The sequence below is a fragment of the Onthophagus taurus genome, chromosome 11 (assembly GCF_036711975.1).
Source record: "Onthophagus taurus isolate NC chromosome 11, IU_Otau_3.0, whole genome shotgun sequence".
NCBI classification, from domain to species: Eukaryota; Metazoa; Arthropoda; class Insecta; order Coleoptera; family Scarabaeidae; genus Onthophagus; species Onthophagus taurus.
Genome location: NC_091976.1, coordinates 12,847,382 through 12,965,391, shown reverse-complemented (window position 1 = coordinate 12,965,391; position 118,010 = coordinate 12,847,382). Strand labels below are relative to the sequence as shown.

Below are 118,010 nucleotides of genomic sequence, written 5' to 3'. Positions count from 1 at the left end.
AACCATTTTGATAAAGTTTATTTGCACATAAATCAAGTAATTTGGTATTTTTGGCGGAATTTAGATTTTTCCAGCATTAGACAGGTTAATTAGAATAAAACGGAACTGTCATGGCACACTTAAATGGAAAATTAATAAAATTAAATTCTAAAAAATATTGACGTTTGAAATGTCACTTATGTGGTACCATTGGATTCAGATTTAAAAAATGTAATAATATACAGAGTGTTCCATTTGAAAATCTAAAGTTAGTGTCACTTCCGGCGAAACCGGAATTGAAAAAAAAATTACTTGTATGTCAAAAAGTGTCTCTATCACATGTATAGGTGTCCCAAATTTGAATCAATTATCTTCAAAACTAAAGGACATACCATGATTCTGTTACATCCGGTATAAATAAATTTATTGTGACATTCTACAACCGGCCCTAAGTAATAAAATTTTTAGGATGAGAAGGAAATATTAGTTAATATTCCAGGTGTAGTGAAACACCTGGTATTTAGAATTGATTTATTTTTTTATGTGTATTATGATAACATTGTATATCTTAACATCAAATACATACAGATATATAATTTTTCTACAATATATTAGTTTGCAAAGCAAAGAGGGAAAAAGAGACATTAAGACTAAACCATAAATACCCATGTGCACTAATTATATTCACTCTACATTGCAAATGATCACATAACAATCACGTAAATATAGAAAATAAAACATAATAAAAATGAAAAGTAGATTTGGTGAGAATTAATTATATTCTAAAATTATCACTAAATTTTACTAATAACGGTGTGATCGTTTGATATCTCCATCCTCCATTCGCTTCACAAATCATTTTAATTTTAAACTCTCACCCCGAGTGAAATTAATTTTTCTAGAAAAATTTAATTTTTTTTACACTTCTCCATTTTTAGAAAAATTACAACACAATCCATAAAAAAAAAACAATATTATATCAAAATCAATATGAGGAATTAGAAACGAAAGTTTCGATTCGGTTTCCTTTACTCTCCTTGCAACGCGCACATTTTTTTTAATTCAAATGGAATCCCTTCTCCTTGGTCGCCGCTAGCAACCTCTGTCGCAAAATTTCCTCCGTTGGATAATCCGGCAATTTTAAATAATGAACGCATGTGTTTACTGAAGGATAGGAACCTTCTCCGGCATCCACTTTTCTCACCACCGTCAATCGCGGATACAAATTAGCTAAACCACCCGGTGGTAATGAACTACAACCGGTTGTAAATTGTAGAAATGCTTTTCGTTCTTCGGGTGACATTTCCAAGAGTACATTTACAAATCTTAAGAAGCCAGGACTAAAAAAAAAATAAATTATTAATATATTCAATCATTAAAAATACTAAATTTAGGGTGTTTCGGGATTACTACTAAATTACTAATAATTTTGAATCATAATTAGTTTAAGTTCAAGAAAGAAATAGATTTTTACAAAACATACATTACATCTTATTTTATGATCAATTAAAATGTTGACAGTATTGCTGAACTAAAACGAGAACAACACTAGCCCTATCAAACACCTGCATTCTACCACAAAAATGGTTGAAATAGCAACTTTTCTTGACATGATTATCTTTAATGTAATCCGGTTCAATGTCATTTTGTATCTTTAAATATTACGTAACTCAAGCTTACGACCACCGCCCACAGGAAAAAATTATTATCTGTTGTACATGGAGATTGGTTCAAATGTTTGGTTGATAATACCTTTACCGACTTTTGCCTCTAAAATGGGGAATCCGTCAAGCCAGAGCATCCCTGTGGAAGACAGCGGTAACCAATCCTAGTGAGACAAAGGCAGGAACGATAAGAAAAAGAAATGACCCTTCCAAAAAGGATTCAGCAATGGACCAACAATCAACCAACAATTTGGTAAAAAAGGGGTGGTTAGAAAACCTGAAATGAAGCCTCAGAGACGACGGAACCATTGGCAACGGAAACGGCAAATGAAAGAGGATTAGATTATGAGATTTAATATAAGAACACCGAATAGCGGCAATACAGGAAACCAGAGTGATGGAAACAGTGATGTTAACGCTTGCACTGGGCTGTATAAGGACAAATAGAAAGGCCCGAAGGAGTTGAGAGTGGTGTTCACAGTGAACAACAGATTAAAATCGATAATATAATAACTGACTTTCATGCCATAAGTCAAGAACGTGTCTGCTCGACGAACGAAATAAAACAGACCTATCAACAACTAACCTAGAATATACGACTCATTCCAAAAAAATAACATCAAGATAATAATCGGGGATATGAACGCGAACATCAGATGAACACATTTCTGATTAATTTTGTAGCGGGTAATAATATGATAATAAGCTCAACATGTTTTGTCCATTATATACAAGGTCAACAGATGGGAATGCAATAGATAATAGGACAGCAACCAATATACTAGTAGATAAGAGGACAAGAAGCGGACCTGCCGCTCTGATCAGTATCTAATTCAGGTAAAATTTAGGTACTAGAATTAACATCAAAATACAGCAAAAGACCTACAAGCAGGAGAATCTTAATCTAGATAGCACGAAGAAATTAACTGTACTGGAGAAGCTGAGGGAGAACTTATTTAAATAGAAATCGATTTTAACGGTAACAACACAAGACATGGGTATAGATTTATAAAGCAATTAATACAAGGATATAAACCCCATATGAAAGTCTATATCGAGGAAATAAAGAGTATTTAGTGAAATAAGGAATGTCATTAAGGCACTAAAGCTCAAAAAGATGTCGCAGACTAATAACGTCCTCTTGGTAGTTATAAAAAACGGAAGGATTCTTTATATCAATATGAAACTGGGGAAGGGATGTCATGGACAAAGAGGCATGGACAAAGGGATGGTATTTTAAGTAAATTTACTATGTACTATTTTTTATTTTTTAGTGTCTCAATTTACACATATGAAGTGTAATTTCACATATTTAACGATTTACTAATGTTACCCCATTTTTTGGGTAAATTGAGACACCTATAAAAAAATTAATAATATTAAAAATATCGACTGTTTCAAAATGATGAATCGTACCTTACAACATACGAAACCCTTTTGAATACATTTCATATGTTTACTTATTTTTCTTTCTAAGTTATCCACAAAGTTGTCCCAAGTAACCCCCTACGACGGTATCTAGTGATGAAAGTATCAAGCGATCATGCCAGTTAAGAAGAAAAGATTTAAAGTCTACGAAGGTGATAATAGTTGAAATAAATTCAAGCATGGACATTTCACTAAAACTGGACATATGACGCACTTTTTTACCGGCTATATAATACATTAGACTGCTGTAACATAACCAAGTCTTTATCATTGGAGAATAACATTTGTAACTAAAAAATATTAAATAAGTTAAGAAAATCAAAAGTAGATTTAATTCAAGAGGAGACAGAAGAATTAGTGTCAACAAGTTCCCTTATGAGCCGCATCAAAAGCAGATAAATATCTTAACAATAAAAATATAACAACAACAATATTATAACATATTGTAACAAGTTTTTAGCGAACATAGATTGAAGATAGAGAAAAAAAAAAGTTTTGTTTCTGTAATATTTTAAGTTCAGTTCAAGAAAAAAAAGTGTGGTGTTAACGCATGATTTAATGGTGCTCTTTGTAGTTAGGTAGGTTTTAGTGGGAAAATCACTTCTTGTAGAAGATTGAAACGAGAACCAAGGGTGCATACAGAATGTCCCGTATCTTCCGCACCAGAGCATTATACTGTTGTAGGATACATTATGCTGAAGCGATCTTTCTAATACATTTTTTTCGAAATGTTTATAATAACCGCACGGGAACTGTTTAAAGTTGTCCAATAGCAATTTTCCGTGAATCACGGAAAAAGTTTATTTCTCTTTCCGTGTCGAATCTATTGCTGAATACATGTGCCGTCTGGGGGTGAGACCGATTGCCTGAATGTGATTTACGATCACATTCATGTGATTAGAAACATTGCTTCAGAATAATGTATCCTACAACCGTATAATGCTCTGATGCGGAAGATACGGGACACCTGTATAGCGAGAGATATACAGGTGATTCAAAAAATCGCAGACAGACTTCTAGAGCAGGTAATATATGAAAAATTAAGATGAATAGTCTTAATATACATAGGCCTGGAAATGCCTCCTTAACGAGATATAGGGCATCAAAGTTTCTTTAAAATTAAACATTACCTGCAATAGAAAACTGTTTTTTAAACATGTTTTCTACGCCACTGCTAATTTTGTCAAACGGGCAGTATTTTTGTGTAAAGTGTTCAATTATCTACCAAATTGGTCTCTTACATACAATGATTTGATTAACTTTGATTAAAACAACAGTTTTTAAGAAAAACAGGTTTGTAGAAAATTTGTTAATCCAATTCGTTATAGGTTCTCATCGTAGGCTTGTGCTATTCAAAATAAAATTATACTTAGGGTGTTAATAATAAGTGCGCAAGTGAGTTAAGTAAACTAGCTTATAAACTTCTTTTTGTCATTTTCACGGTTATTTTGCAATTACATGTTCGCTATTTTCGATAACAGTAAGAATTACGAATATTCATTTCAAGAGATGACAGATATGCATCTATGTTATGGGCTTGCGAATTTCTTTTCATGTGATGCAAAAGAACACCAAATCGGCAAATGTTTGATAATATCGATAGAAGATTAAGAGAAACAGGAAAATCAACCAAAATTAATTCTGGACGACGGCGTTATGCTAGAACTCCGGAATCTCAGCAAACGGTTCTGAGAGCAATAAAAAATAAGAATATGTTAAGTACCCGACACATTTCTGAAAATTTAAACATATCACAGTAATTTCAATGGAGCTTCACGAGCAACAATTGTATTCTTATCACTTTGAACGTGTTCAACATTTACTACCGCAAGATTACCCACCAAGACTAGAGTGGTCACGATGGCTGCTTGGAAAACTTGGAAAGAATCCCAATTTCTGAATGAATATCTTATTCACAGATTACGAGACGAACGTTAAGTTCTAGTTAATTTCCACATAGCGAACATGTAATTGCAAAATAACCGTGAAAATGACAAAAAGAAGTTTATAAGCTAGTTTACTTAACTCACTTGCGCACTTATTATTAACACCCTAAGTATAATTTTATTTTGAATAGCACAAGCCTACGATGAGAACCTATAACGAATTGGATTAACAAATTTTCTACAAACCTGTTTTTCTTAAAAACTGTTGTTTTAATCAAAGTTAATCAAATCATTGTATGTAAGAGACCAATTTGGTAGATAATTGAACACTTTACACAAAAATACTGCCCGTTTGACAAAATTAGCAGTGGCATAAAAAATATTTTTAACAAAGGGTTTTTTATTGCAGATAATGTTTAATTTTAAAGAAACATTGACGCCCTTAATTAAGACTATACATCTTAATTTTTCATGTATTATCTACTCTAGAAATGTGTAATAGTGGATAATTTGTAATAACAGGCGGGTCAGACGGACGAGGGAGAATAATACAAGGGAAAGATAGAGAAAAAGGATGTGGAAAAAAGAGGAATGGGAAATGGCGATTACTGAGAGGCTGGCAAATAGCGAAGGAGAACTGGTAAAGGATTGTAAGGAAGACAAAAGATCTAAAATAGCTACAGGCAATGTGATTATTGTTGGAGTATCGCGAGACTTGAAGAAATGAGAGTTCACAAAATAGATATGGGAGAATAATTTGACGGACAGATTCATACTTAAACTATAAACAGTTCCTAAAAGATATTAACTATGTGATGAGGGTGATAGGGAAAGTTCGAAATGGAATATTAAAATGAGTAGGAAGCGTTTTCAGATTTCACTACGTAGAATAAACACTCTAACAATTAAGATTTTACACAGCAAGACACCATCCAGAATTCTAAGGAAAATAGTAATAAGCGTAATTCCAAAATGTATAATATTTTGGAAATTTTGGATAGTAACTTAGAAGTAACCCTGAGTCACTCAATATTTTACTTTAATTTGAAATTTCTTAAATATATTAATTTTTAACTTACCTATCTTTAGTATAACCTAATTTAGGTTCCGTATAATTTAACAAATCCTCCCGTGTCCATTGAGGATTTTGATCACCACACAACATAACCCTCATTTCATCCGGACTAAAAGCGGCCAATTTTTCCATCGGAAACACCATTGAAAATCCCTTATAAAATGCTTCTAATTGTCTCGCAATTCCTTTATCCAAAGTAAAATCGCTCGTCAATTCCGCGTACTCCTCGACATTCTCAATATTAACTTCAATATCAGCCCCGTTCGGAACAAGTTCGACCGCCGAAAATCCAAATACATTCGAACTTGGAGAATAACTAAACGTTAAAGCCAAATCTTCCAATAAAACTGCCCCCGAAGAATGATGATTAAGACACAAATTTTGTATTTGGTGTTGTTTCGCTTCACCAGTTAAGTTATGGTCTTGCATTATTCTTTGCTTTTGTTTAACTAATTCTTGTATTTGTTTATAAAAAGTTGCCCGAATTGGATCGATGTCGTGCAAATCATCTTGATTTAAAATTCCTGAATACCAAGGTCGTTTTTCATCGGAATAAATCATTTTTGGTGGATCAAATTCTAATTCTTTTTCACTTTCTTCAGAAATTAAACTTGAAGTCATTATATCTTCATCATTTGACTTTTTTAATCCAGCAAATCCTATCCTTTCATGTACGGTGTTTTGTATTTCGCCGTGACACATTAATTTAAGAAAACTTTTTGATAATGGTAAATCAACCAATCTACTATCTTGTAATACTTTAGCGAGGAATACACCCAAAAACCAAAAATAATTAACCGCTTTATCACATACTTCGGAATTTTGTGGTAATGGAGCCGGAAACAATCCTGTATTTCTCCTCACATAATACCCTGGTGGTTTTAAACCTTCGCCCAAATCAAAACCGTCATCATCTAATGATTCTTCTTCTGACGATTCCTCATCATCATCATCGCAAATCCACATACATAAATCACGTCTTTGTAATTCAGCAGCAACGAGTGCATAAAATTCAAGAGTTGGACCAAGCCCTGTACCTTCTTCTCCTTGAAATTCAACTTCTAATATCGACTTTCGGTCACAATGAAGTCTCATCACTTGCATTGCCCAATCTAATAGTTGTTCACCTCTTGGAACTTTAACTCTTTCATGTTTTAATCTACCAACCCGAAATTCGTGTGGATCATCACGACGTGGTGATAACCCAGGAGTCCTTTGGCGTTCAATTGTAACATCACGTTGCGTTTGTAACCAAACTATACTTCTAGAGGCTCCAAAAGCGGTACAATTAAAATATAATTGTCTTGTTTCGAATGGGAATAAAAATGGACATGAATGATTTAATTCTTCGCACCATGTCGGTAAACTAGAACTTGATAAAACAAGGGGATCTTGAATTTGTTGTAATAATTTGTTGGTAATTTTTTTGCTGGTGAATTCTTCGGGAGAAACGGTAACGTTTTCTTCGCCTAGAATTTGATTGAAATCGGGGTAAGGAACGTTTTCTTTTGTTGTTGTAATAACGAATAAATGTCTTAAAAGTTGAAGGACGTCTTCGACTGTACAAGTTGAAACTGATGGTGTTCCTGGGACGGGTGTACTTGGTGATAGCGTTGTTCCTGCTACCGAACTACTTCCACTACGCGAAAATAAGGTTACTACTGGCGTTGAACGACCTTCGTCTTCCGTTGTTCCATCGTCTTTTACTTCTCTATATACAATTCTGAAACAGATCAAAATTAATTTAATAAAAATAAAAGAAATTTAAAGATTTTATTTACATATAAGTTGGCTCCCAAATTCTTCTTAATTTCTCCTGTCGACTACCAAGTTCTGTTAACTGCACCAATTCTTGCACAGCCCTAAATATAGTCCAAGTAGGCTCGTTTAATTCAATTTCAACATCAGGAATTCCGGGTAAATTCGGGCCGCGCAAGACCAATTGTAATCTGGGTTGCGGTAACAATTCGTGGTCAGACGAAGAACCACCCTCTTCTTGTCCCGGAGGTGGAATCTCCAAATCAGTCGTTTGATTTACGTTAGTTCGACCCGGTCTCGGATCAAACGCTGGGATGAGAGCCGAAAATTGTCTTTTAAGAACGTACTCGTCGTCCCAAGAACGTCTTTTACTAGGACGCGGCTCGTAGACTTCTTCGTCCATGAATGAGAGCAAATTCCTCGAGACCATCACCTCTTCGTATTCGACATCGTCCTCATTTTCTTCGTCGTCGTTCTCGTCATCTTCACCCATATCTTCGTCATCGTCAAGTTCGGCTAGAAGAGTTGGAGCTCGGCATGATTCTAAAAAGTCTTCTAAGGAAACCTAAAAAAAAAAAAATTGAGATAAAAATGCAATGTGTTGAGAAGAAAAGATGAAGATGGAAAATAAGAGGGATTATAAAAAATTAAAAGATTTAAATTATTTTCAAATGACTATTTTAAAATTCGATTTTACCAGCACACCCGAATCATACCGATGGTAGAAACCGGAAAGAATATTGTTGTAGGCGGAAACGTGATCTACGAAGGGGGAATTACCAGAGGGGGAAACTGTTATCGGCAAAAAACGAACAGTATAATTCGAGAATCGGGCGCGTAAACAATTATTTCTTTTATAGTTAATTCGAAGTAGTGTTCATTTTGTGCAGTTTTGTTATCGCGATAACACTTTACCTCCTAAGAATGATTCCGAAACCCAATACTATCGAGACGTTATCGAATGTTAGTGAGACTAGCCTCTTGATTACCGCAAAAATTGGTAATAAAACCCGATTATTTCGTTGCATTAGAAACAGTAATCCTAAGCACAGTTTAATTAAAAATTTAGCAGAAGTTGAAGTTTTCATCAACCGTTTGTATCTAATCTCGTTCCAGGTAGTTTCGCGAAGTGTACCGCGAAGTTTGATGGATTGAATTCAGACAATCTAATTGATTATTGCCAAGTGTTCAATAAGTGTAGAGATGTATATGGCGTATATGCGTTATGTGGTTTACTAAGGATGGAATGGAAGGCAAGAATTAAAAAGAACTGTAAGTATAGAATTTTCTTGTTCTAGGTGTAATACCAGGAAACGAGAGATAAACCTTTTCGGAAACATTATCGCGTGAATAAAACAATACCAGCGTCGAAGTTCTCAAAAAACGGACTTCGAAATTGTTGTACATTATTGTTCGTTATCAAGACATGATTTATTTGAAAGTCAAAATTGTCGACGAACTTATCGAAAAATCGTGAGAAAATTTTACATGAGACAGACTTTATAGGTGTGTCCAGACATTGCGCGGCAGCAACGCGCGAATGCCGCGCAATGTCTGGACACACCTTAAAGCTAACACCAGGAATGTGTATATATTTGTTAGATAGTTGAGACAAGGGTATAAACCATACACAGCTCTATGCAGAGATGAAACACGAAAAATAGTAGGTGATACTAGTGAAATAAATAACATTTGGAAATATTATTTCCAAAAGCTATTAAGCATAGAAACTGATTTAGTAATGGATTGATACATCGGTCAAGTAGTCAACCTGGGTGTTGAAGATCTATAAATTTTTCTTGGCGAATGAAAAAAAGCCTAATATGCCTCATATAAAAAAGGAGGCGAATTTTCAAGTCGAAATTACCACAACTTTTCGCTCTGTGTACGGGGTGGTTCCAAGACTTCCTTTGCTGCGAATATCATAGATGAATATTTACCATCAAACGAATATTATTTTTAGATTTCAGACAGGTATATGATTCTATCAATAGACAACAACTCTACAAAATCCTGAAATACTTTAATATCACAGCAAAACTGATATGGCTTACACAGATCACTCTGACAAGTACTGAAGCATGGGCATGTATACAAGGCCAACTAACAGATCCTTTTTAACCCTGAAATACATGGCCTGAAACATGGAGATGGGCTGGCACAAACCCTGTTTAACTTTGCCTGTACTGAAAAATAATGCTAAAAGCATTAATGCATAGAAGGGGATCCACTTTTTGCATACCTTGGGGTGCAATTATCAAGACTGGGTGCAGATTAAGGAGATGTCAGAAGGACATCCATTCTGACGAATAGAGCATATTTCGCATTGACCACTATATTTAGATCTAAAAATGTACGCTGAGTGTAACTTACGGTAGTGCATCAAGAACGTTGACTCAGAAGGTGGCAGAAATTGTAAATATTTTTGAAAGAAAGATATTAACACGTTCGCTGCCACGTCCACCCATATGGGTGGACACCGCGTTATTGGCAAGACTATTAAATGCACTTTGGCAGCTAACGTGTTAAGAAGAATAGTAGGGCCAGTACAAGAAAATAATATATGGAGATAAAGATACAAACATGAATTGTACCGTATTTAGAAGGACCCGGCATTATCGGAATTTATCAGAATCCAACGTTTAAGATGGGCTGGTCATGTGATTAGAATGGGAGAAGAGAGAATGCCAGCCGTCTAATCGGATGATGCAGTCGACCGACACGCTAAGGAGACAATCCGGGGCAGAAACTGGAAGGGAGAAGCCAATGTAGGGAAAATTAGAGGCAAAGGTTGAGGGAGGTCAAGGTTCGGTTCGGTATATAGAGCCATAGAGAGATACCTCTAAGTACAAGTTGAAATCGTAGGAAAAAATTACGGGTTTCAGCAGAAGAAACTTGTTCTATAGAACAACCAGAAGAAATTCTAGACTTACCCGTTGATATATCAATAAACCTGTTTGTATGTCACATGCCTGAAGGAGCAGCTCATAATGCCATATGCAATTATAGAGATAACGTTTGCACACTCAACTTGTTTAGTATTGTCTTACAGCCATCAACAGGGTTCACGGCTGCGTAAAAATTTAGTAATGAAATCAAAAAATGTATTATTTTTAAATAAACGATGTAGATTGGCCAGATACCGAATAGTTTCCGGATATCCCTTCCACCACTATTCTAAACTAACTAAGGCCCACTTTTACCACCTCTTGATAAATTTAACCGATAGATAATTACCATGGTTACAGCTGTTTTAAACGCTCTTATTGGCTAAGGCTCATTACTACCATCTTCTGGTTATGCTATCTAAGGGATTATTACCACATTTACGGCTATTTTACGCTTTCTGATTGGCTAGTAGATGGGTTTATCTATAAGATAAATTTAACTAAAAGATGGTAGTAATGGAGCTAAGGTCCATTGGCTAGTAGATGGGTTTATCTATAAGATAAATTTTTACCTTAGCTCCATTACTACCATCTTTTAGTTAAATTTATCTTATAGATAAACCCATCTACTAGCCAATCAGAACGCGCAAAATAGCCGTAACTGTGGTAATAATCCCTTAGATAGCATAACCAGAAGATGGTAGTAATGAGCCTAAGGTCCATTACTACCATCTTTTAGTTAAATTTATCTTATAGATAAACCCATCTACTAGCCAATCAGAGCGCTTAAAATAGCCGTAACCGTGGTAATAATCCCTTAGATAGCCTTAGGCTCGTTACTACCATCTTCTGGTTAAGCTATCTAAGGGATTATTACCACGGTTACGGCTATTTTACGTGCTATGATTGGCTAGTAGATGGGTTTATCTATAAGATAAATTTATCTAAAAGATGGTAGTAATGGACCTAAGAGCGCCAATTTATCTATCGGATAAATTTATCAAGAGGTAATGAGTATATTTGTTGCTCTACCCTCCTTAATAATTTGTAAATTACAACGATTCAAACTAGACCTTATCTATCAAATCACTCAAATTAAGTAACTTATAAAAGTATGAAGAAAATGCTTTCTTCATGGATGTATCACATAAAGAAGGATTTGTAGTAGAATACACAATTAATACACTAACCATCCGAGCTTAAATTATTATAAGAACTGAGCTCTCAATACAAGAATAACTGTTTTCATCATTCAAGTTTACCATTGAATAAGGTAATGAAGAGAAGAGAACTATTGAACACAGGATTTATACAAGATTTGATTTTGCAACATCAAAGAAGGTCATAACTGGAACAGTACACAGTGATTAATAACATAACGAATTTATGAACAACCACTTTGCATTAAGCATGACGTATCAGTTATCAGATTGCGAGATGGTCGCATAGGCTCTCCTACTCAGGAGAGAGAAAAGGAGAAGAAGGAACGTAGAGTAATTTTTATACTGTCATTCATGTTGTGAAATATTTCGAACAATGGGTAAAATAGAAACCTCATGTAAGGTAGACGATGTTTAGCAAAGAATATTGATGAAAGTTATAAAAATTGTGGCATGTCTAGAATGTTAATTATAGATATTTATTGTCAAATAAGATAGAATTGACACAATATAATAAGACAATGTAAATGAGACCGGTGTGAAAACAGCACGCCCAACATAGCAACCCGTTTTACCGAAGACATCCGAATATACGCTAAAGTCGGTTTTACACGATCATTTTTAGGTAAAATAAAAAGTATAACCCCACATAAACGAGAATGTGCTCCACGAATCTGACTACTGTAAAGTGTATCTAAAACTACCCCTTATGAAATAGAGTGATCAGATTTTGTTGCGGTCATTTCCTAAAGACGCTTTTAGCCACCCCCAAGAAAAAAAAGCCTCACGTGTAAACGAGATTGCACTTCGCGGATCTGATGACTGTAAAATATACCTATAATTACTCCCTATGAGATAGCGTGAGATAGCGAAAAAGTTGGCCACAAGTAAACGCAAATGTGCTCCGCGTATCTGACTACTGCTAATTGTACATAAAATTACCCTCTACAAGATAGCGAGGCCAGATTTTGTTGCACTCATTTCCTAAAGACGGTTTTCCCACCCCCAAACGAAAAAACTCCGCCACAAGTAAACGCAAATGTGCTCCGCTGATTTGACTACTTAAAATTGTATCTGAAATTATTTTAATTTTGATTGAAATTACCGCAACAAAATCTGACCACTCTATTTCATAAGGGGTAGTTTTATATACACTTTACAGTAGTCAGATTCGCGGAGCACATTCTGGTTTATGTGGGGTTATACTTTTTATTTTACCTAAAAATGATCGTGTAAAACCGACATTAGCCTATACTCGGATGTCTTCGGTAAAACGGGTTGCTATGTTTGGCGTGCTGTTTTCACACCGGTATAAATGAGAAAGATCAAGTATTCAAAGTATGCTTAACTCTTCCATGCGGAGTGCCATACACGTGTAACTCGCATAGTAATTGAAATTTTTAACTTCCACGCGGAAGGGCCTTTGATTTATTTGAGCAAAATCATAGTAACGTTTTAAATGTTGATTACCTTCAAGGTTATTGATATAAGATCAAAAATATTAGATATATTCGAAAATAAAGGAAACATTACTTACATAAAAATGGATTAGGAATATGGAGCCGGATTTAATGTTTGTTTTTATAAATTTATTTTTATCTTACCTGTTCACTATCACTACTAGTTGAAGTTAAACTCATAGTTAACGCTTGACTCAATCCTTGAGCAGCTCCGGCAGTTGTAGGAATACCACAAGATTGATTAGTAGCATTATTACTAGATGATAAACTAGGATAACTTTGAGCAGTACTCAATAAACCACCCGGAAAATTACTACTCAAAGCTAAACGAACCAAACTAGAAACAGAATTAGGCCCTCTCGGATAAATACTAGAATTCGTATTATTTTGAATCGTCGAAGTAGTAATTCCGCCCGTCGAAGTATTATTTCCGGTTGTATTCGATGGATTTGCTGTTGTTGAAACGCTACCCAAGGTGCGTCTTCGAGCGAGAGCGGCAAACGTTTCAAGAAGGCCGGCGGCCGATGAAGGTTCGATTTGATTTCCGGCTTCGGACGATGTAAGGTTAGGTACACTTACGCTCATCGGATTCGTGACGACGATCGGACAATTGTTGCTGCTGTTGTTGCGAGCATTATTCGTTACAGTGTCGTCTTTGTCGACGCTTTGAGCTCGAGCTGTAGTCGTTGTGGGGGCGGCGGTCGTGTCGTTTTTCAATTTCTTTGAACCGTCTTCGTCGGTCGGCTCCTGGTTACCTGTCACGGAAATCCGGACTCCTAGAAGGTCAACAGGTCGAAAAATGAACGTTAAACTTTTTCTGCTTAAAATATAAGTGTGTACATTTTGTTTTGTGATAATTGGCTTAAATGTTAAAAGATAAGAAATCTTACCTGATAATAAACTGTTGGCATTATTCCTAAAAATATCCGATCCTTCTCGGATTTTATCCAAAGCCTCTACAAAAGATTGAGCCGCAGCGGCGGCAACTTGACTTGTTTTACTTCTACTTGCATGAATTGGTTTATTCAAGTTCGAAGAAGAATTACTGCTAACTAAATTAGCTTTGTGTTGATCTGAAGTATTCGGTGTGTCTTCAGTACAACTTTGTTGCCTCCTCGCATATGTAAAGTTAGCAGGTTTCGTTTCTGATAGAGTTAATGTTTCAACAATCGTTGCTAAATCGCTTGAAATTGAATTATTTATCGCCGATAAATCATGATGAGGATCTCTTAATGGATGCACAACAACTGATAATTCAGAATCATTATTCGCCGCTTGAGATTCAGATGTAACAGCAACGATCGCTTCTGCACGAGCTACGCTGAGGACAGATTCTGCGATGGTTTCAGCTGCTTGTTTCGCTGCTAAATTATCAGCGGAGGCTGCTTGTTCTGTTGAAGCAACGGAAGCTTTCGTGTCTGTTGCTTCCGGTAAACTAGGCGTTGACGAACTTTTTCGACTCGTTAGAACAGACTGTTTATCAGCTTTATCTTTGAATTTAAATTTTTGGCAATGATCTGTATCGAATCCCGGAGCTAACTTTAAATCGTATTTTCCTTCAGCTCCCATTCGATACGAATTTGAACCTCCATGATCCCAAGTTACATCGATCCAACCGCTATGAAGTTCTCCCGTGACTGTACCTTCTCCTGGTGGGTTCCCATCTTGATCTCGCCATTTCCAATCCATTCCACGAACAACTCTCGCTCCAACGGTGATGTGTTTTAACATTTGAGCTTTTAAAAGTTTTCTTTGTTTCTTTAAAATCGCGTCAGCTTCTTTTGCGGCTTTACCCAAATCATCACAAACACTCGTAACTTGCCCATAAATTTCAAAACCAGATAAACTAAGATAATGTGTTTGTCCAGAGGCGTTCTTTCCACATTGTTGAATGCGAATATGTCTCCAACCTTGATATTCATCGGCTGTTGTTTCAATAGGCCAAGTACTCGTAGAACCAGGTTCGTTTAAGCTTGTATCATCCGTATGTGTGTATAAAGTAGTCCATGTAACGCCATCTCGTGACATTTGAAATAACCAATTTCTAAGCGCCGATCTCCCATATCCTCGAGCGTGGCGTAAAGTGTAAGCGCTAGGGATAATGAATAATCCTAAATCGATGCTAAACCAAGACCGTTTATCATCGTTTGTGTGACAGTTTAAAGCGGAGGTATCTCGGGATAAGATATCTTCAACTCTTCCATATGGTAAATTTCTTCCATCGGAACTTGTAACGACAACTAAACCATATTGAGCGGGATTGACCCATTCGGAACAAGTTTTTCCATTCGTTCCAATGAAATACATCAATCCATTCTCATCAAAATCATGATTGTGTTTGAAATTTTGATATTTTGACTCTCGAAGTTTTTTCAAAAATTGAAAAGTTCCCCGGTCGTAATCGTACCATTGTTTTGCAACCATTTTTAATAAATAACGTTCTAATTGGGCTACCGTTGAAAGCGGTTCCATTTTTAAACCTCGTCCCGTTCGATCGATTAACGAACTTTCTCCAGGTGCTTTTTCCAACCGAAATCGTAACCGCCTCGTAAGAATTTGTAAACTATAACCCGTTCCTGGAGTATCATAAAGAAAAACTGGTAATTTTTCGATACTTTCTAAAACAGATATCAATTTATGTACTAAAATTGATGTTGGGCTATGTTCGGGTTCATTTTGATCTTCAAAACATTTTTTAAATACTTGTACTCTTTGTTTTTGGTGTTTATTAGTTTTCGTCGATTTCAAACCTTGATCCCAATAACTCGTGGATAACATCGATAATAAAGCTTGTACTAAACCGGATGAATGCAATTCATAAGCACTAACAACACCGTCTTCTTGAAGGATTTGAGTCAACTCATCCAAAGCGTTCCGTAAAATTTCTTTCCATGAATTTCCGCCTTCTCGATTGTTTCCGTAAGACGATTGTTTTTGGCAAGCTCTTTCAATTTGGGCTACAATGTTTCCTAATTTTGCAACAACACCACGAGGTTGTGCTTGAGCAGCTTTAAAATATTGATCATAAATAGCTTGGGCTTGATATTTAACTTTTTGTTTCGTAGCTTCCATTTTAGAACGTAAACGTTTTCCACGTTTATTTGACCAACCGGTAGAAAATTCGGGACCTAAACTTGTTTCGGCCGTAAATGAATGTTTTGTCCCTCTGTTTGATTCAAAAATAAATCCCGGTAGATCTTCTCGTAAGATTGTCGCTTGTTGTTGACCGTCTGAATTGTGAATATGCAATTCTGCATCACGGCGAGACGTCAAAGACCAATTTCCAACGACCAATCTTGTTTGACCGGGTTTTGACAAAATCGGTTGAGAATTTGTGGTGTTTCTAACGGCAGCTCTCGCTTTTTGAAGCTTTTCAAGGAATTCCCCACGGTTTTCTGAAATAATAATGAAACCAAACTCAATTAATTTTTATTAATAAGTTTTATATATTATTTTTGAACACATTTATGCGAAAAGAAAAATGAAAAGTATTTAAAAAAAATTATAATTATTATAAAATTAACTGATGAAAATAAAAATATTTAAATGAAGAGCACAAGCGTGTGGGAAGCATCTAAATGATAACTACATACAGAAAAAAAAACTCAAGCACTTACCGTCTGTTGTATGTGTATCAGTGGACCGACCCTTGCCTATCAAAAGAAACAAAAACAACAATCACTTGTGTTACAACACGTTGGGATAAAAAATGGAAAAAGGTCAGAACAAAACGACTTTATCTACAAATAACAAAATATTTCATTCACAAAACAAAGAAAAAAACTTATATTTATTTCGACAGTTCTATTCGTACTGAGACATCCGGATTAATTAACTTAACGAAAATCAACGAAATAAAATTAAAAAATGATAAATTGCCGAATAAACCGGATGTATCTTATTCGGATGGAATCGTCAGTATAAACACCATAAAATAAATACATGGTGATTTTTAAGAGCTGAAAGTGATTTTACCTTAATATAAACAACTTCTGGATCTCTAATTTTACATTACCCTTTCATAACAAAACTAAAAGCATATCTAAAGAATTACTTTACCACATTTATTACGAAAGTTCTATCGGGATAAACACTTTTAGGAACGCATAAATCTCACATAAATTATGAGTATTTTGTTTGGATGTTTTATGTGGGATTTACCAATCCTGATAGGTCCGTATCCGAATAGAACTCTCTGAAATAAACACAGTAACTTAGATACTTATCTGTTTTATTTAATTTAACATTTCTTGAATACGAGTGTCTACTTACGGGAAGCTTTAATATCAAAATAATTGACTATTCAAGGCCCATAATGCAAAAATGTTCTATACAATTGCATGCTAAAAGTTTTAATTTAAAACCAAAATAAAAATTATACAGGGAAACTCAACGTCAAGAAGGTACCGGGTGAGAGGCCAACCCATACGTGTTCTGGTAAAAATAATAAAAAAATTCCATGTCTCTTAGTTAAGTGGTAATAGACATATTTTTGAAAATGTTAAAAATCGTTTCCGTAGATTATATCTTTAGGTACCACGGTTAGAAATTTTCGCAATTTAATAATGATTTTTTTTTAATAATGTAATCCTTATTAACCATACTACTACAGAAGTAACAAATCAAAAAATATGTCTATTATCACTTAACTAAGAGACATGGATTTTTTTTCTTATTTTTACCAGAACAGGTATGGGTTGGCCTCTCACCCTGTACCCGCTTGACGTTGAGTTTCGGGACACTGTATATATGTGAGATCGAGAAATGGTTGTATGAAACTAAACCTAGTTAAAAAGAACCAAACAATTTCTCAATCACTTTTCGCTTTAACCCTTTAACGCATAAAATGATTATAATCGCTTTTAGTTATTAATTTATACATACACAGGAGGATGTTTCTAAATTGATGCTAAAGATTTCAAGGAGTGATTTTTCAGCAAAAATTAAGGAGAGTCTTTCATATAACTTTTTATTCAAAACCCCTTCCCCACTCAGTTACAGCACTCTACAGTTAGGAGAAAAAATGGTTTTTATTTCATAAATCCACTATACAGGTATTTAGAAGAATGAAATTTGGCAGATAACTGTTGCTAATAAATGACACTTTTTGACGATTTTTCTAACCCGAAAATGTTATTAGAAGGGGCTGAAAAAAATCCATATAATGCTTTGCATCAGAACTAGTTAATGCATCTACATTTTTCTATTTAGAAACTTGATTTAAATAGACATTTTCTTCTAATATTGTTAGTTTGCTCACAAAAAAATAAAATAATACACAGGCTCAAGTGAATTAATTCAGAGATTGGGTCTTAACACTATTTTATTTTTTGTGATCAAACTAACAATTTGTTAGTTGTAAAATGTCAAGAGATAAAAAAGTTGCAGATTTTTACCCTTAACTTTAGAGGGCTATAACTTGGAGGAGAAAGGGTTATGAACAAAAAGTTATATGAGAGACACCCCTTAATTTTTGCTGTAAAATCACCGCTTGAAATCTTTCGCATCAATTTAGAAACACCTGTATATATATATATATATATATATATATATATATTGCATAAAAGTTGAATACAAAAGTTTTATAGGTATTTAACTAAATCATCTAAAAATCGTCTAACATATTTTCATTGAAAAATCTAATGATCTGTAAGGTATTGGAATTAAGTCATGGAAAATTGTTCAAAAACAAACCAATTGTAGAACTATAAAGAAATATCTTTAAGATTTATATTATCTGGAGTACAAGATATTACCAAACAATATTTCCACTATTATAACTATTTTAGAAAAACTATAAAGAAATCTACACAATTCATGATGAAACTAGTTTTGATGAAATACTTATTAGATTTCGTGTTCCTCCGTTTCTATTCTCAATCAGTCCTTCAATTCTTTTGTACGGTCTCTGAGAATGATAAGGAGGAAGAATAATGGTACAGTCTAGACAAACCGGCTGCAAAAGCCAGTAGCGACCCTTAAGGCTATAAGGACACGTTTCTGGCGCACCAAATAGTTGTCAAACATCAAAGGCCTAATCTCGCTGCAAGGACAGTGCGAATAATGCGACTGCAACGACTATAGCCATGCAACTACACACACGCGACTGTGGTGATTTTTGCGCGTGTTACTGATTTCTACAGAATTACATCGACGAATTGTCAATAACGTGACTGTGGCGAGGCGACAGAGACATTTACAGCGAAGCGGCTGCAAAACGTTCTCAAATTGACAGCTTGTAAATAATTAAGGACAGCTCGTAGGACGCCACCCTTGCGTATATAACCCCAAGAATAAGGATTATAAAGATCAAAATAAGAAAACAATGCGTGGAAAGAAACAGCAAATACGAATGTAGGTCAAATATGCTGGACATTAATTCTGACGAAGATAATGAGTAATAACTATGCTCTACGATGTTTGAGGTGATAATTAAATATGAAGGACGGCACTCACGAATGAGAGAGAAGATGCTGAGGGAAGGCATGTTAGTGTTAAGAGATCATGAACTTAAGGTTCATAAAATGATATTAGGGACGATGTACTTGTCGATGTATGATTGATGAGCATTATCTTTGAAAATAGCTATGGCAGTGTAATAGTGCGGGGACGGAAGATAGTGGCTTTACTGATGAAAATAAAAAAAATGTTTTTATGCCATCGAAGCTGCATCAAAGCTGCATCGATTAAAATTATTTTCAGCTATACTGGGTGTTTCACTATTCCAGGACCGTAGTCACATTATTTTTTTTTAAATGGAACTCTAGTATTTTTTTATATATGCTGATTAGCTGCCTTTAATGCAAATTTTGAACACAAGGTTGCCAAGTTAATAATTATTTGGTGAAAATTTTTGAAAATTTATGGGGTCACTTAAAATTCGTTATCAACATTATTATTAAATATTGAAGAGTGCAATTTGGCATGTCGATAAACAAAGCTTGCGTCTTTCGAACACCGCTAATAACTATTTGATGTTATATACAGAAGCGATTACTTTATGCAATGTATGGAGAACCATAACTTTGCTATTTTAAATTGAACACCCTGTATTTTTCTAAGGTTTCGGAAGGCCTTATTAATCACCTTTCATTTTTGTTATGTATATAGTATATCTAATACGTGTACTTTTCGACATAATAAGATTGTTTTAAAAATGACGGCATAAACGTGATTTATTCACAAGAAGCTATGAAAAAATTTTTGTAGGAATTTGAAATGTTAAACAATTAAGTTTTATTTTTCTAACGTTTGTTCGTAACGTGTTTCTAAAATCTATTGTTTGATTAAAATAAATTTTAATAACTAAAAAGTAATAAGGTAATAATCAATAAAGAACTTATTGATATGGTATATTCCTTGGGTGCGAGAGAACAAAATCCTTTTCTTGCTTGATGAATTTACGCGCAACAATTGCCAGAGCGTAGGAATCCTTGAGGTTGAAGCATTTGAAAAACTTCAAGAAAGATATATAAAGAGCTTGGTATTTGGAGAACCATCAACAACAAAAGAAAATATGAGGAATCAATTAAAATTTGTGTTCAACAATAAGGAAGCTATATCGAACATTTACTATAATTTTGTTTTGTTGCTAATTGTTACTTAATACTTCATTTATTTTTTAATGCTATTGTCGTGTACCTATGTACATTTTTTTCTCTTTTACGAAATAAACTTACTTACATTTGTTGAAAATTGTCGTTTGTGAAATTCACAGCCTACTTCTTGTAAATAAATCACCATTATGCCGACATTTTTAAAATAGTCTAATTATCTTAGAAAGTACACGTATTAGACATATATACTTAACAAAAATGAATGGTTTTTAATAAGGCCTTATTAATATAGGATTAAAAAATATAGGATGTTTCATTTAAAATAACAAAGTTATGATTCTCCAATCTTTGCATAAATTAATCGCTTCTGATGAACACCTATATAGTAACATCCAATAGTATTAGCGGGCTTCGAAAGACCCAAGCATTGTTTATCGACATGTCAAATTACAATCTTCAATATTTAATAATAATAGTAAGGAATTATTGGGTTTACAACCAACAGGGAGGTTCAATTAAAAGACCTCCTTTTTCTGAGCCAAGCTTTCGATTTAATTTCTAAATCTTCTTCAGGGCACGGTATAGAGGTTAATTATGTTTTAAAAACATAATGTTGACTTTAGATCCCTCGAAATGACAATCTTCACCACGATCTTTGGTGAAAGGGGTAGCGAAACAACCACGCGTTACAAATGAACTCCAAACTCAGAAAAAGGAGGTCTTTTAATTGAACCCCCCTGTTGGTTGTAAACCCAATAATTCCTTACTCTTAACAAGTGCAACCAGTACTTCCTCCCAACTTTAATAATAATGCTGATAACGAATTTTAAGTAACATTGCATTCAAAATTTAAAAACAAGATATGCAGTTGTAGCATTTAGGACAGCTAATCAGTGTCTCATATTATTTACCATTAACTTATAAATTGGAAATGAAAGGAAGTTTCAAAGTTAATTCTCATATGATTTTTTTGAACACATGCTTTTATTAAAAAATCACAATTGTATTTATTTTAAAGAATTTTAATCATAGTATTTTTTTAATTCGATGAATTTAAAAATAAATAGTATTTATTAAAGGAATAATTTGAGTTAAAATCCTCGGTATACGTTAAAGGGCTAAATTAAGGAATAACTTCGCCAATATGAACAAGAAAATGAAATATGATCAAAAAAAGATGTGATATCAAACCATTGCTGTAACTATTTTTTTAATAAAAAAAACAATTAGTGTAAACCTACCAGAAGTGTCGGCGCCACCCTCTGGCGAACCGCTGCTGTACATAGTGGCCAGTTTGCCGTCGAGTATGAAGCGAAACCAACCGTTCGAGCCGTTAGATAGTTCGAGCGCGGCCGCGTCCGACCAAATATAAAGACAATCGCGACCCCTACACACGCACCAATCCTTCCAGTGGTACGCTTTGCCCGCCAGCACTTCCTTCGCGTCTTCCGCCTGAGACTGTTCCGTCACATCTGGAACAACACGCAGGAGGGATGAGTGTTAAGTCGAGGGCATAAATTTCAATTTTTTTGGAATTTTAACTGGTTTTTGATTTGTTTTTCGGAAGGATTGGCGGCGGCTTAGGATGACGGGATTGCCATGATACTAAAGGAACAGAGAGAGAGAAAGAAAGAAAAATGATTTTATTCTAACCTTGTTCCGATGCTTGTTCAGTTTCTTCGTTGCTTTCCAACACATCAGCGGGACCAGTCAGACTTAAAACTTTCGAGAATATACCCAAACGGGCGAAATGATCCAAAAAGATGTCTTGAGCTTTTAACATCAAATCTTGGATAATCGCTAATACTACTAAATGGCCGTCTTCGTCTTCCTGTTAAGAACAAAAAAATATTACAAATAAAGACTTTATAATTAATTTTTTTTGGGCAATCAGTTTTGCAGTGATTATAGATTTTACTAATACAATGTTAAACAACGCAACCAGTTGCCCAAAAAAATCAAATATCTACCAAATTAAAAAAAAACAAAAATATACAATACAACAAAAAAGATTTACATTGTGGCACATTAATTTAGATTGTGGTTAACAAAAAAAATGCACACTCGTGGGTGGTTTAAAGATGAGAGTATTAATTTTATTAAAAAATATATAAATCAAAATGCGTGGTAGATAATAATAAATAGGCGGTAGGTAATTAAAAAACGGGAAGAGAACTAACCGTCACGGGCTGAGACGAGTGTACTATGTGCCTGTCATGCGAAAAAGTAGCCCTAACAGTGCGTACAAACACGCTCAGTGTCACTCCGCGTGTGGCAGCAGGAGTTGGCCAACTATAAGTAATCTGCAAAACGCAGCAGGGTCAATAATAAATACAAGGTCTCTACAAGGCTACGCAAGTGCGGCAGGAATGAAAAAATAAAAAAAAACAAGCTCAATTAAGGAACATTGGAAAAGGACAATTAAAAATTATTAAACACTACTTATGAGAATACTACTTTTTTATCCAATTTTTAATACAAAAATCATGCATATAATTATTCTAACAATTTTTCTCCAAATGTTTTTTTCTTTAATTAGTAATATAACGTTTGAAGAAAAAATTATGTTATAATACACCATTATCAAACACCATTCTAAACCGAGTTTTTTTTTTTTTTTAATTGTAACACATCATTTTAATTTATTTATTCATTGTACAACTACCAACACTTGTAAACAACAATTAATCTTATTATGACCTCTCTTTAATATTTAGATGTATCTTACCTCATTATCCAATACTGTAGCGATCACTTCGACGAGTTGCGTACCAAAATTTGGAGCACTGGACTCGGGCGAGCATAATTCCTCAAGTAAACTGGGTTGAATGCAGTGGATCATCTTCTTTATAAGTCCCAGACTGGCTTTCCTCACTGACGGCAGCATGGTCGCTTGAAAAGTTGCACAGAACACCGGCAAAAGCCTCCTTAAATAAATCGGTGCCATCTCCGGATCACCTTTCGGTTCTAAACAATCTTCCGGTTCAATATCAGATTTTCTCAAAATATCTTTATCAATTGGTATCATCCACTCCCCGGGTGATTGTAAAATAGCAGCTACCTCGCGATGACCTTCATCAACTCTTTCCCTTGCTTTATCCAGTGGGGTTTTTCCATCTTCATCCCGAAGATCTGGATTAGCCCCATATCGAAGTAAAACTTTGGCAATCGCCGGTCGACCAAAACACGCAGCGTAATGAAGCGAAGAACTTCTTTGACCTTTATTAACGTCAGCTCCTCGATCGCAAAGATACTCAACCATTTCAACTGTTCCAAAAGCCGACGCCCAATTTAATAACGTTTGCCCTACATCGTCCATAAAATTAACCTCAACTCCTCCATCTTCAATAGCCTGGATTAAAGCGTCTGTATCTTTTGATCGAATACAATCGATGAGTTGCCTGTGTGATTTTTCGGCCACCGAATCCATTCGCCGTATTCTAGGCATTAATTGTCCGGAGCTGGATGACGATCCGGATTTGCCTAAAGCTCGTCTTCCTTCGAAGAGTAATACTAAAAGAAGGTCGACCAATCTCATTGAATCTAAAGCACACCGTTCGTCTCCTTTTAAAGATTTTTCTATTGAATCTGGTAATTCAGATCTTAATAAATCGTGTGTAACGGAGGGAGATCCTCGACATAGAGTCGATAACAAGCTGATTATTGTTGAAACGCTTGAGGCGGTTGCTTTTGGATCGCTTGGAAGGTTCGCTGCGGTACTCGTTGTTGACGTTGCCTTTCCCGGTGTCCCTTGTGTTCCTGTTGCTACAGCTGGGCCGGCGGCATTTGATAGGCGAGTTAATAATTCAGTAACTAAACCTATTTCAATAAGAAAAATATGTTTAATGTTAATATTAATAAGATAATAGCCTGTAATACTATACTAACCATGTTGGGCAAGTGGAGCTGGATCAACACCTCTTCTAGTAAATCTATCGGCAACTGAAGCAAAACAACGCAAAGCTCCATCCGCGACATGTTGATCTTCGTGTCTTAAAAGCGTGCTCAAAGCTTGAACGCACGTCGGTAAATTAACGTCGCCGGGTTCCATTTTCGTGCAAAGCCTCGATACGACAGCCATAGCAGAATGTAAGGTATCCTTGTGTACACGATTACCTATTAATGAAAAAAAAAAAGTAAAAAAATATTAATTTTTATCTTCTTGAACAAACCGTTATCTCGAATGAATGGCAAAACACAGCTAAGTCCGCCAGCTTCAAATACAGCCCCCGCTTCTCGTGTACATATTAATTCGAGCACTTTAACGCATTGTTCAGCGAGATCTTTACTGGTACGGGAAGCTAATTCTGCAACGACCAAACGGTTGCAAATTGCTCTCACCGCGCCATCCATTGCGACAATTCTTCGGGTGCATTCTGCTGAAACATCTAAGTAGTATGTGATGGCGCGAGCTGTGACTTCCAATACGTTTTCGGGGGCTTGTTCATCTAGGAAAATGCGGCAAAGAGCAGGCAAGAAGGTACGCGGTGGACAACTGTAAAAGAAAATGGAAAAATTATTTTCAATTTATACATAAATTAATAAAAAATGTTTTTGCATACATATTTGGAACACCGATATAAAGAAAAAAAAAACATTTTTTTAAAAAGTATCACATAGCCTTTGTTCAAAAGAGAATGAATACAACTCGATTATGTTTTGGGGAATACTTAAAATTTTATTTCACAGTTAAAGAAACATGATAACTCTGAAACACTTTTACATGAACGCCGAGTTGCACCCTTGATTTAAGAGTGAAGAGTTCAATGTAGATATGTCGATGATCTGATGATCTGATGTCTGATGTAACACCAATGTGTGCAGTACACAACTGACAGGATTGGCGACTATTTATTGATATACCAATGAAACCAATTTGAAAAAAATATTAGGGCATAAAACCAATCAAAATATACCCTTCGGTATTTTTGACTTATACGTTAATCATCAAGAAAACTAGGGAAGTTATGCTTTTTATGGCAAACTATAATACTCTTCCAAAGCCTATTGTTCACCTATTGCCGATAACATTTCTAAGACTACTTCTGGATCATTAGAAATTTTTTTTTAGAAATCACTAGATTTCTAGATGGTGATGGTATTAAAACTGGTATGGTTTTGTCATTAAAATCATTGAACAAAATAATATTCTTTTTTTTCTTTTAGTTGATGAGGAATACTTGTTCAAATCATAAACATGGCTGAGTTAAATTTATGTATTTCAAATGACAACATTTTTAGTTTATTGATACAAAAGCAATCCCAAACGTATGGGTTATACCTAAAGTTATTTAAGAATAATCTCAGATTATTAGCATATTATTTGATAGTACTTATCTAAGTTTATTCCTTTTGTCCAATTTCTATTTTTTAGATGATTGTCTTGTTTATGTTATTAATAAAAAACTATTCACCTTATTTATTATTTCAATTCTAAAAAAATAATTAGGATTTTTAAGTAAAATCAAATTTTTGCGTTTTTCGAAAATAAGTTGGTGTTTCGAACGAAAATTTAGGTTTTTAACAGTCTATACTGTGCAAGGAGGGTTGAACATTGCACATAAGAGCAGCGCACTGTTTAAACACGACAGAAACTTATTTTCCTTATGAAACTTAACAATTAAACTAATTCCATATTAATTAAATTGAAATTAAAATTGCTGAGGAGGATTCAAATATACTATATCCATCTAAGCTATTTTTATGACAAGATTTCTGATGATGGTGATATATGCACCTAAAGTAGTTATTATTACCGAAATTTATTATTAATAACAATACTTTTATTTGTCTACATAAATATTTAATACAAAAAATATTGACTTCTTTATAATCAGTTGTATTCACTAAGCAATATGTTCAATACATTTAGAGGCTTAATTTAATACCAATCAAGCGTACTTCCATTGAACTTGTGAGGAACTCCTGTACAAAGTAAAAGGCGCAAGAAACACTTGACCTGTTCCTTAAAATTTATTACATATAGAGTTTTTATGTGTTCCATATCAAGTAAAAGTATGCAAAAAAGGTAATATAAGGTCAAAGACTTAAATAGGAAAGGGAAAGGACAAGGATCATTTCTATAAAAGGAATGTTTAGTACACTTACACTCAGGCGAAAATGTTAGAAGTAAATTTCAGAGATTCGTAAATAATCAGCATGGGATTTTATCGACAAAAAATATTTATTTATGACACTTAAGTTTTGAATGATTCTTGGTGAATAAAGAACATTTCTACTACGTTTTCTACACCTAGGCCCATGAAATAAAATAAAGGGCGTTTTAAAATTAATTTTCTGATCTATATTATGATATCAACAATCAACCTTATGTTGGTTGAGTTTTTGCATAACAGCCTGTACAAATTTTGTACAAGAACGACATTTAATCTCTTTGATGAAGGGTAAACCACACCTTAAATGTTGAGAAACGATATTTTAAGAACTTATAATTGAACTTATCGATGAAAACAATAAAAACTTAAGATCATTACGAGCCTCAAAAGATCTTGCAAAGAAGACGTGATGTACAATCGAAGAGCATAGATTAGCTTGTACTTCAATAGTAAATTTGAAGGTGGTGAAGATGAAGTGCATTTCAAAAGTCAATCTATGCAAACCCTTTGAATATAACCATGTTGATAATAGTGGTCGTTATAAGCAAAAGAAATGGAAGAAATAGGATTAAAATGAATTTCAAGGATAAAAGATACTCTATGAAAGGTAAGGAGATACACGTTCCACCTTGATTAGCTTGTTATAGGAAAAGCGTGTTTATGCTTGCCCTAACAATCTTTACCTTGAGATCACTACCTAAACACTGCAGGTACTCAATTGGTTTTGAATTATATTAACAAAATCCGTTCTGGCTAAAGCAATTGTTTTGATTACCTTGGTACAAACTATTTAGTATTTCTCTAAAAAAAATCAACCGTTATTCGTTGCTAATTTGTTTTCTGAAATAAAAACAATTGAATGCTGTCTTATTATGGCAAATAAAATATTAAACAACCTTTCTATAAAAAGTTTTTTTAGAAAGTCAACATTGCACCGAGATATACAGGTGTACCGAAACTCAACGTCAAGAGGGCACCAGGTGAGAGGCCAACCCATACCTGTTCTGGTAAAAATAAGAAAAAAATTCTATGTCTTTTAGTTAAGTGGTAATAGACACATTTTTGAAAATGTTAAAAATCGTTCCTGTACATCATATCTTTAGGTACTATGGTCAGAAATTTAATAGTGATTTTTTTAATAATGTATTCCTAATGATGCTACTATATCAGTCACAAATCGAACAACAAAAGTCGTTAGTTTTGCAAAAAAAAGTATTAGTTTGATTGAGTTAAGGTTGAAAGAATTTATGTCTATTAAGTTTGACACACGATTTCTAAACAAAGGAGTAGTACAACACCTCGGCAAGTTATTTTAAAAGTTTGTTTAGTCAAGATTTCAAAATGGTATAACACTTGCCATTTTTCTTTTACTAAAATATATGATTGCCTGTTTTTCTGCAAAAAACGCGTTATTTAAAAAATTTATACTTTCGTGTGTTATTTGTATTTCCTCCAAAATGATTTAACAACTTTGTTAGAAAATGTGCCACTCTATATCTACAGAGAAATGTGGTTTCAACAAGATGGTTGCCCAGCTCACTATGCTTGTCTTGTATGGGATTGCATACAGAATACCCAGAAAGATGGATTGGGCGTCGTGGTTCGATTACGTGGCCTCCTCATTCTCTGGGTCTAAATCCCTTTGATTTTCTTATTAGAATTGCATAAAAGAAACAGTGTATTAAAAACCGATTGAGCCACAATATTTATACAGCAGCAGAAGAAATAAATGCAAAGAGATTTGCACAATTAGTAAAAAGATCTTTTCTGTGACGACGCAGAACTTGTATTAGTGCCGACGGCAAATAATTTAAGCATTTGCCTTAGTTTTAAGAAAATAATGCTATAAAATTAATAATAAATAAATTTGTTTGTTTAATTTTGTCTTTAGATTAACCTTATTTAAAAGTCTTTTTGCAAGACATAAGGGCAACCATCTTGTTGAAACCACATTTTGTAGTTCGTAGATATTGACTGGCACATCTTCTAACAAAGTTAAGAGGGAGTAAAAAGTAAATACAAATAACATACAACAGTATGTATTTTTTAAATAACGTGTTTTTTGAAGAAAAACAGGCAACAATATTTTTTATGACAGGAAAAATGGTAAGTGATGTACCATTTTGGAAACTTGACTAAACAGGCCATCTTTTAAAATTACTTGCCAAGGGTGTTGTACTACTCCTTTTTTTAGAAATCGTGTGTTAAACTTGATAGACATTAATTCTTTCAACCTTAACTCAATTAAATTAATATATTTTTTTGCAAAACTAACGACTTTTGTTAGTTTTGCTTCTACAGTAGCATGGTTCACAAGAAATAGATTACTCTCACCTGGTGCCCGCTTGACGTTGAGTTTCGGGACAGCCTGTATGTATACTATATTCCATACATAATGGGCACCTGTATACTTCAGACAGATATTATTCTCTGACAATTCGACCTGAAGCTGCTTGATCGAAAAACTGTCATATCACTCTGTAATGTATTATTGGAAAGTTGGCTTTGTTAATATATTTGTACAATAATTAAATGATATGCAATTATTGAAAACAATTACTAGTAATTGGAATTTAAGGTGAACATTTTGAAATTAGCAAATTTATAAAACAAAATTTTTCAATATATGGAAAATATATTTTAATAACCAAACTTTCTCCAATCTAGAAGTTCTGGACATCGTGAGAAATTCTGTGCAACAATTAGATTGGTTGTTTTAACAATTGTTGGCGGTATTTGAAAGGAACTGTGCAAAAAGCGACCAAGATTCCAGCAAATAAGACGTCCATTTAGATACACACTGGGTAATTAATTAATAAAAATCCCCGATAATTTCGTGGACAACGAAAATTTTAAATCTACATTAGTATAAGATGCTTATTTACCTTTCAAAACAGCGATCAACATTATCGGACATCAAAAGCAACATGCAAAGCTGTTCGAGGGCGATCAGTTGCATATCCCGTTCATCGCCGAGGCCGCTACTAAGCCATTCCAGAAGGGTTTCAGGATCTGGATCCGCCATCTAAAAAAAAATAACAATATAATGATTTTATTAAAGAAGTTATAATTATTAAAAAATTACTTAATTTAATTGAATCAAATTCGTTCAAATAATTCACGAAAATTAATAATAACTTAAATTCAAATAAATATTCAACGATTTTTGAGTTAAAAATGGTTCATAAACTACACAAGAAATTCAACAAAATTAATCTAAATTTTGACAACATAATCATTCAATAGATCCCCAATTTCTATTATTAGAATTTAATAATTTTTTAAATTAGCATTTAATTTAATAGAATTTGCAAATATTGAAGTTTGAAATTAAAAATTCATTGAAAAGTAAATTGTAAATAAATTGGACACCTAGCTGCCTAATAATTTACGTTCAACCTCTGGCACCTCTAGGAGAACTTGGCTTCTACCCAAAAGGCAAACCCATCGTTTTACCACAGGCTTCACCGTTTATCTGCCCGAATATTGCATAATATCATTCGCGATATTTCCGTTTGAGTTCGCACGATGAGTTCCTAACGGTATATGCCTTTACCTCGTCCAAGTTCGCAACGAAACATAACGAAACGAAAACACGACATCTATCGATATAACTATTGTGGAGGGACACGAATTTATTTTTATTCATTTTTAACTTTTTTTAGTTTGTTGTCGTTTATTTATAGTTATTGACTACTTACGGGGACCTTCCCGCAATTTATGAAGGTCAATTTCTAAAAAGCTTAATCAATTTTTTTTTATATTTATCAACAATATCTAAGAAAAAAATCAATAATAAATACCTAATAAAACTGACGATGTATCTTTATTACAAATCAATTAAAATAATGTAAAATACTAAATAAGATCTTTCTATCTTCTTATAGATGTAGAAAACCGTTAATTCATTGTATAGAATGGTTGTAATGTACCGTAACATCGTAACTAACACTTTAACCTGGTTTACTTCGATTATGACAAAGAAATAATTACGATTTTAAACGAAACACAAATCGAATGAATTAATAAACATCGCGGTGTTGATAAACAACATGTAAATTTACTAAATACACGAAAACACGTGCGTGGTTTTAGATAAATTTTTTTTTGGTTAACCAAAAATATGTGGGCTGAGCAATCTAAAAACAATACATAATAAATAACTGGTTATTGTGGATTTGATAAAATTCAAAATCAAATTATCTAGTAAGAATATTCTGGAAATTTAAATGTTTCAAAAAACTAGTTCAATCACAATGACGTCAACCAATGAATCAGAGTTTGGAGTATTTTCGTAACAGTTATTTGGAATTAAATAGATAAAATGTTTTGATTTTTAATTGTGAATATTTTAAAACTTAAATATGCAACAATATTTTCATAGTTTTTATTATAATACTATTGTATTTTTATATAAAAAAAGGTAACTAAAAAATGTTCAAATTGCTAGCTTTCCATTTTACAATAAGATGTTTTAATATTTGGCGCAATTAAACCACTTTGAAATCCGATTTCATCACTTTCTCATCATATTAAATCATTTCAGTTAATCTTGTTCAAACAAAAATCTATAAAAATGTTGATACTTTTCTGTCATAATCTATTTTTGTAATCATTAGATTACAAAGAATCAATTTAAAACACAGATTAATGATAGACTATCGTTCATTAATTAATGTGCTTACACAGATTTTGACTGTTTATGTTAATCTAATATACCGGAAGGCGTCGATTTCAGGAATGATATTGATATTAACACTGTATTAGAGCTAATCTTTATTACTATTCATGACTGAACCTATAAGAAATATGTAGAAAGTATAGCTTTTTGTAAAATAGAGTATAAGGTAATGATGCTATAAGTCCACCAAGCTCATTTGAGGCGGTGTTACCCAATAAAAAACGAAAGATAATTCAAAATCTTCAAAAGAGAACCAAGGAAACATTGGCATCACTAGCTAGCCCAACCTCATATCAACAAGAAACAGTTAATTCTGCCAACGGCATACAAAAAATTTCCCTATTCAACTAAGTAAAGTTTTTTTTTAATTTTATGCGTTTGTTTCGATAACAAGAACAAAAGTTGTTGTTTTTTGTATTTTACTTTGTAGGGTCTACCGAAGACGGGCATGGTCCCGAAACCAGGTTAGACAATAAAATAATAAATCGATCACCTTAGTATGAATTGTTTTTTAATAACACATAATTTGATTATTGCTTGGTGAATATGGATACAAACAATTTTAATATTTTGTATTTTAGACTAATGAATTCACTAAAAAAGAGATAGTTTTATCATTCATAATTTCAGCAGCAGCAGATGGAGTTTGTAATACATTGGGCACTTATAGCTCCTTCATACAGACCTTAAAAACAGATTATATAAGATATATTGAGTAAGGAAATAACAATGGATATAATGGATTATGAATCTACGCGCTCCAGACGGTGAGATCGATGAATCAGATGTCACATTACAACAAAATACTACCTAATAAAATTAGCACAAACGAAGAACTAAAGGTAGCAAAATAATTTAGGTGCCATTGCTTTATGGAATAGATTATTATTCTAACAATGTCTATCCACATTGTTACAATTTAAATTACTACTACAGGTTAAGCAAAAAGTAAGTGAACAATAATTTTATACAAAAATTCGCTAAACGAATTACGAAATGTAGTGGAGTAACTTCATAAATTTTCACATGTCGAAAGTAGAACAATATAATCCATGATCCACGTAAGATTGTTTAGATTCCAAGTTCATGTTCATTCAAAAATTTGATTATTTGCAAACGTGTAGGATTTTTTTAAAGATTTTAAGGTAACCTTAAAAGCTTGTGAAAAGTCATAAATCGTTTAATATCAACAAATACAGTAATAATATTAATAGGACTCAGTTTCTCACTTACTGTTTAGGTCTTAGTTTAAGTAAAAAGCAATTTTACATTTAATGGAAAATGTAAAAGATTGATTCGTATACGATTAAAAACTAGTAAAGATAAGGAATTCAATTTAATAAACTATGTGTCATTTACTGTGTCATCGATATGTTGTTGTTAATTGTTGTAGACTCGGTTTTTCAATAACAAAATAAATTTATAAACTTGATTGGAAATTGAAAATTTGTTTAATATAATATTTTCCTCAAAGAAAAGTCTTCTTCTTACTGTAGATCGTTTGATCTGCTGTTCCTGGTAAGGTCTGCCTCTGAAATATATTGTGAGAAGTTGACTGCTAGCTCTTTCCATTTCTTTGGTGGTCTGATTCCGGCAGATTATTTGTAATCATAATTTTCTGCAGTCTGTTACCTGGCATTCTATGAACGTGATTGGTCTTTGATGTCCGAGTTCTGACCCATCTGATCTTTTCTGAGATTGTCCTCAGGGTCTACATTTCTGCTACTCATAACATGCTATTAGTTTTTCGTTATATCAGTAGACTCAGTGGATCTAGTGTTTTGCGCAAAACACCATTTTATACAAATTATGACGCATTTGTCCAGAAAATAGGACACAACAAATCCCTACAGATTATTTTACGCCAATTATAAAAATACAAATAAAACCATAGTTAAGCCAAACTGGGCTTTTATTGCTTAACGCCTACCTTTACAACAGATTCCGTTCAAAGAACCTCAAAACTTCTATTTGCCATATCAAAACCAATCTCATTTCTATGGCCAAGATTACATTACAAGATGAGACAAATTAAACTATACAATTTAGTATTAAATCAAATTAAATCAAGAAATTCAAATCAAAAACTTAGCAATAGAAGATATGAATGGAAAGGTATTATGTATAGACGAGATGGTGCTTCACCGATACTACTGCACGACAGCAGTAGTACTGTGAAGTGCTGTATTCTGATGATGTATATAATTGAGTGAATAACTGAATAACAATTGGGAAGAGATAGATTGTGAGCCAGATATCTTGAAGGAAGAAGTGATAGAAGCTATACGTCACCTAAAGATAAATACGGCCTCTAGAGCAGATCAAATCCAGGCAGAAATTTTCAACGCACCAGACGATGCGACTGTAAATATATTTTTAGATCTATGCAACAAAGAAACTGGCCCAACCTTTTGGGCATCAATTTTCATCCCCATACATAAGAAACGCCGCACAATGAAATGTGAAAATTACAGAACTATCTCCTTAATATCACATGCTAATAAAATAATCAGACGAACATTGGAGGGTTTGTAGGGTGGGTTTCAATTGGTGGAAAGAAACTCACTAACATCCAATATGCCGACGATACGACAGCTGACGAAAGACAGAGAGGAAGTCAGAGAATCAGAAAAGCTGGAAATAACCTGAAATTATAACCTGGAAAATTAATAGTTCAAGGAAAAGTAGAACCAAGAGGAAGATCGTTAAGTAGGTGCCTGGACCAGGGAAAAGAAATAACACACCCCGTTTCAAGAGGCACAAAATTGCCAATTATGGAGGAATAAAATCACGACTACTCACGTATCAGAACACGACGCAAAAGAAGAAGAAAGGGTATACAACCCAACGATATGCTTGACGCTTTACATAAAATAAAGTTTCCGGTAAGTTGGCATATATGATGAATACAGTCCACATATGAACTCCTTATCCCATCTTCTATTCTCCTATCTCATTTCATTAAACCTCCTTATCATATCTTAAACTCCTTAACACTACTATTCGCCATAACTATAGCCTTATCAAGCAACATACTACCTATTTCCATCTTTCTCAAAAATACAAAAATTTCACAGTATTTCCCGATGCTTATAGGAATATTTTTTCTGGAATGACGAGTTAGACGACGTTTATTCTGAAATATGAGGGATTATGATAGAAGATAATACATACTCCTTCAAAAGGTAATGTATATTACGTGCTTGACATATTGTCGTGACTTCTAGTTTAATGATAAGGTTAAATTAAGAAAAAAATAAGTTAAAATCCATTAAATTCAATGAAAAATAACAAATTGATTACATTAGTTTTAAATCAAAATAAACTGAAAATTAAAAAAATATTCAATAGATTCACGTTTTTGATTGTGAATGTATGAGAATGTAAATATATTCTTTATAAAAATTAAATCCAAGCCTTGAATACTTCCTGAGTTTCTCTTATACACGCAAGAAATGCCATTTAAAATGAATCCCAATTAAAAATTAAAATGCAACTCGGACGCGGTTGGATTTTTGCAAGACTTTTATAAGAGCCCGCCGTAAATGAATGAATGTAATGATTACGGAGCAGAATTAAATTAAACTTTCTACTTTTAATTTTTTTACAACATTTTAAACCATTTAAAAAGATTTTCATTTTTTACAACTTAAAGATAAATCCTTAAAAGGTCAAACAACACCGGAAGGAAACTAATTAGAAAATTTAATTTTTAAACTAACAGCCATGTGATTATTATTTATTAACGATTCGAAATGAATAATTATAGTAGTTAACAAAAAATCATCATTGACCTTGTTATTTACAGTTTTTTTCTTATTTAAATCACGTTTATCTAGTTGGTTGAGTGTAAACAGTGAAAGTGTAGGGTAATTTGATGCTATTGCGCTAGAAAGCGATTTTATTATCTTTCAAGGAAAGTTCTCTTTTAATACAAGAGGGGAGAAAACTCAATTAGTCTTGAGATACATTTTCTAAATTTTCAACAAAATTAGAATTTAGTAATAAAGTCTGTAAATTAATTGAATTTAACTATAAAAAAATACTTAGTAGTATTAATAAACATAAAACTTAAAATAACAGCAAGAATATTTTCTAGCCAAGTAATTATGTGCCTTACATAGGTCCGATCATGATTTTTCATACCAGCCTTCTTTTTAAATCTAACTGTTTGAATTACATGAAACAAGGTCAGCTTCAACATGATTAACCTCAAATTTAAGCAATTTATTTGTAATTCAATTCAATCTTTTACAATTTCGAAAATTATGTTTTCGTTGATTAAAATCTCACAATTATGTGTTATGTTCACTCAAAATAACCATAAGTCAGTCATAAAATGATATTGATTTTAAAAATTTTTCTTTGTGAAAATTAAATGAATTCAACCAATAATTTTATAATAATTAGAACTAATAAACTCACGTCAGAGCAGTAGGAAACGGAGGTATTTCAAAAAACTATTTAAGGAAAAGGAAGACATGAAAGAAATACTATATCAGGGTGAATATTGAAGAGGACAACGACATAGAACTGACAAATAACACGATAGAAAACACCTTAAAGTATCGTTAAAAAATTCCTGGAGTAGATGAAATCAGCAATGAAATAATTACATACGGAATGAAAAAAATACAGAATGAGATATTAACCCTATTTAAAAATATCATAAAATAACAAAAAATACCGAATGAGTAACACAACGATACTCATTTTTAAAAAGGACAAAAGACGCACCCAGGAAAGTATTGAGGAATAGCACTGCTTTTTTCAAGCATTTTCAAAGCTTTCACAAAAATTATACTCTGAGAAATATCCAAAACCATAAGTATACGAGAAGAACAACAAACTTTTCGAAAGAATAGATCCACTATTGACGCAAAATTTGTTGTCAAACAAATGTCCAAAAAATCCCTAGAGTTTAATAAACCTGCGTACATGTGCTTATCGATTTACCAAAAGGTCGAAATGATAGAAGCTAAATAAGTTTCTCGACTCTCTTTGGTTCTAGTTAGCCCATCAAATTGAATCATGAGCATATCAGTTTCTTCTTCTTAATTTAACTTTGTCCTATTACAGTGTGCGGCAAAATTATGGAATAAGTTTAATAAACGCTTATAAACATTATTTTGCAAAAATGGCAAAACAAGTCTGTCGCAAAGTGAATATGGACTCAAAATGTGTGTTTTAAAAAACCAAAATTATGACTTGTTTCGCTGTATTTGTAAAATAGTGTTTTATAAGCGTTTTATTGGATTTATTACATACTTTTGCCGCACACTGTATACTAATATGTACCTATGCATTGCGAGTGGTCTAATAGAGATATGTTTTTACATTATTGTAAAGTCCAGAAATAATAAAACTAATTTTTTATATATTTTTACCAACCAACCAGCAATTATTGTTTTACTAAACACACTGAGCATTTGCAGACGTTAACATAGACTTATTTTATGTAAAACTTATATCCCAATGTCATAAAACAAAAACCATTTTATTCAACAAAAAGCAGTTTAAATATTATGTTTATTAGATGTTTACTGAAGTTTGTATGCAAAATAGCTTTAATCCATCTACACACATCTTCAACTTTTGAAGAGATGTTGCTTCAAAAAGAAATGTAAGTTCAAGCTTAAATTTCTGGGAGTGAGTAATACCTGTGGTAGTGAGTAGTTAGTAATAAATATTCTTGATTTAACTAAAAGTTTTAAATGAATAAAGATGTTTAAAAAATAAATTAACTACTTCCTTCAGTTCCACAGATTTAAAAGGGAGCCAAATGAACTTCAAGTTCTTTTATAGTGATGAAGTTGATAGCAACAACTTACGTAAATTGCAGTAATGATAAATCTTAAGAGGATATTCAAGGGCTTTTCAATTATTTTGAATATGTTGAATCTATAATAATAAATACTCTGTACGGACATTTAACTGAGAAACCATAAAGAACATAAACCACCATACAGAAAAACATAAATGAAAAGTCGTAAAATCTATGTTAACGATGCAGAATGGCAACGCTGATCAATTTTCCGATATTATTTGAAAAGATTATTGGTGAGATTTTCTTTAGGAACCGGTTGCAGGAGACAGATCATCTGAATCCAGCATGTGGTTGCGTGAACTCTATGTCCATCAAGAAACAAAGACTATTTCCATCTAAGCTTACTATGCCTTCGTGGTGTCCCCTTTGTTCTCTCCTACTTTAAGGAACATCAGCAAACTTCTCGCGCGGTTATAATAGTTCCTAACCACAAAACCTTTCGTGATTTTATATGATAATATCTATATAATGATTAAACAATTACCAATTATGAACATTATATAATAATAACCCTAAAGTTATTATGTGTTAATAACCCTAAGGGTTATACTTAGCATCTCATGATAACGACTGATAATGCACCACATGGAATGTAGGTCCGCAGGGATATACCTCTCTTTAGCACTATATAGAAGCAAGTACGTCGACGATGCGTGCGACATTCGGGAGGATTTTTGAATGGAAAAATTTTTGAATGACAACCAAAGTATAATTAACAAGATTGGCTTTATTAGCAAGCAAGATGCCACACAGAGCAAACTTAACTGATTTGAAGAGAAGTAATTCACCCAACCAAGGGACCACATACGTCAGGAAATTAAACTGACATCTGGGAGTGTTGTTTCAATGAATACTATCCATTAGGAAGCAAATCTACGTGGATTTAATGGTAGTGCTGCCGCCCATAATCCTTTGACCGCTAAATCTAATCGAGTTGTTGTTGATCGGATGGCAAGGTCTGGGTATGGCGTTAGTCTCCAGTCCGAATGCATTGTACCAACAGTAAAGTTCGACAAAAGTGAAATTATGGTCTGGGGGTGTTTCTTCTGATATGGATTGGAACCCTCACCTTCTCCACGATTTGGATAACAATGTACTTCCTACGTTATGGCAGTTTTATGAAGGGAACTCATGTTACTTTCAGTACAACAACGTTAGCTGTTGTGTTGCGAAGTACAACCATTAATTGGTAAGGTGACAATGAGGTTACCCGAATATACTGGCCTGTCTTGAGCTAAATCCCATCGACAAGCTCTGGGACGAATTGGGTAGCCGAGTTAAGGAGTGCAACAACCGTTTAAATTCGCTGAAAGAACTTACGTGTCTCTCCAAGCCGAATGGAACAAAATACCAGCAAGATTCACCTTAGGTACCTCATTTCTGCAGCTGTTACTTTGCTTTTATTCTGCATTGGCCAGGTTTCCCTTCCATATATCAATATTTACCAATATACTGTTTTGTATAGGTGTATCTTTAACCAGTCCTTTTTTATTTATCAATGTTGTGTTAATCTGGTAATACACTTTTGTTGCTTTAGCCGTTCTCTTTCTTATTTCCTGATCTATTTTCCCGTCATTGCTCATCATTACCCCCAGGTATTCGTAGCGATTTATTACCTCTAATGTATTCTGTCCGCATCTGATGTTTATGTCTTCTTCCTTCTTGCCGATTTATTTGCTAATCTTCATTATTTTTCTTTTCTTTGCATTTATTTCCATTCCTGCAATTTATACATTGATATTCCATTTGTTGACTGAGGCTTGCAAGTTTCTGACCGTGTCCGCCAGAAATATTAGTGTCATCAACATACTCAAAACTTTGGAGGCTTACTTCATCCATTTTCCAGCGTCAGAGTGTTAGGTTCGGTGCCCTCTTTTCCTTTTCTTTAAAATTTGGTCTATAACCCCAATAAATAGGAGGGGGGAAAGGAGTCTGGCTCTTTGATTCCTTTTTCCATATTGAAACTTTTAGCCTCCATCCCTCTTATTCTGACTATTCCCATTGTTCTTTTGTACAACACTCTTGTGACTGTACTCCCTCTACTTGTACAACACTCTTGTGACTCTCCTGTGATCAATACTATCGAACGCTGCATTCAAGTCTAAGAACGCCAAATGTTTAGGTTTTCCTTCTTCTAATCTCTTCTCTTGCTGCTACTCTAATTGCATATATGTGATCTACTTGTTTCTACTTTTGTTCCTCCTGCAGTCTGATTCTTGTCTTGATTATCCTTAACTATATTTTCTGTATGCATGATGACAGGCAGTATAGTTATCACAATCATGTGCGCATCTCTTCTTATAGAGTGGTATTATGATATTTTCCTCCCAATCTCTAGGTATTTCTTCTCCATCCCATGCCTGCTAGTAACAAATCATGTTACATGAAATGAAAGGGTTCGTCAACCTTGCAAAAATGGCAGTGATACACTCACTATCTTCAAAACAGGACAGTACAAATTCCAAATAATAAAACTTTATATAAAATTGAGCCTGAAATCATATTCCATCTAGATGTGAAAATAAAAATGTTATCAATTTAATTATCAAACTTTTAGGTGAATTTAAGCTATAAATTTCATGAAATTGGGTTTATTATTTAGTATATTTTTTCTGGAATAAAATGGTTTTTGCTTCATACACATGAGGGTCATTCGTTCTGAAATAATCAAAATAAGTAGTTTATGCATACCACAAATAAATAGTACATTTAGTAAAACAAAAAATTTTTCATTGAGGTTAATAAGAAGATAAAAAATCTAAAATGATTATTTTAGAACATTGTAATCATGTAGAAATCTACAATAAAAACATTATTTTATTACAAATTGATTAAGTAAGAAATTACTTATGATTTTGTTTGATCATTTCATGTGGGTGGATTCTGCGATATGTATATGGTGCTTAAAAAAAATTGAGATATATAAAAGAAACTAGAGAGAAAGCTAAAGATAATTTGAAATCTTAAATGAAGGAATGATTGGATACTATTCCTGAAGTTGGCTAATAAAGATGCTTTCAAGTATAAGATGGACCTCTTCTATGACTTCTTATTATCATCAACCAATGTTATATTTTCATTTCATTTTTTCCACTCCTTCAAATATTAACCTCAATTTTGAAATGCTCAAAACTGCATAAATTAGAATCAACAAATTAAATACAAATATTTTAATTAATTTTAATTCATAAAATGGATTGTTGATTTTGTTCAAAACGTCTTTGATAAGCTAGAATCAATTAAAGGATATGATGTAGCAAATATATTATATGAAATAAAGTAAATCTTCGTCCATTTTATAAATTTTCATTCAAACAAAAGATCCAATTTTAGAACGCCATAATTTGCTAAAACCGTAACAAACATATTAAATATAATAGGAAATACAGACGACATTGTGCCCTATTTTTTTTTTGTAAAATAATAGGCGTGTTGTGACTTGTGTGTGAAAAAAGATTCTTGCACAATGTGTGTCAACACTATAAGACAACGAGTTAATAAGAAATTGTGTTGTGTGAATGCAATTTTCTAGGTTTAACAGTTATAGGTTAAACGTGGCTCACCTTTGCGTGTATGACCTTAAGGCCACGGCGGTTGGCTAGACGCACAGACACAAACACACACGAATCGTGGGGCCCCACCGAGAACACAATAAATGGAGCTCGGGGGCAGTCTCAAAATGCACGAGAAACGCGCGACGTCCGCGTTCCTAACCTTATTTCGTTGACATTTTTAACAAATCGAATTGACAATCGATCTTCACCGTTCAACAACAGCGCGAATGTCATTCGAACACAAAAAGAATACCTTAATCGTAATACGATGACCGATTTCTTTTATTTTTCTTCCTTTATAAAAACCAATACGGAAATGACCCCGCGCGACGAGGGCGCGGAAACTCGCCCGTGTATTAAAAAAAAACTGGTTCGCAACAAAGAATTTTCTTTCAACAGAGCGAGATTGAAAAACGGAACAACGACGACTATGAAAAACTACTATTAAAATACTTCGCGACTGAATCGCGATCCTAAATTTTCTTATACGATTACATTTACGGTTTTGAGTTCACTGCTTATTCCATTTCGAAGTTGGTACATTAATGGGCACTCTGACTACGATTTTTTTTGGTGATTATTGACGAACGGTCACGCGAAATAAAACACGTAAATAAAAATGGTTTACATTCACCTGAGGTCCGTCTGATACTTTACATGCGCACTGAACGAATACGACCAACCGATCGTAGCGCCATCGAGAATGTTGTAACCGCAATCATCACTTTTGACGTTTTAATGAAGATGTCAAATAATATTTCGAATTTAGTTAATAGATGGCAGTATTAAAATTGGATTTATACAATTTAGCTTTGATTTCGTACAATTTATCGATTATTATTCTATATTATTATTTTTATAATTTAATATTGATATCAAAATAAAATTTATGAAATTCTTTTTATAATAATATTTTATAAATCAAGTTAAATATTTGACAATAGATGGCAGCGCTAAATTCAAATTTACAAATTTCGTCCTAAATTTATTTTAAAATATTACAAAGTAATGTATACAGGTGTTTCAGGTTTTTGTAGCAGGACTTTAACAGTCGATAGATCTTTTAAAATTAACACAAAAATTTCATATAAACATAGGTCGACAAACGCTTTGTTTTGGAGATACAGGATGTTCAAATTAAATTTTTAAATTGATTTTTATTTAATATTAGACGTGTATTTCAACCGAATCTTTTCAAATTTGGTATACGGAGGTTTTTTGGCATTAGAAGGACGATTATGGAGTCCGTGTTACTATAGCCGCTCTGTAACGTATTCTTTACGGATTAAAATAGCAATAACGTTTCTGACAGTATACTTTTTGGTTATTTGAATAAAAATTCTTATTCTCTGTACTTTTTAAGCAAAAAGGGTACTCTTATCAAAATACGCTAAAGTTTATCGTTTTCAAGATAAACAAAAAAAATCCGCTTTTTATTATTCGATACAGACCAATGTTTTTAGAGGTTAGTTAAAGATAGTTCAAATAATGTGTGCCATGGAAACAAAGTAGGTAAATTAACTAATGTTTTAGTTTATTAATGTTTTTTTCCGTCGACTGTGTATTTATATGATTTATAAATGTATACAAAATCATTCATTAATGACACCTATTAATAAATGATTTTCAATTAATAAACGATTTTAAGAAAGTCCGACCGAACTAATATAGTAGTCAATTTTTCTCCAATCAAATCGGTAATACCGACCCAATCGACCACTATATCTATTCGGTAAGACTACAATATTAAGTTTTGACTTTTGACACATTAAGAGTGAGGTTTTTATTTTGCCAGTGATAGAATTGGGAGATTTTTCAACGATGGATGTTCTCTATTTTGTTGAAAGGACAGTCAACGGAAAAATATTGTAACTAACTCGTATATTAAAATGCCATTAATAGACTTGTTGGTTAAATAACTATTAATCTAAATAATAACAGAAAGAAATTAAAGAAACTGTTGAAAAAATAAACATTTTGCTTGCATAATTCTGACAGACGAATTACTGATCGAGTAATGATATTTAAGAACAGCCTTATATCATTACAAGCATTCCTAATCCTATAAGTACGAAGGCTTTCACGGCCGGAGTTAATTGAACTAAAACTAGAACTAACACTAGAAACTTTCGGGTTTTGACGAACCTCTTTTAAGAAAAGGTTTGACGTTTCGGATGCCATGTTGCAACCTTCTTCAGAAACTGGTTCGAAGTGACTTTTTTAGTTCTAATTTTAGTTCAATTCCTAATTCTATTAAAAGTTCATCCCTTGTGGGAACAGGTGTCTCATACTATTTTCCTTTCAAATATCTCCACACAAAAAATTCTAAAGCATTAAGGTCTGCAGATCGTGGGGCCATGCGACTGGTCCACCTCGACCAATCCATCTTGCAGGAATAGTTGTCTAGCCAATTTCTTACCACCCTACCATGATAAGCTGCACAATCATCAAGTTGAAACCACTATGTTCAGCTATCAAAAATTACAAGAACGCCGCAGTGGTTAGTTGTGGTGGCAAAAAGTATGGCCCGAAAAGATGATTATTATAAACACCCAGACCCAACCCAGACGTTGACATTAAATACGTAGGGGTACCAAAACATGTAAATTGTGAAAGTTTACAATCCCACGTCTTGACGTCTGTGAAGTTAGCACCTCATTTTTTTAAAACTTCAAATTTCTCTTGAGTTCCCATTGCACCCCATTGAGTTCTATAGTTCTCTACCATTTTTATTAAAAGTTCCGCAAAAATAGGCAAAAACATCGATATCGACTTTTTGGGGTGCTAAGTTCACAAAACGAGATCACAAAATTTGCAATAACTATTAAACGAATGCACGTATCTAAAAACTTTATTAAAATATCTTTTAGAACTCGTGAGGTACTATTCAGAACTCCTGCCAGAACTTTTCAAAATTTTCACCCCTCCGGGACATTTACGAAATCTCAATGTGAACACTTAAAATCGCGCACAGTTTCTTAAATATTAGTTTTACGGCTTCGGGCCTTAATTTTCGTTAGAACTCGTGGTGTCCATAACGTCGCTCGCGAACAAAAGTCCAGATCTTGATCAAAAATTAGTGGAAACCACTGATCTAAATAATTATCGCTGAAAAAATCTTTAGTGAGAATTTACGTGAGCATAATATTTCTTTTAGAATTAGAATTTATTTAATACATTTTTGGATTAATATTAATATCCCTGTAAAAGTCATTGAATTTGACCATTCTTGACCAATTATTGATTATATTTATGCCTCTAGCCTTATTATACGAAAAAACTTCTTTCCGCAATTTCAACGCTTAATAACACACAAATTAATTTAAGTGCTAGTTAAAGTTCATAAACTGCCAAAGCTTCGATGGATGGTATTCCAGTAGTTTTTCCAAGGCTCTAATTCGGCATCAAGTGTAGCTGATATGAATCCTTTACTTTCATTATTGAACTTTATCAGATTAGTATTCTTAGTAATAACTCAGTATAGATCACTATTATTTTGTATGCTATTACAGTCAATTGTACCTTCTTTAAACAGTTATATTGGGTACGCCTAGTTTCTTGGCTTGGAATTCTGATGTTCTTGCTGCATTAAAATGTGATCGAATTTTTTACCGAAGAAACGGATCAGAAGATCACATTATGAGAGGCAGTGCACACCAGAATTACTGGGTAAATCTAGAATTGGATGTTCCCGTCAGGTTTATTCAGGTATATGCGCCAACTGAAGATTCAGACATGACAGAGAATGAAGTTTTCTTTGAGGAGCTGCAGAGGAAAGTGGATATAATAAAAGGTTCCTGGAGAAGAGTAGTCGTAATGGGTTTTAAAAGTGGAGGCGTGCTGAATCAATATGTAGGAGAAGAAATCGTCTGAAAACACTCGCTACACTAGTATCATTGACTACTTCATAATTCTAAAAGATCTGAAGAATTCTTTCAAAGATATCAAGATTATAAGAGGGGCGAAGCTTTCTTCAGACCATCAAGAGAATAAGATGGGAGAGATTACAGTAAGCAAAAAAGAAGGTATCAAGAAAAACTACAAGAAATGCTGAGGACACCGGCAACTGGAATAGATGTGGTGGAAGAGAAATGGAACATTCTTAGGAGAGCCATTCTAGAAGCATATGGAGGGAAGATAATGAGGAAAAGTGTGAAAAACACCGACGAATGATGAGGTTAAGGCAGCAGTGGCAGAGAAGAAGGCGGCATTGAGATGGAAGAGGTCCAGACAGCAACCAGACTATGAAGAAGTACGTAAATTGGCCAAAACAAACTCTGGGGAAGGTTTAGAAGAAACCTGGAAAGAAACTTCTCTCAAGACAATTCTGGAAGGTGCCGAGCAACATACGTGGAAAAAACTGGAAGAAAAGTAAGGAACATAAAAGACAATAACAACAGCTTGAAAGAAGAAATGGAAGAAATTTATAGATGACGGACAAGGGGAAACGGAATGGCGGGAGGAAGAACAAGACCGACAAAAAAGAGACAGATGCAGGGAAGGAGAAGAATCAGAGTTCGCGATGAAGAAGGTGAAAAACGGTATCAAGAAAATGAAGTATAGAAGAGAAATGCCGACCAGAGCAGATACCAGCAGATTAGCAAAAAAACATAATCATCCCTATACAGGTATCTTACGTAATTGGTTCGTTAGAACTTTTTTAGGTTCCATTATTCGTATAAGTAGCTTTGAAATTTTGGTAGCATGGGTATCTGCAGGGAAATCTGCATACCTAGCTTTCATGGATATGCACTCTGCATTTGATGAGGTGTCAAGGCAAGAAAATTCATTATGTAAAAAGGAGTTAGACAGGGGAACAGTTCATACCCATTTGTATGTTTTATGGATGAAGTGGTGAAGACATGCAAGAGAAGAACAGAAACTTCGGTGGTCGCCATTCTCAACCTCAGAATCGTGTGCCAGGAAATTGCAACAGACTGTACTCAAGTGATCAGAAACTCTAAAGGACTATAAAGTTAAGGTGGTTACGATAAATGAGGAACATGTGGATAACATCCACATCGAATGTGATGCTCAACTTTTTCTCCAGATCAGCAGCTATTAATATCTGGGCACGACAGATAGTTATTGAAAAGTATAATTATTGGTAAACATATATTATTGAATTTTTCAAATGGGTTAATTTAATACTTAAGAGTGTCAGCGTTCTATTTAAGTTTTCTTTTCTATATGAATGATGACACTATTCAACTAAAAATAAAGTTTTTGATATCTTAGTCAATAGAAGCAGGATAAATGAGGAAATGTTTATTTCTTTGTATGGGTTCTTTCATGGGTAGCGAATGTGTCGAACAAGTGACTTCCAGGCTGACAATCAACGAACATCCCGTGATGGTTTAACATATTCATCAGGTAAAGAAATTTTATTCGTCTTTATGGTAGTAATGTGAGTTATGACTTCTTAAAAACTTGATAAAATTATTAGTTGTTATATATTTTGAATATTTTGAACCCTCGATCTGTTATGCAAAATGGGATTGTAACATGTCTTCGTAGATCCTGTACGAGTAAGATTCCGTGGTAGGCATGCCATTATTTGTACAAGGACCATGACTGGAAGGACATTGTTGGGAGAATAGTAATGAGACCCCTCAAGGAACTATTTTGTTTGCCAAAAATTCGTATGTTGTTGAATTCTTATAGTTTATTTCTCTTTCTACACACAACAAAATTTGTCAAACCATAATTAGTCTCGAACAACGAATTTCTTCAATACATCTTTCATTCGGTCATACATATCCCTTGTCTTTTTTGACTGCCAATAAACACAGTTATCGTTGTTTCCGTCAATTGAAACTCACTGAAATCGCTGTCTATTATTATCTACAATTCTGTCAGCCAAACACTGCAACAACTACTCTACGGCGCATGGAATTATTATCGTTCTTGATTCTTATTTTACAGTGCATTTTAGGAGGACTCAGTTTGTTATTCCCCCTTACTCTTTCTTAATTTCGATAGTATATTTTAGGTATTAACAAATGACACTAGTAGGCGACTTTAATATGTTGTCCCTTAATATGTTATCTCGAAATCATATGCGAGTTTTAAAGAATATTTCATAAGAGGTCAATCGGTTCTTTTAATCCATTTGCATCATTCAGAAAATAACAAAGTAAATAACATCCATATCACCAACCTTTTTTTATTATTTAGTGAATAAATTATAATTATAATACATTCACGATTGCCACAAATTCTCCGACGTACCAGTTGGCGAAACTCCTTGCCAAGATTCTATCTCTTTTTACAAGTAAAACAAAATCATATGTCAGAGATTCTACGCAGTTTGTGGAATCAATCAAAACTATGAAGTTAGATGCCCAGAATATCCTAATAAGTTTATAAAATAATATAAAATTCAAGAAAGGTAAAAATGGTTTTATGGAAAATTTAGTATGAGATATTATTGTAATTGATTAAACGCTTAAATTAAAAATCGTTGTTGGTTTTGGAATGATGCGAAAATGCTCTAGAAAATCTGGATTTGTACAAACCAATCTACAAATCGTGCAAATCAAATATATAAGATCCTATTGCTGTTTTTTCTCTAATAAAGATTAAATTAAAATTTTCAAATTTAGTTTTAAATTTATTTCCTTCAACACTTTTATTTTAAATAATAAATAAACGATTAAATAGGTGGAATCATAAAAGGTACATCTATAACTTTTTTTCCATGTCCAAAATAAGCGTATCCATATTTAGTGGTTCCGATTTTATGGAAAAAAACAAATCCAGGCCAATACATCGATTGTAAAACTTGCATTATTCCACCCGCAGTGACCTGAATCATCCAACAACCACCCGGAATATCCATATCGATGGGATCTAAAAAATCCATCGCGTAATTATAATCGCTCCTAGTCAATAAATTTGTATTCCATTTTTCACGCGGAATTCTATAATGTAAAAACGATGCGATTTCTTGAGCTTCCAATCTTTCGAGTCCTTCGAAGCTCAGATTTTCAACGTTTACACCATCGGGCCGTTTAAATAAAGCACCTCTTGGTACGATTATGGCTTCTTCGTTTATATAATAAACAGTACATGATAGTCTATCTTCTTCTTTTAACTTCCGTATTTGTGGTGCATGGAAAACATGTCCCAAAGACGTTTCATCTTTTTCGATAAGAATATCAACTACTAGAGCTGGATCTCCGTGAAATTTCGTTACACAAAGTGGTGTTAAAAGTTTTCCTTGTTCTGTTGGATGAGGCAATAGTCCCCAATCAATACAATTCGTGCTATAATAAAATATTTTACCCAGTAACGCATCTTTTACATAACCGAAAGCCAAGAAATAATCTTTTTCCACACCAAAAATTCGACCCCAAAAGTAAATTTTCCGAAAATGATTTTCATTTTGAAGTAGTAACAAGGAATTGTAGAGTATTATTCCTTCTTCGGTGCTCAAAACTTGCCCGCTATGTCCGGTTGTTTCTAATGTATCTAAAAGGGAATCTAAATCCATGTACTCCTTTTCTTTTGCAGTCTTTTTGAACTTCTTTGGAAAAGAAGGATAAGATTTTTTTGAGTGACAAGTTTATGATAAATAAAAGAGTTTTGACAATAATCTTTTTTTGAGTTGTCATGTTTATTTTTTTTAATTATTTACATTTAAAAAATGTACACGAGATTTTATGTAGTTACAATTAGATTACATTTTAAAAAGGAAAACGAGATTCTCAACTGACTAGTTATCTAAAATACTAATTAAAAAAAAAAAAATAGGCGATACATACGGTTTCTCTACGACCTTTTTCTACGTCTATAAATTGTTCCGCAATTATTGCTTTTAATGTTTACAATTTTATTTAATTTACATTTAAAAATTTAATTATTAATTAATATAACCTTAATTATCTATGATTATCAATTAATTAATTGTTAGCAAATTAATTACAATTTTCAGAAAATTCAGTAATATATTTTTTCAAACATTAAGAAACGATAACAATTAACCACTACTGTAAGGAGACGATATTTTATATTTTGATTAACATTATCGGCTCCAAAAATTGTTTAATTCTATAAATTGTAACGTTTTATCAAAAAAAAATGTAATGTTGTTAATGAAGTAAAAGAAATATTAAGTGATGGTTTTATTAACAAGAAGGAGTGAGTCTTAACTACTCGGAATGTCTAAATTTACAACATAAATGTGTTTAAAGTTTTCTTTAGGTTTTAATAAAAAAAAATAAGTTGGGCGATATGATTTTAAGGGTGAGCCTTGGATTGGATGAACAACGGCAACGACCTAACCAAAATATGACAAGGAAACATGATTTAAGTATCTGCTCATGGGTCACTGTATAGAAGAGGCGTCACAAGAATACTTTTGGATATACTAAAATAATGCAAGGTGGATATCGATACAGGAGTGAAATGGATAAATAATGAAAAAATGCTTTTGCGCAATTGTGATAGATACTACAGCTGCCACAAAAGAGAAACAGCTCGTCATAGGATTCCAAGAGATGAACCCAAGACTATAAATGAAATTAAGAGGGAAATTCTTTAACATCAACATACCCCAGATGAAAACGCGGAGGAGAAGCAGAATACTATGAACGTGCACCGGTCCTCAGCAAACGGCATAAAAACCGTATGGTGGACAAGAAGAATCTCATTTGATTAAACACAAGCAAATACACAAAATGACGTTGGAAACATTAAGTTAAGAGCAGGGATGAAGAATGAAGTGTACCGACAATTCCAATAGAGAAGAACAAGAATATAGGAAACAATCTATAAGGAGTAGAGATAACAAGAAAAGAAAATATATAAAAAGAGAAAGAAGGAGTATGAAAAAAAGGATCTAAGAAATGGAGACCGTAAGAAACAATGGTAAGGTCAGAAAATTTTACCAAAAATTGTAGGAGGAAAGTATCTAAGGCAGATAAGCAGGATGTGCAAAGGTAGATATTACACGACCCACGTAAAATTATAGAGAGATGGATTAAATACTTCGAACAGTTACTATACAGGTGTCTCACGTAACAGGTTCGTGAGAACTTTTTTTAGGTTCCACTATTCGTATAGTTTTGAAATTTTGGTAGTAGGGGTCAATCATCCGTGACTTTTGATGTAACATACTTTCAAGATGGCCACCACTTCCGAAAGTAGACCACAACTTCGTTATTTTAAATGGAATGTTATAATGTTTATTACGCCTTCTAGTTATATGCGAAAAATATGGAGACTTTGATAAAAGTTATTGGTACCCAGCGTTTTTCGTTTTCGAGTTATTTTGATTTTAAGTTTCTTTTGACAAACTTCACCAGGCTCTTTAAAATCCTATTTCTCAACCAACGTTCATTCAAAAAATTTTAGATTGGCACGATTACTCTTCAGATGGTATCAAATAGATTATGATTTGTTTTTTCAGAATATCTTATAAGTTGATCAAAAATTGGATTACCATTTTCGTACATTGAATAGCAAATTGAAAATGTTAACTGGAACGTCCCATGTTTTATTAGCCTACCAGCAAGAGAATTTAGTTCTCTACAATTCATTTATAAACATAATTATGCAAATTATTCAAACGCTGATATTTTAAATTGAAAAAGACTTTCTTAGTTGTAGACACATCAAGACCAAAAGAAACCATAAAATGTGATAACATAAACAGTGATGAAGACAACGAAATAAATATGTTATCGTATTTTATTTCGAAATTTTCATAAATTTAATAAAAAATTTATATTTTAAATTTTTTATCCAAATCTAATTTTTGTCATTAAATTTTTATTTGCATTGTTTCATTTATTTTTTCTATTTATTATTTTTGATAAATAAGAGCTAGTAAACTAAAGGATTATCAAAAATATGGCCTTCTAATAAAAATACAAACGGCTTTCGACATTTCGTACATATGATTTCCCAATATGAGAGAACAACTTTTTTTAAATATATAATATAATAGCTTTCATTTCTCTGTATAGTTTTTGGCTGAAGATGAAGTTATAAACTTCAAAACCGGTACCGATTTACATTAAATAATCTCTGCAAGTGCGAAGTTCATATTTTGTGTTTTATTTTCATATTCAAATTTCATTTTTACTTGCAACATGGATAATTCTCATAACTTCAATATATTTTTATTGTTTACTAATATTTAGTTCGTTTTCGAATAAAACTTTGAACATGAAAATTTTTGAACACCAATTTATTCATGTGGTTAACCATTTTAAAATGATATTTTATTATAACGTACCCCCTGATATAACGTACGCACTTTTTGATCCTGTAAGGACACGTAATAACCGGAGTCTACTGTAACTCGAAAACGAAAAACGCTAGGTAGATTAAATGTACCTAGCGTTTAAATTACTTTTATTAAAGTAACCATATTTGTTTGCATGTAAAAGGTGTAATAAAAACTATAGTATTCCAAAAAATAACGAAGTTGTGGTACACTTCCGGTAGACCTTGATAGTATTTTAGATGGAAAGTTACGGATGATTATTAATTTTTGTTGACCTTTAGTACCAAAATTTCAAAACTCGAAATACGAATAGTAGACCCTAAGAAAGTTCTAACAAACCAGTTACGAGGTAGAAGGAGGGACACTATACCGGGTGTCCCTCAAAAGTGGCTCACCCCCATATTTTTTTTTATTATTAGTGATATAAGAAAACCATTTGGAATGCATAGTTAGGTCGCTAAAACGGATTATTACGACATGAAATCATTCTTTTTGTACTTCCGGTTATACCGGATGTGAGTACTAATTTCGCTATTATTTTTAAATCTATAATTTTTTTTTCTTCAGTTGGATAGACAGTATAATTTCACATAACTTTTACTTGAAAAAATTTTCACGGTCGCTTATAATTTTTGAAAAAAAAAAATTATTTTCGTTATTTTTTAACGTTTTAGTACCTTCGGAAAATGTATTACAACTTTTGACACATAGTAGCTAGGTTAATAGTACAAATTACGTTATGTCCCTCTTGATTTGCTATTCCTCGAGCAGTGATCACTGCTATGCTTTAGTTAGTGGTTCTTTTTTAATATTGGTGTAAACAGTTGTATTAAATTAGTTTTAAAAGAAGAACGCTATCCAACAATTAAATTTAATTCAATTGTAAGTTCAAAAAAACTAATTTTCTAAATTTTCAAAATGCTCCCGCCTCGATTTTGACATAATTGTATCTTGCGTATTGTCGATCTAACGACTCGACGTTATTCCTGAGGAGATTTTTAGGTAATACAATTTCTAACTCGATTTATTTTCTAATACCTCACGAGACCTTACTGGTGTATTATACAGCTCATTTTTGATTTTGCCCCATAAAAAGAATCTAAAGGTGTGAGGTCAGGTGATCTGAGAGGTTTTAACCAAAATAAAGTAAACAATCCAAATTATAATGTACAATGGACATTGTAAGTAACTATCAGCTACAGAACATTTAGTGTAAAAGAATAAAAAATCAAAAATAATTGAATTAAACTTAATTGTTTGATCGCGTTTTTCTTTTAAAACTAATTTAATACAACTGTTAATTTACACCATTATTAAAAAAGAACCACTGACTAAAGCACAGCTGTGATCACTGCTCGAGAAATAGCAAATCAAGAGGGACATAACGTAGTTTATACTATTAACCTAGCTACTATGCGTCAAAAGTTGTAATACATTTTCCGAAGGTATTAAAACGTTATAAAATAACGAAAATAATATTTTTTTCAAAAATTATAAGCGATCGTGAAAATTTTTTCAAGTAAAAGTTATTTGAAATTATGCAATCTACCCAACTGAAGAAAAAAAAATTATAGATTTAAAAAAATAGCGAAATTAGTACTCACATCCGGTATAACCGGAAGTACAAAAAGAATGATTTTATGTCGTAATAATCCGTTTTAGCGACCTAACTATGCATTCCAAATGGTTTTCTTATATCACCAATAATAAAGAAAAATATGGGGGTGAGCCACTTTTGAGGGACACCCGGTATAAAGGTACAACAACAAGAAAAATCAACATTCAAGAAAATCAAGGCGGCAATAAAGAAATAACGAGTCCAGGTTCAGACAAATTTTAAATTTTGCCTTGAGAGCCATCTGATGTAAGTTCGTCAAGATCAGATAAAACTGCGAGATTTTTTATATGGACTGATGTGGTCAATTCAGCAACCTCTGTTAGGTGGCTCCAGATACAAGTTTTTGGCAAAAGATGACGGTTCATATATAAAACAGTATACGTGTGTCCCGTATCTTCCGCATCAGAGCATTATACAGTTGTAGGATACATTATTCTGAAGCGACCTTTCTAATAAAATTTTTTCGAAATGTTTATAATAACCGCACGGGATCTGTTTAAACGAACTGTTTTTCGTCCAATCAGCAGATCGCAAATCAGACTCAGGTAATCAGCGCCACCCTCGGCCGCTCCGGTACGCCGATGATAACTTGTTTCCCACGTGTACTCACCAATAGATTCGTCACGGAAAAAGAAATAAACTTTTTCGGTGAATCAAAGTCGTCCGTTATTGGTCGTCGTTAAACAGTTCCCGTGCGGTTATTATAAACATTTCGAAAAAAATTTATTAGAAAGATCGCTTCAGAATAATGTATTCCACAACCGAAAATCTGATGCGGAAGATACGGGATACGCTGTATTGTATAAAGAATAAAACCGAAAATGTATAAATAATTAAAGGTTTTCATAATTAAGGTAAAAACACAAATGGGAAAGGTCGTTAAGATAGTTAGAAGTGGTAACGGTACATAGTTTGTAAATGAATTGGTTACAAATTTGTTGAAAGGTGATGGAATTGCACATCAGCTGACAGTGCCGTACACTCCAAAACAAAATTGGGAAGCAAAAAGGGAGGTCTGCACAATCAGGAAGGTAGCCTTCCTCAGCACAATGTTAGCTGAAAAGAAAATGGAAAAGAAGATTTTTGTGAAAGCGGCAAATATGGATATAGAGTCTATTTTTCTGATAGAACTTTGGTGATAATAGAAAAAGAGATCACGTTTGTACCAGAAAATGAAAATCAACCAGAAAATGACCAAGTTATAAAGTTAGATGTCGAAGAAAATTACAAGGAAAAAGAAGACGAGGTCAAAAAAAAAGAAGAACGAAGAGAACTATTATAGCGTTAATTTGGATGAACCCTTAACATATGAAGATGCAATGAGAATTAACAATGTTAATGAGTGCAACACAATGTGCGGTAAAAGCATTATATCAAAACAAAATAACACTGGGACATAGTGGAGAAAACGTGATGAGAACCGCAATGTTACAGAATTTAAATGCACACTTGTTGCAAGAGGATTTCAACAGTAAGGGGTACCTGAAAAGATTTATGCACCTGTTGTAAAATTAAATACAATTAGAGTCTTATTAGCAATTAGTGTGTTAAATAATTGGTTAGTATAAGATACCATTGATGAATTGTTCGAAGATCTATAGAAAAAGATATATCTGCCAAAAAATTATGAAGTCAAACACAAAGTGTGTAAATTAAAGAAAGCTGTATATGGCCATAACGGTGCTTCGTTATGGCAACAAAATATATGAATCACACAAGACGTAAATAAAGGCAGTGGGCGCGTTCACCAGAGAATTCCGTTTACGTTATCAAACGCAAACGGGTTACGATTGCGTTGGTGATTTGGTGAACGGCCAATTTTTCTATAGACATATGGTTTGATAACAACAGATGGCGCTTTAATGACAATTATTTACAATTTTAATTAATTTATAGATCATACCGCTCAATTTATCATGAATTTCTTCATTTTCAAAGATAGTATACACTAACCCATTAAATAAATAATTTTGGGCTTCTGCCATTCTTTTTTGTTGATTTTAAATTTAAGATGACACAAACACCAAACACCGTTTGCATCTGCTAACGGAAAAATCATACGATTGATAAAATGGTGGCCGTTTACCAAACACGTTTGAAGTTAGCGTTGCGTTCACCAGAAATGTTGATAACTGATAACAGTTTGGTCTCCGTTTGAAAACGTTGACAGTTGGTGAACGCGCCCATTATCACTTTGTGTCAACGAAGTTATCTAGAAAATGTACTCAAAAGATTCAATATGCATGACTATAAACCCGTAGGTACTCCTATAGGGAACAATTTTAATTATAGTTGTTTAAAAGAGATAAAATCTGAAAGTGCCGAACTTGACCATAAAAGTAGACAAATCATAAGTTGTATAATGTACAATATGTTAGGTATAAGACATGTTCAAGTAATATCAAGGTGGGGAGAGAGAGAGAGAGACCTGTGGTCATTGTCTTCTTATTTATGGTATCCAAAATACCATTGCTAGGTTCACCACTGAAGCGGGATTCGTTTCAAAAACAAGCAATCAACGATTCATTCAATAAATTTTTTAATGAACAAATGAAGCGAATTTAGATATAATGTTTAATTTCATTAATGCAGATTAACTCAAAGATAATATGGAAATTATTAAATGATAGTTTCAATTTTTTTAAAAGAAGTTTATATTGAGGCAACGGAGATCTCACGCAATTTGCTAGAATATTGAATATTACAGAAATTTAAAAAATCGTATCTCAAAAACCAATTGAGCTATCAAGATGAAATAACGAGCAGTTTAAAGGAAATTTAATCTGGTTTTAATGTACCGTAAATAATTTCTTAGTTCCCATAAACCTAGTGCTAATGATTTTTTCTCAAATAATACCAAATTTTTACATGTTCAGTACATAATAATTAAAAATTTGATGTAGTTTTGTAATCATATTGAATATTGATCGTTGATAATAAGAAAAAATGTTGTAAATAAAATTTGTTTAATTTTTTTTTAATAATTAATTTGCTGATTTAAAAAATGGGCGAGTCCAGCGTTATTCAATTCTCATTGTATTGGATTGAAAGAAAATTAGACATAAATAAAAATTGATTAATTTTCAAAACGTGTTTAAATAAACACGAAATAGCCACACTGGCTTATTTTTCATTAATTTCTTCATAAATATAGCTCTACATAATATTTTTACACAAATATTTATGACTCACCTCCCACATTATTACGATTCATCGTAATATTTCTTTTACTTATTACTTTGTTCAATAATCAATTTATTTTTCTGTCTAGTAACTTTAGTTTGCGGTGTAGCTTGCGCCGCAGCTTGAGATTGTCTTGGTAAAGTTTCTCGACGAGCGAAGCTTGTATATTTAGTAATCAAACTTCTCCGATCGACATGTTGTTTACCACCACGAGCGACTTGCATCGCAATTGCAGCGTGATTTGAACGATCCAAAATCTTAGAAACAACCCGTCCGTTTTCGCCTTCATTAGCTAAATGTCGCATAACAATATGTAAATTATCTTCATGTTGTTGTTGAAGTGAAACAATTCTTCGTTCGGATTCTAATCGAACCTGCCTTAAATTATCACTTAAACTTTGAACGCGGCTCATTAAATTTTCAATTTGCGTATCCATATAAATTACTTGAAGTTCAAGTTTTTTACTGCTACTTCGTAAATCAACGACTTTATCGAAATATTTGTGTAATAAAGCGCGCATTTCGTGTTCGTTTAATTTTGTTAGACGTTCCATTAACATTTTATCCACTTCTTCTTTTGAGTTTGTTATGAATTTTTTTAATGATCTTCCGCACATTAATTCATTTTTGTACTCTATGGCTAAATCAATAGCCTCGATTGCTTCTTCGTATTGAAACATTTTTCTTTCTTGTATTGTATCAACAATTTTCGTGTCGATTTTACAGCGCTGTTCTAATAAAAGATCACGAGTTTTTCTTAAATTTCTTATTTCATGTCGGAGTAATTCTAATTTTTCTTCTGGAAGTTTTTGAGTTTCTTCTTCTTCAGATGAAGAACTTTTTTCTTGTTCACTTATTTCAGATAACATATTTATTTTGTTTTCAATTGATTGTAATTCAACTGATTCGCGTTTTTGTTCATGTTCTTTTCTACATTTTCGAAGTTTATCTAATTGTTTTCTTGATGTATGCAAACTATTTTCTAATTCCATCACTTTTCGATTACCATCTTCAGCAATAGTTTTAACTGATTTTGCATCTTTAATTTTTTTTTCTAATTCGGAAACTTCTAAACGATATTTGGCTTCTAAGTAATGATCATTTTTTACATTTGCTTCTGACAATTTAACTTGGGCGCTTTGAAGCATTTCTTTTAAATCTTCACATTTCTGTTCGATTCTTTCTCGAGCATTCGATTTGGTATCTTTATGTTTTTGTAATTGTTGTAATAATTTCTCTTTAACACGAATTGTGTGCTCTAATTCTCCAATTTGTTTTTCACAAGCTTCTAAATTCATTGAAATTTGTTTTAAAATTTTTTGTTTCATTTCTTGGGTTATAATTTTATCATCATCAAAATCAATTTGGATTTTGGGTGTATTTGTTAAAGATGGTGACAATTCCTCAACAGAATGTATTGAATTTCTTCTCCCTCGGGCCCCTTTCGAATGATACTCACTGTTTGTTGAGCTATTAATGGATTTAATATTTGATTTTTTTAAAGAATCAGATAAATTAGAATTTTTAGCAACTAAATTATCAGTTTTAAATTTAAAATTTTCCATTAAAACTTGCAATTTCTCTGTGATTTCCTCGATTTCTAAATTTTCACTCTCTGAACTAGTATCATAACTATCCTCAATTTCTTCTTCAATACGTTCTAAAGAACGATGAGGTTCTGATGTTTCACTTAAACACTCTTCACATTCTTGTTTTAATGTTAACCAATGTGAAATTTGTTCCACATCATTTCTCGGTAAAGATCCATTTGTAACTAACTTTTGAAATAATTCTTCAGCATTTGAAACTAATTTAAAAAGTTGATTTGCCGCAAATTGTAAACCAAAAACGTCCAAATTTTCAGCTGGGAGTTCTTGAGTTGTATACGAATTAACTGTTACTATATTTTTAACCATTTGGGCTCTCATTGCAAATTGCATTGTATAATAAGTTTCTGATATATCACGCATCAATGGTGAAATACAACAAATTAATAAAGTTTTAGCTCTTCCTCCAAATGAATCCTTTAATAACATTGAAAGAACTGACTGACTGTAAGGTACATTATGAATGGAATTATACGTTTCTGTTAATGATATAATACATTGTTGAAGTGCTAACAATCCAGAATCCGTTGGAATGCTTTGAGTCATCCCATTGTTATCTAAAACTAATATTTTATCACTTCCTGCTAAATCAACAAAACTAGCTGTTGAAACGCGATGTTGAACAGTTGTATCAACAACCCATTGTTGTTCTAATGTAATTGTAAGTAAAGAGTGAGCACACCTTGGTGCTAAATTACTCATACCCAGCTGTATCAATTGAAAAGCTTCACTTACGCTACTACATTCAACACTTCCACCAACCAATAAATCCTGGACGTTTTCACCACAAATTTGCGACCATGTTATATGCACCGAGCAACTTCTTTCTCGATATAAGGATATTTTTGAGAATACTCCTCGTAGAAAACGAGGGATGATTCCATATTCACTTTCGCTTGATGCAAAGTTTAATCCTGGCCCAAGGAGAGTGTAGGATTTTCCCGTTCCGCTTTGTCCAACTGTAACGATTGATACATCGCATCCTTCAAAAAGATAATTGAGATGTGGTGAAACCAACGATGTAAAAATGAAATTTTGGCTACAGTCTATAGGCAATGCGTAATTTACGGGATAATTTTGTGAGTTTCCCAACTGCACGGTGTTATTGTAAACGTTTGGTTGTACACAAATTATATCTCCATTATTACACTGTATGGGACACACACGAACTGCCGTTTCCACGTTCATTTCCATCGTGGAAAGCGTTTTGTTGTTGTTGATGTTTGACGAGTTGTAAACATAACCTTCAAGTTTGGTTTGACAGTTGATGTCAAATATTTAATAAAAGATAATTTATTTTATTTCAATTAATTTATTGCTTATTCAAAAATATAATACAAATTCTGATGTATTATGATCGCTTCAAAGATTTTATTATATTAAACACTCAAATGATTATTTTGATAATAGAATTGATTTATGGCATTGAAATATAATTTGATATTTTCTTAATAGATGGCGTGGTTACTATTGACAGTATTGTTACTTGTTACCAAAAGAAAACTACACATTTCAAAAACGTATAAACCTAATAATAATTAAAATTTTAATAACTATATTATTATTTACCGGATGAGTCGGGAGGAACGGACCAAAGTTTTGGAGTATATTGTACACTAAAATATAATGTAAGAAAACTGATGTCCTTATCCGATTTACTTTTATTTTCTTCTTTTTTATTGCATAACTCTTACTGCATAACTACAATTAAACAAAATCTTATACATTACCATTAAATATTGATCGTCAACGTTATTTTAATAATTCTAAACATTTCCGGCTTCGTTTACTAAGAGCTCTTGTCGAAAATGAAAAAAAAATGAAAATCAGATAACAACATATGAGTTTTTTTACATTATTTTGAAGCCTGCTACATAATACATGGTACACCTGCTATATTACCTGCTATTATACTAATGAGGAAGTCAGATGCTGCATAATAGTATATTAAAAAACAAGTTTCGTAAGACACGTTGGAAATGCACGAATTCAATTTTTAATGAATGAGTGCTTTAAGTCTTATGAAACGTGTTTTTTATGCTATTTTTTGTAATTCGCGTTTTTATCCATTTTTTTTCTCAAAAATAATATAAATTGTGACAATGCCAATGTAGGGAAATACAAGGTCTATAGAACATGTTCCATAGACCTTGAGGGAAATAGATATGTAGCAGCTGGTAACACCGTAACATTTGAAAATATAAATTTGAATTGACAATTATAAACTGTCAAAACACAAAATGTATTCACCTGACAAAAATGTTTCAAGTACACCTCTCAAAATAAAAGAAATTCGGAAAGAAATTCCGAATTTAGAAGGAAATTAGAAAGATTCGGGTTTAGCCGCACGTCTCAAAAGACGGCTAAACCCGAATGATTCTAGTTCTACGTCTTGACACTACAAACATTTTGCCGTGCGTCTGAAGACGCACGGCTAAACCCGAAACTTTCTGGTTCTAGGTCTAGTGTTAGTTCTAGTTTTAATTGTTGTGTAGCGCTAGACCAAGAACTAGAATCATTCGGGTTTAGTCGTCTTAATGAAGCGCCCGGGTGCGGGAACCGGAGTGGCGCCTCACAGTGGTCAATTTCATGAATTTAGGCGGACAAAATTCATACCTCAAAAACCCAGCAAGCTACGGCAATGAAATTTCGTATGTAGCTGTTAGTAACAAAATCTAAGATTTGTATCAAGTTTGGATCATATTCGTCAACCGAAAGTGGTACTTTATTTGAAACCATATTGAACTTGTTCTATATAAACTTGTGGTGTAAAGAGAGTTAAACAAATGCAATATTGCATAAACGATTAAAATTATGAGAAACATTCATATCGTAAATTTCACGCGAACCGCGTAACCGGAAGTTGTCCTTTATCTGAGCACCATCCAACCTTTTTATAAAAAATGATAAACAGTGTGTCCGTAAAGTAGCGGATATAGGCGGTAAAATCATTATTAACGGTTTATTCAAAAATCCCTGAAACGGGTCTAAAGATTTACATTTTTTGCAATTTTTTAGTGTAGATTTCAAATTTTTTCCGCCATTTTTAAACGAGTTATGACGTCATCGATGTTTTTTCAAATGGCAATCCCCCATTTTTATTACGGAATATGAAAGAAGATTTTTTTCTGAATCTAGTACAGTCAATATTAATATTGCTTACATAAGAAAATTTTCGAGAAAAATTACTTTAAAGTTCTCGTACGTCAAATTTGTATAAATGATAAAAATAGCAGTAGCCATGGTAATCACTTATTTTAAACAATTGCCTGAGTCTCAAAACCTGATTTAGTAAAGCTTCTTGAAGTGTGGTGACGCGCCATCTTGTTGGAATAACTGCTATTGGAATTGAGTTGGGTCAACATTATCGGAATGGATGGATTGACAACGTTTTGAAAAAATTTAAATATCTCTTTCCAGTTAAGGTGTCCTCAAATCTTTTGCGGATATTGGGTGTGCGACTTTCTTTGCGAATTTGGATTTTGGCTAACCCAATACCAACAATTTTGTCTATTTTACTTGTACAGTCAGTGTAAATGTTCCTTCGTCGGAAAAAATTATGTTTTTGACAGTCTTGGTCATCGTTGCAAAAACTACGATTCATTGCTCATGAATGATATTTACTTTATGGGAATGATATTTTGCAGGTTTTAAAATTTTGTGAACCGTTGATTTACTAATGTCCAAATTAGACTCAATACTCCTTACAGTAACATGAGGGTTTTCTTGCCCAGCAAATCCACGTTTTGTTGAACCTCCCCTGAAACATTTGGTAGGCCAGACTTCAAGAAATGCCCATGCTTTTTAAATTTAGTCACAGCTAGGCTCACCATACATTGGCTAATGAGTTGGCGATCAGGATATGTTGTATTAAAGAGGTCAACTACTTACTAAATCAGTTTTTGACACTTAGGAAAATGTTTGATATAATTGGTTAGCATAGTTACTCATGCTTACTGCTATTTTTATCATGTCATCAAATTTGAAGTAGTTAAACTTTAAAGTAATTTTTCTCGAAAATTTTCTTAAGTAACCAACGTTAATATTGACTCTATTAGATTCAGAAAAAAATTCATATTCCGTAGTAAGAATGGTGGACTGTCATTTGAAAAAAATATCAATGACGTCATAACTCGTTTAAAAATGGCGGAGAAAATTTAAAATCTACACCAAAAAAATTAAATCTTTAGATCCGTTTCAGAGATTTTTCCATAAACTATTTATAATGATTTTATCGCCTATATCCGTTACTTTACGGACAAACTGTATAAGGTGTTGAGACTGGGCTCAAAATAAGCCAAGGTATTTCAGGTCACCTCTTCCGTTGCATTATCTACTACATTTTTTGGTCAGTTTAACACGTGATTAATTCGTCCAAAATGCAAAAAATTTGCTTTTATTCTTCTAAATTTACCTTTTGTCATCGGAGGTAAATGTGGATAACTTTCATTAAACATTCTGCAAGTTCTACTAAGAACTTTGTCGCAGTTTTCGTGCACAAAAAATAAATGATGGATTTCTTCATTTGTATAAACATTATTTACGTTATTAATATCCATTTTAACTGGTTTTAGACTCACAAGCATCAAACAACGTAAATCAGACTTTGACGTTTGTCAATAAGTCATTAAACATTTGTTTTCCATGGCACACTAGGTTAATAATATCGATATGATATGTGAGCATTTTTCAAAAAACCCTAATTATTTCTCAAACTATTAATTTTAGGCATAGGACATTTGAAATATAAAAGATGTAAAATGAGACGCCGAAGACGACTAATTGTAAGTAATAAAATATGGGGGGTGCCATTTAAAAAAATGAAGTTATGGTACTTCCAAATTTTGAAAAGTTAACGTGCCATAGTAAAGTGACCAAACGTTCTCGGTACTAAAATATACTCCATCATGTTATTTAAGCATGTTCTGAATCCTAAATTGATATCTGAAAAATCGAGTGTTCTATGATTTTTTGAACAAATGTCCGCTGGAGCAGATTTTTCTAGAAAAGTTGGAATAACTCGAGAACGGCCGAATCAAATTGCAAAAAGTAAAGTTATTTATAAACCTTCAAAACAGACAAATCCATATATGTAAAAATATACCAACCCAACGTAAGAACAAAAATGATTTTTAGCTTTCTAGTTAAATATTTCGGTATAGCTTCTCAACGATGGACAACTTATTAAAAAGGCGCCGGCGCCCCCTTTTAGGCGGCGACCGGGTGCAGTGCACCCCTTGCACCCCTCGGTAGCGTCGCCCCTGGTTTCTAGGTTTAATGTTAGTTTTAGTGACAGTGCAAGTGTAAAACTAACACTGTACCTAACACTAGAATCATTTGGATTTAGCCGCATGTTTCTAAAGACGGCTTAATCCGAATGATTCTAGTTCTAGATATATTGTTAGTTCTAGTTCTATATTTGTACTGTCATTAGAACTAACATTAGACTTAGAACTAGAATTATTCGGGTTTAGCAGTACGTCTCTTAAGACGGCTAAACCCGAATGATTCTAGTTCTTGGATTTGTGTTAGTTCTACTGATAGTGCTAGTGTAAAACAGGGTTTAGCCGTACTAGTTTTAATTGTTATTAAGCGCAAAATTGTTGTCTATTTTTACTGAAATAAAAGTAGAACTAACACTAGACCTAGAACTACAATCATTCAGGTTTAGACGTATTGAGAGACGTGGGCTAAACTCGAAAGTTTCTAATTCTATATCTAGTGTTAGTTATAGTTTTAAATTTGAGTTTAATAACACTTGTTTAGTGTTTAAATAATTATTAATACAAATATTATTATGCATCATATTAATATTACATGCATATTATAATATTAGGCCTTGGTCCTGTATATTCTGTGCCATGTGTCATGTTATTCTGGTAACGTAAGAACTGTAGATGCTTAAAGTCCCTAAATTACCATTAATGATTACATTTTTTTTGTTTACGCTAATGTTTATTCATAAATAAAGTTAAAAATATATTTCTTCAATACAAAAGTTTAGAATAGATTTTACTTAAAAGCCAAAAGACAATTTTTAAATCTAACATTTTATAACTACTAAATAGAAATTCCCTATTCAGTCGTAAACAACACTTCAAAACATGGCGATTTAAACTAACCTCATTCAACAAACAACTTAAAACGGTAAATTTTCCTTTTTTTATTATTTAAAAATAACAAGAATAGTTTTGTTTTAATATTAAAGTTAATTTAATTTATAGTGAATCATTTTAATTGTATATAATTTATATATAGTTTGTAATTGTAGGTAATTGTAATCATGCCTTCGGAAAACATTCAGTATTCAGAAAAATACAGTGATACTACTTACGAGTATAGACACGTAATTTTACCTGCAGACTTAGCAAAACTTGTTCCACGATCCCATCTTATGACTGAAACAGAATGGCGAAATCTAGGTGTCCAACAAAGTCCCAATTGGGTCCATTACATGTTACATGGTCCGGAACCGCACGTTTTACTGTTTCGAAGACCAATACCATCCGGAAATTAAAATGAAGGTTTTCTGACACTTTTACATGACAAAACGGAAGAATGGATCATTTATGGTGATATTAAGTAGGATTTTTGTTGAAAAAAATAAGAGTATTTGAGAATTTCAAGAAAGATTTATTTTTTAAATAGTTTATAACAAAAATGACATGTTTTGTTTGTTTTTTTTAGAATATAAAAAGTAATAATAAAACGTTAAAGTATTAATCCCATTAGCCCACAGAATACCAAAAGATTAAAAAAATTTGCTCAGTATCCTGAAATAAAAAATTATACGAGAAACAGACAAGATTTTTTTGATAATATTAACAATAATTGAGTATAATAATCCGCGTTTGCACCAAATTTTATAATTTAAACAGACGGATGAGTGGTGGATGAAATTATTTCATTATTTATGTGTACAGTGCGCAGCATTATTGAAGATCTTGATTTAATTAGCATTAGGATCTTGTGGAACTAAATAAGTAACCTTAATATTCTTTCCTAATGCAGTTTTTAGTTCTTTTTCTTTAAAGATATATTTCTTGGTATCAGGCAGTATTGCTTCGCCCACACTTGATGGCATGTTTAATACGGGTCCATCAAAAGGTTTAATATTTCTTAATCCTGTTGCATTTGGATTATAGGGAAGTTGAGCAAATTGATCCCAATTGGTTGTTGGAGCACTTTCGGGGCAATCCTGATCTGAACCTTTTTGATATTTTCTTAAAAACGGAAACTTCTTCACCAACTTATTTTCTTCGTATTTTTTTCCACCGGACGTATTTAATTTTTCAATATGAGCATTATATCTCATTTTCCATTTCATCATGTTTGATACTTTATTTCCGTACGGTTCGTGTTGGAATTTAACTGCTGTTTGATTTGCAAATGAAGTTTTTCTTTCAATACCTCTACATCTTTCTTCGGCCATTAATGAAGCTTGAGCTGACAGTCTTTCAGCCTCTCTTTTTTGTTGTTCAACAACCATCCTTTCTTTATACTCAGCCTCTTGTTCTGCTTGGAGGTCTTCTTCGGTTTTTTGATTTTTACGATTTTTCCGAAGTAAAGGATATCGATCGTAAATACTACCTTCTGTTGGAACATTAATAATAACCGATTTTTTATCATCCCATATTCTTTGCATTTTATATTCTTTACGTAAGCTTTTCTTTGGTGATTCGGAAAGTTCGTTGAAGACATCCGGTTGATCAGCAACTTTAATTGGCGGCTTTGCGTTCTTTTCTTCTTTTTGTTTTAAATAATACATAAGTAATGGTGAAACATTTCCAAATTTACGTTTATCTTCTTCTTCTTCGGCTTGTTTTAATCTCATTTTTCGTTCAGCAGTAAGATGTTCCAATTCAAGTGCTTGTTTCATCCGTCTCATTTCGCGTTCTTCCCTCGCTGGATCGCTTAAACCAAACTGAGAATCAAAATTTTCCAATTCGAGTGCTGGAGTAACATTTCTCATAATTTTTTTATGTGGTTTTTTCATGTACACTTTGTTGCCATATAATTCATTAGTGATTGTTGGTTCAGATGGAATCGGACAAAAATTATCATCACGTTGAAGTGTCTTCCAATAATCTTTTTTCTTTTGTCGAATCTCGCGATCATCGGTTGATTTTCGATAATGATCATCAAAACTATAAACAATTTTCGCTGTTTCCCCTTCATGTATCTTTTTTTCCGGTTCAATTTCCGGTTTTAATTCGTGGGTTGGTTTAACGGTGTCTAACACAGCGGAAGTTGACATTTCTGATGTTGGATGAGTTGAAAACACTTTATGACTTTTTTCAACACGTTCTATCATCATACTTTTATCTTCAACATTTGATCGTGGCCAAAGCATTCCTAAATGATTTGGAGTTGGTTTTGATCGATCCGGACTACGAATTTTTTTTTTCGGGTGTTTTATATTATCAAAAACGAAAGGTTTAGCTTGTGTTTCTTTCAATTTCATTTTATTAACCGTATTTAAGGTATAATCAACCGGATCGAGAGATGATTTTGCAAAATAATTTGGGGTTTTCTTTTGTTTTGGTGTTTTTGCAGGTGAGATTGTAGCTCCAGCTTCTAAACCAAAATTATCTTCAATTTCATCATGAATGTAGCTTGTTTTATATTTAGGTAGTTGTTCTTCAAGACTAACGTCTGGTGTGATCGTAATAGGAACGATACCTGTAATTAATAGCGTAAATTTTAAAATAAGGAAACTTATATTAAAGTATTCTGTATTATGTGTGTTACGCAGTGTTGTTAAATACCCGGGTATTTATTTTCAAGGATAAATATCCTGGATATATACCCACGGGTATTTACCCAAGATGGGTATTTTGAGGTATTTATAAATTTAATTTAAATGAGTTGATGGCAGTTTTGCAAGCACTTCAAGTATGCAGAGTCGCTTCGACATACCAAACTTATTTATAACATCTACAAGAATGCTACAATGACGGTAAAATTGCATGAAAGTACTGAAGAGAGTAAAAGTGGTACACTGTTGAACTCAAATTGTCCATCACAGTCCTCAAAGTGCATTTAAACAACTCGATTGGACCCAAAAAGGCATAAACATTGATTGCAAATGCTTAAATAATTTGCGCTACGCGGATGATATAGTTCTTATATCGGATAGCCTTGGAGAGATTAAACTAATGATGAACGACTTAAAGGAGGTGTGTGCAAGAGTCGTGCTAAATATCAACAAGGAGAAATCAAAATTTATGATAAATCTTGTTCCCAGCTCTAACATCAACATTGGGGATAATGAAATTGAGAGGGTTCACAGCTATGTATATCTTGGCTATGAGGTTCGTGCATCGAGAGATAATCAAACAAGCGAACTAAACAGAAGGATCTTAGAGACATCTTCAAGAGAAAAGGCCAAGAAAGGCTTTCAATCAATGCGTGTTTCCGGTTATGACATAAGGCTCCGAAACTTTAACATTAACGGTAACCACTGCCAGGAGGGTCCAAGTAGCGCAAAGAGAATGACCAACAATTGGATTCAAACAGCACAGAATAGGGAAGGTCTATGTCCAACAATGGGCGCAGAGGGCTGCTTGGTGATAATAATCATAATAACTTGATCTAATCTAAATTACGACAGATTCGTCTAATGATAATACGTCTTTGATTGTTGACAATTCCTTGTTTTCCTCTTCATTTTTATAGGAATCGATATATTTTTACTGGTATCACTTTTATAGCCACTGTTTGGGTATTTACCCTGGGCCGGGGTAAATACCCGGATAAATACCCATTTTTAAAATTTACCCAGCGCACATCACTGGTGTTACATAATTGCTAAATGTGCAGAAATCCATAGTCTACATCCACTCAAAATTGAAGCTATTATCAGTAAACTTGATAGTTACCAGATAAAATATTGAACTCAGTAAAAACGGATTGTCTCGGATTATTCGCGAGTGTTAATTAAAGAACATCTGACAGTTTCAACGGAACGAACAAAAAAGTAATTGAAGGGGAAGATAAGCTCACTGCCAGTATCATTGATCCCAGTCCTGCTGCCAATTTATCTCTGTTAGTCATTATTAACAAGAATGTGTTTAGTTCATCAGTTTTAAAGTTTTAGATCATCATCTGCTAAAGCCATCAGATATGTTAAATAACAAAGAGAATCTTATACAGATTCAACTCAAAATTTCTAATATAAACGACTTCACAATATTTACTGTGGCTTGTCTTCCAGTATTGAAACAACACTACTAAGTCTATTTCAATACTTAGTGTTGCCTTGTCACGGGATGTAAAGACTATTGTAACATCTCGTCTAGTCTCCTACGGCATCATTACTTATATTTTAGATGTGATAACAAATAGCCAGGTGTCTGAAGAACTGCGTCATTGTAGTAAGATATGGTATAGTCAGCAAACTACGGAAGCAATTGTTGATAACAACGGACAAAGACTACATTATCTGGGTACCGGATAACTCCTGAGTGTCGCACTCCAGCAAGATTATTTCAATCGAAGTTAATAAAAAGGAGATAGCGACAGAACTTTACTTGGACCGAAGGTGTAAAATAATATCATTTGATAGCGTCAGATTAACCAATACCAAGGCAAGAGTAGGAGAGTTAAATTTATTATCTGAAAAGGATACCAATAAAAGCGTAGCTTAACTCTACTTAGGTTATTGAAGTCATAGATCACGCTAAATAGGCGAAAGCATCAGAGCTTGGGCAACGATCCATGCCAAAAGTCAAGGCCCCTCACTTTACAGATCTATATCTTCGCAACCGTTCCATGAAAAACATTGCATTACAGTTTATTGTAATCGCTGAACATTTCTACGTAATATGTGAATTTGAAATCGTTCGGTTCCGCAGTTCTTTTTATCGCGAGGTAAATGAAAGGAGTACTCGATTTTTGAGGGTGTGAGAAACTTTTTTCACTTTGGGATTTTTTTTCTGAAAAACTAGCCGACGAAAAAACTTCAAATTTGAACAGATCGTAGTTCTAATAGGACGTGTTTAATGGGAGGCATATTTTATTCTTTCGATATTCCCTGTAGTTTCGCGGAAAATCGCGGTTTAGTAGGATGCGATTATGTCGAAAAGCACGATTTCAAGGTGATTTTGACCAAAATATGTCGAATAATTACATTTCTCGAATCACGTTATAAGTTTTTTAAAGTTATGTCTCTCTCTTTTTTTTTAGAGTACTTGAAGTTTTTTCATTGCTGTGATTTGTGTTGACTCTTGTACCATCATAACTGTTATCAGCGGATGTCTTAAGTCACTACCTTGTGGAATTCCTGCCATGATCGGTTTGAATGTTGAGTATACCCTTCACGTGACACTCTAAACTCTCTTTCAGAAAGATATAATTTTAGTAGTTTACAGTAGATTCCCGACAATTTTTTGCTCAACTTGTATACAAGTCTCTGGTGTTACACCCAGTCAAACACCTGTGAAACGTCTTGCATGACAGTATTTTTGCTCGTCAAATGTATTCTCTAATCGAATGTTACTCTATGCACTTGATCTATTGTAAATTGGCGATTTCGAAATCGAAACTGGCAATCTGCTTTGTTGACGAGTGGTTTAAGATGTTTTAACAATCCGACTTGCTTTGCCGGTTTGTCAGGTTTTTTGAGCATAATCGTCTGTGTCATCTTAAAACATTGCGGTACAGACTCGGTTTCAGACTCAAGCAAACATTAAACTGTAATGTCAACATAATGATTGCTTTTTTGGCAGTTCTTGTAATTAGGGATATTTCATAAATTCCAGGAGCATTTTTGGATTAATATTGTTGCACAAGTTTCACTTGTATTATATTCACTGTATCTATTGTTTGATTGAAGTACATTTAGCTAGATGTTGGGCAAATAATTTAGCTTTTTCATCGTTGCGTCTAACTCATTGATTTTGTGCATTTTTAACCGAAGGTTAATTAAGGTCGTTTTAATCTACGAGTGCCTTTCCATATCATATCTGTAATTTCAAAGAGGTAATTAACTCCTGTTATAACTTTTCATTTGCTGCGGGTGTCCCTTTTTTACTGTAGGGGTTTTGCAACTGCTCGAATTTGCATTTTGATCCTGAGCCCTAAGACTAAGGGGTTCCTATTTAAGAATGTTAATTTAGGCATGGTATCTCAATTTTGGGACATCTGTCCATCTCAATTTTATCTCAAAGATGCGCGTTAAAAATATAACATAGATGTCCAAGCCTTTTTTCTGGAAGAATATCCCCCGATTTTCTATTGAATTGATTCCATACTTTATGTACAGGTGTCCAAATTTCGATGGGTTTGCAGGGTATCTCAGTTATTATGAAAGATAGAAAGTTGCGGCTTTCGCGAACCTGAGCTACTATTTTGTGAAACTTACAATGGCGAAAACCAAATTTTCATAGCCCTCTTCGTTTTTGATATACAGGGAGTGTTTGAAATTTACGATTTTCAGACACCTCCTGTATCTAGGTTCTCCGGAAACTTAGTAAAAAAGTAAAAACGGGTTCTAATAGATTTTTTCATGTGGAATCCAATGGTGCATGTAGAATTTTTCTAGTCACCATGGTTTTTGAGTTATAAACACAACTCAAATACTGAATACTCAACTTCTAAAATACGTAACTCTTTATAACTCTAAAACCGTGATGACTAGAAAAATTCTATGTGCACCATTGGATTTTACGTGAAAAAATCTATTAGAACCCGTTTTTACGTTTCCGGATAGCCGAGATACAGGAGGTGTCTGAATATCGGAAATTTTGAAACACTCCTGTATATTAAAAACGAAGAGGTTTCAACTTTCTATCTTTCATAATAACTGACATACCCTGCAAACCTATCGAAATTTGGACACCCTGTACAAAGTGGTAGTTTTGAACCAGTTCTAAGCTTGGATAAAGTGTGCAGGAAGGTTCTAGGTAATAACATTTTTGTGCTCTCTTATTTGTTTGCTAAGGTAACGTGATCCGATTAAGATATACGAATTTTGAACATTTTATTCTTTAGTTCCAGCACGAATGGCGATATCGAGATGCGGTTTTCACTAATATTCAGCAAATTTTAAGGTAACTGATTTGAGGGTCTGTGAAGTTCCGTTCCATTTAACCTTCTTTCAAAACTCGCAAAAATATTTAATCGCTGCAGATAACGCCCCTTAGCTTATTTGATTTAATCCAATCGGTCTTTCTGAAAATATCGTTAAAAAAAGAGCATAAGAAAATGCTCTTTCATACAAGACCAAAAATATTCAAATCGGTTGAATGGTCCAGGAGATAATAAAATGTACCTAAACATTTGAAAACGGATTGGCTTCCCCCTCCCTTATTATGATAGATATGAGCAATATTGCAAAACAAAAGCGATGCGGTATTATCCAAACTATTAAATGATATTATCAAAGTTATAGCTCATCGTCTAACTTTCTGAGATAGCGGGAATTTTATGGGTCTCTATGACAGCTACGCCCCTAGCGGTTGAATTAGGAACTTCAAAATAATTTGCAGCTATTTCTCTTGCCCACTTTGCCTATAAAGACTTTTTACCCAAACCTCTAGCCCTTACCGTTGTCGAGATACAGCCGTTCCGTACCCTTAACGGGACACCCTGTACAGGGTGGGCAAATTTGGGTGTTATTATAGGCTATCTCAGAAACTATAAGAGATCGAAAAAAGTAGGTGCCATGTCCCGGTCTCTTTTTTCGAGACTAACCCAATCCCGCAAACACCAAACCTCTATCTTCTTTTGTTTTTAAGTTATAGCCAAAAAGTCAAATTTTCGTGATTTCAAAAAATGCTCATATTTCGTTTATTTTTGAAATTTGAGAAATGGGGTTGATACGTTCTTAAGGCACTTTTTTAAGTAGAATATACTGCCGTTGAAAAATTTTAAAAATATTTGATGATTTTTGAGATACAACACAAAGTTGTATTTTTTTAAATACAAACTATAGTAGATTATGGTGTTACTGAGAAGAGCATGTTTTTAGCTTTCCAATGATGTATGCACGCATGGTGTATTTGGGGAAAATAAGCGTTATTTTTTAATTCTAATTCTAATGAATTTTGTGATGTCGCAGAGGTTCAATATAAAAAACTTCTTGCATACAGCAAAACATGTCGGAATTATTTTACCCGCTTTTTAATCACGATAACACGATAAACATTAGAACTACCAATCAGAAGAAAATGCATACGAAGAAAAATTTAAATATTTTGTTATGTAAATGTTCAATCGCGGCTTGTAATTAAAAAAGGAGATGTGGCATGTACTACTTCTTAATTGGTGGACAACAGTTTATATACAGTGTGTTAATTAATTATTGTACCCGACATCACAGTATTGGTATTGAATACGGAAATCGCGTATACGTGATATTGGTTGCATACTTGCAATGATGGCGTCGGGTACGATAATTAGTTAACACACTGTATATGACCCATAATCTATGTTTATAATAAAATATACAGTAACAGTCATGCTTGTACCTGTGTACGTATCACGTAATACAGCAGACAAGTACCCTTGATGCGTTACAAAAAAAAATATTACCTTTTTTAAGTTTCAGCGTTCTAGTTGAAGACAAATCCTCATTTACCCTTCTATAACGCAATTTCCGTCTACGATATCTAGTGGATGGTTCTTGTAATTCAGTTTCTACTTTATTCATTTCATTTATTTGATCAGTAACCGATTGATCCTCCTCTACATCGATATATCTATTAATATCTAATACATTTGAAACTTTAAGATTTTTTGCAAGATTAACATCTTCTGTAATATCCGATAAATCATCTTGTTTTTCTTTAATTTTTGCCGGTAACGATTTCTTTGAACCTTTTATTTCCTTTTTATCCTCAACATTTTCATTCAATGTTTTATTAATGTGATAATTAGAATAATAACTTTGACTTGCTTTAATCATATTTGTATCAATATCTGATAATGTTTTTGAGCGATTGCGTAAGTTTTGTGGAGAATATTTAGGTTTATCAACTCTTACGTTATCCGTTGAAACTGAGTTAGAAATGTCTTCAAACGGTTTCGATATCAACAAACTTATATTAGGTTTGGCTTTTAACTCATCAGATTTTTTATGATGTTCTTGTTGCTGAATGGTTCTAACCTCAAATAGTTTGCTGATTATAGCGGCTGACTTCTGCCGTCTCTCGTGTTCTGTTTTACTTAAAACTTCATTTTCTAATTCATCTTCTTCAGTTTTTTCGAGATTATTTTTTTGTGAACTCCGTTGTATTTTGACGTTCTCTATTCGTTGATTAAGTAATTCTTCGTAAATTTTATTAATTGGTTTCCTTTCAAACGGTTCAAATTTTAATTCGTTGCCTTTTGGACGTTTTTGTTCGGGTTTGAAATCTTTTTTTAAGTTTTCTTGAGATTTTTTAACTTGAATTACAGCTTTAGTTTGTTCGGGAAGTGCTGGTGGTGGATACTCAAAGTTATTAAAAATATGTTCTTTTTCATCTTCACCAGATAATCGCTTTTCTTCGACAATTCTTTTCTTTTCTTCAAGAATAATTTTTTTCTTGTCTTCAGCAAGTTTTTTCCTTTCTTCTTCAATTTTTTTCCTTTCTTCATCAATTTTTTTCTTTTCTTCATCAATTCTTTTCTTTTCTTCTGCCAATTTTTTGTTTTCTTCTGCCACTTTCTTTTCCTCAGCTTTTTTAACTTCTTTAAACTCTTCAGCAACTTTTTTAATTTCTTTGGTTTCTTGTTCCATAGTTTTAGCTTTTTTGAGATCTTCAACAAGTTCAATAGTATTTTCTGTATTAGTTTCCGTTTTTGATGAGAACATAGCCGGTTCCATATAATTAAATTCATAAGATTTAATAATATTTCCAGATTTTGGGGTTATTGGTTCTGTTTTTACAGGAGCTGCTTCTGCCTTATAACATTGTTGAGTATTCCTTAAAGGTTTAAATTCAAACGATTTTTGTACGGATAAAGTTGTTTTTGATGGTGCTTTTTCGAACACTTTCTCTTGACACTCATTTGCCATCAAGCGTAATTGGGAATCTTTTGAATCTTTAGCATCAATTCTAATGTCATCTTCATGCTGTTTATTAGCTTCAATATCTTTAACTTTTATCTCTTTTCTTGGTGATTTTGATCGAATCGGAAGTTGCGGTTGAGTTTGTAACACTTGAATTGGATTAGTATTTGAACTAGTTTGTTTTTTAGGTGCTTTGGATTCAAGTTGCTGTATTTTTTCTTGTAGTTGTACTTTTTCATCGAGTCGGCAATCAAATTGGGGATGTTGAATCTGAGCAGTTGATCTTAAAACCATGGTTTGTCTGTGATCAGAATTGTTTAAAACAGGCGATTTTTGAAGAACACTTTGAAGACTTTTAGGGTCACCACTTTCTTGTTTAACACGAATGTTCTTCTTAATAGATTCATCATGTTGAATAGCTTTAAATTGATTGAGTGCTTTGAACTTAGAATCGAGTAATTTGTAAGTTGTTGGAAGATTAGGTTCTTTTACATCATTTTTAATTTGAAGAGAAGGTTTCATCATACGTTGTTTTTTGAAAAATAGTTGATCCATCATTGCTTTTGGTGCCGATTTTTTTTGCAAATTCCCTTCTTCCGATTTCATTGGCTTTGGCGGAATAACTTTTTCCAGCACTTTTAAAGCAATTTGTTTTCTTGAAAATAATTGATCTTTCTGTTGTAGTTTTTGATAATAATTTAATTCTTCTGATCTCATTGGTTTAGGTGGATTAATCTTCTCTTGTTTTGGCGGATTAATCTTTTCTTGTTTTGGTATAACTGGTGGCTTTAAATTCAATGGGGATGGTATTGGACTTAAAAGCGGTGGCGGTGGTTGATTCAATCCTAATGATGTTTGAGTCAATCCTGGTGATATTTGAGTCAATCCGGGAGATGTTTGAGTCAATCCTGGTGATATTTGACCCAATTCAAATGATGATTGATTTGTTTCTTTTAAATTCATTATTGGTTTTAAATTTTGAGTTGCATGTTCAATGCCAACTTTTACAGATTCTTTATTTTTGGTGGCATCACTTTTAATCGAACTTTTAGTTTCGGGTGGTCCAGAAGATACAAACTTCGCTTCGAACTCATCAAATTCTTGTTCAAGTTTATGAGTGGATTTTCTTCCAATTTCAATATCTTCTCTTATTAATAATTTACAATTACCCAATGGGTTATTATTAGGTGATGCCTTTTTCTCCGTAAAAATTTCATCCAAAAGAATGTCTTGATTTTCGATTTCTGATTTTTCCAATATTTCTTCAGTAACTTTTATTGCAGATTCTTTTGGTGCTGATTTGAACGTATTTGAATGAATTTCGTTTCGTTGCAGACTCTTTTGAATAGTTTTCTGCACATTTTTTTCGATATCGTTAAAAGTTACAAATTCATTCTTTGGCGTCATTTTCCTTTCCTCTTTAACAGTAGGAGGTTTGATTTCCTCTACATAAATATTTTCGGTTGCCGTTAATTTTAAATAATTCTCTTCGGGTTTAAATTGAAAAACTGGTGGTTTCTTACTAAGTTGAATTAAATCGGGATCTGATTTCACTGCATCTGGTATGGGAAGTGTTATCATTGGTTTTTCATAATCACCAAATTGTTCCCAATTACGTTTAGGTAGTTTTGGAGTACCTGGTTTTATTTCAAATGCTAAAGCTTTTATTTTATCATCTTTAAAACCCAACAATTGTTCCATGTTCGATTCTGGTTTTGGTTTACCTGTAATGATAAAATAATTAATCATAATAGTAACTACTCGTTACCATTCAATTAGTAATTGCATAAGTACAGGTTTAAGATAAATCTTAATCCCTAACCATCGTAGTGATTTCAAGTCACACTGCTATCGATATACGTAGCTATTTTGGGACCATACTACGATGGTTAAGGATTAAATAAAATAAGAACCAATGTGTAATAGAGTCTAAATGATAAATTGAATTTTAAAGGCAGGATAAAATATAACAAATTTTGGAAAACATCAAGTCTGTTAACAATAAAAATAGAAATAAAATAAAATCGCTGCTTGTGAAGTAGTGATAGTACTCTTCGGTGTGATATCAAGTGGTCAAGATGTCAAAATGGACTACCACTACGTAAGAACGAATATTCGCCATCGACAATGTCTATAGTAAAGTATTTTGTTTTGATTTGCTACTGAACCCAATGTAGTTTCCAGAGTTCAGCCCGATATTCAGTTACTTTTTTGTGTCTTAATGTTCCACCTCGGCAGCTGTTCTGACGTTGTTCTTTTGCTTTGAGATTCTTCATCTGAAATTGGTTCTAACCAGAATGTGGTTACTGTCTGCGTCCAGACCCCGTAAACTTCTAACGTCGTTAATACTGCTGCCACGACTTGCATAAATCAGAACATGATCAATCTAGTTTATCGTTATTACGCCATTAGAGTTGACTAAACATCGTTGACCAGTCTAAATCCGTTATCATTGCATTGTTCGTGTAGGCTATTTACTCATGTTTACTCATGTTGGGTTTGAAAACCTCTTCTCTTCCCAGCTTTGTATACAGTCTCATATAAGATGTGCTACATCTTGTTTACTCAAAGACACAATAAGAGTACCTAGTTGGCCATAGAATATATCTAATTGCATCATCCTTTTCTTCGGTTGGTGAATAGATTTATAGCATCGAGATCTTGTTAGTTTTCTAACAGGTGTGCTTTTTACAAGGTCACATTGATCAGATTCACAGAATTACAGATTAAATCAAGAAGTCCCCAAAAAACAAGCAATCTTGCTCAGCGATTTTTCTTGATATACTCATGCTTTTGATAAGGATTGGAACCAAAGATTAATTCTTAAACTAAATAAAATGCCACCAGCTCAATATTTCTAGCTAAAAAAACGACTTAACCTACAGACTTTTTCCTTCAACATTTTGGTGATTATCCTGTTAATTATTAAGATTTATAAGCTAAGAAAGAGGCAAATTTCGGTAATAAAATTCAATATCAATATTAGAATTGATACGATACCGATTTGTAACTTTCATAAATACAAAACAAAGTTCTTACATACCACCGTTACTATTATCCGAACATCCTGATGATTGTGGAGGAGGTATTGAACCCGGCGATGGTTGCCTTATAAAATCTGATTGCGGTCTCAGCGACGAAGTCTTCTCAGGAACAACAACTTTTTTCATTTCACTCGGTGGTTTGGCTTCGTGAACCATTTCACTTTTTTCAATCGTTTTAATTTCTTGAATCACCTTTTTCGTTTCAATTGATTGTTTAACTTCTTCAACCATTTTGGCTTCTTGTGCAATCTCTTTTTTTGGTTTAATTTCTACAACCGTGTTAGCTACTTGTGCAATCTCTTTTTTTGGTTTTACATCTCCAACCGTTTTAGCTTCATGTGCAATCTCTTTCTTTGTTTCAACTGGTGGTTTAACTTCAACCATTTTGGCTTCTTGTGCAATCTCTTTTTTTGGTTTAATTTCTCCAACCGTTTTAGCTTCTTGTGCAATCTCTTTTTTTGGTTTTACATCTCCAACCGTTTTAGCTTCTTGTGCAATCTCTTTTGTTGGTTTAATTTCCCCAACCGTTTTAGCTTCTTGTGCAACCTCTTTCTTTGTTTCAACTGGTTGTTTAACTTCTTCGATCTTTTTAACATGTTTAATTACTTTTGATTCAATGGGTTTCACTTCTTTTTCAACCATTTTAGTATCAGATACGATACTTTGCGTTTCAATGGGCGGCTTAATTTCAGTATCCTTTTGATTCACTTTAATTTCTTGTGCTATATCTTTTGCGTCTTTATTTTTTGTATCTTGTTGACTATTTGAATCATTTAAATTTATTAGGTCATTTAGACAGTTTTGATTTTTTACATCTTCTGTATTGCGTTTAGGTTTAGACGCATTTTGAAAATGTATTTTTACAGTTTTATCGAGTATATTTTGATTTTGTATCGTTGACTCTAAACTTGGTGTTTCTTCAGTTGGATTTAAAACTGAATCATTTGAAATCGGATTGTTGGAAACAGAATCGTTTGTAGGGGAATCGTTTTTAGTTGAATTAGATATTTTGTCATCGATTAAACTAGCTTCTAAACTGGGTGGTTTTGATAAGTTATTATTAGTAAATAATGCTTGATTTGGAATTAAAACTTCAATTAATTTACGATCTCGTTTTCTACGAGTCAAATTTGATTGTACTTTTATTTCTTTTGTGATTACCAACGTATCATCTTTATCTTCCGGTATTAATTCAGCTTCTTCTTCTTTATCTTCCTTATTAATAATATCGGGAGTATCCTCAACAAATTCGGTTCTGACATATTTTCGGCGATTTTCCGTTGATTTCTCAGAGTTTTTATCAATAATATACGCGATATCACCATCTAAAATTTCGCTTTTTGTACAAGATACATTTCTTACTTGTCTATCTACTTTTGCTGGTGGCTCATTAGTACTTGAAAACGAAACTTTATTTTCTTCCAATGATTTTGTTTCAACATTTTTAACGTTATTCGTTTCAAGAAGTATAGGAACAGCTTCGGCGTTGTCATTGTAATTCATTACATTCGGCACAAAAGGAAAAATGTTTTTTATACTCTTTCTTAAATCATCCGAATTATTAATTTCAATCTTCTCTGTCTCAATTATCGGTTCAACTTTAATCTTTAAATCGCTTTTATTTATTAAATCAACTTTATCGTTTTCAATTCTTGGATCTTTTAATTTCACCTCATCATTTTTAACTTGTTTATTAAAACCGATTTTACTCATCAAAGCATTTGAATTACTAAAAAGTTTTTCGAAAAATTGATTGGGTTTACTTCCTTCTTTGAATTGGATTCGGGCAATTACATTGTTTTCGTTATAATTAACGTTAATTACGTCTGCGATGTGTTCGGGATTTTTGTCATTATTTTTAACTATTTCTTCTTTAACTTTTGATACCTCCTCTTTATTCCTTTCTTGTAATTTTTGTGTTGATGATGTTTTAATTGTGGTGAGCTGATTTTTTTGAACACCTTGAGCATTCAAATCAGTAATCTGGGAGACTTTAGGAAATTTGTCAAGTCTTTGTAATTTCAATTCTTCAGATTTCTTGAAATTTAGAGGAGCTTGATTCTTATTTTCAGGTTTTTTAATCAAATCTTCAGATTTTTTATTTAAATCTTCAGACTTTTTATTTAAATCTTCAGATTTTTTATTTAAATCTTCAGATTTTTTATTCGAATCTTCAGACTTTTTATTCAAAACATCAGATTTTTTAATCAAACTCAGACTTTTTTGATTCAAATTTGTTGACGATTGATTCAAATTTTCAGTTTTTTGATTAAAATCTTGATCTTTTTTAGTCAAATTTTCAGGTTTTTGTGATTGTTGGATTGCTTGATATCCAACGTGTTTTATATCTGGTACTTTTTCAATGTTTTGAACCTTTTGCAAGTTTTGAACTTTTTGAATTTGTTGTTCTTTTTGAATTTCTTGTACATTTTCTAATTTTTGTACATTTGGCAATTCTTGTATGTTTTTACATTTTTGCACATTTTTAGATTCGTTTTTAATTTCTCCAATTTTTGTAAAATCTGGTACATTTTTAAATTCTTGAACTTTAGCAAATTTACGTTTTTGAACTTTTGTACGTCTTGGTACATTTTTGAAATCTTGATCCTTTACAAATTCTTGTGCACTTTTTTTAGGTTCTTGAAGACTTGCAAACGCCGGTATATTTTCAAATTCTTCGACACTTTCTAACTCATTGATCTTCTTAAAATCTTGGGTTTTTCCAAACTCTTGAACCTTTCCAAAGTTTTGAACCGTTTCTAATTCTTGACCCTTCTTGAACTCTTGAACGTTCGAACAATTTTTCACATCATCCATTTTCCTCAATTCCTCATCTCTTCTAAGCTCAATTCTTTTCTGAAACTCTTGAATCATCTGAAATTCCCGATTTTCTTGAATATCTTCGTGATCTTCATCAGATATATTAAAATCATAGTCTTTATTCACTTCCTGCTCTTTCTTACTTTGTGCAGTAGAAGCTTGAAGACTTTGATTTTCAGCCCGAACACTTTGAATTATTTTAACATCTTGATCCTTTTTAAGTTGATTTCTTTTCAGTAAGTTTACATTTTCTACAACTTTTTTACGTGCATCTTGAATTTTCTTTATTTCTTGTTCTCTTTTGAAATCAGATTTAGATTGAATACTTTCATAAAACTGTAGAACTTTTTGAACGGTTTCTTGAGTTTTCTTTTGATTTTCTTTTTGATCAAGTTTCTTTACATCAGGTTCTCCACTAAATTCAACTTTTTGAGCATCCTCTTGATTCCTTTTAACATCATTTTTAAATGCAACTTCTTTCGGAATATCTTGTATTGTTTGAACTTCTCGAGCATCATGATTTTTATTTTCTTCTTTAAATTTGAAGTTATTTTCAAAATCTTTTTGAATATTTTTAAATTCAAATTTCTTTGGAATATGTGTTACTTCTTGCACATTTTGTTTTCTTTCAAGTTCCAATCTCCTCTCTAATTCTTGTTTTTCTTGAAATTGTTGCACTTTTTGTACAGCTTCTTGAATCTTCTTTATTTCTTCTTCTCTTTTCAGCTCCATTTTTTTCAGATATTCTTGATTTTCTTGAAATTGTTGAATTTTTCGAGATGCTTCTTCAATTTTCTTCAGCTCTTCTTCTCGTTTACGTTCAAGATTTCTTTGAAATTCTTGAAGAGTATGAACTTTTTGAGACTCATTTTGAGCTTCAATTTGTATTTTATTTTGAACTCCACTTTGAGTTGTATTTACAGTTGCATTTTGAGCTACATTTTGAACTCCACTTTGAGTTGTATTTACAGTTGCATTTTGAGCTACATTTTGAACTCCACTTTGAGTTGTATTTATAGTTGCATTTTGAACTCCACTTTGAGCTGTATTTACAGTTGCATTTCGAATTACATTTTGAGTTGCATTTAGTGTAGAACTTTGAATTGCATTTTGAGCTACATTTTGAGTTTCATTTCGAATTACATTTTGAGTTTCATTTTGAGTTGCATTTAGTCTAGAATTTTGAATTGCATTTTGAATCACATTTCGAGATTCATTTCGACTTTCATTTCGAGATACACTCTGAGTATCAAAAACCTTTTCTTTAACTTCAGTTGAAATCGATTCTTTCAAATCGGTAACATTAAAATCAGAGGAGACATCTTTAAAATTAACCTTCTTAATTTTTTCATGGACATTTCCCGATTCCACATCTAATTTTTCGTTGTTCTTTTTAGCCCTTATATTTCCTTTGGAAGATCTTCTTGATAAACCACCACCTCCTCCTCTACCTTTCCCTTTCCTACCTTTCTCTTTCGTTTTTGCCACCTTTTCATTCAAAGTTTTATTTAAATTTTCATTCAAATTCGATTTATCTTTTATTTCAAGTATATAATCCTTTAATTGAATACGTTTTACTGGTTTGTTAACCACTAAATTTTCTCTCGCTTGAGATGGTTTAACTCCATCATCTCTTAACTGTATTCTTTTAACAAGTCGAGGTTCTACTTTTTCGACATCTTTTTGGTCAATATTTCCTTCATTCTCACTTATAATTTTTTTAGTTTTCCATTCTATTTTATTACAAAAATTTAATTTCTCTTCTTTTAACTGTATTTTCTTGAATTTTCCTTGTTTGTTAAGTTTATTATCCTTATTTTCTTTACCATATTCTCGATTAAAATATCTTTCCTTAAATTGTTCCAATTCAAGTATTTCGCGTTCATATTGTTTCTGATCAATTAATTCCTGATTTTCTGCTTCAACATCATCGCTGTTATAAATTAATTCTCTCACTGAATTAATGTCTTGTTTTGGTTCTGTTATTTTGGATTTTGTTTGCACAATGCTTAATTTAAGCGAATCTTCTTCGAGACTTGATGGAGCATCAAAATCAAGGTATGATTCTATCGGTAAATCGAGCACTTTAACGATTGAGACGAACTCATTAAAGTTTTCAATTTTATTAATTTCACTAGGATCTTCTTGGTAATATTTAACGATATCTTCGTCATCGTCTTCATCGTGATCAATCATTTTCGCCTCTTCTTTCAGTTGTTTTATAGCCAAATTAGCACTTTTCCATAAATCCATTTCATTTTCGTGTAATTCGATTTCGTCTTCAATTTCCTCTCTAACATCGTCAACATCGATGTCTTCTTCCTCTAGTGGCAACGAAACAAATTCGTATTGGGGTACAACGCGAAGTGGATTGTTCTCAACAAGTTTTGTGTTGAAAGCTGGCTCTAAGTTGTCTCGTAAATTATGTAACTGGATTGGATCAATTTGAGAAACAAAGCCAGCTGCGACCGATTTTGGAATGTCGTATAATTTCTTTTGAACGTCCATTAATGTACTGATATCGATTCTGGGGAAAGGCTTTTTCTTCTCTTTTGGTGGTGTTAATTTTTCGGTTACTTGAATTAATTGATCTGAATCGATGGCTTTGAATTGTAAGCTTCGTTGTAATTTTAAAACACGATCGGGATCGATACAAACTGAAGCGCTTTTTTCAGTGGCTAAATTTGAAATTTGTTTAATATCAATCATTTTATTACTTTTCGATGGATGTTGCATTAAAACGGTTGGGATTTTTGAACTTGAAATGGGAAGTTTGTTGCTTCCACAATTTTTTGGTATATAAATGTTTAAAAGAATCTTTTTTTGATTTTCCGTTGTAACAGCTATGTTTGTGTCACTTTTTGGTTTTCTTTTGGGTAAAACATATTCAGCTATTTTACCATCATCAATTATATCAAAACTACCACTACTTGGAACCAAACTGCTCGTACTCAGGGATTTTAATTGCGTTTTAATTTCTTTTAATTCTTTTTCAATGTTAATTAATTTTTGATTAGGGAATTTTTGTGATGGATGATATTTATTATCATAATATTCGTCATCGTAATTATCTAATTCTTCGAGGCATGACATGTAACTGTGTGATTCAGGGAAAACTAAAACGTTAGCTTCCACTGGTTCCAATGTTAAATGATCTGTGGGTTTATCCATTAACCTTGTTACTAAATCAGCAACAGATGGTTCAACATAATCTTCTTGGCTATACAATTCTTGATTAAAACTTTCAATAATCGCTTCATTATTCAAATCTCGTTCATGACGATTATATTCACTATCGGAGCATTTTTGAACGCTCAAAATTTCTTCACCGTCCTCATCCATTTCTGGATCAAAATTGTATACATCTTTCTTCATTCTTTTCAATGAATATTCTCTGAATTGATCTGAATTATTTTTTTGGTCCGTTTCTTTATAATTATTATTATTTGGTCCTTTAAAACGTTTATCACCCGAAGCTGCAACCACAAAATCAGAAACAACCGAATTTGAAGATTGCGTAGGTGTTGTAATAATAAAATCAGATTGTACAGTTTTGGTTGAAGAACTTGGTTCCTTTATTGAATCGGCAATCATTAAATTAAGAGATTCTTGTTCTATGTTTGAACTCAACTGATCAGAATTAAGTTTATTTTGAACTTGTTCAGTTAAAATCTCGATAAAACTTTTATTTCCTCGACTATCCTCGCTGTTAGTTACTTTCGTTGTTTCTAAAGCAATATCGTCTTTAATCGCAATTAAGTTCTTATTATCATTATCACGACTTCTATTAAATAAACTATTATAAATCGCTTCAATACTAAACCCACCAAATAAATTATTCGTTTTTGATTCGCTTGATTTAGTTTTAGGTTCGTCCCGTTTATCAAAAATCATAACGTTTTGAAGATATTCTTCGAAGATTTTGAATGCCCTCCAATTTGATTCTAAAATATCAGTTCTTTGCTGAATATCTTTCATTTGCTCTTCAGTAAGATCCGATTTGAGTCCTTTAGGAGTTTTTATTTTATTTTCATCTTCGATTTTTTCTCGTAACATCATCATTTCATCGGGTGGGGAAGTGATGTTAGTTGCGGGTACAACTTGGTGGACATTCAACTTTTCATTTTCTTCGTTATCGCGTTTTGCATTGAAAATAGCCGGTTGCATTTCATTTTCTAATAATTCGATTATATCACCGATTCCACTCGCGTGCTTTTTCTCCCATAAACTTTTAATAACCGTGTTTTGTATCCTCGCTGAAGTATTACTACAAATCTCATCAAAGTTTAAACGTTTTACTACAGGAAAAAGTGTTCTCAATCTATTTTTAGTCCGTAACACTTCCTCGATGTCTCGTAAATTCTGCTGGATCAAAATCTGAGTGACTTTTTGTTCCAATTTGTTAAAAGCCAGCTCATTTACTTTTATTACGTCGGCGTCCATTCGATTTTGGCTATCGATATCCTTATATTCATTATCAGATAAGTAAGACAAGCTGGTTATATCTCTCGTGATTATCCGATAAATTTTTTTCTGCAATTTTTTCTCTAAATTAGATTCGAATGCTTGCCAACTCGACAGCCTCCTACAACATATGTGATGACGGGCGTGCCACCTTTTAAATGTAGTTGTACATGTAGCAGAATTCGTTAATCGTTCCAATTTATCGGTGTACGTATAAGTTCTATAACTAATCTCTTGTTTTAAATCCGCGACAAAATCTTTCGTTGCCAAATCGATTGTATCATCGTGAGCCAAAAGAGATTTTTTGAAATTGTGAACTCCTGCACTACTCTATAAAACAAATAATATATATTAATATTATATTTTAAAACAAAAATCTTTATCTTTAATTTACGATATAAAATGATTACTTTATTTCTAGTAATAATTTCGGAATTACGTTATCAATTTTACAGGAATATGTAATTATTTTCAATTACACCTATTAAAAGATAATCACTCAATAGGTTCACCTTCAATGTTATGACAATCTACAACACTCGATCCAATGTGAACATCCAAATCAGATCACAGATTTCTAAAGAAAAGTCGTAATGCCCGTTTATTAATTGTGACCCACAATAATATCTACACCAGCAGATTACGATTGTTGATAAGCACTTAAGGTGATCCTGAAGGCACTGCCATAAGTATTAATGATTTACCGAACCGCGACAACAAAGCCCTTAGTGGAATACTCCGAACATCAAAGAAGAAACAGATTCTTTCATACTTCAAAAACTGTGCAAGATGATTTTACTGAATATCTCAGGTTATACTTCAATGGCTTATTAATATTCGCGTTAAAGAAATTGATTAGAATCCTCATTGGAAACTTTCTAAGAGTTTTTTTGGAAACGAGGATTGCCCATTTGAAAAGAAATTTTTATGTGCAACCTGAGAACTTCTTATAAACAAATGTTGCTACAACTAAATCGTCAAAATGAAGGAGCTGCTGGAGGAAATTAACATTTTCTCGGCTAACAGAAAGATCAAGACAAAGGATTGCCACAACTACGGGCCTTAACAATTTTGTGCTTTCTGGGTATGAGATGGTATAACATAAAAATAACATTATCATTAAACCTTCCCGAACATTCAACATGCACGGTAATAAAACAAAAGGTTGACTCATTAATTATCCCAATTTGGGATAATAAAAATTAAAAATCGATGTGTTTTGGCTCATGACGATATCTCGAACTGTTTTCCGTTACTTTTGACACGGACTTTTGGAACGAAACTGAAATATGCCAGATATATCTTAAGCTTAATGTTAATCACAATTATCTTAACTACATAGTTTCTACTTTCTGTTTTAATTTTAGAAAAGATATTTTTTATTATGATGTCGGATATTTGTAGAAACCATATGAAACTTGTTTGGTATCAAAAGAGAGTATAACGAAAATTGTGGAGAATATCTTAAAGGATCGACTGATAAGATGGAGGTGGATTCTATAAAAGAAATGTTTCAGAGACCTTGTGACAATGTCTTATGGCGACAACTTTACAAGGATGCATTGATCACGCTGAAAAGCGCATGGGCACACTTCACATGGGACTGTGAACGCTATAAAACCCATTTACTACTTCTCATTGATTTGGGTGGTGAAACTCAAAATAATAATTAAAGCTTTAATTCTATTGTTTGGCGATTAGCCCCCAAAAATCTACACTGAGGTCTACCATCATTTAGATTCATAAATAAGTTCTAAGAATTATAACCAGATGCGCTTGAAAACGTTAAGAAAACAGTTGAATGTTGTTCAGTGATTGATTTTGCTGATCTGAAAAAGTGAGAACTGGAAATAAATACTCTGTTTTTAAACCAGGAGGAGTAAACGTGAAAGTCAGATTTACACTAGGAAAAATCACCAGAAAATATCACTAGATATTTTGGCGGTAAATTTAAATTAATAATTATTGTTATTTATTTTATTACTTATTATTGTATTTATTTTCGTTTGTTATCGTCAACACTAAACATACAAATTAACATTGAAGTTATGAGTGTATTTATTTTAAAATATAATAAAGAAGGTGTTATAGAATGTATCCATTTTTAGTTATTTTCAATATTTCGAGGTTGACAACACGAGAAGCGGAAGAAAGCAGCGTGAGACACAAAAGCCGTTAAGATGAAGCATCATTTACGTTGTTGTTATAAAAGTTGTTTTTTGTATCAGTAAAAATAGAAATAAAGGATTTTCTTATTTAAAGAAAGAATTTCTATTGACGTGTTTTATGATACGTTAACAGAAGGGTTTAAGAACACAAAAATTACAATGGGCGCGTTCACCAATTGTCAACGTTTGCAAACACAGAGCAAACTGTTGGCAACACTTCTGGTGAACGCAACGCTAACTTCAAACGTGTTTGGTAAACGGCCGCCATTTTATCAATCGTATGATTTTTCCGTTAGCAAACGCAAACGGTGTTTGGTGTCATCTTAAATTTAAAATCAACAAAAAAGAATGGCAGAAGCCCGAAATTATTTATTTAATGGGTTAGTGTGTATTATCTTTGAAAATGAAGGAATTCATGATAAATTGAGAGGTATGTACCTATAAATTAATTAAAATTGTAAATAATTGTCATTAAAGCGCCATCTGTTGTTATCAAACCATATGTCTATAGAAAAATTGGACGTTCACCAAATCACCAACGCAATCGTAATCCGTTTGCGTTTGCCAAAGTAAACGGAATTCTCTGGTGAACGCGCCCAATAATGACACGAAACGGTCGAACGATCAATAACCTAACCTAACCTTCAAATTCAAAATTGCCTGTGTGTGAACCTTCCTCACATTCAACCAATCACATGCAAGGTCAATCTGGTGATAAATTTAAAATACTCCTGGTTTAAAAACAGAGTATAGATTGAAACGAAGAAATAGTTACGGACATACATAAACTCGGAAACTGTTTGCAAATTTTCTTAACCCTCGTAAAAACAAGTTTCCGGAGTGAACTAAAATATATCAAAGCGTATATTAAACTGAAAAGGGGAATTTTAACATTTAATTTTCATATAAATCGTTTTTTAATTTCCACAAATTAGGTTTGAATTTCATCCCATTCTTAAAAAATTTACTTACTAATGTATCTATATGAACAAAAAAATGATTCTTATATCAAATTAAAAAGGACATTTTAAAGTTTATACACCATTTTTCAATTCCGGTAAACTCGATCGATTCAATGATTTGAAGTTGCTGTTAGAAATTTTTATTTATTAAGTAATTCGTATTATAGCATAATTAAGAAAACGTCTTTCTATCTTATCTATTTAATTCATGTTAGCTAAGAAATGAGTTTTATATTAAAATGAAAGGAAGATTCTTAACTTTAAATTGACATGTAAATTTTTTTAATTCCCATAAATGCGATCTGGGTGAATTGCCAAAGTTTGTGTTCGATTTTAACTTTTCTGTATTTCATTGAATTTCGACACATTCTTTAAAAAAATCGTAACTTTTATGTTTATCCAAATGGAAATGGATTTTTTATATATCAAAGGAAAAAGAAAATTTCAAACTTTAATTTGATACACAGGCTGGTCCATTACTGATGGGACACAGAGCAACAGTGAATTCCGTACATTAAATTATTACGATTTAACAAAATTTATCTTAGTCCAATTGTTAATAATAACGAAGATATAGATTGTTAAAGTTAATACTTTATTTTCGTTTTTCTTTAATAATTTTCACTGTCAATTAGCATTAATACTCTAGTATTAATGGCTACCACCCAAATCAATTGGCATTAATACTAGAGTATTAATGCTAATTGACAGTGTTAGTCTAGTGTTTGAGCAAATAAAATCATTTTCAACGTCAATTAATGTTTACTGAGCAAAGTTAAATTTTGCAAAGTGCCCTTAAACAGTGATTATCTTGGAAACGGAGAACTTTAGAGAAGATTGGTAGGTATACCAAATTTATGGAAAAATGTCTAAGAAACAGTTTCAAGTTGTGCGAGTTGTACAAATTTTAACGATGAAAAAGATATGACTAACTTTAAGGAAGTTTTTTAAGGCAGGCTGCGCCATCTGAAAGATAAATCAAAACTAATACCAAATTATTATTTATCGTCTTAAAAAATGATAATGTACCAATGTTCATAATGTAAAAGAAAACGAAATTATTAAAGAAAAACGAAAATAAAGTATTAACTTTAACCATCTGTATCTTCGTTATTATTAACGATAAATTGGGTTAAATCGTAATAATTTAATGTAAGGAATTCACTGTTGCTCTGTGTCCCATTAGTGATGGACCAGCCTGTATAAATCTTTTTTAATTCTCATGAGGTCTTCCCGCTAATAATTAAATCAAATGCTTTCCTCTTCAATTCATTAATATCTTATTCAAATTTTATTTATTTTATAATTATATTAGTATGGAAGTAAATTGAAGAGAAAAACATGATTTTTTTAATTAAATATATTTGTGTAACGTTTTACATTAGTAAAGTATTTTACATAACAGAATTTGATCGTGAATTCGGATTATGTATATAATAGACAATATCGTCTAACAACTTACATTCATAAATCAAAATTATTTGATTGCATATGAATACAATAGACAAAATCGTCTAAAACTTACATGGACATTAACTGGTTTGTTCTTTTTTCGAATCGGAAAACGATTCCTTTTATAATAAGAATCGTCCGGAGATTCAGTTACCAATTTATTCATATAAGCATTCCTATCCGAAAGTGGTACCAAATTCTTACTATAATTTCCCATTTTCAACTTGTATTGATCGTTTGCACACGCCGCATAAAATTGTTGTTTAATTAATTTTGGTTGTAAAGTTGCACCACAAGTGTAACGTTGTTTAGTTGCAGAATCTTGTTGAGATATTTTGTTATTATTCTTCATTTCGTGCTTTAGTTCTGTAGAACTTTTGCATAAATCTTCGTACCAGTCCGCAAAGATCTGCTCAAATTCCTTATCTCTTCGAGAGGCAGTCATCTCCAATTCATCGTTGTTATAGGAGGCTTCGCTTACGTCGACGTCACAATTGATTTGCTTCATTGAAGCTTCCGGAGACCCAGCCATTTCGGCGATTGTGTTTTCCTCAATTCTGGCGTTCATCAGCTCGAGCATATTGTCATAGGGCCCGACCATCTGGGTGATATGTTCATATTTTCGCGACACATGCCTCTTAATTCTCACACTCTGATTGATTAATTCGAGAATGGTCTTCCCTGCTGCGCACGTAATGTATTTACCACTCAGAAACAGAAATTTTACGATCAAATCCATGTTCTAAAATTTTTATGCATTTGCCAAAAGTTGACACATTATTAAAAGTGCACTCTAGATGCACTTTTTTCTTACAACGACCATATTTATTTTGTTTATGACAACAACCATTTCCATAACAATCATTTTTTTTTCAAAATTTCAATTTATAACGCCAACTTCTAATTTCGTAATTAATCAAAAACCAGACTTGATTTCTATATTTCATCTTAATCTTTTTCAGTAATTTTAGTTATTAATAAATTAATAAAAATTTTTGACATCTTCAAAATAAGTCGACAAAATGAAACAAATACCAATATTTTTCACAATTCCTAAGGGTTCTTATTTCTATTTTTTCCAATGGAAGTGCTGATAACTAAAATAGTGTGACACCGAATTCGTCTGACATTTACACGAAGTGTCAAGTCAAAATTTATTACAATTCCTAGAGCAGAAAGGTTAGTTGTTAAATATTTATAAAATTATTTCATAAAATACATATGCAAAAATGTTTCACATATAGTCAATAATGTAGAAAAGTCTGGATATACAACACATATCCTATATTTTAATCTATTTAATTTTATCTTGACAAAGGTTGCTGTACTTCTCACCGTAAAGTTCTTCAAGGAATTCAAAAATGTACTACAATTTTATGGGATTTGGTGTTAACAAAATATTTTTTTTCTCGAGAACAATCCTTATTAACAATTGTTAATAAAAGTACTTTTTTTCGATGAAAAATGAGGCTTATTTAAAATGAATGATATTATTTGGGATACCAGAAAAACTCGTACGACTAGCCCAAAAGATTCCAAATGAAGCAAGGCCTGAGACAGGGTGATTCTGTCATGCTTACTCCTTAATTACGCACTGAAAAAGGTAATCCGAAAAATTGGATTCAGAGAGGGCGGGGGCACGATCTTTTATAGATCTAAAAAACTACGATACTCCGATGATAACGATATTATGGATCACCGTAAAAGAGACGTGGAGGAATGTTTCATCGCACAGGAATAAGTTGCAAAGAAAATCGGCATGACTGTTAACTAGGAGCAGTCAAACAACCCTTCTTTAAACTAATTAATAGTTTGTGTACCTTGGATATTTCGTGAACACTATTAACAAAAACAGGGATGAAATCATACGACGCATCAATGTCAGGGCGTTTGTGTGGTCTTCAGAGGCACTTCCGCTCACAAACCCTCACTCGCAGGACAAAGATAACATGTACAGTAAAATTCCCCTAACTCGAGTCACTAAGGGAGCGGAAGAAAACTTCGAGTTATGGAGAATTCGAATTAGAGAAAAATTAGTAGAATTTCACCACTAAAGAAAAAAATTAGAAATGTACTTTTCTAATACGTATACTTAAAACAGAAACCTTAATACTATTGTAAGTAGAAAATTAATCAAGTTTTCTAAAGTAATCCGTAATTTTCTTTTGTGTTAAAGTAGACAAGCGCTCTGTCGAACGAATCTTCTATTAAATGTAAAGAATTATGAATATTATCTGGAACATTCTCTCTTGATAATACAAAGGTTTCAAGTTTTCTAACATAAGAGAGGAATAAGCTTCATCAAATGTAGGCACAGCGATAAGTATTTCATTTTCAAGATCTAATGGTTCTAGTTCTAGTATTAGTTCTACATTTAGTTTCATAAATATACAACAACCTAGCGCTGAATAACTATAAAACTAGAACTAACACTAGACCTAGAACTAGAAACATTCGTGCGTCTGAAGACGCACGGCTAAACCCGAAACTTTCTAGTTCTAGGTCTAGTGTTAGTTCTAGTTTTACATCAGAACTAACACTATACCTAAAACTAGAATCATTCGTGTTTAACCATCTTTAGAGACGTGCGGCTAAACCCAAATGATTCTAGTTCTAGGTATAGTGTTAGTTCTACATGGTAACAGTGCTAGTGTAAAACTAGAACTAACACTAGATGTAGAACTAGAAACATTCGGGTTTAGCCGTCTTAAGACACGTACAGCTAACTCAAATGTTTCTAGTTCTAGATCTAGTGTTAGTTCTAGTTTTACACTAGCACTGTTACTTTGTAGAACTATTAATACCAAAACTTAAAAATATTTTGTTCACATTCATATTCATAAGGACGTAAAATGAAAATAAAAACAGAATAATGGTAAACACCGCTGATCAATTTGACAGTCGTTAAACGTAAACAACGTAAACAAACCACATGCGCGTTGCGCGTAATACCCATAGTATTACCAACCATTGGAATAACTATTCTGGCATAAGAAAGGCTTTATAAGACGCATTCGTTAAATTAATGCCGAGAATAAATTATTCTGGGAATAACTATTGTTATACCAACACTTGTAAGATCGGCCCTTAGAGAGACAAAAACACATTGGAAACCTAGTCAAACGCTTGAGCTTACGAAAATTATTCAACTTAGGCTCGTTACTACCATCTTCTGGTTAAGGTATCTAAGGGATTATTACCACGGTTACGGCTATTTTACGTGCTATGATTGGCTAGTAGATGGGTTTATCTATAAGATAAATTTAACTAAAAGATGGTAGTAATGGACCTTAGGCTCGTTACTACCATCTTCTGGTTAAGCTATCTAAGGGATTATTACTATGGTTACGGCTATTTTACGCGCTCTGATTGGCTAGTAAATGGGTTTATCTATAAGATAAATTTATCTAAAAGATGGTAGTAATGGACCTAAGGCTCGTTACTACCATATTCTGGTTAAGCTATCTAAGGGATTATTACCACGGTTACGGCTATTTTATGCGCGCTGATTGGCTAGTAGATGAGACTATCTATAAGATAAATTTAACAAAAAGATGGTAGTAATGGACCTTAGAAGATAATTCGTGATATAGAAGTTCGAGTTAGCGTAATTTCACTGTATATTGTTATCTTTGTCTTTATAGACGCTAGTGAAGCCGGTTCTAATATACGGAGCGGAGATGTAGACATTAAGCCAAAACGGTAAACGACGATCTTTGAACGTAAGATCAGAAAGAGTTTCGGACTCGTGATCGAACAGGGAGTGCCGCAAAAGATATAATATTGAGCTATATCGGATTTACGAGTACCCCGATATGGTTAAAACCATAAGGATAAGTTGCTTGAGATGGACAGGTTATATGTAAGAAAATCACGACAGGTAAACCGGAGGGAAGAAGAAATAGTTGGTCACGTTATTCCAGTAGTATTCCAGTCCAGTAATCGAAACCGGGAATTCCACTGGAATAATGTGAAGTGGCACTCATACACTAATAATGTGGCAGTCACTGGAATAGTGTAGACGGCCAATCCAGTATTGGATACGTTGAACAGTGAACACATATAGTTGTTTTTTTGGGAACACATTGTTGTAGTTTCATAATTTCATAATAAAGTTAACTAAAAACCAAACTCTTCAGTTTGTTTCTTCATACAGAGAACAAGTGTGTTTGTGGGATATATCATCGGAATTTTATAAAAACAAAGACATGCACCAATCCGCTCTGAATAAAATTAATTCTTCTAAGGACATGCAAATAGAAGGTTTCACAGTAGAGAATTTGCAAAATAAAACAAAAAGTATGCGATCTACATATTACCTTGAACTAGATAAGATTAAAAAATCACCTACGTTTGGTGCTAATGGTGATGTTTACCAGCCGAAGATAAAATGGTTTGCAGAGTTCAATTCATTTATAAGAAATGAATTGGTGAAAAGAATAGTACAGGTATGTATTTTTTGAATTATTATTTATTTAGAATGATAAAATGAATTCTCGTTTACAAACAGTGACGGTAAAATGTACCTACTTTTTAATGAATCATATAATTTGGTCACTTTACATTCTCTTCGTTCATAAAATAATTAGTAATGTCTCTTGCATTTAACGATGAATTTTTAGTGCATTGCTGCGTGATACTATTTAAAGCGTTATTTCTCCACGTACCTTTAATAATCGCTTATATGTATAATCGCGACCAACAGAATAAGTATGGCTAAGATTTGTTCCAAAAACATAGTTTTTACGTATATTCAAAATAAAAGGTTAGTTTGGCCTAAAACGATGATCTTTATTATATTAATTTTCAGTGCGACATACAGTGCTAGCGTCAAGTACCCCCCCCCCCCTTTTTAACTTCCGAACAGATTGAGATAACAATATGAGCAAAAAACGTCAGGTTCTATATTTTATCAGCACAAATATTTTCTTATGGAAAATTTTGCTATCACTTTTAGTTTTTCCGGAAAATGGATCCACTTTGTTTTTTTAAATGGAACACCCAGTATAGTATGGTATCTTCCGAAAGATGAAACCAATACGAATCCAATGGTACCTCACAATTAAATATTGGTTTATTAGTTTTTCGCATAAAAATTAAACAAAATGCGGAATTTCACCGGAAAAACCAACGTATCTTCGTCGACTACCTGTCGAAATGCAATCGGTCTACGCTCGGGTTAAGCAGGGTTAAAATCGGCAATTCTTTTAGAATGTTTTTATGAAACAATCATTGCAAGGAAAGGATAAAAAGAAAGTTCTTCTTAAAACTTCTAAGAAAAAATTGTTATAACAACAATTTTAAAGTTTGTAGGTACCTTGAAACTTTGTGTTTAAAGCACCATGCAAATATTGTCCTTCATTTCTATCTTGGAATTCTACCCGACCAAGTATAACCAAAGAAAGGCGAGATCAAAATGACTAGAAGGAGTTTAGAGCACAAAATCAGAGGAATTTTAATATTCGCTCGTGCTGACAGAAATGTACATGAAACAGAGCGACAATTTAATGAACGATTTCCTGAACATCCAATTAGTCGAAAATATTTAAGAGAACTTGTAAATAAGTTTTTGGAAACTGGAGGCGTCGAAGACCGCAAAAGAACTGATCGTCGTTCGATTTCTGAAGACACACAAGTACAGATCTTATCAGAAGTAGTTAATGTGTGCATGATGTCGTCTGCTGCTATCGCATCAACGTGTGATGTGGGTCCAACAACGGCGGGGAAATATTTTTAGATTTGTTTCAGTGATGAATGTACTTTCTTTTTGGATGAAAAATTGCATCGGCAAAATGTACGTTACTAGAGTGATTTTAACCCACATGAATATCGTGAAGTTAACACTCAATTTTCCAAGAAAATAAATGTTTGGACAGGCATATTGGGAAATTACATCGTGGGACCAATATTCCTAACCGAAAATTAGACCGGAATTGTATTTAAGATTATTAGAAGAAGATATTAATCCAAGTCTTTTGCAAATTGTACACCAGAATCCTGACGATTTTGAAATGGCTCCTCCACATTATACGCCAATGGTACGAAATTATCTTAATACAAATTTTAATGGACGGTGGATCGGTCGACGTGAGCCGATTGAATGGCCAGCAAGATCACCAGATCTGACACCTTTAGATTTCTTTTTATGGGGTTATTTAAAATCCAAGGTATATGAAATTTCGTTGGACAGTATTGAGGATTTAAAACAAAAAATTATTGACGACTGCCAAAATATTGATCATCACATGTTAAGCCGTGTGAGAGAGGAAACACTACAAAAATGTTTTTTCTTAATAAATAAAAAATAAAAAATTTGTATTAAGATAATTTCGTACCATTGGCGTATAATGTGGAGGAGCCATTTCAAAATCGTCAGGATTCTGGTGTACAATTTGCAAAATACTTGGATTAATATCTTCTTCTAATAATCTTAAATACAATTCCGGTCTAATTTTCGGTTAGGAATATTGGTCCCACGATGTAATTTCCCAATATGCCTGTCCAAACATTTATTTTTTTGGAAAATTGAGTGTTAACTTCACGATATTCATGTGGGTTAAAATCACTCTAGTAACGTACATTTTGCCGATGCAATTTTTCATCCAAAAAGAAAGTACATTCATCACTGAAACAAATCTAAAAATATTTCCCCGCCGTTGTTGGACCCACATCACACGTTGATGCGATAGCAGCAGACGACATCATGCACACATTAACTACTTCTGATAAGATCTGTACTTGTGTGTCTTCAGAAATCGAACGACGACCAGTTCTTTTGCGGTCTTCGACGCCTCCAGTTTCCAAAAACTTATTTACAAGTTCTCTTAAATATTTTCGACTAATTGGATGTTCAGGAAATCGTTCATTAAATTGTCGCTCTGTTTCATGTACATTTCTGTCAGCACGAGCGAATATTAAAATTCCTCTGATTTTGTGCTCTAAACTCCTTCTAGTCATTTTGATCTCGCCTTTCTTTGGTTATACTTGGTCGGGTAGAATTCCAAGATAGAAATGAAGGACAATATTTGCATGGTGCTTTAAATACAAAGTTTCAAGGTACCTACAAACTTTAAAATTGTTGTTATGACAATTTTTTCTTAGAAGTTTTAAGAAGAACTTTCTTTTTATCCTTTCCTTGCATTGATTGTTTCATAAAAACATTCTAAAAGAATTGCCGATTTTAACCCTGCTTAAGGCGAGCGTAGACCGACCTTTAACTGACCGTCCACCATTTATCTGGCCCATTGTATCTCGACAGGTAGTCAACGAAGATACGTTGGTTTTTCCGGCGAAATTTCGCATTTTGTTTAATATTTATGTAAAAAACTAATAAACCGATATTTGATTGTGAGGTATCTTTGGTTTCGTATTGTTTTATTCTTTCGGAAGATACCATAATATACTGGGTGTTCCATTTAAAAAAACAAAGTTGATCCACTTTCCGGAAAAACTAAAAGTGATAGCAAAATTTTCCATAAGAAAATATTTGTGCTGATAAAATATAGAAACTGACGTTTTTTTGCTCATATTGATATCTCAATCTGTTCAGAAGCTAAACGGGGGGGGGGGGGGGGTTACTTTACGCTAGCGTTGTTCTCGACATATTCTTATTCAAGTATTGTTGCAAAACGTTGGTAAATTATTTCAAAAATATTGTAGGTAATTTCGTGTTGTGTATTTCGTTATTTTTTATATATTGTTCCAAAAATCTTAAGTAGTACTCCATTCAGCTTCAATATTTCATACAACTTAAAAGGTTTATTTAATGAAATTGGATTTAATAAGTTATTGCTAATTGTCGTCCACGTTATTCATAACCTCAAAACAAAAAGTGTAGGCCAAAATTCTCTTTCTTAAAAAAGTCATCGAATTATATCAAAATAAAGCCGAAAGCTGAAAATTGTATTCTTGAATTTAGATGAAAATTAAATGAATATTATTAAATTAAAACTTAAATTTGGAATTTTGAGTTACTCCATTATGTTCAGATGACTTGAGTGGACAGTCCACTCAAGTCATCGTTTTAGGCCAAACTAGCCTTTTATTTTGAACAGAGTAAGTAGTCAGATAAGCGCTCGACATTTTTCGTAATAATAATAATTTCGTTGTAATAAAATCAAAATTTTATTTTCAGGAGAACACCGAAACTCAATCTGAGGACCGTGCTGATGAATCCCCCTGCTCAAAAAGTTCCACATCACAACCTCTTCCTCCTGCTACAGAAACTTCTATACTACAACCGTGAAAAAATCCAGATTAGCACAGTTGCCTTCCATTGTCAGCGACATGACGGAGCTCAAAAATGACTTTTCCAAACCAGAAAGAGAAGAAGATAAATTTTAAATCTTTGGAAGATACCGTAAAACGAGGTTACTTTGGCAGGTTTTGATCTATTTTGGTACGCTAAGCCACAAACCGCTAGGAAAATTAAAATTTTAAAAATTGCATCCTGCCTTGTGTATAATTGACAGTAGATCATCCTAACATGGTATGAGTTTATCAACCCATATCGGAGAAAAAACTCTTTTTATGGGGTGCCAAAGTAGGCAGAAATGTGGGGTTACTTTGGCAGTATATAAAATCCTATTTGTTTCAAAAATTTTCTGATATAAGGGTACTAAAATTTTATGTCATCGTAAAGAGAAAAAAATCTCTATCAAATAAGCCTAACAAAAGGGTACATTGCCATTTAAAAACTTCAAGTGTTATTCGTTGCTCATTTGTTTTCTGAAATAAAAACAGTTGAATGCTGTCTTATTATGGCAAATAAAATATTAAACAACTTTTGTATAAAATGTTTTTTTATAATTGAACTAAAATTAGAACTAAAACTAGAAACTTTCGGGTTTTGCCGTGCGTCTTTTAAGAAAAGGTTTGACGTTTCGGATGTTGCAACCTTCTTCAGAAACTGGTTCGAAGTGAGTTTTTTTATAAAGTTGATATTTTCCAAGATATGTACTATATCCATAATAGGCACTCGTATAATACTTGTTGATGTAAATTTTTTAGGGTTTCTGTTGGTATTATCTAGGACCCTTATAAAATTTATGTTGTTTTCGTGATTTTTAGTAACATTTTCAGTAACTAAATAGTTGAGGTTCAAATACTAATAAATTTTTAGATAAATACGGTTTTAACGAAGTACATATTTGTTGTAAAAACGTGCTACAAAGTAATTAAATAGAACTAAATACCTTTTCTAGGTAAATAAATGGCAAATAAATACCCCACAACATTTTTTATGCACCTTTTCTTTTTGAATAACGAAAGCTCGAACGTTAGTGTGACATACATATTTAGTTCAAAACATGATAAAACAAAAGTCCCGGTTAATTTTGCCAACTTTACAACAATTTGACAGGTATTATAGAAAAAAAATGAACTATAGACTATAGGTACATGTCCATTATCATAAGATGTTGCCAATAATTAAACAAGTGATTTTCTTCAAATAAAAACGATTTTGATATCGATCACTAAAATGGAGTGACAGTGATTGAGCAGCCCGAGGCTAATAGATAAGGGCTGCTAATGCATTTCTGCACGTGTGACACACAACTGTTTTTCGCCTCCCATTAAACCAAACAAAATTGCAAAAATATAAAATAAAACTAATTTTATAAAGCAATTAATTTTATGATTTCAACTGACGTTTTATGAAAAATTATGAGAAACGTCAAAAATGTCCGCAAATGTCAATGAAGACTTACTAGATTGTGATGAAAAACTATAAAGTAGAGCCGTTCAGAGTTTAGAATCCCAAGGGCCGAAAATCTAGCTTTCAGTTATTTTTTTAGGGCTGATATAATTTACTTTCAGGTATGGGAGGCGAAAAAACTTTTATAGTACGTAAATTTGAAATTTTTGTAATTATTCTCCTTATGATTCCAACAGGGATTTTTTATTTTTAAGTTTTTTGACTATTTCTATTTTACTTCAATAAGGAATAACTGTAACATATAACAAATTTTACACAACAAAAAATTGAATCATATAATATATTATTAGTAAGCAGTTTCAATAATAAATGAAAGTTATGTATAAGTTACAAATATTTAATAATAATCTAGGGAATTGTATTCCTCAGCTTTTCCACGTATCTCAATGTAACTGACAATGACAGATCAACAATGAAACATAACCTCACTTATTTCTGTTAATTAAAGAAAAATATTAAATATCTCGTTATGTCGGGCGAAAAAAACGATTTATTAGATTTATTATTTTCAGAAGAATATCCAGGTATGTATTTATACTCCTTTTATCTCACTTAAAATAGTTCGTTACTAAAAAATCAATTTTATAGAAGAATGGAATTACAATGTTACATTCAAAGATTACATTACAAAAGTAGGTACATATACAATAGAAGAATTGGTTAAAGAACCCAATAAATTAAGAGATGAGCAATCAAGTATAGTAGAAATAACTCAAGAACTTGCGATAACCAATTACAAAACATTTATTCAAACCGCTGAGTGTTCGAAAGATCTTTTTAATCGTTTTAATACTATAGAAAATGATTTGGAAAAACTATTAGAAAATGTGCCTAACTTTGAAGATAAATGTAAAAATTTTGTTGAAGAAACAAATGGAATAAATGCAATGAGAAAATTAAATACTTTAACATTAACGAGAAATGCGCAATTATTAGAGATTTTAGAACTTCCGCAATTGATGGATTCATTTATTAAAGATAGTTTGTATGAAAATGCATTAGAATTAGCTTCATATGTAAGGAGGTTGTACGGAAAACACTCAGATATCCCAATATTTAAAAGTATTTTAAATGATGTTGAGAAATCTTGGTTATTAATGTTACATCAACTTCTTGGACAGTTAAGATCTGATTTGACACTTCCAAAAAGTTTGCAAATTGTTGGGTACTTACGAAGGATGGAGATTTTTACAGAAGCTGAATTACGATTGAAATTTTTACAAACGAGAGATACTTGGTTTAAAAATTGTTTAAATTCAATTCCAAAAGAAGATGGTAACTTTTAATTATTAATAAAAAATCTATTTTTTTAAATTTTATCTTTTTAGCTGGACATCATTTAAATAAAACTATTGAAATGACGAGAGTTAATTTATTTACGATAATAACTCAATATCGAGCTATTTTTAATGATGAAGATGTTGGACCAATTCAAAAAACGAAACATGTTAACCAAAATACTATATTTTTCAGTTGGATTCGAAACAAAATAATAAATTTTCTTCAAACTTTAGAAGCGGATTTAAATTCTGGAATATCCTCAACTGATTCAATTTTACATCAATGCATGTATTTTGGGTTATCTTTCAGTAAAGTTGGTTGCGATTTTCGCCCGATGATGGTTAAAATTTTTCATAAAGTTATTTTAAATAATTTTTCACAATCAATAATAAAAGCAACGAAATCATTTGAGAAAAACATGGAGCGTTTTACGTTGATTAATAAAAATTATCCAAGTGTTCCATGGAAAACTAACACCAAAAATAATCAAGACCAAATACAACCCCCTGACTCTTTAATTGAGTTTTATCCATTAGCAGAATATTTAAATCAAATTTTAACATCTTTTAATGAACTACGTCTTTGTCCGCCAGTTACAATTGTAAATGATATTGTTTTGTGTTTACAAAGTTCTTTATTAGTCGTTTGCCGAGCGATTTTGATTCTTTATAAGCAAGAAAAGCAGGCGTTTAATGCGAACTCAAACGACTCTTTTACGCGTTTATGTATGTGTTTTGCGGATGATTTGGTTCCTTATTTACAAAAATGTATTCATGTTATTTACCCGATAAATCTTGTTGCTTCACATGCCGGTATAGGAGTTCAAAAATTACAAAAGGTTAATTTAACTTTTTTGAATCGCGGTGAAATTATCGATCCAATTAAACACTTATTACCCGTTAAAATAGAACCTGTATTAAATAATAATAACAGTACCCTTGAAAAAGAAAATGATATAAGTTGTAAAAAAGGAGATATTGAAAGTGAAGAAAATGAAAGTTTTGATAATGTGGAACATGTAAAATAAATCTGTTGATACATATTTTTTTTTGTTGTAAATATGTTAATTGTATTTATGTATTGATAAGCTTTAATAAATTTTTTACATGATTGTAAATAAATGAGTTGTAAATAGAGAAACATTTTTTTTTTAAGTAGGTCTAATAAAATAAAGTGGAAAAGAAAGAAATCGATAAAGAAAAGAAATCAACGGAGTAGTTATTGATGATGTATCTTAAGGTGACCAATTATACTCATTTACTGAGTTTTGTACTCTTTTTTCGCAAACCGTACTCTTTTCAAATCCTGTACTCTGAAAGCACTCATTTGTATAATTTTATACGTAATCCCCAGGCTGATCTTTGATGTGCAGTATGTACGGCATGCTTGACAGTCTTGACGCATGCGTAGTATGTACGGCAAAGTTTTATGGGAATTCCCTTTCTGTTTAATTAATTTGAGGTTAGAGAAAACCAACAATTTCGTACTGTTTGTTCAAGTTAACAAGATTTGAGGTGTACAAAATAAAATAAAATTTTATTTTATTTATCTAGTGAAGGTGAAGTTGCATGTAAGTATTAATATTATAGTTTCATTTTAATTTTACTTAAATAATATCAGATTATAATATTGATTTAAAATCAAAATAAAAAATATATTACTAATATAATTTTTAGATTATTAATTCAAATATGTGCGATAATAAAAGATGGAAAAATCGTTTAAACGAAAATTTAAAAAAAGAGTTTCCGTTCATTGTAGTTAAAAATCGAAATGATGACTCCTAAATGCACAATCTGTAATAGGGAATTTTCAATTGCAATTCATGGACGTAGTGCAATAACGGCACAGATTGAAACTAAAGTACATAAAACGTCTCATGACACAGCAGCGTCAACATCCAAACTGACAACATTTTTTAAAGGGAATACTTTTGGAACTAATGAAAAAAATTGGCAGTTATGGAGGGTAAAATATGATGTAGGTAAAAGTAAAAACTTTTTGAGAAACACTAAAATGTTTAATTCAATTCAAGCTGACATGTTTCGAAACTAATGTTTCATCTTCAGTACTTAGAATATTATACAAAGTAATGGAAAAATATTTTGTTAGTAGGTGGGGTTTAGGAGTGGATCTAAATTTCTTTCAACTTAATTTACATACAAAAAATTATTTGAACAAAATATAAATATTCAATATTTTAGTTAAATCTTGGAAGGAATTTTCTTGTGCGCGAACAAAATGTGAGTCTATCGTAACCAGCATATTTAATGAATACTGCAAGAAAATGCTATCAGAAAATCTCGATTCTGTATCATATTTATTTATTCTATCAGACGCATCGAATCACAATGAAATAAAACTTTATCCAATTTTAGTAAGGTATTTCGATATTAAGAACGGTATTCAAATTAAGATTTTAAATTTGGAATCAATCGAAGGGAAAACATCAGACATTTTGTCTAATCACTTATTTCGAGTTATAACAGACAACAATTTGAATAAGAAAATTTTGGCGCTCTCGGCTGATAACACAAATACTAATTTTGGAGGACGCACCCGTAAAGGTATCAATAATGTGTACACAAAATTACAAGATCTTCTGAAACGAAACATTTTGGGAATTGGTTGTAATGCTCACATTATATCAAATGCCATCAACAGCATCACGTTCAGTGTCAATAGATGTGGAAGTAATTATTACAAATATATATTTATATTTCAATCGGTTTACAGTACGGGTAGCAATTTTGAAAGAATTTTGTGAAGAGGCTGGTGTTCAATACAAAAAACTGCTTGGTTATTCCAAAGTCAGATGGCTTGCTTTAACTCCAGCATTAGAACGCGTTTTGCATTTATATGATCCACTACATTCATATTTTTTAAGCCTTGACAAATGTCCTACAATTTAGAAGAAATTCTTTCAAAACGATATGTCAGAACCTATGCTTTATTTTATTCACAATCAGGCTTCGTTGTTTCATAAAATTACTCTACAAATTGAAGGAGATAAAATTTCAGCAGCAGAAGTTTGTATTATATTAAACGATTTCATACTGCAATGTAAATCAAGATTTAATGATGGATTTTTACCACTAATTCTAAAGAATAAACTGACTGTTTTGGAAGATTCCAATTCCGGAATAAAAAATGAATTTTTAAAAGATTTTTTTATACAATTTGCTATGAATTATCGACGAATTGATAGTGAACTTTAGAGCATTAAATTGTTTGAAATTATAGTAAAATTGAATGGAAAGAAGTTTCTTTGGCAGTCTAATTTGTAATGAAGGAAGTAAAAGATATTGTTATTAATGACAATTTTCTCTTTGAAGAAATTCGAAGAGTAAATTTATATTTAAATGAAGAAATGGAACGATGAGAAAATAGAACTTGACAAAAGATGTGTAGAAATTTTTCGGCATTTTAGAGTAGAACATATCCCACATGAAAATTTAAAAGTTTTAATAGAAATTTCCTTATGTTGTCCAGGGACTAATGCCGCTGTTGAAAGGGTATTTTCACTAAGGAATGATTATTGGAGCAGTGAGAAGTCGCAACTTTCTGTAAAAACATTATCTGCCGTCTTAACAGTCAAATTTAATATGCAAAATGAAAGTTGTTCGGATGTGGCTACATTATTAGACGAACATCCTCATTTAGCAAAAAAAAATCCACTACTACGAAGAAAAATATGTTTTTAAAAGAAAATAAAGTTTTTATCGTTTTTTCTTCTTTTTTTTTCATCTATGAAATGTTTGCAAAGTGTACTCTTTTTGAACAAAAAATAGTTGGTCACCTTATGTATCTTAGACTTGGAATGGTTTGTTTTATTTCGTTTAAAAGTCGAGATATTTTGTATTCGAGCGATAAAACAATGTTTTAAATTTAAAACAACATCTCATATTAAATGATGAAACTTTCTTTAACCTTTAATCACTGACGTGTCATTTCGTTACACTACCACTGACGTACGAATGAGATTCGTCTATTTCTTTCGAGGTCTGTGAGGCCGTGGTCAATCGTAATTAATGTTTTTATTGATTTTTATGTAATAGAATATTTCAAATCTAAGATGTAAAGATAAAAAAAAACAATAAAAATACTCATATAAAAAATATTTATTAACCAATATTCTTAGCGGTATACAAAAAATATTTAAAAATCAACAAAAAAAAAAACTATACTCTATAGGAACTTTTTGTCATCATTTTTGTATTTAACTAAGAATATTTTCATGAGATCAAAATTACGTTAGCAACTAATCAATTTTTAGGCACTTTTAACGGCAGTTGTTACAGGTGGGTTTTGAACACTGCAAGCAAATCGGCTGACCGCACATTGTACACCCGTAATGGGTTCTACGTCGTTTTTGCTTGAAACATATGTAACAATTCTTCAAAATCTCAAACTTTAAGATTTCAGTGCTTTGTTGATTTGATTCAGTAGGCTTATCTTTCCCCAAAATACGTCCTATAAGACTCTTGAGCTCGTGAGAAAGTTGTGGTATTTCATATCGTCGCTCTAGACGCGTGTGAAGTTGGCCATAGATTTCAGCCATAGATTTTAAACTGAAAAAAATACGTGATCGGGGTATTCAATCGATCTAATTTCAACGGCATCGTATTCATGGTCGCCTCTTATTCAGATTCGAAAGAAAATTTTCCTAACCGTTTCTTATTTTCCGGGAAAATCGATTTTCTTCAAACTTTCGCAAAATTCGGCTCGTTCGGGGCTTTTAATCGATCTAATTGCAACGGCATCGTATTCCTGGTGGCCTCTTGCTTCAGATTCGAAAAGAAAATTTTCCTAACCATTTGTTATTTTCCGGGAAAATCGATTTTCTTCAAACTTTCGCAAAATTCGGCTCTTTCGGGGTTTTTAATCGATTTCATTTCAACGGCATCGTATTCCCGGTCGCCTCTTGCTTCAGATTCGAAAATGAAATTTTCCTAACCATTTGTTATTTTCCGGGAAAATCGATTTTCTTCAAACTTTCGCAAAATTCGGCTCTTTCGGGGTTTTTAATCGATTTCATTTCAACGGCATCGTATTCCCGGTCGCCTCTTGCTTCAGATTCGAAAAGAAAATTTTCCTAACCATTTCTTATTTTCCGGGAAAATCGATTTTCTTCAAACTTTCGCAAAATTCGGCTCGTTCGGGGTTTTTAATCGATCTAATTTCAATGGCATCGTATTGCCTATGCCAATTCTTTCATAATATCTAATTATGACAAATCGAAACGTATGGAATTCATGAAAGACCTATGAAGACGATTAGTAACTCCACATCTAGAGCGAACGCGTGTAAAGTTGGCCATAGATTTCAGCCATAGATTTTAAACTGAAAAAAATGCGTGATCGGGGTATTCAATCGATCTAATTTCAACGGCATCGTATTCATGGTTGCCTCTTGCTTCAGATTCGAAAAGAAAATTTTCCTAACCATTTCTTATATTCCGGGAAAATCGCTTTTCTTCAAACAATCGCAAATTTCGGCCTGTTCGGGGTGTCTAATCGATCTAATTTCAATTGCATCGTATATTGTTACGAATATAGGAAATTTATACGAATATAGGAAGTTTAATATAGGAGATGGTTAGAAAAATTTTATTTTCGAATCTGAAGCAAGAGGCGGTCAGGAATACGATGCCGTTGAAATGAAATCGATTAGAAAACCCGAACAGGCCAAAATTTGCAATTGTTTGAAGAAAAACGATTTTCCAGGAATATAAGAAATGGTTAGGAAAATTTTCTTTTTGAATCTGAAGTAAAATGTCACCAGGAATACGATGCAGTTGAAATTAGATCGATTAGAAACACCGAACAGGCCAAAATTTGCGATTGTTTGAAGAAAAATGATTTCCCAGGAATATAAGAAATGGTTAGAGAATGTTCTTTTCGACTCTGCAGCAAGAAGCGACCGGGAATGTAATGCCGTTGAAATGGGATCGATTAGAAACTCCAAACAGCCCGACATTTGCTTATGTTTAAAAAAAATCAATTTTTCCGAAATATAGGAAATGGTTAGGAAAATTTTCTTTTCGAATCTGAAGCAAGAGGCCACCAGGAATACGATGCTGTTGAAATTAGATCGATTAGAAACACCGAACAGGCCAAAATTTGCGATTGTTTGAAGAAAAATGATTTCCCAGGAATATAAGAAATGGTTAGAGAATGTTCTTTTCGACTCTGCAGCAAGAAGCGACCGGGAATGTAATGCCGTTGAAATGGGATCGATTAGAAACTCCAAACAGCCCGACATTTGCTTATGTTTAAAAAAAATCAATTTTTCCGGAATATAGGAAATGGTTAGGAAAATTTTCTTTTCGAATCTGAAGCAAGAAGCCACCAGGAATACGATGCTGTTGAAATTAGATCGATTAAAAACCCCGAACGAGCCGAATTTTGCGAACGTTTGAAGGAAATCGATTTTCCCGGAAAATAAGAAATGGTTAGGAAAATTTTCTTTTCGAATCTGAAACAAGAGGCGACCATGAATACGATGCCGTTGAAATTAGATCGATTGAATACCCCGATCACGCACTTCTTCAGTTTAAAATCTATGGCCAACTTTACACGCGTTCGCTCTAGGTGTGGAGTTACTAATCGTCTTCATAGGTCTTTCATGACTTCCATACGTTTCGATTTGTCATAATTAGATATTATGAAAGAATTGGCAGCAGCAATATCCAAAATCCTGTAGAATATGACTAGTGGCCATCGTCTAGACCTTCTACTACAAGTGTATTTTGCACACTTTTCGTCTAGAGAATCCACACCCCCTTTTGTTGCGTTATAGAATGAAATTATTTCGGGGATCCCTTTAGTAGAGTCAAAGCTCTCTTCATGATGCATTGATGAGATCATTGTGACAGTCTTCTTCTTTTTTGGAACATAAGATAGCAGAGTAAGTTCTTTTGTAAAACCATACATAGTTGAATGAACTTGTCGTTTTTTATCAAGAAATTCGGGTGGTATTTCTTTTTTTTTTTTTTAGGGTTCCAACGTAAGTCAAGTTTTTCTCAGTTCTATGCAGACTTCAATTGAGGAAAAATAGTTATCTGCAGTGATATTTCCATTGGATGTCATTATCGATTTTGCCAAACGCAAGACACACTGCGTTGGCACTAATAACTTCCTTTCTTCATGTGTTAGCCCGTTTCCGTCACTGTTCTTTTCTGTATATAGGTACGCATTGTATAAATAGCTAGTAGCACCATCAGTCAGACATTTTATTTCCAAACCATACTTACACGGCTTGTTAGGCATGTATTTCTTCCATCTACATCTTCCTCTAAAAGATACTAGCATTTCGTCAATTGTTGTAGTTTCCCCAATTTTATAGTACTTTTGACAATTTCGTATAAATTCGCGAAATATGTCCGAAATAGCAGCAGTGACGTCAGTCCGTTTTCTTCTCTAGTAGACCATTCTTTCTTGACGCATCATCAAACTTCAAACATAGGAAAATCATTGCAAACCGCTCTTTAGACATGAAGAGCTCTTTAGACATAACTCCTCTAAAAATATCTCTCCCGGTTCCGTCCGTCGCAAACAATGATTTGAACACTGCACTAAATATCGGCAGACCAATGAACATATCAAACTCCAAAGGATCAATGTCTTTCAGTTCAGGTTTATTCTGGCGTTTATATTTTTCTCTTGTCACTTCCAATCTTTGATTAGTAAAGTTTATAACTTTAGTTTTGATACTCTCAGATATCAGCAATCCAAATAATTGAGACGAAGAGCTGTCAGGTGGAATGTCAGTTGCGGTCAATGGAACTACAATGTTGTGCGCAGGAGTTCGAGTGATTCTTGATGGCCCTTCTGCGGACCACTTCATGCATCGTCTTTTACCATAGAAATATTTTTGGCGACGTGATTTGTCATTACAAGTTTCAGTCTCAGGTTCACTTACTTGGCTGATAGTTTCTCTTTCTAGAGGGTCAGCTCGACTTACTAAACGTGACAATGGAATGTCATCATCAGAGGAGTCGGAGATATGAGAATCTGCTGGTGTTGGTAAACTAATCTCTTCATTTTCTTCATCTTCTTCTGATGAAGAATTTTCACGATCTGATTGTATGCAATCTTCTTTACCTGACGATGATTCCTCTGATTCTTCACATAGCCATGCTGCTATGATGTCGTCTGATTTATTGCAACCAATACGCGTTCGGTGTATTTTCCGCGATGTGGAAGGCCCGGGCGAAGTATTACATCGCTTACGATTCATTTTATCTACAAGCGAAAAAATAAAAGAAATTCGAAAAAGTTACACTAACACTGACAATACGAATGCCGTACGTAAGATGATCAAATTCACCTGTATAAAAGTGCGTCATACGTTCGTCCTCGCTGCAGCACGCGTGTTACTGACGGCTAGGAAACTGCTAGAAACGACAAGCACGAATTCTCGCACAAAAGCAAGTTATGAACGAATAAAGCCGGATTTATATTTGTCTGACGTGTCGTGTTGTGACGCGTCAGAACGGTATCGGTTTAATACATTTACTATGGTGAGATTTATATTTGTGTGTCGCAATGTGTTGTGGTGTCTTGTGTTGTGTCGCATCAGCAGCGATCCCGATGTCCGTCAGAGCAGTGTACACCTGTCTTATGACTCGTCAGATTTGCGTTTCTTCTGTCTTTCGCTATTAAATTTAATCACATTTAACATTATCAGCATCGCTCTCAAGCTCTTTAACCAGGCCGGGAAATTCGCCTTTATCCTCTCTCTTTCTTTCCACTGGATGAACCCAATATCTTCTCTCTTTTACATTTTTTTAGAAGAGTTGCCAGTACCATAAAATAAATATCTTCTTCATAATTTGAATCAGAAGATTCATGGGAAAACATTATAGACCCACGTATGAACTCTCTGAGTGCTACGATTGTATTGATTCAAAATGTCGCCAGAGTGCGTCAGAACACAAGAAAGAATGGGAAATCCGAATAACGGAGATACTAGACACCAAAATATGATGATTTAACCTAACATCTCTTATACAAATGTCAGTGGTTTTCGAGACACAGGGTGTTGAAAGTAAAATTCTTATTTCGAAATTTCTTGATAATATTGAAGCTTTTTGTACTATTAACATAAAATTTGGTAGTTTTATGTTTTCGAGCACGAGAAATAAGAATTTGAAACTTGTTTTGATATTGAGATACACACTGATCGTTTGATAAATCAAATCATAAGTTGTTTGGCTGTCGAGCTACGACCAATAATAAGGGTATTTTTTGTTGAAAAAGAGTACACTTTGCAAGTATTTCATAAGTGAAAAAAAAAGGAAGAAAAAGCGACAAAAACTTTATTTTCTTTTAAAAACATATTTTTTTCGGAGTGGATTTTTTTTGCTAAATGAGGATGTTCGTCTAATAATGTAGCCACATCCGAACAACTTTCATTTTGCATGTTAAATTTGACTGTTAAGTCGGCAGATAATGTTTTTACAGAAAGTTGCGACTTTTCACTGCTCCAATAATCATTCCCTAGTGAAAATACCCTTTCAACAGCAGCATTAGTTTAACTTTTAAATTTTCATGTGGGATATGTTCTTCTCTAAAATGCCGAAAGATTTCTACCCATCTTTTGTCAAGTTCTATTTTCTCATTGTTCCATTTCTTCAATTTTTCTTCATTTAAATATAAATTTACTCTTCGAATTTCTTCAAAGAGAAAATTGTCATTAATAACAATATCTTTTACTTCCTTCATTACAAATTCGACTGCTGAAGAAACTTCTTTCCATTCAATTTTACTATTTAGAAGGGTCCATTTTAAACAATTTAATGCTTAAAATTCACTATCTATTCTTCGATATATTCATAGCAAATTTTATAAAAATTTTCTTTTTCTTTTAAAAATTAATTTTTTATTCCGAGATTGGAATCTTCCAAAACGGGCAGTTTATTCTTTAGAATTAGTGGTAAAAATCCATCATTAAATCGTGATTTACATTGCAATCGTTTAATATAATACAAACTTCTGCTGCTGAAATTTTATCTCCTTCAATTTGTAGAGTAATTTTGTTGAATGTGGTATAATTTTTTTAAAGTTTGATTTCATATTACAGGGAAACCCCGCTTAATGCGGAAACAGCGTTAATCGAGATCATTATTGGATATTTTTTGACAGCTAAACAAAGGGAGAGTTTATTGGAGGAAGTTGGTGTCCACAAACAAGACGACTTATCACCAAAAGCCCAACATTTATACAGGAAAGCAGTGATGTATAAGAGGAAATTCCAGCGCCAGTGTATAACATCCCAAAGAAATAAAAGAAAATTTTTACAAAGAGACAACTTTTTAAGCAGTCAATTTCAAGTTTAGACAGACTAAAACAATCGTTTTTTTGAGCCAATATGACAACGAAGGAAGAAGGTTGCAGGGGAGGCGTTATACACTTGGTGTCTAGTGTCTCCGGTATTCGGATTTCCCATTCTTTCTGACTCACCCTGTATATAAAATTGCTTAGTTTAGCCGCTAAGGGCTTTAAAAATAATATGTTTTTAAATTTTTTTTAAATAAGTCGAAAAATCCTCTGTGGATTTTATTCATTTTTTGGTCATGCATTTGTATCAGTAGACTACAGCTATTTGTGGAATAAACTCTAATTTCGAAAATTATAGGGTGTTTAAAAACTTTGTAAAAATAAATTATGCATCCACATGTTTTTCCTGTACAAACACTACCATTCTCTCCCACAAGCGCGAATGAGTGATGCAAGATGACTAAAAACATTTTTTTTTTAATAATGGGCTAGGTATAATTAATTTTAAAAACAAAAACAGTGTGTCACTTAAACTTGACGGCAGTATTCGTATTTTTCGTTTTGCGTTTTATCTTTGATTCAGCATGAATTTTCAACAGTTAATGCGATAGAATCTCTACCACTGGCGGAAATTCGTAATTCTTATAAAGAATTTAGAACTCGTCTTCAAATGTGTGCCGAATTAGGAGATGATGCGTTTGAATGAATAGTTGATTTGTTCACTTACAAATAAATAATATTTATTACTTACATAGTGTGTTATTACATAGATTTACATTTAATAGTTATTTAACCAACAAGTCTGAAATGAAGTTAATGAAGGCGATTAATTATCGAGATATTTTCGAAGTAAGTTTGTTTATTAACAACCTGTATAATTAAATATACAGACCAAATGTTTCTACACCTCATTGCAGCGATAAGCTTCGAATAATAATGTTACAACGTAAAATGGGTGTCATTGCACAAAAATTAAGTCGTCGGGTTTGAATGACGGCGATTAGAGGAAAAAATCCGTGCTTTGTTGTATACATTAAGTTTTTTTTTACATAAATTGGTGAATAAAATTTACCGCCAGACATAAAATAGAACTACAGTAAAACCTCTTACGCGACCCCGTCTTACGCGTCCCCGTACTTACGCGGTCGGGGCGCGACGAGAATTTTTTCGACAAGCATCCCTCATTCGTCGGTCAACTCTTTTAGATTTTATAAAGTCAAAACCGACGTAATAATATATGTTTTAATATTATTTATCTACGACTGCTTGGATAAGTCATCATTTCCACACTCATTTGAAGTGATTTGAGTTACGTAATGAAGTTCATTACCTCACTGGTTTCATTACGTAACGCATTTTTAACCCAATCAGAACAGATTTAATTTATTGAAACGAGCAATAATACAAAAGGAAAAATGCTACCTATTTAAAGAATACTATTTATTATAAACATTAATTGTTATGTTTTTACATTTCGAAACACTTATTCCAGATGAGTAAACATGTTATTGAAAGTGACATTAATCCAAAATTGTCAACAATCATTTCAAAATATTTTTATAAATGTCAAAATAGACCTTTTTAAAGAAATTGATTTTTAAGTAATTTTTAGCAGTCGTAGATAAAATGTTGTATATCACACGTGGGCTAGAGCATAATTACAGTACTCGTGTGATTACACGACTCGGTCTACAACCTTGTTGTGCAATTTCTCCACACTCGTACAGTAGTTATGTTTCTAGCCCACTTGTAATATAAATAACTATTATGTACCTTATATTTTTATTTTACTTTTATTTTTTCCAGAAAATAAATTTATTAAAATTTATACATTTTTTTAACAAAATTAATGTTTATTAATCCTTGATTTTATAATATTATTTAGATTTTCGATTTACGCGACCTATTGCGTAACTACGGGGTATTACTGTACTATAAACTTTTTTTAGTCTATCAATGTGAGTACTACATTTATTGTTTCAAAAGATATACATAGATGAGAAACGATAAATATGATTATCTGAACTATTGTTGAAAAAATCTGCTTTCACCAAAGTGTGACGAATTGTTAATTCTACCGGAATTTAACAAATATTTTAACCACCTTTCTAACCTAACCTTCTTCACAGCTTTTCTATATAGGGTGCCCGTTATGTATGGAATATAGTATATATCTTGGTAGGTATCAACTTTACAAAAAACATTTTATACAAAAGTTGTTTAATATTTTATTTTCCATAATAAGACAGCATTCAATTGTTTTTATTTCAGAAAACAAATGAGCACAAATAACACTTGAAGGTTTTTAAATGGCAATGTACCCTTTCGTTAGGCTCATTTGATAGAGATTTTTTTTCTCTTTACGATGACATAAAATTTTAGAACCCTTATATCAGAAAATTTTTGAAAAAAATGTAAAAGTTGTTTATTAAGAAAATTTAAGTAATACATTATCTAGATATCCGAGATCGTCAAGTAACTCGAAGTACCTCGAATTATTGGAGATGTACACTAATTTTTCGTTTATTTGTTTTATTTGTTATATAAATTTAATTTATGGTAATAATTCGAGGTACTTGACGATCTCGGATATCTAGATTAATGTTATTGATTAATTTTTATTAATAAACTATTTTTACATTTTTTTCAAAAATTTTCCGATGTAAGGATATAAAATTTTTACGCCCTGTATAATAAAATTTTTCTGCTGATTGTAGGTATGCTGGTGCGTTATTTAAATCGAATATGGTACAGAAAGAACCTTCTTCTTCTTGAGGTGCTTATCCGACTAAAACGTTGTCAATCGTAATTTTGTTGATAGCAGCTCGAGACAATTCTGCTGAGGTACCATGAAATTCTTTTTATGCCGACTCCTCTTTTTCCTTTGATTTTCCCTTGCATTATGGATTGGAGCAGGGAATGAAGGGTTTGATGGTGTACAGGGTGTGCAAATTTGAGTGTTATTATAGGCTATCTCAGAAACTATAAGAGATATGAAAAAAGTAGTACCATGTCCCGGTCTCTTTTTTCAAGACTAATCCAATCCCGCAAACACCAAACATCTATCTTCTTTTGTTTTTAAGTTATAGCCAAAAAGTCAAATTTTCGTGATTTCAAAAAATGCTCATATTTCGTTTATTTTTGAAATTAGAGAAATGGGGTTGATATGTTTTTAAGACACCTTTTTAAGTAGAATATATTGCCGTTGAAAAATTTTAAACATATTTGATGAGATACAACACAAAGTTATGCTTTTTTAAATACAAACTATACTTGATTATGATATTACTAAAAAGAGCATATTTTTAGCTTTCCAATGATGTATCGCATGTATGGTGTATATGCGCAAAATAAGCGCGAATGCTCAAAATTCTGATTATAGTAGGCGAGTCCGGATAGTAAATACTACCTACAAGTAGTTGCTATATGGTTTTGTACGAATATGACAGAATAAAGTTGGTTTTGTACCATTATTCAGGATAAAGTTGGTTTTGTACCAACGAATATAAACTTTGAATAGTTAATTTAAATTTCTCAACGTCTTATCCCTGACTTTGTTCATCAATAAAAAATCGTTTATTAAAAAATACAAGAAATGAATTAATTAATGAACAGTCACAGACTGTCATCTTTTTTTACTAAAGTGAATGAAATGATCAGCAAACTCACGTTGCTATAGTAACTAAGTGGCATTTAGCGTTTTCCTCGACTACTATAATTAAAAATTTGTACTTTAACCTTCAATATTTTAGAATTGAAAATAACGCTTATTTTCTGCAAATACACCATGCGTGCGATATATCATTGGAAAGCTAAAGATATGCTCTTTTCAGTAACATCATAGTCAACTATAGTTTGTATTTAAAAAATTACAACTTTATGTTATACCTCAAAAATTATCAGCTATGTTTAAAATTTTTCAACGGCAGTATATTCTACTCAAAAAAGTGTCTTAAGAATGTGTTAACCCCATTTCTCTAATTTTAAAAATAAACGAAATATGAGCATTTTTTGAAATCGCTAAAATTTGTCTTTTTGGCTATAACCTAAAAACAAAAGAAGATAGATTTGGTCTTTGCGGGATAGGGTTAGTCTAGGAAAAGGAGACCAGGATATGGCACCTACTTTTTTCGTATCTCTTATAGTTTCTGAGATAGCCTATAATAACACCCAAATTTGCCCACCCTGTACATGTTTTCCAATTCCTTATTCACTCTTTGTAGCAGTTCCCTGTTAGTCATGGGAGCTGTCCGTGGAATTTTGAACATTCGTCTATACAGACACATCTCAACGGGATCCAGTTTTTTAGTTGTGGCTTCTGTCAAGGCCCAGGATTCCATACCGTATAACAGTGTGGATAAGACATAGCATCTTAGACTCCGTGTTTTAATTTCTCCGAGTAGAGTGCGCGGTGGTGCCCGTGGTTCAGGGCATCTCATTTCGCTCATGCCCATTATATTAATGGTCAAGTTCTTCATATCATAGATAGCGTTGTCTATTTTTCATCCTCTTGCCAAAGTCTTAACGTTCCAGGTACATATCTTTATAGTCTGTGGTTGCAATGTTTCTGTTTTATGGATACGCTAACTGTTCTCCTCCGGAGATCTGTTTGGGAGACTTACCATACGATTTTAACCAGGGTTATAAGTAGAATCTTTAATGTGGTGGTTGTCCACTGTCTTCTACATCCTTGTGCCGTTCACCGTATTGTCCTGCTTATACCTGCAGTCAATGATCGATAAAGCGTCGTTAGTTGTCTAGCGGGGTGCATCATGAGCGATAATTTTTTGATAAATACTTACAAAATAAGTTTCGTGCTCAAAACGAAACGTCAAGAAAATTTATGCAAACACTTAAAGAGCATTGACGACAGGCTCTATTTTCAAACTATATATACTTTGCTATTATGAACATGACAACAAGCTTGCGTTCTTATAGCTGCTTTATACTCTGGATTCATAGTACGATCTTCAAAGGACTTATAAGAGAGGTGTGAACTTGCTAAAATTTAGCGATTTTCTTAATACATGAAAACGATGATTAAGATGTCTAAGATAGACTAAGTTTGAATAAAATTAATAACTAAATTCAGTCTGTATGGCACACAATGGAAAAAGTTTGCAACAATGAAAGGACATCCAATTATTGTGTGTACTTCAAGGTCTATAGTTTGTCTTTTACAGTGTCAATGATTTGTCTTCTTAGAACCTGCCTGCAAACGGTAATTAATTCATTTTGCACATGAACTGAAACATACTTTGTTTTACCGAGTAGAGTTCAAAGTGATCTTGTAACACACCTGCTTGTATTCAAATTTTAATATCTCCATAAATTTCCTGATTCAGATTCCTTCCGTTGAAGAGCACGTTCGTGAATTCCAGATAGTATTATTATTGAAATAGTAAGAAATTTCTTTCAGTCTCTAGGTAGACGATAATTAAAAAAGCTTTCCGGATAAACTAGTAAAAATCATTAAAACGATTATTCTGGAACAAATACGTCAAGAACCTACAGCAACATATGAAAAATCAGCTAATTTTTAAGCATCTAAAGATCGGGGACGTTCTTGTTTTGTTGTAACTCATCTGGTAATAAAATGTTAAAGCGTCTGTCAAGAAATTTCTTATGCTACCAGCTTTAAGAGGTAAGAATATTAAACACCTTCCCGTTTTTGATGATGGTAAATATAACTGCAAGATCTTCTACTGTGTCCATTTTCTTTTCTGTTCTTGCCTCTTTGTACTTTTTTTTCAACAAGTGTCGTTGCAAATACGTATTTTTTATTCTAAAACAGCCTGCAGAATATTTTAAAAAGTACATTTTTCTTTACTTCAATTAACATAAAACATTTTACCGGTGTCTTGTGTAGTGTCCTACATTATCTTCTTCAAAATTTTTGGTGGTATTTGGATGTTGTACTTCTACGAATGCTCGATTCATTTTCACAAATAATCTTAACTACTTACTCCTTTTTTGCGTTTCTCATTTTCAATTTCTAAACCACTACTAGTGTCCTCATTCGTTTAATTTTCGTTTTGAACAGTATCATCATTTCTGTGCCAATATCTTTCCTTTTTCTGGATGTTGTCAAGGCCTAAATTGTTTTGATTGCGTACATGGATTCTTATTATGATAAAATCACCCGTAAAGTGTATGCGTTAAATCTTGCTTTTCATTCCACTGTTATGTGTTGTCCGGCGATTGTTATGTCGTTTAAACTTTTGTCTCATGTTTGACGTGGTCTTCACCTTCTTCCACCTACTTGCTTCCTTGCCAGCCACACACGTCACTTGTATTGTATTTTGCATTCTTTGTAAATGATCCCACCAACATATCTGTGTCTTTTCTATAAAGTCGCCTAAAACCTAAACATTTAGATACCGTATGTCAGTGTCTTCTGGAAATGAAGCGGCAGATGAGCTAGCATGAGAGGGCAGCGCTAAAGCGGTTGTGGGGCCAGAACCAGTAATTGGTGTATCATTTGCGATGGCCAAACATAGGATTGGACTGTGGGCTGAAGAGAGACTTCGCCTACAGTGGACCAGTTCTCCTGGAATGAGACATGATAAGGTGTTTATTAACATCGCCACTATCACACCAGGGAATATTTTAGGACTTGCTCGTAGCAGCATAAAAGTTCTAATGGGTGTCTTTAATGGGCAGTGCTGATTAAAAGCACATCTCAACTTGTTGGATTTAGCCAACGATGTTGAATGCCGACTATGTGCGGAGGAAGCAGAGACGGTTGAGCATATTTTATGCCACTGCCCTGCTGTTAACGGTATTAGATTCTCGATTTTGGGTCGCAGTTTATCTCCCCAAAGGATCTGACTGAGCACTTTCACCGAGCAAGGTATTAATGTTCGTTAAGAGCATTGGACTGCACGGTGAAATTTGATAATGATATCTATCGTGGTACAATAGATCTTTAGGGTCACGGTGCAAGGTTGGTTGGTCCGCCTACCCGATATGTAGTCTATGTAATGTAATGTCAGTGTCTTAACCTAAGTCTTAATAATAATAATTTATCTTAACTTTCATCCTTTACACTTCTTAGATACTTCATTTCATGGAATATGGTTTTAGGGCTCAATTCACCATCGGTGGATTCAACATACGATTTCCCGAATCATTACAACAACACTATAGTGTCACACATTTTTTCGCTACCTTAAAAGCATCAGCAATTTTTTGCGATTAGGCTACGTATGCTCTGCTTGGCATTCGTTTTCAGAAGAGATCATTTTTACTTATATTTTATTAGGCTTTCACGGCTAATGTGAATTGAACTAAATTTAGAACTAACACTAGAAACTTTTGGTTTTGCCGTGTATCTTTTAAGAAAGGGTTTGACGTTTCGGTTGCCAAGTTACAACCTTCTTCAAAAACTGGTTCGAAGTGTATATTTTTTATTTCCTACAATCTTAGCGAGATCTTGGGGAATGCATTTGCTGCCGTTCCACAATTTCGTCTTTAATTTTTAAGATATAAAAGCGTGGGTTTTAATAAGAAAGTCCAGTTGGTACTGAAGATATTTGGTAGAAAATTTAGGTTAAGAGTAACCTGTAATACTTTAAATAGCCCGGCAGAATGCTAATGAGCTGACATACCATTAGAGCAGTACTGACAGAACCAGATTCTAAATTGCTTTCTCGAGTGTGATTGAGAAGAAAGGTAATAAAGGAGAAGACAGAGCTATGTGGCAAATACATGAGAACACTTATCGCAAAGCGCACCAGGAGCTCATTAAAACACAAAATAAATAACAAATACATAAAGTTATATGCACAATAAAAAATTTGATAAATTTATAAGGAAAACAACAAAAAATGTTCGATGATTCAGTACGGTTAATATGCACCTTATGGGAAAATCGCTGCTTCAAAAAACAACATCTTTCAGTACTTGATTAATACTAACATTCCGTCAACCTTAGAAAACTGAGTTACATCTTTTCAACAAGCACTTGGTTTAATCTTAAACAAAAGTTTGAGATAAAACTCATTTACTTACAATGTGATATTACACGACTATGATTTTCCCTGGATCTGTACTAAATTAAGCATACTATTGTATTCATTGTATTACATGACATTTATAAGAGTCAACGAGAACAGGCTGAATCTGTCGTCCCTAGATACGGTCAATAG

At 32.8% G+C, this 118,010-nt stretch overlaps 5 protein-coding genes, 1 long non-coding RNA gene and 1 pseudogene across 16 annotated transcripts; 3 read left to right on the top strand and 4 right to left on the bottom strand.

The window, feature by feature from the left end:
- Positions 1-496: 496 nt before the first annotated feature.
- LOC111422123 (ubiquitin fusion-degradation 4-like) lies at positions 497-41,699 on the bottom strand. 9 transcript variants are annotated; one of them, XM_071199962.1, is made up of 14 exons: positions 41,042-41,699; positions 29,856-29,995; positions 25,027-25,349; positions 24,743-24,970; positions 23,583-24,673; positions 23,035-23,157; positions 22,508-22,685; positions 22,096-22,326; positions 16,916-16,951; positions 14,189-16,693; positions 13,878-14,074; positions 7,814-8,355; positions 6,037-7,755; positions 497-1,319 (listed from the first exon to the last, which is right to left on the bottom strand). In XM_071199962.1, exons 2-14 carry the CDS (start codon positions 29,993-29,995, stop codon positions 1,037-1,039), a joined length of 7,596 nt encoding a protein of 2,531 aa, XP_071056063.1. In that variant the 5' UTR covers positions 41,042-41,699; the 3' UTR covers positions 497-1,036. The 9 variants fall into 9 exon arrangements, with proteins under 9 accessions (XP_071056063.1, XP_022911113.1, XP_071056056.1 ...); XM_023055345.2 differs by having other exon boundaries at positions 13,443-14,074; positions 41,042-41,698; XM_071199955.1 differs by having other exon boundaries at positions 13,443-16,693.
- On the bottom strand, positions 39,278-58,920 carry LOC111422135 (kinesin-like protein costa). 2 transcript variants are annotated; one of them, XR_011641845.1, is made up of 2 exons: positions 49,579-58,920; positions 39,278-39,287 (listed from the first exon to the last, which is right to left on the bottom strand). XR_011641845.1 is itself a non-coding variant. In XM_023055367.2 (1 exon), exon 1 carries the CDS (start codon positions 58,866-58,868, stop codon positions 56,112-56,114), a length of 2,757 nt encoding a protein of 918 aa, XP_022911135.1. In that variant the 5' UTR covers positions 58,869-58,920; the 3' UTR covers positions 48,618-56,111. The 2 variants fall into 2 exon arrangements, 1 of the variants encoding a protein (XP_022911135.1); XM_023055367.2 differs by lacking the exon at positions 39,278-39,287 and having other exon boundaries at positions 48,618-58,920.
- Positions 47,633-48,621, bottom strand: LOC111422148 (Radial spoke head protein 9). Its single transcript, XM_023055376.2, has one exon. It carries the CDS (start codon positions 48,525-48,527, stop codon positions 47,688-47,690), a length of 840 nt encoding a protein of 279 aa, XP_022911144.1. The 5' UTR covers positions 48,528-48,621; the 3' UTR covers positions 47,633-47,687.
- Positions 58,921-63,715: 4,795 nt separating the features above from the next.
- Positions 63,716-64,383, top strand: LOC111422139 (cyclin-dependent kinases regulatory subunit 1 pseudogene; annotated as a pseudogene).
- LOC111422138 (reticulocyte-binding protein homolog 2a-like) lies at positions 64,287-89,432 on the bottom strand. The gene is made up of 4 exons (XM_023055369.2): positions 88,652-89,432; positions 76,712-84,326; positions 72,210-75,392; positions 64,287-66,356 (listed from the first exon to the last, which is right to left on the bottom strand). The coding sequence occupies exons 1-4, from the start codon at positions 89,315-89,317 to the stop codon at positions 64,624-64,626; spliced, it is 13,197 nt and encodes a 4,398-aa protein (XP_022911137.1). The 5' UTR covers positions 89,318-89,432; the 3' UTR covers positions 64,287-64,623.
- A 114-nt stretch (positions 89,433-89,546) lies between these two features.
- Positions 89,547-92,709, top strand: LOC139431713 (uncharacterized). The gene is made up of 4 exons (XR_011641786.1): positions 89,547-89,757; positions 89,897-90,695; positions 90,758-90,885; positions 92,223-92,709. It is a non-coding gene; the product is annotated as an uncharacterized lncRNA (long non-coding RNA).
- A 5,928-nt stretch (positions 92,710-98,637) lies between these two features.
- Positions 98,638-100,717, top strand: LOC111422146 (conserved oligomeric Golgi complex subunit 8). Of its 2 annotated transcripts, none has more exons than XM_071200055.1 (3): positions 98,638-98,820; positions 98,888-99,571; positions 99,625-100,717. In XM_071200055.1, the coding sequence occupies exons 1-3, from the start codon at positions 98,766-98,768 to the stop codon at positions 100,602-100,604; spliced, it is 1,719 nt and encodes a 572-aa protein (XP_071056156.1). In that variant the 5' UTR covers positions 98,638-98,765; the 3' UTR covers positions 100,605-100,717. The 2 variants fall into 2 exon arrangements, with proteins under 2 accessions (XP_071056156.1, XP_022911143.1); XM_023055375.2 differs by having other exon boundaries at positions 98,641-98,820; positions 98,885-99,571.
- The last annotated feature ends 17,293 nt before the right edge of the window (positions 100,718-118,010 follow it).

Coding starts and splice junctions, on each gene's coding strand:
- LOC111422123 (XM_071199955.1), bottom strand. CDS start 29,995: ATGGCGGATCCAGATCCTGAAACCCTTCTGGAATGGCTTAGTAGCGGC. Junction 24,674..24,742: donor AGCTCCACTTGCCCAACATG/GTTAGTATAGTA, acceptor TTATTGAAATAG/GTTTAGTTACTGAATTATTA. Junction 7,756..7,813: donor ATTTGGGAGCCAACTTATAT/GTAAATAAAATC, acceptor GATCTGTTTCAG/AATTGTATATAGAGAAGTAA.
- LOC111422148 (XM_023055376.2), bottom strand. CDS start 48,527: ATGGATTTAGATTCCCTTTTAGATACATTAGAAACAACCGGACATAGC.
- LOC111422135 (XM_023055367.2), bottom strand. CDS start 58,868: ATGGAAATGAACGTGGAAACGGCAGTTCGTGTGTGTCCCATACAGTGT.
- LOC111422138 (XM_023055369.2), bottom strand. CDS start 89,317: ATGGATTTGATCGTAAAATTTCTGTTTCTGAGTGGTAAATACATTACG. Junction 84,327..88,651: donor ACAAACCAGTTAATGTCCAT/GTAAGTTTTAGA, acceptor TTTGTTTTATAG/AGTAGTGCAGGAGTTCACAA. Junction 66,357..72,209: donor AACGCTGAAACTTAAAAAAG/GTAATATTTTTT, acceptor TATTAATTACAG/GTATCGTTCCTATTACGATC.
- LOC111422146 (XM_023055375.2), top strand. CDS start 98,766: ATGTCGGGCGAAAAAAACGATTTATTAGATTTATTATTTTCAGAAGAA. Junction 98,821..98,884: donor ATTTTCAGAAGAATATCCAG/GTATGTATTTAT, acceptor TCAATTTTATAG/AAGAATGGAATTACAATGTT. Junction 99,572..99,624: donor TTCAATTCCAAAAGAAGATG/GTAACTTTTAAT, acceptor TTATCTTTTTAG/CTGGACATCATTTAAATAAA.